We start from the raw sequence: 121,896 nt of genomic DNA, 5'->3' as shown, positions 1-121,896 counted from the left end.
GAGAGGGAGAGAGAGAAGCAGACTTCCCACACAGCAGGACCCTGGGATCATGACCTAAGCTGAAGGCAGGCGCTTAACAATTGAGCCACCCAGGTGTCCCCGTTCAGCTACTTTTTTAAAAGTACCTGAACTTTGAATCCAGTCTTCCCAGGATCTCCAGCCTCTTCTGATATCCTCTTCCAGGGAACTAGGATTCCGCTGTATGAACAAGTCCCCTAAGACTCCTAGGAGACCGGACCATCAGCTCTCTCTCTGAACAGGCCGAATTCCTACCCAAGCCATCACCGCAGCCCACAGAGAGAACACACCCTGAAGACAGAGAGCGGGTCCTAATGGCATCTGCCCAAGCACTACTCAAAAGACTCCGAGTTTTTATCATAGATATAATTTGTATAAATATATTTACATAAAAATACTTTTATATTTGAAATTTGTATATTTTTCATGTTTTTTCCCTTTGCGAAGCACAAGGCAATTACCCCCAGGGACGACAGAAAGCTCATTTATGCCTTCAGCTAAAGTTTCCGAACTTTCTGCCCTGCCTTTAGCCTGGCGAGAAAATCACCTTCTGTTGTCATTTCATGCCAGATGCTGACCTTTGGCCTCCACAAAAGCAGAGCAGCCGCGGAGGTCTTAACTCAGAGCTGGGTTCATGTCTGGTCTTCGGCACCTTGTAGCTGCTTGACCTTCAGTGCCTTAACCACTCTGAGTCTGAAGCCTCCTCACCTGGGAGATGGGGATAACACTCCCTACCTATTAGGGTCACAAGTCAGTTCCCAAACCCAGCTGGATAACAGAATCCTCGCAAACTTTCAAAACATGGAGAATGAGAGCGATGTGAGAAATGTGCACCCTTAAAAAAAAATCCCAAGTGACTTTCTGGGACAGGAAGCCTGGGAAGCATAGATCTGAGGCTGACGTTCCACGATGCAGAAAGTTCCTGGCGCGTTCAGTACCCAGGTGTGCTACTGAAAACAGGATTCTACCTACCAGAGTTGGGAGGGAAAGGCGAGCACACGGAAAACCATTCTGGGCTTTCACTGTATGCATAAGGCCCTACAGATCATGATTCCCTCCCCTAATCCCAGTGACAACTGCCACAGCTACTCTGGAAAGCAAACAAGTCAACTGGCGGGAAGCACATGTCTTCTCCGCCCCACCTTCTGAGCTACTAACAGTGTGAAGTCCAAACAGAGAGGACTGGATTTTTCCCCAGGTGAACTTTTGCTATTAAGTTAATGCTGAGAATTTTAAGGGGGTAAGGGACCTCAGAAACAGAGCTGCCATGAATGGAGCGGCTGGCAACCAACATGGCCTGTTCGGTCAGTGTTACGCAAAGGCAGCTTAGAATACAGAATACTGGCGATCTGCTGTCCCCTGAAATGAACAGGATCATTCCTTCCTTTCTGGAATGTCTCCATTACCAGGAAAGGGGCGCAGCGCCACTCCGTCTCATCACCCCACCTTGTGATGAACAAGAGGGCCCAAGGCCTGGCATGCAAATGTGGATGGTTCATGGTCAAGAAAAAAAGGCTCAACTGAGGTCATGGCATCTGCCTCCCCGGGATTAAACACATTCCATAGAGCTCCAGGAGTCAGACCCATGGGCTACAGAAAGGCCATAAGACACACTAGAACTGGATAGGATTCCTAACTCAATGGTTATTAAAATCAAAACCCAGAGATTCTGCTTCCAGGAATGAATCCTACAGCTGTTCCCCAACATGTGAACAGAAGTAGATACTAAAATACGCTGCGTCACTGGGCAGCGAGAATCCCGGGACGCTCCTAAATGCCCAAGAAGGCGCTGGTTCCAAAAGTTACGTAGTAATCCAAAAGAGGTAGCACAGTAGGTACACGGAAACTGAAGGCAGGCAACCGTCGTGTTGTACATTTTAATTTACAATTTTTACCAAGAAAAAGGCATAGTTACAAAAGGGGAAGTTCTTTATACAAAATAGGGATTTTTATTTCACTCAGTAAGAGAATCCACTGGCATGTCTTGCCTCCCCAAATCAAATCTCCAATAACTCACTTAGCTAAAATTATTTCAAAAAGACAAGTCATCCAGACAAAATTATCAGCTCCCTAAATGTGTTTGAGAAGAAGAATTTAATAAACATTTGGCCTTGAACAGAGGTATTCTACAGAATACTTGCACCTTTACCAAAACTACTGCTGGGAGGCAGGTGAGGCATTAAGGGCATACAAGAGCGACGAGCTCACTTACCACGAGAACATTCTTACACGGTCAGTTTCTGCCCCTGTACAATGAGTGCACATGCGACATCGTAGGAAAAATGGCTTCTAAAAGTTTACAAGTAAATTTTATTGTGGCCACAGGTCAACAACAAAAACATACGACAGTTAACGGTTCAGATTCTCTGTGCCTCCTATTTGATCATATAAATTAAATATGGAGAGGTACACACAAACTTTTATTAAAAACAAGCTGTTTTCAAATCCCCAGTTCCTGGTAGAACACACAACACTACGGCCTGAGGGGTGGGGGGCAAAGTAGGGGCATACTGTTAGAGCACAGAGTTTCCTGAGAAGAAACCAATCAAAATGTTCAAAGCCTTTCTAGCAGACTCCAAGTACAGCGCCCACTCAACACTGCTCCTGGCAGGCTGCTTTCAGTCTGAAAACGTAAAATAAGAAACTGAAACACCAAAGCCTTCAAAAAACTTTATTGGGGGATAAGCCTAGCTCTGATGGAAGCAGCCCACCTATGAAAACCAGCAGCTGGTCTGATGTACATTCCTGACTTATACATTCGTGGCTCAAAATAAAGAACGTCAAACACAAATGATTCGAAAGCCATTACAACCCCAAGTTATGGGATCCACCTAGATGTGCCTGTATTGGCTCTGAGGATAGGATCTCTGCACCTTCTTCACGACTAACCAAAGCATGTGGCCATTAAAAGGGGGGGGGGGGAGAAAATTTAAATAGGGTATAGGGTTCTCCTCTCCACACTATTCCATGAACAAATATCTAGAAGGAAAATGAAAATGAAATGTGATCAATGCCCAGGTGTCTCTCAAAGAGAGCAACTCCCTGTGACAAATGTGATTTGGAACTTTCTAGAAGAACACAACCCAAACTACTGTGGGTCCACACAAAACCAGTATGTCCTACACGAGATGCAAAGGGATTAGGCCCCCCGCAGTTCACACCTGGCCCCCCTGCAACTCCACTGTAGTTTTCATCACTTCACTTAAGGAAAAAACTGCCTAGCAACCACCTCATGTCTCACTGACACCGGTCTGTGGCCCTCACTGACACAGTGGTGCTTTTTTTTAATAAGAAGCATCTGCAGAGGTGGCAAATGGTTGTATTGGACACCAGGTCACAGCAATTCCAAAAGCTGACGAAGCTCTCCATCGGCTGGTGCAGTCTTCTCCCCTATGGTTAGAGTTCTGCCACCAAAGGATGTGGGGGGGTACGTGGTGGACAAGTTCTTTGTGACCAAGCCTTGACAGAAGTCAATAAATAAGAGAGCTTGTCACTGGCAGAACCGTTTTATGGGCAACCTCCTCTAGCTGCAAATGCGGGGGCCGGGAGAGGAAGGAGGGGGCGTGTGTGCGAGAAAGAGGTAAAAGGTCCTTTGTCAAGGGTTTGGTGACCCAACCCCACATGCCCGGCTTGGTGTCAGCAGACCGGGACCTGCCTAAACCCATTATTCAGACGGAAAAGGAAGAGAAGACACCAAAAAAATATAGTCAGTTCTGAAATTTGCACAGTTGATATTTTGTTCTTCGTAGCAGTAAGGACTTGAATGAGAATCACGAAACTTGAGGAACACTTATATTTTTCTTCAGGATTTAAAAAATTGTGTCTTGTACTGAAAGACTACATTCAGTGTGGGTCGGGTCCAACAGCATTTGCTAGAACTCGGTTGTTAAGCACACCCAGCACTGGGAGGAAACTTCATCTGCGTCGAGTGGCTGGTGGGCCGGCCCGAGGCCGCTCCTTCACTGGTCCCCAAGCCGAAAGCCCTGTCCCCAGTTGTGTCTCCCGCCTCCACCGCCGTTCTGGTCCGCAGCTCGCCTCATGCTAGCGGGGGGCACGCCGAATCCCGACACCCCTCCTCTCCTGCTGGGCAGCCAGCGGTACCTGGGGTCGGGGGAGTGGGGGGGGGGGGGAAACAAAAGGAGAAAAAACAACACAATCACTTCTGGACCCTGCGCGCGGCCTCCTTTCTTGCTGTCCCCACGGCATCTCCCTGGAGTGTATCAGCCCGGCCAGGGCAAGGCTGGGGACGAGGTCCGACCTAACTGCCTTCTCAGCATTTCACTCAATGCCCTGACCCCCGGCAGCACTCACTTTTCGGGTTTCTTAAATTTACTCCTTTTCTAGCCTAACTCATGCTCAAAAAAAATTTGTTTTCTGATCACAAAAGTAATTCAGGCGGAACAGTACGGAAACAAAACTATTACTCCCACAAGCCAAACCACCAGAAAGAACCCCCCGTATATAGCATGCTGACGGATCTAAGTGCGGATCCAACGGGATCAAAGCACAACACAACAAATTCACGTGTGAAAGCCAAGTCCGCAGTCTGCATGTTGAGGCCCAAATGGCATCTCCACGCCGCCCCTGGGCCCTGTGGCGTCCGTCAGGGGGGGACTGGAGCCGCCGCTTGGTCTTGGGGTCTGGGCTGTGTTTTCCACGGGAATGCCTGACGTCCTCCGGCAGCTTCTCTCCACTGCCGAGGCGGTGCGAAAGCTGAAGCCCGGGAAGGGCACCCGCTTTCCCCGTGGCCGATTAACAAACTAAGAATCCCAGAACAGCTAAGAAAGCTTCCACCCTCGTCTGTGTTCTTCAGCATCTTGCCCTCCCTTGATCCTTAGTAAGCTGAGAATGTGTTTAAACCTATTCCACTTAGTGACTCAGGTCATGATCCCAGGATCCTGGGATCGAGCCCCACATAGGGCTTTCTGCTCAGCGGGAGACCTGCTTTTCCCTCTCCCACTCCCCTGCTTGTATTCCCTCTTTCTCACGGTCTCTGTCAAATAAAAAAAATCTTTAAGACAAAACAAAACAACAAAAAAACACCATCTTAAAACAAAACAAAACTATTCCACTTAGCTCCTCATGTTTTCAATCGTGCTTGAAGGCAGAGACCATCACCAGATACCTCCGCTCAAAGCCCTGACGGCACCAAGAGCAAGCCCTGAGAGCCACCTTGGCCGTGGCGAAGAGCCTGCCGAGCATGACCGCCTCAGACGGCGTCTCGCTTACGCCAGGTGCTGCCTGAGCCGACACTAACCTCCTCTTCCCCACAACCCTACGGGGCGGGCGCTATTCTTAGCATCCCATTTTAGAAATGAGAAAACCAAGGCCAGAGTAATCGTCAGGATCCCAACCAGGCAGCCTGGCTCCAGAGCTGGTCCCTGCACCGTTTCCTGCACCTCGGGCTGCGAGCCGCGGCAGAGAGGACAAGCGGGGCACCATTCAGGGGACAGCTGCCCGTGACTGGAGTCCTCATTTGTTTACATCATCCCTGATGCCTTCGTGTTCCCGCCAAAACCAGACAATGAAGCCCTTTCAAACAGAAAAACAACTGCCTGCGGAGAGGATCTACTTTTCTAAATGGAAGGCAGAACAGTGATCTTAGGGTTCTAGAACTTCCATCATCCCTTTTAAACAAACGCAGATTTGTCTGTAAATCACAATGCATTTCCAACTCCCGATTTCTCAATATTCCTGATGTTCCAGTACAATAACATTCCTCCAAAGTGTATAATAAAATAAAACAGTTAAAAGGGCTGTCTTGCTTTGCTTCATACTCTAAGACAATATGGAAGCCATCTCCACTGCTTAAATGGATAGTGAAATTAAATGCAAGTAATTACTACAAAAAGACACCCAATTATACATAATCAACAAAAATTTATGGTAATTTCAAAGCAGTTACTGCTTTTGCAAGGAGCTACATTTTGTCATCTGATCTTTATGCAAAATTTAACAGAAGGGCTTTTCCGCCAACAGAGAACGCTCAAATGCAAGGCAGGCTCCAGTGTGCCCTTGATTTTGCCACTAGAATCTCATACACTTTGTTGCCTGCAATCGAGAAATATCTCCAAGCCGGTAAGTCAGAAATATGGCCATTTAAAGTAAAAACTGTTGGCTAGCCACCAAATGACCAAGTTTTGTTTTTTTTTTTTTTTTTAATTGATGCATCTGCCATCTGACTTGATAAACGTAGATCAAAAATCCAAAACCTGCTGCTATCGTGTCCTTTGATAATTAGAAAGCAGATTGGTCATTTGTTTTTTTTGCCTGAAGCCAACTGAAGGCTCAGAAGACAAGTTTCTTCCTATGCACTTAAAAAAATAATAATAATACAACAACAGTGTACTTCTCGGTTTGTGTATTTCACAGACGGCTTTCAAAAACTTCCCGCCCCCCCTCCCCCACTGACAAATGGGATGGGGGGTGGGGCGGACCTCCTCAAGTTTCCCTGCTCTCACTGACCCCTCGGAAGAAAGACGAACTGCAAATACTAAAAGGAGCAAGAGGTGGAGGGGTTGTTTTATAGAAGTTTTTCAGGGGAAGCCAGGACTGCTTGTCCCCAACTGGGGATCAGGAGCAATCGTCAGGCAGGCTGTGACACCCAGATGATGATTTCACTGGTCCCTTCTTCAAATGCCTTCTGTTTCCGTGACAGAAAGGCCAGCAACTTCCATGCTTCAGTGTGTCGGCATCTCTTCTGGCTCATAAAATCCCACCCCAGCCCCAATGCTAGGATTTACTGCCATATTTACTGTATTTATTACCATATTTACCACCACCGCGTGGCCAACAGCAGACCTTACCACCTGCAGTCGTGGGAGACAGGGCGGCCCTTGATTTACAGATTAGCGAGGTGCAGCTTGGAGGTTTTATGAAGTCACTCCCCCTGATAATCCAAACTGGTAGACAAGGGGACGGACTTCAACCCAAGTCTGCCTCAGAACCAAAGCAGTGCCCTCAGCCTCCTCGCCTGAGTGAACCTTAGAAGCAGAGAAAGAACCAGCCCGCACTTCCTGGGTGCTTGGGCTATACGAACCTCGAGTTTCTCCCTTTCACTGTGAAAAGTTCCGGGTATTTTCTGTTCTATAACAGCTCACAGAGAAAGGCTGAAGCTGCTAACCAATGAGCTAACTGAACCCCTTTGCCTCTTCTCTGGCCAATCTCGTGTAAAACCAATGCTGGCACACGGCGGCCCACACTGGAGCTTTGCACAGTGCCCCACCTGCCCAGCTGAGCTACGATGTTCCCAGTGATGCCCAATGTTTGAGTCAGCAGCAGCCCCCAGCTGAAAGGGCTCCACAGAGAAGACCGAGCTGTGACTTTGATCCCTGGCTTCCTGTGACCGTGTGACCGGGGCCAGTCTGTTGGCTCCAGTTTCTCCACCCGCCGAAGAGGTAAATGCCGCCCCTCATGGAGCTCTGAGGACGCCTCCTAAGACAAGGGCAGTAAAATGGCTGTTTGGTGAGGAAGAAAAAAAGCACTTACAAAAACTGAGGTGTGGAGAGAAAATTTCTTCCTCCCAAGTCCATCGGGTATCTGAACATTAGGAAGAAATAAAGATGTCCAACAAGATTTCCAATGAGCTCATTGATTACCCTGCAAACAAAGAGTCCAGTTAGTTTCAAGACATGCAAGTGGTCAAGTGAGACGTAGCCAGTTGTAAGCAGTAGCCCAGGGAAGAGAGCCCTCCTGGCAGCCCGCTTCTGGGCCCTGGAGCCTGTGACAGCTCCACAATGAGTCCTTTTGTAGTCTGCGTGGCAAAGGCATTCTGAGGGGAAGGGAAATCGGTCCTGCGGGGGTCCAGCTGCCGTCCGACAGCTCTTTCAAGCCCCATCTCATCCTCAAAATATTGTTTTTGCTACTTCCTGCCTCCAGAGTTGGAAGCTGCAAAGCAAGCTTCTGACTGGTTTAGTCGTAAATACTGTATTTGTAAACCTCAGGGCAAATCGGAAGGCTGACAAGAGAGAAGCAGGGCAACAGGGGTGAGGGGGAGGCAGGACACGCCTGTTTCCCCCATTCCTGGAGACACAGCACTTCTCCCTTGCCTCCGGCATCCTTGCGTGTAAGACATCATGAAGATCACTGAGCATAGCTGACCTTCACCTTGTACTTCTAAAATAAACATTGACCTTCAGGTTTTTCCAAGGCTTACATACAGGCCACTTCAAGGTTTTATAGATCCACTCCTACTATCACATATCCTTCTGTGTCTTCTCCTGCCACAGGAGTCCTGTCAGGGACAAATCAACATTGGCAACTACTCCCAGACTCTACCCTTCTGGGCGGCAGGGCGGCTGTACCAGGCTCAGAACTTGCTCCGCTCTCAACAGAGTCTGTTTGCTCAAGTCACTCATTTCTATCACTTCGCGGCAGATGTTAGGACCACACAGAGCAGATATGTCAGACATAGTAAGAACTGGTACTATTAAAATCTGTTAAAACATTTAAAGTATTTGGTAGCGTAAGAAGTGGGAGTTCACAGAACAGTTGCATCTTGATCTCTCCCTTTTAAAATTCTGAATGGATGCAATAAAGCTTCTCCTCTCGGCGCCAATTCCGGGCTAGAAATCTGAGGCCTATTTGGCTAAAACTTCTGTACTATCAAACCACTTACAAAACTACTTCCCATCTGAGAATCTTTTGATGACTGGTGAGCAGTCTTCAAGGCATCCTGGAAATGCCTCAGGAATAAAAAAAAACACGGTAATTTTACACATAGTTCTTAGAGGAGTCAAGCGCAGACACAAATTAAATCAGTTCCTTGTCTGCTCAATCCGGACAATGAATCCAGAAATATTTATTCAAAAATACATACCCGGAAGTACACTGTGCGTAACGATGAGCTAACAAAATAACCACCACTCAATGCTAAATGTGCTTAAAGCCCTGCAATTTAATCAATTACGTCAAAATGAAATTACAGTTGACCCTGGAACACAGAGCTGAACTATGTGGGTCCACTTATAGGTGGGGCTTTTTGATAAATATAGTATAGTTATGTAAATGTACTTTCTTTTCTTCAGGTTTTCTTAATAAGACTTTCTTTTCTCTCACCTTATTATAAAAACGCAGTATATGATACACGTAATACAACACAACATTTGTGTGAACTGACTGCTTCTGCTATCAGTAAAGCTCTGGTCAACAGGGGACTGTTAGCAGTTCGGTTTGGGGAGAGTTAAAGAATATACACAAATTTCCAACTACACAAGAGCTTGATACCTCTAGTCCCCATCGTTCAAGGGTCAACTGTATTTCCTAAGTATAAGGTTCCGACGCATCAATGTTGAACTTCATAAAACTTTAAAATTTTATAAAGATCAGCTAAAGAACAATGGAAGTCTTTAAAGGATTCGCTTCCAGTCAAATAAATCTAATATCACTTACGAGCCTCCGATGATATAGTTGAATCCGAGGATAACCCAAGGTAAGTAACAGGCCTAGGAGACAAATACACACAAACATGAACAACCACACTAAAAAGGACCTAGCTGCCAGGCGGCTGGAATGGGTAAAGATACACCGACAAGAGCTTTATATAAATCCTTTGGAAAGTCACTGCAAAAATTTCTCAGACCAATCTAGCATGATTATACTTAAAACTTCCTATCTAATGTTATACTCATTCAGGGGCGCCTGGGTGGCTCAGTCGGTTAAGTGTCCCGATTCTTTGGTTCTGGCTCAGGTCATGATCTCAGGGTCATGAGACTGAGTTGCGCGCGCTCCACGGGGAGCCAGCTTGAACTAATAGCCTCCCCCATGAGAAAGCTCTCCAGTTGAATTCAACATTCGAGCCTCTGATTCAACACATCATACCAAGAGCTAAGGGAGCTGCAAGGAACTTCACAAGCTAATGAAGAAAGGGTTGTAGAGAAAGAACTTGAAGGCAGAATGTGGTTAAGTACTCTAAGAGAAACATAACGGCTCGTAGGGCCTAAAGGCAAGACTAATTCCAGACAGGAGACCAGGAAGTATGTTCAGTCCCAACTCAAATGAAGAACAGGTAGGCTTTACAAAAGGAATAAAATTTAAAAAGATGGTACTGGTGGAAAACTGAGAAGGCACTAAGGGAATTGTCTGGGGACAAAAACAATCTGTTCTAGCTAAAGTGTACAGTACGTTAACAGGGAATGATAAGAACAGATTTTAAGAGGCTGCTCCCAACAAGTATCTTTCCTTCCCCCTCTCTATCACACACACAGACATGAGATCACTCAAGGTCACATGCCTCAGAGGCCTGAAACACAGAGTGAGAAGAGCCAGCAAAGGATTCCAGGTTGGCTAAAGACAGGCAAGTGACTGAGCCGAGAAGAGGGGGCTGCCTACCGTACACTGCTCTGCAGTGACCTCTTCTGGACGAGTCAGAAAGTGCATCTCTGAGCTGAAGAGGGATTTTTTTTGCAAGGACAAATGAAAAGGAAATTTTTCCAACTACGTGAGAGTACCTTAAATCGTGTTCCAAACCAAAATGATACAATCATGTCTCTGTTCAGCTGGGCCCAGACATAAAGGACTGACATGATCAGAGGAATCATCAGCAACTGCAAAAGAAGTCAACATGTAAAGACATGGCTCCAGAAGCACTCCCAACAGGCTCAGAGTGAATCTACTTTTTTTTAACCTCTCCCCTACAAATAAATTCTCCTATGGCTTTATAAAAGCTAAAAAGAAATTCAATCATCAGAATTACAAACTGATCCTTTCAGTTAATCAATTATACAATGCATGCTACAAAATCCTAGAATAAAATATAATTATCTTAGATGTATTCAGAAATATCAGGGTCAAGCTTGGTTATTTGAAGAACAGTAGGCAGTAAAACTTTACTTACTATATATTTGCAATTAAAAAAATACATATCCACATAATGCAAAGAAAATACCAGAGAATCATCACTCTGGATGCCCAAACATAACAAAGAAGCCGGAAATGAGCCAGGAAACTAACAGTTTAGATAATTCATATAAGACTTTCAAAATAAAAGTTGTAATCCTATAATTTCAAAATGCCACGTAATTAACCACAGGGTTAATGCAATTTAAGCTTCTCTCAAAGGCCATTAATTGTAAATCTGAAACATATAAAAGGGCAAACAGTTTCTAGGGACACTTACCTGCATATCCATTGCTAAGCCAGTAATCTTGGTTTATAAGGTTAAAGATCAGAACAAACAAAGCATTGTGCACCTAGCATCAGTTCATTTCATTCCTGTGTTCAGAAAGAAAACCCTTTTCTAGAGTTCGGGTTGTTTAAAACATCCCAGAACACAAAGATATCTAACAATCTCCATCATGAATATTCTGTTGTAGTATCTGACGACAAGGAAATGGGAGATGTGGCGGCTCTGGCGTAGGACTCAGTTGGCCCCTTGTGTCCTCTCTGCCTTGCCCAGTGTCTCAGCATCTTGTCTTCAACCGGAAGACGGAGATACCTGCGGCCTGAAACTAACTAGGGTTCTACTCACATCCAGGGCTCCATAGCATGGTGGATATCCAGAACAATTTTTTTTTTCTTCCCTTAAAGGAGGGGAAAGGGCATCCGAAGTGCCACATGTCCTGGCTTGGGGCCAAGTTTCAATGGCCGCTAAGCCCCAGAGCAATGTTAAGCTCACCAGCTGGGCACAGACTGAGTGATCGTGCCCCCTCTGCGGCCCTCGCCATCTGCACAGGTCCGCAGCTGGAAGGCTGCTGGCAGCGGGGGCTACGACACAGAGAGACAAGCCGGGCCCTTCCAGAAGGACCAAATTACTGTGTAGGCCCCGAGGACAAGGACAGCAGTGAAGTCAGAAAGGGATGCTGGTTGTCAATTAATTTTCTGAGATGGAGCACAGATTCCAAAAGCTGTCTCATGGCACGGGATCTCTTTGTGCTGCAGTCAACAAGCTGTCACACATGAGACACAGAGAACTGGGAACAAGAGAAGGGACAGCAATAAAATTCAACCAAATGTGGAAAACCCGGCAATGGGAAGGGAACGCCGTCACTTGGGGGCTCTGTGATGTACGACAACTTTAAAATCAAACCTTAACTGAGGCGCCTGGGTGGCTCAGTAGGTTCAAGTGGCTGCCTTCGGCTCAGGTCATGATCCCAAGGTCCTGGGATCGAGCCCCGCTTTGGGCTCCCCGCTCAGCGGAGACCCTGCTTCTCCCTCTCCCTCTACCTGCCACTCTGCCTACTTGTTCTCTCTCTCTCTCTGTCAAATAATAAATAAAATCTTAAAAAAAAAAAAAAACTTTAATTATTTGTAATTATTCACTGGTGCAAACAGATGCGAATACTATAATTTGAACTGTTGTACAGAATACTGTCTACTTCCCCAAACCTGAAAATAATGGTTTACTTCTGGCCCCAAATAACAGACTAAAGGATACCACGATGCAAATCCAGTTAAAGAGGAGCATGAATAAATAGTCTGCCGGCCTCCCATCAAAAGCTCCTAGAAACAAAAATGAGCCAAATGTCATGGTTCAGAATTTCAGAACAAAGCAACTCCTCTGTAAAGAAATACTTCAGAAAGTTAGAGAGAAAGCCAACATGAGAATATTTTTAAATTCCTCCTCTCAAGCAGAAGAAAATCTTTTAAAACATCTAAAACCATGCCCTTGGGGCACCTGGCTGTCTCAGTCGGTAGAGCATTCGACTCTTGATCTCGGGGTTGTGGGTTTGAGCCCCGCGTTGGGTGTAGAGATTACTTAAAAATAAAATCTTTAAAAATAAATAAAACCATGTCCTCAATAAAGCCCTAAACTCCAGTCAAGTGAGCAAGGCTAATCTGTGTTCTCCTAACTGAATTCTAATAAGGACCTTCCCCAACCCCCACGGGCTGAAAGACCCACGGCGAGGAGAGTCAGCGCTACGGGCGTCTGAGATCCCACCCCTCGACGACTCGCCACCCGCCAGCCTCTGCTTCCCGGAGACACATCTGGGCTCACCTGGGTAATCCTTACCCTTCCACTGGACCATCAGCTCTGATGCGAAAGGAACCACAGCTGCCTTGCCTACCCCTGTGACTCCTCCAGCAGGACTCGGCTGGGAGCTTCTCACTGTTGTGTTGTTATTAGACACGTGCGCACACACGCGTGCGCACACACGCACTACCACGGAGTCTGACCCTGGGCTTTCTGAGAAGATTCAATCTCCTCCTCCCAGCTTACGAGGCCGGAGAAGAGGAGGAGTCGGGCCACAACCCTTCCCCGAGCCTCTGACTCGGCACCTTCACGCTATGTCTGGGAGGTAGAAAGGCCAGGCCCCGTTTCCACAGATGAGGACAGGAAGTTAAACGACCAGAGTGACATGGCTTGGTAGAAGCGGGGTGAACTCTAATGACTAGTCTAGTGCCCTTGTTATTACACCGTATACCAGACTCTGTCTCAGCCCTGGACAGGATAATCAACACTGGTCTGGCTCTCCCTTCTCAGGGTGATTCCTCGTGCCTTCAGCTGAAAGACTAGAAAAGAGGCAGAGATAAAAAACAAATGACTGTAAGGTCACATGAGCTCAAACAGCTACCTTCCGCCTCTGGACACCCCATTGTAACAGCATGATACATAGTCAATTAAAAAGAAACTCTAACAAGTATTAGAAAGGCAGGGGAAAGTATCTGTCTAAAAGATAACAAGCGGGGCGCCTGGGTGGCTCAGTCGGTTAAGCATCTGCCTTTGGCTCAGGTCATGATCCCAGGGTCCTGGGATCGAGGCGGGCTCCCTGCTCAGTGGGGAGTCTGCTTCTCCCCCTCCCTTTGCCCCTCCCCACACCCTCTCCCTGCTCGTGCTCTTTCTCTCTCAAATAAATTTAGAATTCTTTTTAAAAAAATTAAAAATGGGGTGCCTTGTTGGTTCAGTTGTTGTGTGTCTACCATTGGCTTGGGTCATGATCTCAGGGTCCTGGGATCGAGCCCCACATCGTGCTCCCTGCTCAGCGGGGGGCCTGCTTCTCCCTCTGCCTCTACCTTTCCCCACTTGTGCTCTCTCGTGCTGTCAAATAAATAAATAAAACAAAAAAAAAGGTTTTTTTCAATTAATATAATACAAGTTTCTAGCAGAAGTCTCTCTGTTTGTTTTTTTTTAAGATTTTATTTATTTATTTGACAGACGTAGATCACAAGTAGGCAGAGAGGCAGGCAGAGAGAGGGGTAAGCAGGCTCCCTGCTGAGCAGAGAGCCTGATGCGGGACTCGATCCCAGAACCCTGAGTTCATGACCGGAGCCGAAGGCAGAGGCTTAACCCACTAAGCCACGCAGGCACCCCAGAAGTCTCTCCTACTTTCCCAAATTTCTCCCCTGGTGTCTCAAAGGCACACTGCAGCCCCAGTGTTGAGGAGTGTTACTAGTAGGGGATCCCAATAGATGAATCAGAGCTGAAATTCGAAACAAACTCTGAATTTCAGTAACAGTTGTGCTTCTTCTGATTTGGTTTCAGCTTTGTGATTTGTTTTTTGTTTCATTACGTTTTTTTAAGCAGGCTCCCTGACCAAGGTGGGGTTTAAACTCACAACCTGGAGGTCAAGTGTCACATGCTCTGGCCCTAGGCCAGGTAGGCACCTCCCTGGCTTCATGATTTCTGAGGATTCTCTGGACTGAATACGTGAACTACTGCAATCACACCAACTACAGTACTATATTATCTGACAAGTTTGCAACTGGAAATTGACAAACCTACTGGCCTCCAACTGCAGTCTTGCAGTTCAATTCAGAAACCTTACAAATAAGGCGGCGCTCCTGTGGACAGGACTCCTGTGAGTCAGGCAGGAAAACGTGCAGGCGGCAAGCGTTCTGTCAGGATGTGAACACCAGGCCGTATGGCCCAGAGAAGACTGGGGATCAGCGAACCCGGGCTCCGGTCCTAGCTGTGTTACCTCGAACAGCTTGGTGACTCGCGGGGCATGTCACCACCTCTCCAGATCATTGTTTTCTTGTCTGGGAAATCTTATTTTAAAAGGACAGGTCTCGGGGTGTCTGGGTGGCTCAGTGGGTTAAAGCCTCTGTCTTCGGCTCAGGTCATGATCCCAGGGTCGTGGGATCAAGCCCCACAGAGAGCCCGCTTCCTCCAATCTCTCTCTGTCCACCTCTCTGCCTACTTGCGATCTCTCTCTGTCAAATAAATAAATAAAATCTTAAAAAAAAGACAGGTCTCAAAAGTTCCTCTTGACACAAACGTTCATAGCTGCCTTATTCATAACAGTGAAAAATGAAAACAAGTCAAACATCCATCAGCTGATGGATGGAGAAACAAAATGTGATAATTCCACACAACGGAGTCTTATTTGGCAACAAAAAGTAGAGACGTACTGATACGTGGCACACGGAAAGACCGTGACAACCCCACGCTAAGCAAAAGCAGCTGGTCACATGGTGCACGATTCCATCTGTAAGAAATGTCCAATAGAGGCAAATCCAAAAAGGCAAGAGGAGACTAGTGGCTGCCTAAAAGCTTAAGGGGAAGATGAAGTTGGACAGAAATGGAGAGTGGCTGTTGAGGGGTATAGGGTTTCTTTCTGTGGTGATAAAATATTCTGAAACTAACTGTAGAAATGACTGCACAACTCTGTGAACACTCACCAAATTGTATGCTTTAAACGGGTGGAACTGGACAGCACTTGAATTACAGGTCAATAAAACTTAAAAAAATGCCTCTCTGCTCTGTGACTGGAGAGTAGGGAAGCGGGGTAGACTTGTAAGAATTCAAGCAGACAAAAGGGATCTATGGGCTAATAATCCTGCAGAAGAGTCTTTTTTTTTTTTTTAAGGTTTTATTTATTTACTTGACAGAGATCACAAGCAGGCAGAGAGACGGCAGATAGAGGGGGAAGCAGGCTCCCTGCTGAGCAGAGAGCCTGATGCGGGGCTCAATCCCAGGACCCTGGGATCATGACCTGAGCCAAAGGCAGAGGCTTTAACCCACTGAGCCACCCAGGTGCCCCCTGCAGACAGATCTTAAGTGTTATTTAGGTATTACAAATTCGTTACATGACCTGACTAGATAGAAGGGAAGAGTAACTGGGTTCCAGGACATCAAATAACCAAGAGAAAACAATGTACAAATAAAATGTGGTCACAGAACTGTTGTAATTTATGTCTTATAATAGTGTTATAATTATTTTTTTAAGTCCTTATGTTTCAGAGGTGAATATTAGAATATTTACTGATGAAACGATATCACGTCTGGCATTTGTTTCAAATAATCAGGGGTAGGGGGACAGACATGAACAGAGATCGAATAAGACCAGTGATGAGACCATTGTTAAAAGTCAGCAGGAGTTAGGGGCACCTGGCTGCCTGAGTTCGGGGAGCGCGTGACTCCTGATCTCCAAGTCATGAGTTCGAGCCCCATGTTGGGTGTAGAGATGACTTAAATAAATACTTAAAAAAAAAAAAAAAAAAAAAACGTGAGCAATAGTTAAAAAGGGGCTCACATATACATGCAGACACACACTATGACGTGAATAAACCTTGGAAACATTCTACTAAGTGAGAGAAGTCAGCCACAGAAGAATTCCTAAAATGTCTCAAATTGTCAAATCCATAGGCACAGAAAGTAGCTCAGAGCTTGGCTAGTGCTTGGAGAAAGGGGGATGGGGATGCAGAGTAACTGCTTTGGGTTTTGGGGGGTTGATGAGGACATCTTGAATTAGACAGTAGTGGCGGTTGCATAACACTGCAAACAGACTAAAGACCAAGGGACTGGGACTCCTGGGTGGCTCAGAGGTTAGCCGTCTGCCTGTGACTCAGGTCATGATCTCAGGGTCCTGGGATCAAGCTCCACACCAGCTCCCTGCTCAGCGGGGAACCTGCTTCTCCCTCTTCCTTTGCCTCTCCCCCTGCTCACGCTCACTCTCTCTCTCAAATAAATAAAATCTTTAAAACAAAACAAAACCAGGGATGCCTGGGTGGCTCAGTTGGTTGGACGACTGCCTTCGGCTCAGGTCATGATCCTGGAGTCCCGGGATCGAGTCCCGCATCGGACTCCCAGCTCCATGGGGAGTCTGCTTCTCCCTCTGACCTCCTTGCTCATGCTCTCTCTGTCTCTCTCTCAAGTAAATAAATAAAATCTTTAAAAAAAAAAAAAAACAAAACAAAAAAGACCACAGAACTGTACACTTTAAAATGGTCACAACTGTCATTTTCTTGTTATGTGAATTTTACCTCAATAAAAAGGCAAACAAAGGTTTATCAACCTTTCTCACTACTTTTGTCTATGTTTGAAATTGTTCCATAACCAAATGTTTAAAAACCGGTCATGGGTCATCCACACTTAGAGTTTACTACTGATGTAAAAACAAAATTACTCCAACAGCCCCATCCTCAATGAAATCCTATCAAGGAGTAAAATGCAAAGCAAGTCAGCATCAGTATCAGGCCCGTCTGGGACAGGGGAGAATAAAAATCACAGATCCTGGGGGCTGTAAGGACCAAGCAGGATGTGGTGGTGAGAATCCCAGCTGTCCGTTTTGGCTGCGCCCAGACACTACCTTTCCCTGAATGAGGGGATGGGCGAGGTCCCTCCCTTCCGGCAGTAACGGTCCACGACCAGACACTCTGTACTGACATCATGATTTCCTTTTAAAAACACCTCATACAAATGCCAATTTAAGGAAAAATCATGTTGGACACCGAATGCCCATCCTTCTACTTCCCTGCAGCTATGAGATGAATTCATAACTCTCAAACTGACTTCGATTGAAGGGTGGTTCGGGATTCTCTATCCTGAGCTAACCACAAGCAGGTTTATAAAGCCTCTGGAGTCAGCCAACCTTCTCAAAATCATTTAGGCTTAATGAAATTATGTTCGCGTTTCGACAGAGCAGTATCAATTTATTCCTTCTCAGCATAAGCAACTCAGAACAGCACACAGAGTATTGTACAAAGGAAATAAGGAACGAGTCACAAAGAAACTTTCAGGAAAAGATTTTTGTAAAAAAACTTATCCATAACATCATATGGGTAGTCATATCTGATAAACTACCGGATTATTAAATCCCTGCTATAAATTTTACAGGTGAGTGATTCGATCACAGAGAACAAGGCTTTCATAGCATAAAGGAGTACTTTTCAGCCCCAATCTGGGAGATGTATATACTTCAGCCCAACTGTGCATTGGACCACATGACACATGACAGAAAGGAGATGCCAAATTTCAGTGAGAAGCACACAGCTCAGCCACGAGGGACAAGGCGTGGACAAGATGTGTAAAGGCTCCGGTCTTCTACTTTTTCACGATAAAATGGTGACTGTTACTTATGCCTCATGATGATGTTGTGAGGATTAAAAATCAAGTCCTCAAAGCACCTAGGACAGTCCCAGCACCGGTACAACTTACTGAGCAATTCCCATCTTTATGCCATTTCCTCAGAGGCCAACTGCCCTCAAAATTCTTCCAATACGTAAATACGAACTGGTAAATTAGAAACAAATCTTAAAACGACTATGGATAACATACCTGTTTCAAGTCGTGTGGAATACTGATATAAGAAATATAAATTGACCAAATAAAGAAATCCAGTTCCTGGGCCCACAGGGAAATAGAAGGTGGCAGTGATTGGCCTCCAAACCTGTCCAGATTAAAACAGACACAGCGGTTAGTTTCTGCAAGCCTGGTTAATTTTTTTTTTTCTTTTTTCTTTTTTTTTTTTTTAAAGATTTTATTTATTTGTCAGAGAGAGAGAGGGAGAGAGAGCGAGCACAGGCAGACAGAATGACAGGCAGAGGCAGAGGGAGAAGCAGGCTCCCTGACGAGCAAGGAGCCCGATATGGGACTCGATCCCAGGACGCTGGGATCATGACCTGAGCTGAAGGCAGCTGCTTAACCAACTGAGCCACCCAGGCGTCCCAATTTTTTTTTTTTTTTTTTAACTAAACAAAATGCACCCTTGCAAAACATTCTCCTCTGTGATGGTGGCTACCAAAGGGATACCACCAAAATAATTCAAGAAAACTGAAGAAGGGCTCTCATCAGCTTTAATTGTATCAATTTGGAAAAAATACTTCTAGCCAGGTTGAAAAAAATCAATACTATAGAAGCACATGGTCAGTCTTTACTGGGATAAGGCATTCACTTAAGCCTGTCAAAATTGAACTGTAAAGACAATTTCCAACAGGACAATAATAATCTCTATGCAGGAAAAAGAATATCGTGGGATAACAAACCTTGTCCAAAATTGTCATACTCAAAAGGCAGAAGTAAAATAGAAATGTTTGTATTCAAATCCCTGTGCTATTTAGGAAATATGGATATATGACTTCACACTACTAAGTTTCCCTCCCCCCCCCCCAAAAAAAAATTACAGAAGGGTCTCCAGTAAGAAGTGAGCCTCCCTCCTACCCCGCATCTCCCAATTCCCTTTAGCAACAACAATCGGTTTCTCGGATTTCTTTCAACAAATAATGTGTTACTACAGTTCCTCCCTTTTCTTCCTCTCTTGCATAGCACAGCTCTATACCTTGTTTCATTCCCTTGAGGAAATATTTTTGCTGTCTTTATATAAAGTATTCCTTTTATGTGAATGTTCAAAATTCATTTACACTGTTACAATGCCACAATGCCTATTCTTGATTATCTTTTTTATACACGTCCATGTAGGATAAAACCCTGGAAGTTAATCTGCTAAATTCACAGGCATTTGAGTTCAATTTTGCTAGACACTGCCAAATGCCTACAAAAATATTTAACTGACTTACGCTTTCTCCTACAATGTAGATTAATGCCTGTCTTCCTTCCACACCCTCACCATTAGGGTCTTCTATATTTACCAATTATTTTTTTAAAATCTTCAGCATTTCCTTTCTTCGTTTTTCTGCTAGATTTGCATTTCTTTGTATGTTCTGGAAATTCCCCTTTCTCGCCGCTGTAAATATTTTCTGGTCTGTCATTAAATCTGTGCCTTGATGGTATTCTTGCCGTACTTTGACATGCAGAAGTGTTCGTTTAGGTCGGGCCTGATTAGTACTTGGATGGGAGAAGTGTTTGTTTAATGTCGGCAAATACATCCCTCACAAGCTACATCCTGCTCACCAACTACTTCTCCACTCTAAGAATATGTTAGTGTCACAGTTCCACTGTGACACAGTCCCCATTCCTCTCAGGAGTGAGGCAGTGATCCGACTTCTTTTTCTCGATGGTCACTCAGCTCTCCCAATCCCATTTACAGAGTAACCCGTACTTTCTCCATTGACCTGAAAAGCTACTTTCATCATATATTTATTTCCTTTTGTATTAAAGTCTCTAATTATATTAAAGTGCTGTCCTGTTTGGAATTGAATTCCTATACCAATATCAACTTATTTCAATTTCTAGTCTTACAGTATGTTACAATATCTGGTAAAGTTACATGATTAAATAATCCCTCTCCCATTTTTCTTCCATGTGTGTCTTAATTTTCTTGGCTGGTCTCAAAATTTTATTTTCCTAAAAGAACTAGAACTGGGGCGGGTGCCTGGGTGGCTCAGTGGGTTAAGCCTCTGTCTTCAGCTCAGGTCAGGTCCTGGAATGGAGCCCCACATCTACACTCTCTGCTCAGCGGGGAGCCTGCTTCCCGCCCCCACCCGCCCCGCCTCTCTGCTTACTTGTGATCTCTCTGTCAAATAAATAAATAAAATCTTTAAGAAAAGAAAAGAAAAGAAAAAGAACTAGAACCGGCATCTTTGTGATACCAGTGTGATACAACTCCCCACAAGGAAGAAGTCTTTCACAGCTTTTCTAAGTTTTGATAGACTCAACCACCAAAGCTGAATTACCTATTGCTTGTAATATTAGCCAAGTTACCTTATTGCTTGTAATATTGGGAAACTGAGCCTCTTGGGCTAAATATACAACTCCATCTGTGAATAAAATTTTGCATCTTATTCTATTGTTGTCTAATTCACTGGCTAGAACCCGCAACACAATGTTAAATAACAGGGATTGAAGAAGACGACTTTCCCAGACCATAGAAATACCAGCATCATGCTGGCTCTGGCCTCGCTATACATAAGCATGAAAGACATGACCCTTGCATCAAGGAGTTCTCAAGTAGTGGGTTATCCAAAGAAGCAAAAGACTGATCCCAACGGTGGGAAAAATTGGGTCTCGGAAAAACAAATACAAAGTCCAAAAGAACTGCAAGAGCACAATAAACAAACAGGGACTGCTGACAATTTGGGTGTGGCTGGAACCGAGGACATTAGCTGTGGGGGCTGGCCAGACACCACGCTACCCAGTTCCACTCTCCAAGTGCAAGAATGTAACCCTCACAAGTTCAATTCCACCTGGAAGAAAACACGCTTTCTGGAATACCCGAAAGAGCTACTTTCCAAGAAGCCTGTATTAAACCAGCAAAGCAAAATAGGTCAAAACTCATTTTGATTCATTCACAACTTCATCATAGGTACAGTTTAAGAGAAAGAACATCGGAAGTGATTTGAGAAGGCCTAGCTGCAAAGTTGTAGCTTGCAATGCTAGGACTTGCCTCAGTTGGCATCTGTAAAAGCGGAATGATCTACTAATACTCGCCCTACTTTGATTAGTGGTTAAAAAAATAATAATAATAAAATAAAAGTGTGGTCCTCTTGTCATTTACATACAATGACTCAGGAGATAGATTTTATAGTTGAAGAAACAGAATGAGAAAAGGTTAAATAATAGCTAGTAAGTGGCGGAGCTAGAATTTGATCCCAGACAGCTTGACTCCAAAGTTTATGACACAAAACCCTGATTTTTTTTTTTACAATGTCTCTCACAAGTGATATCATTATTACGAGGTATAATTATAATTAGGAAATGTTTTAAGTACTACTGTGCTTGTATAATAAGCCTGATTCTCCCTGCTTATGAAGAGCACTGGGATTGAAGACCAGAAGCAAGCAAGCCCTGGCCTTGGCCCTTAAATAGCCCTAGGGCCTTGGAAAAGTCTAAACCTTTGTGTTGGTGTCTTCATCTACCCAGTGAAGTCTGCCCTGACTCCACCTTCCTTATTTCCAGATTTTGTAAAAGGCAGGAATTAAGAAAGTGGATTTAAAAGGTCCTTTGTTTAAAAAAAAAAAAAAAAAAGGTATGTGTGGGTGTATGATTATTACAAATCTCTTAGGAGACACACACTGACATGGTTTTTACAAATTCCCATTTTAAGCTACCTCCATATTCCCGTAAGTTACTCAGGGCCTCGTTTTGGAAAAGAAACCCTGGTTTTTTCCGACTACATCTTTCACTAACACTGACGACATGACACTATTTTTAGCCACTGTGTGCACCTGTGCTTTGGAAATCAGTGTCTGTCAAAATATCTCACTCCTTTTCCCCGTTCATTAAGCTTACCCTTGAGTTATACTTGGCTTTCATTGATCTAAGAGACTTAATATTATTTTTGTATTACTTTAAAATTATAATTTAAAAACACCAGGAGAAAGCTTATCTCTTCAGAAAACCACAATATACTTCTGAAATCCCCACTGACGTCCCAGCTAAATCCCCTCCTTTGCTCTGATATGTAAATAGTTCGGATGAGAAAATGGCTTTTGTTTTCAGGGCTGGGCGAGGTTGGCGGCCCATTTCTCAACCCTGGAAAGCCGTCGCGGGATCCCGTAATGGGCAGCAGGTGCAGCACCGAGAGGGCGGGGCCTGCGGGCAGCCAAGGGGAGGGCAGCAGCTCGTTTTCACCACCCCCCCCCCCGCCCTCATCCCAGCCGTTTTAGAATGAAAGCTGGGCCCTCGTGAGAGTTTAGGTGATTTGCCAGAGCTCCTCACTTCAAAGCAAGAAGTCCACATCTTCACTGGCTTATAAGGGCTTAAGAAAGGGAGAAGGCAGTGCTCTTTAGTTACTGGTCCCAAACCTCCTGTTGAGAGAGTGGGTGGCAGCCGTCCTTGAACTAAAAATCTCCCGAACAACCTGCTTCTGAAACCATTACAGATGCTACCCAGAATCTAAAGTGGGGGTTTTTTAAGTACCCCAAACAAAGATTTTTCCCAAAACAGTATGGACCGGTTGACTTGGAGTTAAGAAATTCTACATAGGTCACCAACAAGAAAGAGGGGGAGTACCTCAGTGCCAAATGCTGATGTTAGCTAAGTGTGGGCTTTTTTTTTTTTTTTTTGGACAACCTAGGTAGGCAAGAAAAACAAGTGAAAGGCACTCAGGTTCAATTGTGGACTTTGAAAGAGCTATTAGAAGCCATCCATTCGAGAAACAAGAGTGGGGCGTGAACATGCAGAAGCAAAAAAAAAAAAAGACAAAAGGAAGTATACAGGGGGCACTTGGGTGGCTCAGTGGGTTAAGCCTCTGCCTTTGGCTCAGGTCATGATCTCGAGGTCCTGGGATCGAGCCCCGCATCAGGCTCTCTGCTCAGCAGGGAGCCTGCTTCCCTTCCTCTCTCTCTGCCTGCCTCTTTCTCTGCCTGCCTCTCAGCCTACTTGTGATCTCTCTCTCTCTCTCTCTCTGTCAAATAAATAAATAAATAAATAAAGTATACAACCATGAAGCAAATGCTTAGCCTCTGAGATCAGAAGCTTAAGGAGAAGGATGAACTGAAACCTAAAAAGAAAGATCCCAGTGCACTCAGGAAAGAGAAGTCCCCAATATCCTTCCTGCTTATTCTTCCGATAAAACACACAGCTGGACCCACCTTACCACACGCAGGCTGCGCCCACCTTACCACACCCCAGCTTATCCACTTTTCCATTCAGGCCAAACTTAACTGGGCATAGTCAATGATGAACTGTCTGTGCACCAAGCGTACCCCTTTGTATAACTGAGTGTGTCATGGCTGCAACTGAGAAACTGGGGCAAAAGTACCGAGCAGCTCTAAGGATTGCCTAGGATCCAAGATCTGAACCACTACCATGCGTGCACACAAAGGAACCCACGCAGATGACTGCTTGAGCACAGAGAGTAACTCAGCACAAGTGTTACACGTGGCCACAGTTCACTGGGACCTTAACGAAGGATCGGGAAGATCCCTGGAGTTCCCACCATGTACATTTCAAACCATGGGTGCTTGCCTAGTATATGAAGTAGAGAAAACGAGGCACAGGAAGCATATGAACAAAAGCACGGAGACACAGATGTTATATGGAATGACTGCTTGGCCTGCACAGACATCTACCAGAAGGTTTTTCTAACTAGAACATAGGGGAAAGCGATCTGTACCCACATCTGAGGCTCCAGAGGTAGGAGGTGGCTGGGCAGGGTCCTTATAGGATATGCTAAAGAGTTTGGATTTCCTTGTAAGGTCAACGGGGAGCTTGTGAAAATTTTAATTAAGGAGCATGACAGGATCAGATTAGATATTTTAAAAGATCACAAGGTAGTATAAGAATAGACAAATAGATCACTGAAATAGAATAGAAAGTCCATAAACAGACCGATATATTTATGGCAAGCTGGTGTATTATCAAGGTAGTATTTCAAATCTGTGGGGAAAAGAAATTTTACTGGAAGGCCAAACAGTGTGGAATAATTTTTAGTGGGGTCAGAATCCTGATTCCACCAGTTACCATCTGCATGAGCTGGGCACAGAACATAACCATTTGGTGCCTTCCTTGTTCCCTCTTTAAAAATGTGTTGTCTAATTGTCAAAACAAGCCTGATAAGAGGGGATGAAATCAAATAGTCCATGACACAAGTTAAGTATTGTTCAGTAAATGTCAGTGATTATTGCACTAAAAAAAGAAGAAGAAGCCATTCATTCTACTTGTAGGTATGTACCCAACAGAAACGCATACCTGTGTTCACCAAGAAATGTACTGGAATGCTGACAACACTATTCTTTATGGCCCGAACTGGAAACTATCCAAAATGCCCATTACCAGAAGAATGAGTAAAGAGATGGTCATCTATGGTAATCTATCTACAATCATGTGCAACAAAATGGGTGACTCCTACGCACTGTCAAAAAGAGACCAGACACAGAAGAGTATATACTGTAAGATTTCATTTATATAAGGTAAAAAAAAAAATGGCAAAAATAATCTGTGATAGTAGTTACCGTTGGAGGAGACAGTTATCAGAAGGGAGCTGTAGGATAGTGTGGGGGGTGTTGGAAATGTTCTCTTCATGATCTGGGTACTGGTCATATACAGGCATTCAGTTTTTAAAAATTTGACAAGCTCTAAATATATAATACATATACTTTACTACTGGTATACTAGTAATTCCACAAAAAGTTAAAGCTATAATCTAATGGGCAACCTTATCTACAGACCACAGCACAACTGCCTGAAGTGGACAGGACTGTTAAGGAAAGCTTTTAAAGCTGTACATACCAAGACCCTAGCCACTGAAACTCTAATCCAAACCTTGAGGCTACTTCTATGCTCAGTCTATAGACCAAGTTCACCTCCCTTCTGGTTATGTGCATAATAGGTCTCTCTTCCCTCTCTTTTTTTTTTCTTAACTTTATTATTTAATATATTTTCTTTTTTAAAAAAAATATTTTATTTATTTATTTGACAGACAGAGATCACAAGTAGGCAGAGAGGCAGGCAGAGAGAGAGGGGGGGAAGCAGGCTCCCTGCCGAGCAGAGAGCCCAGTGCAGGGCTCGATCCCAGGACCCTGAGATCATGACTGAGCCAAAGGCAGAGGCTTAACCCACTGAGCCACCCAGGCACCCCAACTTTATTATTTAATTCAATTAATTAACATAGAGTGTATTATCAGTTTCAGAGGTAGAGTTCAGTGATTCATCAGTCTTATATAATACCCAGGGCTCCTTATACCCCATGCCCCCCTTAAGGTATTTATCCCAAAGGCACAAATGTAGTGATCTGAAGGGGTACCTGCACCCCAACATTTATAGCAGCAATGTTCACAATAGCTAAACTGGAAAGAGCCCAGAAGTCCATCAACACATGGATAAAGACGATGTGGTATGTATAGACATAAGAATGAATATATATCATATATCATATATCATATTTATATATATATGAATATTACTAATCTGCTAGGATTGCTGTCATCAGGGTTAAAGGTGATAACATAAGCAAAAGCTTGGAAAATATAAGCACAAGACCCAAATCACGGATCTGGCTAATGCCACCTCTTACGATTCCTGAAAACAAATCATTGCAACTGAGAGTTCATCTCTTCTCATCTAAAGTCAGGATGCTTTTAAGGGGGCAAAATATGGGATAATAATCCAGGAGTTATAGTTCAAGTTTAGTTACAAATTAAAATTAAAATCTTCCTGCCCACAGAGAAAAGGTAGTGATGGCAGGACTTATTATTGGCTAGTAAATAAAAATGGGCACTATTTTTTAATAGATTATTTACCAGACTATTTATGGGGACTTTGCATTTTTCTATATGAATTTTACGTAACAGAGGCATGAAGCAAAGAACATACCTCCTCAATTTGAGGATACTCGTTTTTATGTTTCTAAAACTAGGATGTGGCTATATATATATATGGAATTTCTATTCTCCCATCCCTCCAAAAAGTTGTACTTAGTTGATGAAGCACCTTATAATCAATGGAGTTAGATCAGAGTCCATATGGTATTAAACTATCCCCACTTTCAGGTAACAAAATTGAGCCTCGGAAAGGATAAGTAACCTGCCTAAGGGCAGAGAACCAGTAAGGGTCTGAGCCAGGCCTGGGGAACCATGACTCAACTACTTGAAATCCCATGTTCATTCTATTTTAAGGGAAAGCAGATAACTGACTTGGAAGAAATCACCCTCAAGAATGTTTGCTAAACACTGAACTGTGTATTTTGGTAGATACTATGCGAAGGAGTTAGACGAGACAGCTCAGAACTATCTTTGACTCACTGAAGTGGAAACCATATCCGCAGCTGTCTACCAAGTGCAGTGACACTTGTCTCGGGATGCCTGTGGGAGCTGAATGAGCAAACACGGAAACGCAACACACACGGAAGGGGGCGAGCTGATTCCGTCCAAAGCAACCGGCAGCACCGGGAGACGATCTCAGACACCTCCCGGGCCGCAAGAAATTACCACCTCTCCTAGTTAATCAAGGACCCATACGAAGACATTTCATCATTATGACTTACTTGATGGATGGCTGTGAAACGTGAGGGACTAGGAATTTGGGACAACAGCGTAGTGAGTCTTAACACTCCAACCCAAACTAAGAAAAGAACACTTGAAATTTTGCAGTTCCAAACCAACAGGCTACTCAGACAAGACCTACAGATGAGAAGAAGCGACTTTCATCCCTTCCAACATGAACCCACAATTCTAAATCAGGTTTTTTTTTTTAAAGCTGTTCAAGACTCAGCTTCTAAGGAAAAGATGAGCCTTTAAGAGAAAACACAACACGCGCTGTTTGTCACACATCTGCCTCTGAGGCGCAGTTCTTCCTTCAAAGGCTTCATCTGCAAACGAGTTCCTCCAGGTGGGTCTGAAAGCGACATCTGTCCAGGATGGGTAGGAGCCAGAGGAGCAGAAAGAAGATACAGACATGGGCCTTTTCACAGGTGGACAATCAGCGCGCTGTCCCTGCTCCCAGCAGCTTCTCCCTGGTCTCAGGATGAGCCCAGAGGAGACAACGTGTGGGAGATGGGAAAAGCATGGGAGCTGGGACGAGTGATGATTCTGATAACCAAGTCACCGCTGTCAGCATTTACCTGGTCTCTTAGAAAGGCTTTCCTACTTCACTGGTCTCACTGCACAAGTGAGCGAGACTCTGCAAGGAGGGCCAAAGAGCCCGTTTTGACCAGATCCTTCTCACCAAAGGATTTACAACCACTGCTCCTCCTGCACACACATTACCCAACATGCCACTCACCAGGCACAAAGCATACAACATTCACTAGGTCACAAATAATTACCAAAGCAAATAGAAAACAGCGTGCAATTCTGACTGCGGGCCCAAATCATTTTTTAACATCCAACTGCCTACTTAACTTCTGCATCTGGATGCCTAAGAAGCACCTCTAGACTTAACGTGGCCAACACAGAACTCTTTATCCACCAACACCCCGCACCCAAACCTACGCCTTCCTAAACATTTCCCATCTTGGTAAAGGGCTCCACCATCCCGTGTGGAAACTGACATCTCTGAGTGCTGCTGCCTTCAGCCTCTCCCACTTCACATCCATTCAGCAGCAACCTTGGGCCGCTCAACTCCCAAATCCAACCACTTCTATCTTCGTGGCCACCCTGGCCCAAAGCATCTCTCTCGCCTTCTAACTTGATTCCTGCCTCTCCCCATATCAAGTCCATCCCACAGAGCAGTCAAAGCAATGTTGTCAGTCTTCTGTTCAAAATGCTCCAAAGTGGGGCACCTGGGTGGCTCAGCGGGTTAAGGCCTCTGCCTTCAGCTCAGGGCATGATCCCGTGATCCTCGGATGGAGCCCCACATTGGGCTCTCGGCTCGGCGGGGGGCCTATTCCTCCTCTCTCTCTCTCCCTGTCTCTCTGCCTACTTGCAATCTCTGTCTATCAAATAAATAAATAAAATCTTTAAAAAAATAAAAATAAAAACAAAATGCTCCAAAGCCTTCCTGGTTTATTTATTTATTAGTCCTATTTATTTCAAAATAAAGTCCAAGCCACAAAAGCCTTGAGCAATCCAGGTCCAGGCTACCCTTCCATCTCTGCTTTATCGTACTGATCCCGCATTACTTCTGTCCTCACCTACCAATCCTCATTCCTACAGCTGATTCTAGACTAAGCTAACTACTCTTGCTTCTGTTTCTAGGCCCTGCCTCTCAGCCTTCCACTTACTATTTCTTCTTCTTAGATAGTTGTCCCCAGAGCCAGATCCTCCCAAAGCTGGCTCCTTGACATTCAGATTTCAGTTCAGATATCATCTCTGAAGCCTTTCTGGAACATTCTCCATCAGATGTTAAGTCACTCTCTATCACACGCCTCTCTTTCTTCATGGGAGCTGGGACTTTCTGTCCTATTCACTATTGTGGCTCCAGTGCCCAACACTAGTAAGTTGCCAATTATTTCCACGCATTCAACCAACATGAAAGCACATGCTATGTGCCAGGCACTATTCTGTTTAACAAAGATAGCAGTAAACAAGTCAGGGGTCTGGTTCTCATGGAGCCTGATTTTCTGAAGGGAAGCCGACTAACAGATGCCAACAGGTGATATGTAGCAAGTAAAATTAAGGATAAGGGAGATGGCGTGAAGGACGGGTACTATTTTATGTAGAGCATCCATAACGCCTTGTCAATAAGGCGGCACTGGGGAAGAGACTTGAAGGCAAGGAAGTAATCATGGTTATCTTCCTCAGAGAAACAACATGCGCTAAGGACCTGAGGAGAGTCGGCTGCTGAAGGAACAAGCATTCCACTGTGGAGCCTAATGTGTAAGGAAGGTGGAGAGTGGCAGGACACAAAGTCAGAGCAGAAGTAGAGGGTCTTGTAGGCCACTGAAAAGACTTGGATTTTACACATCTGAGTTGAGAAGACATTGGAAGGTTCAGGGCAGAGGACTGACGGACTTGGTTTATATTTTAAAAGGATCACTCCAGCAGTCTAGAGAAAAGAACTGGGCTGAAATGATAATGGCTTGTAATGGAGAATGAAAAGGGCCTGGATATATATGTAAAATTGAGCAAACAATTAGCTGGCAAATTGTGGGATGTGGAGAGAAAAGCCAAAGATGATTCTATGACTACTAGTTTGAACTCCTGTAATAATGGAATTGCTATATACTTCTAGAGCAAAGGACAAAGGGTATCCAGTTTGGGACATGTTAAATTTGAGATGCCTATTAGTCATCAGAGAGAGAAATTCCAAACTGACAGCTGGAAATCAGGAGGCAGATCTGGACTGAAAATATGTCTATTTGTATTTGAGAGTCTTAAGTGTATGGAATGTATTTAACGCCACGGAGCTAAATGAGATCACCTACAGCTGGGGCGAGTATAGAGAAAAGTTCCTATAACTGATCCCTGGGGCACATCACAACAGTTAAAGGTCAGGAAGATGAGGAACCAGGAAATGAGAGTAAGAAACAGCAGTCAAGAGGGGGAAGACATGACAGTGTTATCCACATGTCAATTAATGTGCTCAAATTAATGTCAGATCTTTGTATCTGACCTGCCACTGATTAACGATCTAAATCACAGACTCCAGTGAATAAGGATCATGTCTGGGAAACTAATACTCTCTTGCCAGAAATACTCTGGACAGTTTCCTTCATACTTAAACAAATAACGAGGCCTTCTATTTCTGGACCAATTTACTCTTTACTTAGTCCTTCATACATTCTATTCCATGCCACATACCAGGTACGGACTGGATGAAATGCAGACAAACAACTCTTGCATCTGACTTCAAACTACTCCCACAAAGGCGGGGGGGGGGGGGGGGAGGTGCTCCATTAATACAAGAAGAACTGGATGTTGAGTAGTTGACAACCACATGGCACCCACGTGGGTGGCAGAGCAAGGTCAGAGGGTACCTGCTCCGGGCGGACTCAAGCTGCTAATCACCGGCGCCCAAAAGATTAACAACTATCAGAGAATTACCTTCCCGCTGCCTCCTTCTCTGAATGCAGAGGGCGGGGAGCATAATCTTAGAGGGGCGAAATCAGTTCCTTTTTACCAGGCCAAACCCACTGCTCCAGCCATCCTGGCTATAGCGCTCCGGACCCCTTCGCCTTCACCCCGCCCCCCAACCACAGGACCCGCCCTAAACCGCTGGAGCGGTCGCACTACAAATCCCACCAGGCACCGCGCGCCCGCAACATGCCGGTGTACGCTCCGCAGCCGACAGGCCTCCTGGGACCTGCAGTCTCCACTCTGCTCGTCGCCGGTCAGTACCTGGAAGCGATAGAGGAAGGCTTCGGGCCAGAGGAAGAAGTAGGCCGGGCTGATGAGACCGAGTTTCCCAACCAAGGGCACCGCGACAGTGGCGGCGAACCAATAGCGCGTGATGGCCGGGATGCTCCTGAACCAGTCCCCGATGTCCGACATCTTCGCCTTTTAAGTGGCCAGAAAAGGCACAACCGTCCCACTTCCCGTCCCTGGCCCCTCAGGACCCGGCCCGCTCCGCGAGTGGAAGGTGTCGAAGCGGAAGCCGCCCAAGCCGCGGATAAGAAGGCGTAGATGGGCGGACGTGGCGCCACCGAATTCGGACGAGCGAGGGAGCGTTCGAAGGCAAACTTCCCCTTCCGGCGGCCACGGAAGACGTTGACCAGAAGTCCCGCCGCTTAAAGGGCAAGCACGGATTTTTGCCGCTGGGTTGAAAAGCTCGGCGGTTCGGGGGCGGGGCCATGGGGGCGGGGCCATAAGAGGCGAAGACACGACTGGTGGGGAACAGTGGTTGCTAGGGGCAACGGCAAATACTCCAACCAATGGCGAAGCTGAACGCCTGCTACTTAGTTCAAGCCGGGTTTGTAATCCAGGTGGGTCTTCTCGGGCGGTGTTTAAAAAGGAAGGAGGACCATCACACTCTTCCTCGTTTGTTCTTGCATTCATTCGACAAATGTCTGTGCGGGGGCCTTAGCAAGTGTGAGGTGAGTCCCAGGCCCCGGGGATCCTGCGACTATCGCAGCTGTCGCGGTACCTTCTCTCCTGGAGCTTACATTCTAATGAGGATAGACAACTGCTAAATAAGTGAATACGGTAATTTCAGCGAGTGAAAAAAAGTAAAGAATATAATAAAATAGGAGTGGCGGGGTGGGAGCAGGGGACTGTGGAAAAGATAGCTACTTTAGATGAGAATGATCAGGGAGAACTTCTTCGGTGAGGTGACCTTTGAGCTGAACCACCCCCGCTACCCCACTACCGCCCCAGGCAAAGAACTGGGGAGTTTTCCACGCCGAGAAAACAGCCGCTCCAACCAGCTTCGAATGTTGGAGGGGCTGAAGGTAGAAATGATCTTAACTATCAAGTAGGATTTTAAATTACAAGTAGAAGAGAATCCGTCCTATTCTTAAAAGAATCTGTAAAAAGATAGGAAGATAGAACTTTTCCTGTTGTTTTCAGATGTAGGTCCTGCAGTTTAAGTTTGATTACACTAAAAAAAAAAAAAAAATTTGATTAAGCCATCCAATAAAAACCACTAGGAACACATCTGTAGTCCAGAATTAGCTTTATTTGCTGCAGAAGGGGGCACAGCACTCTAGAGGAACCTGGACCATCTCATCAATCAAAAGAGTGGGTGAAGTAAAATTTTGGTAAAACTTAAATGAAGCAGTGTTTTGGTGGGTTCAAAGCAAAGCAGTGCTGTGTGTAAAAGTGTTAACATCAAGCCTAGGCCTGAGCTGAGAAGCAGACCAGAGGTCCTCTTTCCTTTGAAATCTCAAATTTAGGATAAATGTGGACTATTGGGTCTGACCTTTCAGATCAGACCTTTCCTTATGGAAGGATTTGCACCTAGATTGAAAATCACGTGTTAGAATGACCCATATAGTTCAGATCTGTCGGGGGAGAATGGAATTTTCCATCTATACCAATAAAATTTCAAACAGCAAAGTGTGTTCAACAATGGATTTTATTTTTTTTATTATGTTATGTTAGACACCATACAGTACATAGTACTGTATGTACTATGTACTATGTACATACAGTACACAGTTTTTGAACAATATATTATTTTAGAATTTCTTAGCACAACATCCCTGATGTCCATTAGCAAAAAACAGTTTGTACACAATAAAAGGGCACTAAGTATTCCACAGTCTGATAAAAACATATAACATTTGGGGAACTAATGGATATCAAGCGTAGTGAATATATGAGAAAACTCATCATTTATACAAAGCTGGTAGGAATATAAATTAGTACAACCTTAGAACATAATTTTGATATACAATAAAAGCCAGAGCATTGTATAAATAACATATTTGAAGATACTGCCTGAGATTCATTCTCTGCACCTCCCAACTACCCATTGTATCCAAGGTACAATAAGAGAAAATGGGTTATCTAGCTTTTGTGGAAAGCCAAGGAAGGTTTCTCTGATGAAATTGTAAAAATTACAATCTTGCTGTGCCTCAGTTTCCTCATCTGTAAAATGGGAGAAGGGAGAACAATAGTACTGCATTCATAGGATTGTTGTTAAGATTCAAATGAGATAAATTCATGTCTAGGCCTTAAAGGAACATCAACATTATTACTATTCTCTTTTCGAAATGTTTTTCAGTGAAAGCGTATCACTTTTAGAAATAGAAATCTGCATTTTCAAAACCCTATCCTTTCCCACCATGTGATTCTGATCCAAGTTATCTGCAGACCATTCTTTGAGAACCGTCAGACTAGATGGACATTCAGGATTTTTCTGTTTCTCTCTGTAAAATCACTATATATTGTGATAAACTATTCTGGGCAAGAAAAAGGTGGCTTATTCTTAGCTATCTTAAATAGAGGACTTCCCCAATGTTCCCAAACAGCTTGCTCTAGACTTTAATTGCTTACCTTGTAAGGAAGTCCCAGTGTTACTGTCATTAACACAAGTTATCATTTTATTTTATTTTTTTTTAAAGATTTTATTTACTTATTTGACAGAGAGAAATCACAAGTAGATGGAGAGGCAGGCAGAGAGAGAGAGAGGGAAGCAGGCTCCCTGCTGAGCAGAGAGCCCGATGCGGGACTCGATCCCAGGACCCTAGATCATGACCTGAGCCGAAGGCAGCGGCTTAACCCACTGAGCCACCCAGGTGCCCCACAAGTTATCATTTTAAAACATGCAGATAATGATTAGGTAAGTTCTAGGAAACATTGTGGAAGCATGGGGGAAATAGGCGTTCTTATGAATTATTGATGAGAATATACATTGGTATAGCCTCTCTAGCAAGCACTTTAGCAATATTGAAACGCATTTCTAGGAATTGAAGCTTTAGATAGACTCCCAACTTTTTGTTTTCTTAAGTGCACAAGAGATTGGAAATATCTGATTATCCATCAATAAGAAACTGATTAAACTATGGTTTGTCCCTATGCTCAAATACTATCAACCTTTACTGGAAAACAATAACTTCCTACACCCCAAAATGGAATGATCTCTAATAATATAGCAATAAGGACACGAGAGTTACAGTACAATGTAGACACTATGCCATGACATGGTTGTATTGTACAGAAAGCACACACACAATATACACATGGTATTTGCTTGGAACAGCAGTTACCTCTGGGAAGGGAAACTCAAAGGCTGGGAGACAAGAGTAGGAAAGAGACATTTTACTGCATATTCTTTTATACCTTTTATTTTTTTTAAAGATTTTATTTACTTATTTGACAGAGATCACAAGTAGGCAGAGAGGCAGGCGGGGTGGGGGGAGCAGGCTCCCTGCTGAGCAGAGAGCCCGAATTCGGGGCTCGATCCCAGGACCCCGGGATCATGACCTGAGCCCAAGGCAGAGGAGAGGCTTTAACCCATTGAACCACCCAGGCGCCCCCTTGATACCTTTTAAATGTCCCAACTATATGTACTATGTATTTTAAAATTAATTTTCGAAATATGTAGAAAGGAGGTTTGTTCAGAAAGGAACAGGTTCAATGTCAAAAACTTAAGATTGAGAGGTAGAAAAGATGACCGTAACTGTCTTTCCTGCTGTGTTAAAGTGTATTTCCAATTGTTTCTCTTTAAAAAGGAGTTTAAAAAGCTGGTGGGGGAGACCAACAATTACGAGCACAATATTGCCTAGCTCCGAAGCTTGGCACTGAGTGATGCTGACAGACAGGGGCGGTCACAACAGTCATACAGGAACACCATCCTAATGGATGCCTGCAACCCACGTGGCATCTTTGAGAAATTCAAAGCATGTTGCAAAGATGTAATTAATCCCTACGTGAACTAGTAGGCAATTTCATTAGCCCCATCTTACAGGTGAAGCTATGGCAAGAATAATCATTTATCTGTCATACCTGGCAGGACCGGTCCTATATTTTTAGTCATAAGTCTGGGAAGCTTTAAAGAGTTTGGCACACCGGGCTGGGGGACAAGGCAGTTACTAAACACCATTAAAGCATTTCACATGTGTTATTTTGATGTGCAGGTGTGCGCATGTATGTATGTGCTTATGTACTAAATAAAGTCAGCTTCTACAACCATAAAAGAATGAATCTGGATTCCAGTCCTGCCTCTGTCCTTTGCTGACTGTATGACCTTCACTGATCCTACGGGACCATGGGCAAGTCCCTAATAATTGTAATAGTATTATCTGCCGCTACATCAAAGTTGTTTGTTGTTTGTCTGTTTGAATTGAGAGGCTGCTGTTTACCAAACTCCAGGCTTGAGGTTCCCAAGTACTGTCTCCCTTCATGGGTACACTAACCCCACAGGCAGGTATAGAATTATTACTGTTACAGAAACTGAGAAACAGACCTCATCTAACTCATCCAAGGTCTCATAACAATGCCTGGTGATTCCAGTGCAAGTCTGAGTCCATCTTTGAACCGCTTTGCTAGACTTCAGTGACAATGTCACTGACAAATGTCAAAGTTCTTTATAAACTCCAAAACATCTCACACATACTAGTTTTACTCTAGTAACTAACACAGTGGGCCAGCAAGTGAGAGGCACTTAATGTTTTTTTGGACGAGTAAACCAGGCTGGCCGGACCAGAGTTTATGCGGAAGTATTTGGGAAAAAATAATCCCTTTCATATTCATAACTATCATTGTAATGACTAAATAATACCCTGCTAGTGGTGTAGCATGATCCTTTGACCGTTGTCAAAGCTGTTAAATACAGCTTGAACATCTTCACATGTATGTTTTGTATACTAATAGCTAGCTTCCTTTTCTTTTTACTAATAATATGTGTTGAGTATTAATAATTTGACACTTTATGGGTATGGGCTTAATAAGTCTTCACAAGAACATCTCAACCTGGGGGGCCCGGGTGGCACAGTCAGTTAATCATCTGACTCTTGGCTTCAGCTCAGTCAGATCAAGATCTCAGGGTCCTAGGACCGAGCCCCATGTCAGGCTCTGGGCTCAGTATGGAGTCAGCTTGAGATACTCTCTCCTTCTGCCTCTCCCGCTCTCACTGGCTCTCTCTCTAAAATAAATAAATAAAATCTTAAAAAAAAAAAAAAAAGAAAGAAAATTTCAACGCTTCTAGGTACTTTTATTCTTATTTGTAATTGAAGAAACAGCCTCAGAAAAGTGAAGTAACTTGCCACTTGCTAGCAAGTGCAAACATAAGACTTAAAACCAGGTCTACGCAGAGCCCAAGGTTGTACTCTTTAATTCAGCCAGCCAACAGAGTACTCTAGTCTGGGTGGTTACAAACAATGGAAATTTTTACCTCACAATTCTGAAGGCTAGAAGTTCAAGATCAGGGTACCAGCAAGGGCAGGTTCTGAATTTAGGGTCTGTTTTGAAAAGTCAGTCCAGCCCTACTGGCCCTCCCTCCCACTCCAGCCAAAACCCTCCTCCTCTTCCCTTTTCTTTCCATCGGAAAACATTTCAGATGCCTCAAGGGAATGGCCTTCCAGAATCTTATGACTATATATAGTTTTACAACATCAATAAATTGTGTTCCATACGCACTAACAAGTATTGATTGCTTCCACCAAAAAAGATCTCAGTTTGTGACTTCTAGCTGTGAGTTCCACAGGGATAAGATGCTTCTTTTGTTCGCTTCTGTATCTCCAGTGCCTACAACTGTGCCTAGTACCTAGTAGGTGCTCAAGAAATACTCACTGAAGGGATCAATTATTCATTTTAGAAATTGTCCCTAGCCCCCTCCCCCACTTCTCGTCACCATCCCCCTGCCTATGTTAGCGCTTCCCCACTTCCTCCACATCCGAGAACACCACACAAATCACCATCATTGCCCTCAGCATATTGTTTTATAATTGTTTCTGTGTCTGTAGGGTAAGGGTCTCATCCTCTAGAGTATACGCTCCTTGAAGTGGAAAAACTGGCTTGTATAACTCTTCATGCAAAACTGAATAAATCTGGGGCACCTGAGTGGCTTAAGTGGGTGGGTTAAGCCTCTGCCTTAAGCTCAGGTCATGATCTCAGGGTCCTGGGATCGAGCCCCGCATTGGGCTTTCTGCTCAGAGGGGAGCCTGCTTCCTCCTTTCTCTCTGCCTGCCTCTCTGCCTACTTGAGATCTCTGTCAAATAAATAAATAAAAATCTTTTTAAAATAATAAATAAATGAAATCTTAAAAAAAAAAAAAAAGAAGAAGACTGAATAAATTTCACGAGTGAATCCAGGTTTCTCCAGCTTCAAAATATATCCCCAAACCAACTGCTTTGCAACACCTCCCCTGGACTACCCTCCATCCTGACCTCCTATCCCTTAGCACCTGGGCTTCCTCCGTGGACTCCTGATGGATGCCCCGGCCCTCCAGGGTGTCCTCTGCGTTCTCACACAGGAGCCTAAATCAGCTCCTGCCACTCCCTTGCTCAAAGCTCTGCTGAATTTTATTCTAAGTGTGATGAAAAGCTCTTCCCATGACCTTCAAGGTGCTCGATGATCTGAACCCTGGTTACTTCTGTGACTCATTCCTCCCACGTCTTCCCTTGTCACATCGTTCCAGCCTCATTTGAGTTCCCTGCCCTGGAAAAGCCAAGACAGCACACATGTTTGCTGGACCCATAGCTGGAAACATGCTTCCCCTAGAGGAGGAGTGCTGAACCCTATCAGACCAAATACCCTCTTCTAAAACAAATATTAGCTCCCCAAATGAAACCATCAGTCACGAATTATAGTTCCAATAGAATAACTCTAATGCTTACTTGTCATAAATGATAAAAAGGAAAATAATTTATACTATAATATGCATTCTAATATATTAATTCCCAGGCACAACTACATTAGCAGATGTAATGCAATAGTCTGGTCTAGACTGAGTAATGTGACCAAAAAGCTACAAACGCAGACAGATACCCACGTGTCGTGTTTGTAACTCAAACATCACCACAGCCCGGCACTGGTTACACGATTATGCGTAATAGATGACAACTGTTGGGAAAGTTCTGAATAAAGAAAAGACATCAAAATTCATATGTAATAAAATAGCAGTCTGACCAGATTGAGCTATGTAAAAATAAAATTTATTTGCATGACAAGAAAGTCACCAAGTCAAAAGGTAAATGACAAAGTGGGAGAAAATAGTTTCAAGATTTATTACAGGTAAAAGACTACTACCTCCAAATATATGAAGAACTAGTTTAAAAAAAAATTGAGGGAGGAGTACCTCACTGGCTCAGTCTGTAAGGTGTGAGACACTTGATCTCACGGTTGTGAGGTCCAGCCCTATGCTGGGTGTAGAGATTACGTTTAAAAAAACTTATTTAAAAATGAGAGGAAAAAAGACCAAAACCCAATAGAGAAATGGGCAAAATGCACAGATAATTAACCAGAAAATAGATTATCCTGAAGCATTTTAAAAGATATTCAACTTTTCTCATAATAAGAGAAATGCAACTTTAAACCATACTGAGATAACTATTTTTCACCTAGCAGGTTGGAAAAAAAAAAATAGTATAATCCCTCAAGAATAGAAACACATATACATTTACCCTTTAACATAACAATGGCAATTTTAGTAACTTACCCTGAAAATAAAGCTGGAAGAGTACCAAAAAACAAACAAATAAACAAACTGTACAAAAGTCAGATACCAGGTTATTTATTGTGTTTTTATAATTGCAACATATTGGAAAGGACCCAAGTGCCCATACAAAGGAGATAGGTTGCAGACTTTTGTACATTCAAACATCAGATTGATTTGAAAGAATAAGGAAGATCTCTATGAATACATACAGAGTGATTTTCAGGATACCTTAGTAAGTGAAAAAAAATAAACTGCAAATAGTTTATATATAATATGCCATTTTTTATGTAAGACAGAGGAAATTGTACACACATACACATTGGAAACAGTAAGTATATGCACCATAAATTTAAACAATGGTACATGTCAAATACATTAAAATTTAAAAAATGAAACCAAACAAAAAAGAACAAATACAATCATCTCAGTGAGTCCAGTAGCTGCATTCTGGGAGAATTTGGAGCATACTAAGTCCCTGTAAATATTCTTTATGTTTCCATTTAAAACAGAATCAGGTTCTGGTTCATATATTACTAACAGGATTTTCACTTAACAGGAATACGTTGGAAACGTTCAGAAGGATGCAGGACCATTTTGTACACTGTAGGATGTCTGCCTAGCCTCCCTGACCCCTTTCCTAAACTCCTGTTGCGCCCTTAGTCATTGTGATAACCCCAAACAATCATGTTAGAAGCTGAAATACGTTCCCCAAATAGATGTATTAAAATCCTAAACCCCGGTACCTGTGAATGTGATGTTATCTGAAAATAGTATTTGCAGGTGTAACCACATTTAAATGAGATCATACTAGATGAGGGTGAGTCTGTCCACTGGATTAGCAATGACTTGCTATACTTACAGAAAGAGGAAATGTAGGGGGAGAGGGCTATGGGAAGACAAGGGCAGAGACTGGAGTGGCACGTGTGTAAGCCCAGGATTGCCCACCCGGACCAGGACCTAGGAGAGAAGCATGGACCGGACTGTCCCTCAGAGCCTCCAGAAGGAACCAACCCTGCCAATGCTTTGCTTCTGGACTTCTAGCCCCTGGAGCTGTCTGAGAATAAATTTCACAGTTTTAAGCCAGCCCGTTTGCAATACTTTGTTACAGCAGCCCTGGGAAGCCAATATATATGTCTTCCACAGAGCAGAGAGTACGCTGCCAAAAACCTGTCTTTGTGTCTCCTTCCTGCACGGCGCTCAGCTATCTGCTCAGACAATACCGGCCAGCAGTGACTTCCTTGCACACCTCAACCCAGGTGTCGTCGTGCCCTTCCTGCTCAGCCCTTTACCCTGCTTAAATGTGTCTTCACTTCGGGGTGCATGGGGGGCTCTGTCGGCTGAGAGTCCTGGGATTGAGCCTGGGATCAAGTCCCAACACCCTGCTCAGCAGGGAGTCTGTTTCTCCCTCTGTCCCTCCCCCCTCACGTTGTCTCTGTCTCTCTCTCTCTCTAACAAATAAAATCTTCAAAAAATTATTCACTTTTCATTGCCTGACGTGATATAAATTATTTTCTCAATCTTTCTCTGTCTTCTCAACCAGAATGCAAGTCCCGGCTAAGGGCCATTTTTGTCTCATTCACAGCCATTCCCCAGCGCCCAGAACAGCCTTTGCCCACACAGGAGCACCACGGATATTTATCGAACTAGTGAATGAGGACCTCCTTTGCAGGGAGAGGGCAAGTGTCGTCTTAATACCATGAGGAGTGGAACAAAATAGCTTACCTGGCGAAAGCAAAGAGCACCTGTAAGCCAGAAGACTTGGAGGAAAAGTAATTCAAGGTGTTTCGTGGAAGCTGGCTATGCAAACTCCTTTAGTCATGGGACGTTGTTGCTGATGCCACAGATGTAATGTGCAAACATGGATATGCTTGACTGGCAAGGCACTGGAACCGAAAAAGCTACATCTGTCACGTTTGTCTGAAGCCAGTCCAAGTAGACTGGACATGCGTTTAGAGAGCTCTGAAAGCGTTTTCTATCTTGTACATGCTGTCAAAGGCAATAGGAAAAAAATGTGTTGGCAAGAAAGAGTGCACGCTAAGCAGCCAGATTTGTGTGTGTGTTGAGATCCACGCGGGGTCTCACAGCCCCAGCACTGTTGACACCTCGGGTCAAACAGTTCTTTGTTAGTGAGGGGCTTCCCTGTGAATGGTAGGATGATCAGCAGCATCTTTGGCACCATGAGACAGTAGCACCCGTCTTCTCGGTTATGACAATCAAAAATGTCTGCAGACATGGCCCAATATCCTCTGGGGTCTGAGGGCTTAACTCTTGGTTAAGAATCACTGAGTTGCTTACAATGCTTGTCCACTATTCCTCCTACATTTGCAACATCCCTTACCTCCCCAAGATGCGCTCGCGTGTGTGCATGCACCCACGCGCGCGCACACACACACACACACACACACACACACAGTAGGACAACCCTCTCATACCCCTTCAAAGGAGGATGTATTCCCATATGTACTCCCACTGAAGGTGCCTCTGGGATTTCCTGATGTCATCTGTGGTCAACCATCACATTAGGCATCTCCAACAAAACACATCTCTTGGGATCATGCAGGTGTGTAGTTCCCTTCTCCACTGAGTCTAGACCGACCCATGTGACTTGTTTTAGCCAATGGGACATTAGCAGGCCTGAGGAAGCAAGCAGAGGCTTGGTAAACACTTCTTCATGCAGGCCTATCCTACTAGAGCATTCCTGTGCCATGTAAAGAAACTCCAGCTAGGCTGCCAAATGAGGAGAGGCCCTGTGGGCAGAGACATTGGTAGATGAGAAGCCATCTTGGATATTTAAGCCCCAGATGAGCTCCATTCGTGACCAAGGCTGTAATCCTTGGAGCAGCAGGACTGTTGAGCTGAGCAGGGTCAACTCACAGAACTGTGGAATTTAGGGAATCATTTTTGTTTTAAGCCAATAAATTCTGAGGCAATTTGTTACACAGCCGCAGACCACTGAAACGTTAGATGACTTGAAAAAATACCACGTTTTACAATTATCAGTGGTCTTGAGGTTATTTGTGTCCATTGTATCTGTAGAGGGATAGAGGGAACATACTACGTAACAGTGTATTATTGCTGACCTCTTTCCGATGACATCCCGTTGCTAGCTTGAAATTGGTCTTGAATTGTAGGAATATTTGCATGCTACAAACCAGGGCTTTTCTTTTTTTGTCCAGAGGGTCAGTTGTTCCATTTATCAGCACATCACTGGTACTTTCCTTAGAAAGGCTTAAATAGCAATAATGCGATATTTAGGAGTCTGTGGTGTGTTGAGAGGGAACAAATGAAATCATCACGCAGAGGATGGATTCCCGTCATAGCTTAGCAGAGTATGCTTTGAGAATACAGATGAAGGTAGCACCAGAGACGTTGGAGCCAATGGACTTAGGCAACATACTTCCGTGGAGAACAGGTCGGACTATGCAAAATTAAGACTCTGTGTTCATGGTACGCATGAGTTAGAGATTTTAATTTTATGCAAACCCAGATTACTCAGTCCCATGGGACATAGCCCCATCATTCTCTGACTCCAGATAGGTTAGGCCACTACAGGCAGAGCAACACCCTTTTAGTTCTCGGGGTGAAAGAGGCAATCCCATAGTGCATACCCTATCTTACCTTTCCTTTTCCTCATGCAGGAAGTTGCTTGCAGTATTTTTCAAAGCCATTATTTAACGACAACAGAAGTACTTGGGTAAAAGGGAGACGGGAGGGACGAGTAAGTGCAGAACAGAGGATTTTTAGGGCAATGAAAATACTCTGTATGAGATTACAATGTCCACATCCATAGAATGTACAACACCAGGAGAAAAACATATACCCCAGGGGCTCTGGGAAATAATGATGTGTCCATGTAGGTTCATCAGCTAGAACAGAAGTATCCCTCTCTGGGGTGCCTGGGTGGCTCAGTGGGTTAAGCCTCTGCCTTCAGCTCAGGTGATGATCTCAGGGTCCTGAGATCGAGCCCCACATCGGGCTCTCTGCTCAGCGGGGAGCCTGCTTCCTCCTCTCTCTCTGCCTGCCTCTCTGCCTACTTGTGATCTCTGTCTCTCTGTCAAATAAAATAAATTAAAAAAAAAAAAAAAGTATCCCTCCCTGGTAGGGGCAGGAGATATACGGGAAAATCTGTTTACCTTTCTCTTAATGTCTCTGTGAACTTAAAACTGCTCTAAAAAAATTATTTTAGAAAAATTACTTGGGGAGGCACATGGGTGGCTCAGTTGGTTAAGCATCTGCCTTTGGTTCTGGTCGTGATCCCAGGGTCCTGGGATCGAGCCCTGAGTGGGGCTCCCTGCCCAGCGGGGAGTCTGCTTCTCCCCCTCCCTCTGCTCTTCTCCCCACCCCCAGCCCCGCACAAGCACGCTCTCTCGCTCTCTCTCTCTCTCTCTCAAATACATAAATAAAATCTTTAAATAATTACTTGGGAAAGATGGTTTTTACTGTTGAGTAAGGCCACATAAAAATCAGAAGAGACTGGAGAGCCTAGTCTGTTAGGGGCAGATTTCTTGCGGGTCCCCCTCACTGGGCTGTCACACACGGCCCAGAGTGTGCACTGGAGGAAGAAGGCCACAGGGTCCTCGAATCCTTTAATGCACAATAAACACTTTGTCCAGTTCGCCTACCCTCCCTTACACAATTCGAGGTATTTTACTCACAGTTTACTGGCATCCTGTCACATGTGATTGATAGCCTGTCCTCTGAGCCCGCAAATGTCATTAGGAATTTGTGAATCAAGATTAGTTATTCAGCTCTGTGGGACGTACTCCCCACACTCTGACCCTGAGATCCTCTGCTCAGGGAGACCTTGGGGATAGACTACCACCGGCAGAGCACAATGTCAAGGTTTAAGCTTCCAACAGAACCTTCCCATGCTGCCTTTGACTAGTGCCTACCCTACCGCACTTAGACATTAATGTCTCTGGCATAAAGTCTGCATATAATTTTTTAAAACCCAACGGCCAACAATAGAGGGATGATAAAATTACACCCCATCCGTCAGAGGGGATAGGATGCGGTTGGGACTAAGAGGGTGGCTACCGGCTGTCTTTCTTAGTACAGTTGTGGACATGATCCGGGTCAAGAATTCCACAGCCGCCTCCTCTCCCGCCCACGTGAAATGGCTGTAAAGACTGGAAAGTTGCAGCCACGGCCCATTCTGCCATGGAATAGGGAGCTTAGCTCTCTGATCTCCTCCTTCCTTCAAGCCTGCCCGAGGCCTTTTAGAAACCGCAATCTATGTCAGCAGTGGGAATGATCATTGCATATGGGGAGGGTCTGGTCGCCTGTCAAAATCAACATCACGTTTCCCCCGCCACTTTGATACTGGGCCATTCCAGCTGTGGTCGCCACATCCTTTTGATGACACAGGAAACACTGCCCTCGGTTGCTTTCATGTCTGTTTTATATGAGAACACCTAGACATGAATATTTATTTAAGTAACTTGGAGCATGTCTCTTTGATTTTCTTTTTCTCTTCTGAGTCGTGTTGAACGGGTGGGGGAGGGGCGCTGTGTCACAGTTCACCTGTAGTGGCCCTTGCCTCATGCGCCCCCTTCCCCACCACGCTGAACAGCTGAGTCATCTAGGAAATGGAAAACATGGCCTGGGTTTGCATCAGTTAGCAGCGTAACACCCATTTCTGTTTCACTGATGAAACACAACTCTTTCCTTTGCGATGTCAGCTTTCCTACAGGATACATCAGGGCACCCTTGTCATCGTAGCTCTTGCCTGTTTGGATTCCTTTTATGGTGACTGTCTCAAGTGAAACAACAGCTCCCACCCTCCTCCTGCCTCAAGCCTCAAACTCTTTTAAGTAATCTTTCTCCTGCAGTCAGAGGGATGTGTCCAGAAACCACAAGTTTCCCTAGAACCTTTTTTAGAATAAGATCCAAAGTCCTTAGAATGGCAGTCTGGGTCTCTTCTATTCTGACTTTGACATGTGTCTCACTCTTCACTATTCATCCACATAACAATAGTACTTGCTGTTGTTATTATTATGGAGGGTTTTTTGGTGCTGAACACTTTACCTGCATAATATCTCCTTGTGCGTCCTGTGCTTTAATTACGCTAAGCATTTTTAGTTTCTAGAAGTGCCCCTGTCTTTCTGCAGATGCTCTTTCCCTCCCTAACGTCTCTGCCTCTAAACCCCTATTCATCTTTCCAAACCCAGCTCATGTATCACCCTCTTGAAGCCTTCTCTGACTTTTTTCCCTTCCAATTACATCTATTTTAGAAATAGAAAGCAATGTTTTAGCTCAAATAACCAGAGTATAGGAAGGACAGGAGTCCAGGAAAGCTTCTGGGACATTTAGAGCAAGAGACATAAATGCTGCAGGAATAAAATGTTCTTTCACTATCTCTCCTTTTTTTTTTTTTTTTTCTTTCTCCTCCCCAAGCTCCCAGCCTTTGCTACCAGAGACTTGGGAGCACTCAGTCTCAACTTCAAAAATCCCAAAAGAGGGGCACCTGGGGGGCTCAGTGGGTAAAGCCTCTGCTTTTGGCTCAGGTCATGATCTCAGGGTCCTGGGATGGAGTCCCACATCAGACTCTCTGCTCTGTGCAGAGCCTTCCCCCCCGCCTGCCCCCCGCCTGCCTCTCTGCCTACTTGTGATCTCTGTGTGTGTGTCAAATAAATAAATAAAATCTTTTTTTTTAAATCCCCCAAAATCTCTGATTGGCTCAGCCGAGTCAGACCCCACCCCTGAACCAATCATTTGACCAGTGAGATGTGGGCTAGAAGCATTTCCCAGAAGTGTGTGTAACAGTGCAGGGGCAGAGGAGTGTTGAGGAGATAGGGGGCCAGGGTAGGGACAGTGCTAGACAGGCAAAATTATCCCTGTCTACTGTCTAACCATACCCTCCCCCAGCCCCACTTGACTCAGTGCTTTATTTTTTTTTTTAGTGCTCTCAACATCTTTGTTTACCAACACTCCTTTTAATGTGCAAATAAACCCTTTTTCCAAGGAGATAAAACAGAATCTTGTTACAAAAGTTCCCAGAGATTTTTAACCCACGTTCACAATAAATTATTTTCTGGTCCAGGAAATAGGTCTTCTGGAAGAATTCAGAACCACACCAATCCGGTGCAGGAACATCAAAGTGAGATAATGGAGCCAGAGAGGTCTACATTTGTTTTATTTTGTTTTGTAGTGTTATTTATTTATTTAATTTTTAGTAATCTCTACACCCGGTCTGAGGCTAGAACTCACAACCCTGAGATCAAGAATGACATTCAGTTCCGACTGAGCCAGCCAGGCGCCCCAACATTTGACTCTGGCCTCAATAGTTTCATGACCTTAGACAAGTAAACAGGGATGCCAATACTTGTTTCCTCATTTGCAAAATGGGAACAAAATTACTCTATGAGACAGGATGGTTTCCCTTACGCTGCAGTAACAGCAGGGGGATCCCGAATGCGTGAGCAATCAATGTTCATGGTTGAATGGCACAGAGTTTTGGTGGCTGCATTTTCAGAACAATACTGCAGCTCCTGGTAACTGACTCAGGAGGACTGCACTTCCTGGCCCCTTCTGTTTGGATGGAGCCATGGTTCTGGTGGTGAATTGGAAATAAAAGTTATAGTGACATTTCTGGGCTCTGGAGTGTTTAATTGCTGGTATGAGACCCTTTAGAACTCTCTTCCCCCTGGACAGCAACCCAAAACTTTTGAAATGTTGGCTACTCTGTCAACCCCATTTCCCTAGAGACTAATAGGAGTGACACATGCTGTTGAGTTGTTTTAAGCCACCGAGTTTTGGAGTCGTTAGTGATTATGGCATAACTTCGTCTAACTGAACTGAATGAGGGGAGAAAGGGTATTTGAAGAAATTTGCTAAAGGCTATTAATTGCTTTTTACTTGGTGCTCTTTGAGAGATTGCAGGAAATACTTGAATTGTATTTTCAGTTGTCTTTGGTTACCATACCGGTCTGATTGACTTGCTCTCTCCTTGACTGGCATAGGTGTGGGGGTGTTGGAGAACTGGGTGCCAGGGGATAGCTGTCCTTTACCTTTTAAATATGTTGGGATTTTTTTTTCCCAAACAGAAAGGGTTTTCAGATGTTAAGCAATCCAAATGTCCACTAAATGCCCTCTAGCAAAGTTGGCAAAGTGGAAGTGCTTCTCTCTCCGGATGATAGATTATCATTGCAAAAAAGAAGTCATTCGGCCTTGGTAAAAGTGGGATAAGCAAGAGGGCAAGGAGAAAGGACTTTGCAAATCAACTCCCTAAAATCCCTTGGACACTCATAACATTCCGTCCATTCTGAGGATGTATTTGAAATATATATAAAGAAGAAACCAGGAGGAAATCTTTGTGACCTTGGATTAGGTAAAGATTTCTTAGATATGACACCAAATACACAATTCACAAAAGAAAACACTGTTGGGTTGATCATCAACACTAATAGATCTACTCATTAAAAGACATTGTTAAAGGAATGAAAAAACAAGACACAAAAGGGAAGAAAATATATGCAAAGTGCATATGTGATTAAGGGCTTAGATCCAGAATATGTAAAGAACTCTCAAAACTCAAAGAAAAAAACAGCCCAATTAAACATAGGATAAAATATTTGAACAGATACTTCACCCAAGATACACGCAGAAAACAAACGATCACATGAAAAGATGCTGAATGTATCATTTGTCATTCAGGAAAGGGCGGTTAAAATCACTGTGGAGTACCACAACACTCCTAGTATGGCTGCAATCACACAGACTCATCATAGATAGGGAGCATCTGGAACTATTCTACACAGTTGGTGGGTTGCAAAATGACACAACTACTCTGAAAACATCTGACACTTTCTTAAAAAGTTGAGTCTCTGCCTACCTTATACGGCCCGGCTATTCCACTTCTAAGAATTTACCCAACAGAACTGAAAACATATGTTTACGCAAAGACTTGTACTGGAATGGTCATAACATCTGTCTTTGCAATAGCCCCAAATTGGAAACAATCCAAATGTTCCTCAAAGGTGAATGGATACATTAATTGTTGTGTATCAATACCATGGAATGCCACTCAACAATAAGAACAGGTAAACTGCTGGGGCACCTGCCTGGCTCAGTGGGTTAAGCCTCTGCTTTCGACTCAGGTCATGATCCCAGTGTCCTGGGATCAAGCCCCGCATCAGGCTCTCTGCTTAGCAGGGAGCCTGCTTCCCCCTCTCTCTCTCTGCCTACTTGTGATCTCTGTCAAATAAATAAAGTATTTTTTTAAAAGAACATGTGAACTGTTGATATACCCAACAACATAGTTATTCTCAAAATAATTATGCTGAATGAAAGTACCAGGCCAAAAAAAAAAAAGAGTACATAGTTTAGGACCTATTTATATAAATCTCTAGAAAATATTCACTATGAGACAGAAAGCTGATTAACGGTTGCCTGCAGGCAAGATGTGGTGGGGATAGAAAGAGATTGAATTGCAAACAGGCAGGAGGAAACTTTTAGGGGTGATGGATATGTTCATTATCTTGATTATGATGATAGCTTCGCAAGAGCATATTTATGTCAAGTCATTAAATTATACAATTTAAATACATGCCGCTTATTGAATATCAATTACACCTCAGTTAGGCTGAAAAAATATATTTATAGGATTCATCAGTTATTGACTGAGTAATGATTCAGGAAAGAACTAGCAAATGGTCTACCAACTTGGATTATAAACATTGGGAAATTATAATAAATAGAAGGCTGACAGCCTTTGGGGGCATGTCTCGTTATTCGCCAGCCTGACCTTCAGATATGGCCCAGATTCAATCCAAAGATAAGTGCAAAGTGGGTGTCCAGAAGATCTGTAATATGGAAACCTCTTTAGCACATACCTGAAGTTGGACAGGATGGTCACATGGGCTGTGACAGCCCATTCAAGCTGAACTTCAGTCTGGTTAAACCAAAGTAGTTAAGGAAATCATTCAGCACGTTTGTCTCTGCTACTGATAAAAATGTTGCTTGGTTACCTGCATGGGATAGAAATATGAGAAATAACCTGTGTTTCAAGTTAAGTGCCCATAAGCTTAATATCCTAAGTTTCCTGACGAAAAACGCAAACATTCACACGCACAGTTTATTATCATCTCAAATCATATAAATAAAAATGAGGAATGTGATTGTCTCTCCTGCAATAGGTTATTAAAAGTTGTGTGGTCTCTTAGAGCCACCCCTTAGTAACAATACTAAATATAAAATCTGCATTGGTCAATTTTTGTGATAGTTTTACTTTTCGGCAGAGTTTGAGATTTTCAAGTATCATGGCCTTATAATTTTGTAAAAACTCATTTTTCTGTTGTAGAAAACACGGAGACCAAGAATGAAAAGACTAAAAATCTAATCACGGCTCTCTTACTAACTCAATTCCTTGTCTGCAAAATGGGGGTAGAAGAAGTACCTACCTGTAGTAGGTTGAACACTGCCTCCCCGAAATATATATCCACAACCTAATCCCCACCCAGAACATGTGAATGTTGCCTTATTTAGAAACCAGTCTTGGGGTGCCTGGATGGCTCAGTGGTTTAAAGCCTCTGCCTTCCACTCAGGTCGTGATCCCAGGGTTCTGGGATCAAGCCCCACATCAGGCTCTCTGTTCAGCAGGGAGCCTGCTTCCCCCTCTCTCTCTGCCTGCCTCTCTGCCTACTTGTAATCTCTGTCTGTCAAATAAATAAATAAAATCTTTTTTTAAAAAAAGAAAGAAAACAGTCTTTGCAGGTGTACTTAAGAACCTTGGGATGAAGAGATCATCTTGGATTACCCAGGTGGACCTTAAGTCCAACGACACGTGTTCTCATAAAAGAAAAGCAAGAGAGATTGGAAACAATGCAGAGAGTGGAAGGCTGGAAGGGAATGATGTGGTCCCAAGTCAAGGAAGTCACCAGCTGGAAGATGCAAGGAATGGAATCTTCCCTAGAGCCTCTGGAGGGAGCCGCTGGGCCAACACCTTGATTTCTGATTCTGGCCTCTAGAATATGAGAATAACTTTTTTTTTTTTTTTAAACCAAGTTTGTGGTCATTCATTTCTGCAACCGCAAGAAACCAATGTACTGCCTCACAGAGCACAAAAAATGAGAATAATAGTACTACCAACATTGTAGGTTTGCTATAGGGATTAAATGGATTAATATTCGTAAAGCACTTAGAAGAACGCTTGATACCTGGCAGGCACGAGAGAAGGGCTAAGTGAATATTTACAAAAAGGAACTCTGATGTCAGCGCCACTGGTTGTTGATGACATTGCTTTTCTGGTCCATGACCGGTGAACTAGACACCATGATACCGGCGCCTCTTGTTACATTACAACTGAAAAAGGAATTGCGACGGTGAAAAGGACAAGAATAGACTCTGTTGAGGTTCTTTTAAGCCCGAACGCTCCATAAAAAGGAACACCGCTATCCTCAACGCATTTGCATGCTTCTCTATTAGTGGTCTCTACGACCCCTTAATCCCTAAACGCAACGTAGAACGCAGCGATCACAGGAGAAAACCACTTTTATTGGCCTGGGTGGGGAACCTAAAACCCCGCGAGGCCCCAAGAGTGCAGAATTCTCAAGCGGATTGCCCACGACCCGTGCCACCTGCAGAGAACTACCAGTCCCAGAAGGCTTTGGGCCCCGGGCTTGGGGGCGGACCCCTAAAAGGGGCGGAGTCTAAGAGGGTCGTTGGCCGGTTCCATTGTCCAGGGTTGCAGGGGTTGCCTGGGCGGAGTTGGGAGGAAAACCGCCTCCCTATTGGCTGTGAATAGAAAGGTCGGCGTCGCGGGGATTCCCGGACGCCGGGGCGGGAGCTCCAATCTCCCGGGTCGGGAGCTTAAATTTCCCGGGCGGGGAGCGCGGGGCCTGCCGGGAAGGCGCCCGGTCGGTTGCGCACCCGGCAGCGGTGGCGGCGGCGGCGGCGGCGGCGGCGGCCGCGGGTGGGCTTCGCCATGCAGAGCACAGACCTGGGCAACAAGGAGAGCGGCAAGCTATGGCACCGCAAGCCCTCCCCGGCCGCTCGCGACGGGTAAAGGCGGCGGGCTGCGGAGGGGCCTGGAGGCCGGCGAGGGGCGGCTCTGCGCGCTTGCAGAGGCGTTGGAGACGCTGTTGGGGAGGATCTCGGGGAGGAGTGCAAGGGGCCGGGGGTGGGGGGAGATTCGAGCTCTGCCTCGGATCCCTGGGCGGGATCCCTGGCCCGGATGACCTCTTGAAAGGCAGGTAGCCTTAGTCCTGCCGTGCTCCGGGCGCCGAGGTCGTCGGGGAACCCTTCCTGGTCATGGGGCGGGGGTCGGCGAGGTGCACGAGAGGATGGGTACCGGTGTTCTGCCTGCCTGAATGATCGGAGCAGTCCCGTAGCATTCCCGGCGCTCAGTAGATGCTCAGTAACTCTTTTTTACGATTGCACCTGGAAAAGAACTCAGGAAGAACGATGCAGGGAAAGGGAAAAGGTGCACGTCGACCCCTTCCAAATGCGGCAACTTACCCATCTTAAGTCATCGTTTATATTCAGACAAGCATACATCCATCAGCTGTTTGTTGAGCATCTACTCTGTGCCAAGCTTCTAAGGTCTGGGGGACAGCAGTGGAACAAATCAAACTTCTGGCTTTGTCGAGTTGACGCGTTAGCGTGTATGGCACGTGACCATGGGACTACATTGTACAGTGCAAGGTGGTTAGCGCTGCTGCTGCTGCTGCTGATGGTGGTTTTTTTTTTTTAAGTAGACTTCTTCTTTTTTTTTAAGAACAGTTTTAGGTTCACAGCCAAATTGATAGGGACAGATTTCCTATATACCCCTGCCCTCACATATGCTTAGCCTCCCCATTATCAGTATTACCCATCACAGAGGTGTTTTAATTGCAGCTGATGAGTCTGCATTGGGACAGCATTATCACCCAAAGTCTACAGTCATGCTAGGGTCCACTTTGGGGTTGTATGTTCTATGGATTTGGGCAAATAAACAGTGACATGTATACATCACTTTACTATCATACAAAGTATTTTCACTGCCCTAGAAGTTCTCTGTGGTCTGCCTGTTTTCCCCTCCCTCCCCAGCCTCTCCTTTTCATTCTGGTCCCGGATAGCTGATCTGTTTGAGTCTTAGCCACTCAAGACTTTAACGGAAACCTTTGCCCCAAGTGGTGCCATCTTGGTTCCAATTGCTGCACACAGATTGGTGCCATTGCTTTTAATTTCCAAAGATTTCGTGGCCTTTGGAGCATCACTTGAATTCATGTTTTTATTCCTGGTAATTTTTCTGTTGATCCTTTGATAGCTTCTCAACAAATCAGCAGACTTCACGTGCCAACTTTCCTCGCTCGAACCACCGTGCGGGACGTTGTACTAAGAGCTCCTTTGATTTCTGGTTGCTCTCAGCCCCCTAGCCATGCTGCTGTCCCATCAATTGTATCGAATAAAAATTTTTGGTTAGGGATTCTTCAGTAGGGATTTTCATTTCCAAACTTGAAGTTTATGTAAATACTACCCTAACTTCTGATGCTCTAAATGTTTTAAACGTTATTGCCAACCCACAGTAATTCTGTTTTTTGCTGTTATAAAATATCCAGATATACATGCAAGATCGAAGGAAGGAAAGAAACAATTTTATGGAAATGTTATTCGCTTCCACTAAACCACAGCTTTCTTTTTGTTCATCAAAACCCATTGCTATGGTCTCAAGAGAGACAAGGGGCAGAGATTGAGTTGAAGTAAATGTCCAGTTACTAGTTCTGTGACCTTGGGCAAGTTAATCACCAAGACTGCAGGTGAAGATAATCGTTCCTACCAGACAGGGTCATCTTAGGGCATTAAACAGTGTCTCACGCATCTTGGTGTTCGGTAAATATTTGATCTTTTAATTATGTTGAAGGCCTGAGAAACTGTCAGGCAACCTGTGAGCAATTGAAAGGCAGTTCTGAAATAAATGCTGGTAAAGACAGTTCTAAAATAAATGTTGGTATGTGTGCGTTATGTGAAATCAGAGGGGTGGGATGTTGCTATTAATTGTGATTATTATCTAGATGGTAGAGTTATAATCAATTTCATTTATTAGTGTTTTTCTGTTCTTTTCTTATTTTGAACAATGATCAGATAATTTTGTAACTCACACACATAGTAAATGTTATAGAAATAAAACCCGAGGGAAGAGTGGTTCACTCTGTCTGGTTTTAATTGCCTGGGAACATTGATATTATTACTCATTTCACTATATTTATTCTCACCCTCTCCCCTTTGGGGATGTCAGAGGAAAACCAGAGCTTGGCAGTAGTTGAAGTAAAAACAGATTTTATTCCTCTGTTGCAATAGAGGAAAGGAGACTTCAGTATAGAACTGGGCTCAGCTCCGGCTACAGGCTAGGTGAGTGAGGATGTACTGCCAAGGAGCATGGGGAGAGGCAGGAGATGGAAAATCACTAAGAGGAAATATCTAGGTTAAGGGAGTTCTGGGTAAACCAGCCTAAAAGAGATTCTTGAAGAAAAATGACTGGATGTCAGCTGGGAGCTGGTGGAGAATGAGAAACTGATCAGTTACCAGGGATGATCAGGGGTTCTAATTAAACAGACTGAACAGGATGTTAAAATTAGATTTTACAAGGGAAGCCCACGGATGGAGAAGTGCCCCCTGAGAAGGTTCAGGAGCCAAACTAAAGCTTTGGTCAAGCAAAGAATCTTTGTCCAGATCTTGATAAACATGAAGTATCATAAGAATTTTGCTGTTTCACCCAGTGAAAAGCCTTATGTTTAAACTGAAGAAAATGTTTAATACATTTAATTCAATTTAGTATTTTTTTAAAGAATTTATTTATTTATTTATTTATTTGACAGATCACAAGTAGGTGGAGAGGCAGGCAGAGAGAGAGGAGGAAGCAGGCTCCCTGCTGAGCAGAGAGCCTGATGTGGGGCTCCATCCCAGGACCCTGGGATCATGACCTGAGCCAAAGGCAGAGGTTTAACCCATCGAGCCACCCAGGTGCCCCCAATTTAGTATTTTTTAATGAAAAATAATGAAGAGGATAGACATTTCTAAGATTTGAGTTCAGAAACTCACAAAAGGTCAATTAACATAAAAATGTTCATGATTAGAAAACTATTGTAACAAAGAAGGGGATTATTCTGGTCTTTGTGACCTGAATAGGCACACATAAACTATTTTAAGAAGTTATTCATTCTGTGCTCCAAGTTTTGTAACAGGTTTCTTTTCAACAGATACATGGTACGTGATCTTAAAAAAAAAAAAAACAAAACAGTACCTTTAGACCAATATAGCCAAAAATAAAACTCATGTACACTTAGTTCACTTTGGAACACTTTATATTACAAAATTTCATTAAGGTGTTTTAAAATGAAGATATTGAATTGGAATTTTTCTTACATGCCGTGGCCTGTGGTTTATATAAAACTACTTTTCACTTATTACATCATTGTTTTTAGCATGTGTTTGTTGCTTCATGTAGCGATTTGACTCAATCAAAAATACATTCTCTTATATCTTGTTATTGTCTATCACTTAATCACAGTTTACGAAGCTTTTCATATGTGTGCTTGTGTTTTTCAATATCTGTCTTCACCACGAAACTGAAAGCTCCCTGAGAAGAGGGCCTGTGTCCATCTGTTACTTTCAGGTCGCAGCTTCTGCAGCATCTGACACATAGTGGGTTTTCAAGTATTTGATGAATCTGTATGCACAGTAGCCACGTGGATAATAACTTTCTCCATGGCTTCCAGAAATCACTAGGATGGCTTCTAGGAGAGTAGCAGGAGAGGGAAGAATGGGTAGGCAGGAAACTTCAAAATTAGTGAAATTACCATAAAAATTACCGTGTTTTTCATGAATAATGCTTGACATAGAATTAAGTATGTTGTTTGTTTGCTTCTGACAGGATTATCGTGAACATCATTCACAGCTCTTCTGACTACCTTCCCAAAGTCTTGCGATTTTTGAATGTGGCTTTTGACAGCTCAGGTGATTGCTTAATTGCTGGGGACCATCAAGGAAATATCTATGTTTTTGACTTGTATGGAAACAGGTGAGCAGACACCTTTGATCCAGATCATATTTAACAAGTCATTTACTGCCAATTTTAGTACCTCCTATTAATTATTCATTCAGCAAGATTCATCAAGTTCTTACTATATTTCAGGTACCTTGTAAAACCCTGTCATAAATGCTGACAGAAGAAAGTGGGAAAGCATAGAATATATGGTTAGATTTTTTTTTTTTTTTTTTTTTTTTTTTAGAGAATTCAAGTTTCCAGTTTGCACAATATCTCTAGTAGCTTGTTATTTAAATTTAAAATTTTACTATTGCTCACATAGCAACATCTGGTACTTTGTCGGGCCATTTAGAAAGAGCACAATTTCCTTTGGACGTTATTGTCACAGTTTATGCATCTGGCAGCTTTAAAGAATTGATCCGCACTCGTCTGCCGCCTCTCCCTTTGCTCAGCAGTTTGGTACAGAAGCAGTGAGATGGGATTGATGGAGGGAGTCATGCCTGCGGTGGGGGGTGGGGGGTGCGTGGGAGAACCAGGTCCGCCTGCCAGAGTCAGAAGGCGTCTGTGTGGGGGATGGGGCAATCATGGGAAAGACCGGAGGCTCCGATCAAGTGAGTAAATATGTTGAGGATAATGGAGGCCAGGTATCTAACAACGGAAAAGGGGATTTGCTGATACAGAAAGGCAGAGAACAAGAACAAACCCTGGGGTACTGGATTGGAATGGGATATATCTGTGCGCACAGCTTGTTTTGAATATATTGACATAGAGGTAAATAGAAGCGTGTGAGTGAGTGAATGCATTATAGGTACATGTGTTTCTTAGCTTTGTCCGTTTACAGGACCTGGGAACAACAACCCCCCAGTAGCAATGAATACATTCATTGCCTGGTTCTGTTCTAAATACCACGCTCTGCTAAAAGCAATCAGGGATCCTTGCAGAAACGGCCAGTTTCAGGATGGAGGCAGGTGAGCCTGGAACATTTTGTAGCCAGAAAGGAGGAATTCTTTTAAAAAAGAGTGTCCAAAGGACATTAAGGTCAGCTTTAAAGCTCTCCTTGCCATATTGGAGATGATTTGAGTATCAAAATAAATGATAGTAAGGGGTCATAACCCATTGAGTAAAATAGAAATCTAGAACTTCATTCGGTCATCGAACAATGGTTCAATGAGAAGGGATACTCGCACAGTCACAAAGCAGCTCCCCCCAAAATACTGATTAATTATAGAGGGGAAAAGATGAATTTTGCAGTGAAGAAGTCGAGCAAACACTACCTTATCAAATGATGACACGAGTAGTGGGACAGATCAAAATTCATGTGCCCCCTGACAGCAGCGGAAAGAGCAGACTGTCCCTTCTGTGGTATTCCAGCCAGGGACAGGGCACCTGGAATCATCAGACGGACAGAGCTAAATTAAGGGATTGTGTAACAAGATGGCTCGTCATCTTCCCAAGGGTCAAGGTCATGAACATTGTAGAAAAACCAGAACTATTCCAATCTGAGGAAGACCAGAGCCATGACAAGTAAAGGCATGCATCTGGGCTGATCCCTGAAGGACATTCTTGGGGACCAGTGGCACAACTGAATGGGGTCTGAGGATTAGGTGGTGGTAACAGATCAGTGGGATTTCCTGATTTGGATAGTTGTATTGTAATTATATGGGAGAATTTTCTTGTTTATGGGAATCCTGATCTCACTAACTTATCCTCAAATAGTTCAGGGAAAGAAGGGGTAGTATGTAATTAATTTCTCTGTGATTTATTAGGTATGTTAATCATTGTTTCCACTCCTTACCAAAAAAATAACCATCACAATTCTCCCACTTTTTATTCTTGCCTAACACACCCTGCCCGTTCTCAATCTTAAATTCATAGAACTGTCGCTTCTCTGTTCCCACTGCTAAAGAGAACAAAAATTGGTGTTGAGGGACTCCATTACTGAAAAGGGACGTCTGCATCAATGATGCTTCCTCTTCATTTGCTCATCAGCACTTACTACTTCTCCCACTGTCCTCCAGCTTCCTTGTCTTTGCCTGCTTCCTTGTCTCCTTGGGTACGAGCCCACTCTTGCTCGCTCCCTGGCCTCCCAACCCATGAGGAAACAGACACTTTCCAGCTTCCCTTCCCCTTCCCAAGCGCAGCCTCAGATATTTGGCCGTCCGTCCCAGTGGTCGGTTTATTCATAAAATAAGGGACCCTAATTTCTTCCCATGCTAATCTCGATCGGTAGCTACCCCTGGGACGTGGCTCCACGAGTGTTCCTCCCTTATTTTGTCCACTGTCCCTTTTCTCTCTGTCTATGCATAATCACAGCTGAGCGGAGGAGTAAGTGTCAGAGCTGAGACTTGAAATCAAGCCCGTCTGATTCTAACGCCCACCATGCTGGGGTCCCTCGGAAATCTTACTTGCCTGATTCACTCGTCTCTCTTCAATTCTCATCTTACTAATACTCATCTCTACTTCCTCCCCGGAATGTTTTTCTTTTGCTTCAAGGGTCAGCTCTTTCCTGAATTTTCTACTTCTCCGATCATTTCCCGCCCCCCCTCGTTTTGCTGACTCTTCTGCCAGTGCCTACCCCTTTCTGTGCTGCTCAGGCATCTGTCCTTGGCCTGCTCCCTTCCATGTCCTCATTCATAATCTCAGCAGCGCCAAGCCCAAGGCTTCAGCTGCAGTGCAAAGACTGTTAACCCAAATCTACCTCTACTACATACGGGATATCTTCTATGTTAAGCTGTCTGGTGCGGTAGCCACTAGCTGTGTCAAGCTCCGGAGCCCGTGAAAGCTGGCCAGTCCAAATTGAGATGTGCTATTAGTGTAAAATACACACTGGGTTGGGAAGACTTAATATGAAAAAAAGAATGTAAAATATCTCATTTGTAATTTTTTATTGATTCAATGTGGAAATGATAATAAGTACATATTAAGTAAAATGTGCTATTAAGATTAATTTTACCTTTTTTCTTTTTACTTTTTCAAGATGGCTCCTAGGAGGTTTTAAATCACACCTCTGGCCCGCACTCTGTTTCTAGGATAGCACAATTTTTAAAGGCCTTGAACTCATGTATTTAAAACCAGACTTATTTCCTACCTCCCAGACTTGTCCCTCTTTTGCCCAATCTTGAAAACTTGATTTTTTTTAGTAAATTAAACTCTAGCTGTGTGCCAAGTACTCTGCTAAGCACTTAGCATATGCTATTTCATTCAATCAGCATGTTAGTTCACTTGATCTCTTAATCATGACTCTTTTCTTACCTTCCTTTTGCACGTGAGCAAATTCCAGATTCCTCCCTTTCTACCTCATTTCAGTGTGTCACCAGCCCTTCTCCCCCTTGACTCCTTGTCCTGTTTGTCCTTTCCGTGTCAGCCCCGGAGCACTGGTTGACCTGCTCCGTAGTGGCTTGCTTCATGATCTTTCCATCCATTTGCCATTGCCAACAGAATCCCCTTCCTGGAAGCCCTGGCTGGTCGTAATTCTGCTAAGCTTAAAACCTGTTAAGTAAATTCCAGATTCCTGTACATGCTGGACAGCACTCTTGGTAATCCATTCTTGGCCTCCCAACATGAGGGTTCATTTTTCTGGGTTTCATTTTCTTCCTCTCTAAGGACTCCTCCAATGTAAAATTGATGACTGCTGGAAGACTTTCTGATACTAATGCGGTAATCTCTTAATAGGTTTAATCTTGTTCAGCGAACAGCACAAGCTTGCACGGCTCTGGCCTTTAATCTCCGTAGGAAGTCTGAATTCCTTGTGGCATTAGCTGATTATTCTATTAAATGTTTCGACACAGGTAAGAAGTCCTCCTCTTTATCTTTTGAATAAGAGTCAAATTTAGGCGGAAGTACCGCGAGGAGTTTGCCAGTCTGTACAGTCTGCACTCGCTGCCGACATCAGCTGCAAGTTTGGGGGTCCCGGGACTATCCTCACATCACATGAGCTGTTTACAAACCCAGGGTTTCCCACAACTATCCTCAGGTTTGATAATTCACTGGAATGACTCCCAGAACTCAGGAAAGCACTTTGCTCGCGATAATAGTTTGAATGTGGCGGCTGGCTACAAATTAGAAGCAGCCAGAGGAAGGGTGCGTGGGGCACAACGTGGGTGGCTCCCAGAAGACAAGCTGCCCTTATCCTCAGGGACATGTTCCCTTCCTAGCGTCCGTGAGTGGCTGTCCATGCAGAGTATTACCAAACCGAAAATTCACCCAAAGCTCTGAGCTCTGCGGCTTTTTATGGAGGCTCCATGACATGAGTACGGCTGATTGGATTACTGCCCGCTGGTCTGAACTCAAATTTCCAGCCCTCCTCTGGAGGGTGGCAGATATCACGTGACCCCAAAGCCCAGCCTACCAGTCACTCCCATGGCTGGCCTTTCCCATGTGGCAGCCCCCACTTTGAGGTTCTCTCCATAGATAAGCCAGCTGCTGTTGCCTGAGGGACCTGCCATGAGTAACAGAGACACCCCATCACTGGGGGAATTTTGGGGGTTTAGAGATTGCCTCCCAGGAGCCTGGACAAAAGCCCTACCTTTCTTTGAAGCCCTAGCTCCTTAGTCCTTCGGTACAAGAATAATAACCTTCTTAATATAGCCTATGTATGATACATCACTTCATCTAGTTCTAGAGAACTTAGAGTTCTGTAAACTGAACCTCTTAAGAAAATAGATATCTCAAGTGTATTGTTTTTTCATGTGATTAAAGTGATTGATAGAATATGTAGAGATAATAATAACCAGGGTGCCTGGTGGCACAGTTGGTTAAGCGTTCGACTCTTGGTGTCAGCTCAGGTCATGATCTCATGATCTGAGAGATCTCATGATCTCTCTCTAACAAATAATTTATTTTTTAAGATTTTTAAATTTATTTGATAGAGACAGAGCAAGAGAGGGAACACAAGCAGAGGGAGTAGGAGAGGGAGAAGCAGGCTTCCCATCAAGCAGGGAACCTGGTGCGGGGCTCAATCCCAGGACCCTGGGATCACGACCTGAGCCAAAGGCAGACGCCTAATGACTGAGCCACCCGGGCGCTTAAAGTTTTAAAAGTTTTAAAAAAAAGTTTTAAAAGTTTTAAAAAAAAACTTTAAGATAATAACCATAGTAATGTGTTCTAACACTTAGTGTTTACTCTCTGCCAGGTATACTGTTGTGTGACTTTATACATATTAATTTTAATTGTCATAAGACCCATGGCCGGGGATAGTGTTATGTCCATTTTGCAGATGAGGACACTGAGGCACAGAACTAACTTGACCAAGGTCCTGCGGCATGTAAGCAGGGGAGCAGGATTTCTAAGCTGGAAGCCTAGCTCCGGGGGCTCTTCTCTTCATCGCTGTTCTGCTCTTACCGTGCGTTAAAGACCCATGCGTGGACCCATGCACTGGTCCATGTTTTTATGGTCAGGACCTATCTTTCCAGTCTGGTTTTTCTGCATATACCTTTTTTACATTCTTTTTTTTTTTTTTTTTAAGATTTTATTTATTTATTTACTTATTTATTTGAAAGAGAAAGTGCACGGGCACAGACGGGGAGGGGGTGGGACAGAAGGGGAGAGAGGGGATCCTAAGCAGACTCCCTGCTGAGTGGAGAGCCCCGGATGGGGGGCTCCATCTCACAACCCTGAGGTTATGCCCTGACCCCAAACCAAGAGTTGGCGGCTTAACCAACTGAGCCACCCAGGCGCCCACCTCTTTCACATTCCTTTTTTTTTCCCTTTTAAATATTTTATTTATTTATTTGAGAGAGAGAGAGAGAGCATGAGAAGGGGGAGGGTCAGAGGAAGAAGCAGACGCCCTGCCGAGCAAGTAGCCTGATGCGGGGATCGATCCTAGGACTCCAAGATCATGACCTGAGCCGAAGGCAGTCGCTTAACCAACTGAGCACCTGAGGCGCCCCCTCTTTTACATTCTAACAAACACGTGACCATCCTTTCTAGATTCTTTGGTGGAATCATCTTCTTAACCTCGTTAAAAATCTGTGCAGCATTTTAAAATGAGCATGTAATATTCCGCTGTGTAGTTGTCGGCAGAACGGTAACCATTAAACCTGTTCTCTCTCAATGGACTTGAAACCGCCGCCTCCAGGTTTCGGTTACAGAAGCTGCTGCCGCAGAAAGTCTAAAACACTGAATGTTGATACTCATCTGTGATTTTCCCTCGGATTCTCTCTTCTCAGGTCCCTCTTCTTGCAGTCTCTTCTGGGTGTTGAGCCCCTTCCCCCACCAGTGATGTTGTCTCCAACTCCATGAGTACCTTCCTCTTCACTGCTAAAGCCCCGGCTTCGTAGCCTGCAGCGGCCGATTCCGAGTTAGAATTCTTCCTCCCGCACTCCCTGCTCCTCTAAGGTCCTTAGTGACCTCTGATTGTTGAAACCCTCTTTGCACTTGCCCTTCTGCCTCTCGGTAGCGCTGAGCACTCTGCTTCAGGGCAGGGCCTCCGCGTCCTGCTCTTCTCTCCACGTTCTCTTCTACTCTCCCGACGGCTTCTTACGAGGCTCCCTCCTGGGTTATTGGAGTGGTCCCTGGACTTTGGGATTTTTCACCCAATTAAAAGGAAAAAGTAGAGGAACAGCTCAGACGGGTTGTCAACTTTTAATTTTGCTAAATGACATTGGAAAAAACAATAGAACTGCATTTCCTGAAATGAGATTTTTTTAAACATAAAAGAAGTTAGAAAGATATAATCCTCGATTAAAAGGTAGTACTTTAAATTTAAGCTTCATTTCATTATCCTTATTTTTCTCATTTCACTGAAAACCAGTGAAAAATTGATCATTAACTAATGCCAGACTTTAGACTGGTGTTGGGAAACTACTGCTCGCTCCCCAGCGGCTTCTCTCTGTTCCCTCTGTTTTCATTTTTGACCTACTTTGTATCTTAATGTTTCCCAGATTTACATCTTGCTTTCGGACTATTCTCCCCAGTTTCTTCTTTCTGGAGGAAAAACTTCCGATCGTGAAAGTAAAACTTGCCTACCACAGCAAATCTGGAAACACAGGAAAATGAAAAGAGAACTTAAAAATCACTTAACATCACTTAAAATTCTATAACCTGAGCGGAAGGCAGAGGCTTAACCCACTGAGCCACCCAGGCGCCCCTCTCGTCTTTTATTTCAACACCTATATTTGATCACAAAGTCCTTTGCATTTCTCCTTCATAGTTCTCAAATTTGTTCCTTTCTCCATTGTCACGTTTCTAGTTCTAGACCTTCCTTGTCTCCTTCCTGGATTATCACAGCAACAAAGAAATCAGTTGTCTCATCTCTGCCTTCTTTCCAGTATATCCACCACCTGTCTTTGAAGTGCTCGGTCTAAAATACACACCAGATATGCTGCTCTTCTACACCAAACTACGCCTCCCAAGGGAAAGTCCAGACTCCGTACTGTCCCACTGAAAGCTGTTCTTTTTTTTTTTTTTAAAATAAAGATTTTATTTATTTATTTGACAGAGAGATCACAAGTAGGCAGATAGGTGGAAAGAGGGGAAAGCAGGCTCCCCGCTGAGCAGAGAGCCTGATGCAGGGTTTGATCCCAGGACCCTGAGACCATGACCTGAGCGGAAGGCAGAGGCTTAACCCACTAAGCCACCCAGGCGTCCCTGAAAGCTGTTCTTAAGCCCTTCCTCATTTGGCCTTGTCACCTTGCGTGTTGGTGACGGGCATGTTATGTGCTCCGTGGTGCGTTTATTCTACTGGCTTTTTCTTTTGTAGATGTTGAGCGCAGGTGTCTCGTAAATACCAGCCATCAGTGAATCCGGGCTGGGATGAGCTACAGTATTCTACCTGTGTAACTTCTACTTTCTGCCACAGTTAGCAAGGAGCTGGTTAGCTGGATGAGGGGACATGAGTCATCCGTGTTCTCGATCTCCGTGCATGCCTCCGGGAGATACGCCATCACCACTTCTTCTGACACGGCCCAGCTGTGGGACTTGGATACCTTTCAGAGGAAAAGAAAGCTGAATATTCGACAGTCTGTGGGTATCCAAAAGGTCAGTGGAGGTGGGGTGCATCTTGGCCTTTTGTGCTTCTCGGACTAGTTTCTTGGTCAGTAGGATTTATAGGTGACATAAGAGTAATGAATGATTCACTTTGTCCCACATAGCTGTGTTCTCGTAACACAGTAACACGCAAAGCAGAGTGGCCCATCGGAATGAAGATGTTGCCTGTGGCTAAAGTTTATAACCTACTGAGCTTTTTGTCTTAAAAAAATTTCAAACATAGGGGCACCTGGGTTGCTCAGTAGGTTAAGCTTCTGCCTTTGGCTCAGGTCATGATCTCAGGGTCCTGGGATCGAGCCCCGCATCAGGCTCTCTGCTCAGCAGGGAGCCTGCTTCCCTCTGTCTCTCTGCCTGCTGCTCTGCCTACTTGTGATCCTCTCTGTCAAAAAAAAAAACTCAAACAGAGTAGATTTGTAAGAATTTCACAGTGAACCCATATATTCTGTTAGATTCTGCCCTTAACATGTTCCTTTATTATCTTTTACTGTACTTATGTCCCTAGACTGTATTCTGGGTCTATCCATCTTTCTGTCCCTCCATTTATTCTTTTTTTTATTTTTAAGATTTTATTTATTTATATATATGTCAGAGAGAGAGAGCACAAGCAGGCAGAGTGGCAGGCAGAGGCAGAGAGAGAAGCAGGCTCCCTGCCGAGCAAGGAGCTGGATGTGGAACTTGAACCTAGGACCCCGGGATCACAACCTGAGCCGAAGGCAGCAGCCCAACCGACTGAGCCACCCAGGCATCCCTTTTTTTTTTTCATTTTAAAGTGAATTGCAGACGTCAGTATACTTGCCCAAAAATATTTCAGCCTGAATTTAATTGACTAGGTTTCAGTATTTGTTGATGTGGAATTTATATATGATGAAATGCACAAATCTTGAGTATTCATTTGTTAAGTTTTGTCAATTACATACACTTTTGTAACCTGTGCAGACATATTACTTTCATCATTCGAGAAAGTTCTCTCTTTTCCCTATCCAGGGAAGCACTATCCTGATGTCTTTCCACCGTAGATAAGTTTTGTCCTAAAATTTCAAACAGAGAACTAGTCAGAAATGGTAATTGTAAAGCTTTTCTCCTTCTGCATGAGGGTTTTGAGATTCATGCATGGTGTTGGACTTACCCGTAGTTCATTCCTTTTTATTGTTGATCTCTATTCCTTTGTATGCATATATCAGTTTTAAAAAAAATAACGACTTCTTTTGCCTTTAAGGCTTAATTTTGCTTTCTCCATTTGATTAGCCTAATATTGTTTTCAGGATCGTCTGAGTCTCCCGTGTGATTCATTCTGTTGCTTCTGGTTATATTGTCCATGCGGTATTGCTTTTAATTTCTTGGTCGTTAATGTGAACAGCTAACAGTGCATGTCAACCAGAAATGTATTTTGTAGTCTCCATGGAAATCTCAGAGTTCTTTAGATTGTCTTTAATAATTAAAAAGAGATAAAAGTTGTAGCCACCTTATTCTTTAGGGGTTTAGGCCAAATATCTTAGTAGGTCTTTTCTTCTTTAATTGCTTCAGCATTAAATTGAATTCTAAATTCAAAAGAAGAACACATTGGGAATTGAACCCACAATGGAAACAGAGTTATGAAACAGTGACACAAAAACCATCTGTTCTTTTTACCATGAAGTTAAAATTACTAGATGCTGGATCGTTGCCAATTCTAACCTTGCTTGGTCATTTAGACATCTTAGTTTAAAAGATGGGACTCCAAATGTTAGCAATATGAGAATAAAATAAAGAAAACATATGTAGAATATGCAGTATGCATATAGGTATATTGTTCTAGAATAATAGGCTATCTTAGTCTGTACATTACCTGCAAACTTTTTCTCGAAGGACCCACTAATAAATATTCTTGGTTTTACAGACCAAGAGCAAAGTTGAGGATATTATGTATGTACTTATATAACCATCTACAATGAAATAATTTTAAAATGTAAAAACCGTTCTTAGCTTCTGGGCTATACAAGAGCTGAAGGGGCCAGACTGTTGCCACTCCTGGCTTATTCTGTTGAAAATAGAAAGTAATTTTAAACTAATCTTAAAGTAAAACTTTATTCTTACCAAGTTTTTACTAAATCTTTGTTTTTTTTCCAGTTTCTGATTCTTTATTTTAAACAGAACTTTTGTGACTTTGTATGTGTGTGTGTGTGAGAGAGAGAGAGAGAGATACAAGGTGACAAATGATGCTGTGCACAGTCTCCTTTTATCATGGCTCCTTTTAATCTAAAATAGTAGTCTTCTACTGGGGCACCTGGGTGGCTCAGTTGGTTAAGCATCCGACTCCTGATTTTGGCTCAGGTCATGATCTCCAGGTGATGAGATCGAGCCCCGCGTTGGGCTCTACCCTCAGTGGGGAGTCTGCCTAAGATTCTCTTGTCTCCCTGTTCCTCTGCCTTCCCCACACATGCCCCCCACTCAAATAAATCTTTAAAAATAAAATAAAATAGCCTTTTACCATTTATCCCATGACATTTATTCATTTATTTATTTTGAGAGCAACCAGGCTAGTTGTCCTAGAAAATGCCCCAAATTCTGAATAAGTATAACTATTCATTCATCATTATGTCATTTAACTTATTCTTTCATTTGCATTTCTTGTCAGACAGAAGTTGCGTCTAAAGTCTTGAGTAGATTCCTGTTCAGCATTTTCGACAAGCTATTTACCTTGTGTGTAGGATGCAGATGGGAGCAGCAGGTACTGTAGGATTGACTCCAGGATGGGATGTGATCGCTTATACAGAGCACTGAGCACCTAGCACCTAGCACCTGCTCTGGTATAACAAATGCTTACAACCAAGTCAGCTACAGCTGCTGCGGCTTTTACTGTTGTCTGTTGTTCTCATCTGTTATCTGGTTCTGCTGCGGGATTATCTCAGTGCAGTTAGTTATCTTCAAAAAGCTGTAAGGGAACTGTTCTGTCTCTTGTGAACTACATGAAATAGATAAATAGTGTCTCATTAGCCATACAGAAACCCGGAAGTTTTCAAGTAACTCACTTCATGGCAAAACCCAATCTTGTCTGAACTCATCTGGCAGCAAAACCTGAACTGAACCGCCAGGAGGCTGAAATGTTCATATATTTGAGTAACGGAGAGTTGCTCTGGGTTCCCCAGGGGTTCTACATACTGTTCCAGAACATACCTCATATTACCTTTCTCAGATTGGGAATAATTCTGAATTCAGGCATACACATCTAACACCAAGGGTTTCAGAAAAATAACTTTGGACCTTTGATTTCAAAATGTTTTTCTTTTCTTTTTTTCTTTTTTAAAGATTTTTAAAATTTAATTTAAAAAGGGGGAGCGTGCATGCATGCGCCAGCAGGGGGAGGGGCAGAAGCAGAGGGAGAGAGAGATTTTCAGGAAGACTCTCCACTGAGCACAGAGCCCAGCACGTGGCTCCCTCTACCATCTTGAGATCATGACCTGAGCCAAAATCAAGCCTTGGACACTTCCCCGACGGAGCCACCCACGCGCCCCTGATTTCAAAATGTTTTTAAAGAACCTGTCACTCCAACATCATTCCACTGGTTTTTGTCCCCTGTTATGGGAATAATCAATACCAGTTGTTGAGTTTTACTATATAACTAACAGTGTTTGTTATTTTTAAACTTAAATAATCCTAAAAGTAGATGCTATTCTCATTTTACAAATGGGGAATCTGCAGTTCAGAAGCATTAAGTAATGTGCCCAGTGTCACAGAGCTCACCAAAGACGTGTGGTTTGAATCTAAGCCTGTCTTATTCCAGAGTCACTCTATTGTACCGTATTGCCTCTCGGGTAAGCCAATTACACCTCTTCCTATGAGTAAATTTTGATTATTTTGTTGATGTTGGAGGTAGAATATTTAAATTAAATATTTACTTTGGGGGGCACCTGGGTGGCTCAGTGGGTTAAGCCGCTGCCTTCGGCTCAGGTCATGATCTCAGGGTCCTGGGGTCGAGTCCCGCATCGGGCTCTCTGCTCAGCAGGGAGCCTGCTTCCCCTCTCTCTCTCTGTCTGCCTCTCCGTCTACTTGTGATTTCTCTCTATCAAATAAATAAAATCTTTAAAAAAAAAAATATTTACTTTGGGATTTTTAAAAATAAATCTTAGGGTTTCTGATTACTGTGGTTCAGTATGTATCGGAAAAGGTTGTGATGGATATGAGGAAATGTTTAAGAAAAAACATGTTACTGAATTTAGTCTCTGTATACAGTGGGCGCTCACTAAATTTCCGCTGAATTGTGTATTTGGTTTAGCTTGCTCTTTATTATTGTACTGAACTCTCAACTTTGGAAAGAGTTCACCTAATTCTCACAAGTGAGTTGGAAAGGCTAGGATTTTCATATTTTATGAGGAAAACCTTTTACCCAACCCTCCAAAAAGTGTATTTTGTTAGTGCTTTTCAAGCTTTTTCTAAGCTTTTTATGATTATCAAGAGATAACACTATCTGAATAATGACACGATTCATTAGGAACAATTTTATAATCATTAAAATCTGGCAATTAAAATCACAAATCTAGTAATGAATAATCATGTAGGCAATAATCTATCACAGCTCTTCCCCTAAAATAGCAGTTGGTGTTCATTAATTTTTAAGCTTTGGCTTCTCCCAGTAGGAATAAACTTTATTACTTTTTTAGAAAAATATTGCTAATTGTAATAAAAATCTTAAGTCACTTTTTTTGACATCGGCTTTCAAACAGCATTTCCGTGCAATAATTATAGATCACAATGTGTTTATTTCATATTCTTTCAATAAAGGCTGTCATAAATCTTCCTGAACCAGTTGGCAAACCATCTACCAGAGATAGTCTTTGACAAAGTGAGCCAAGGACAAAAGTGGGGGTTGATTCAGGCAAGGACAGCAGTCGAATTAGCATTTTTTATTTTGTCTTATTAGCATTAACACTGAGTAGATTGTTTTAATTAACCGGTAAGTCCCGTAGTGCATTATGTGTGTGTGTACGTATGGGTTGTGGTTTTTTTTTTTTTTAGCACTATTATTTTAAGAGATACTGTTACATGCATATGAGAAAAATAGTTCATGATAAAACCTTCAACTGTCATTATAAAATTTGTAGGTTTCTTGGGGCACTTGATATATATAATATCAGTCAGTTGAGCGTCTTACTCTCTATTTCCGCTCAGGGTCCTGAGATGGAGTGCTGTGTCAGGCCCATGCGGGACGTGGAGCCTGCTGAAGATTTTCTGTCTCCCAGCCTCTGCCCCACACTCCACCTCTAAGGGGGAAAAAAAACTATTAAAAAAATTACGGGTTTCAATCCTCTGAAATTTTGATAGTAATATAGTAATAACATTAATTATTAGAATCATTTCTTAACTGCATATATATAATAGACTGGGTGATGACACAAATTAGATGCAAGGTTGCAGAAGTATTGCATTTAGGTGCCTTACGGATTCATTATGTTTGCGACGCTGGCGGAAGCCACGGGCGATTTGGTTTTGAGCCTGCTTTCCCCCAGACAGTCGTTTTGGGTCTGCTCCCTGTCATCACTATGATGACGGCCTCCAGACTAAATACTCAGGAGAAATTCCAGTGTTCGAAACGTTGCGCACCTCATTCCCAAAGAATGTAGCATTTCAGAGAAGATGGGCCTCCTTCGGACACTAGAAAATGGTGAAGGTGGCCTACCAATCAGGAGTCAGAATGCGAGGCTACAGATTGTTCAAGGTGTTCTGCCTCCGGGGTGAGTCCCTGTTCCGCTGTAATACGAATCCAAATCATATATTCTTTTTTTTTTTTTTTAAGATTTTATTTATTTATTTGACAGACAGAGATCACAAGTAGGCAGAGAGAGGGGAGAAAGCAGGCTCCCTGCTGAGCAGAGAGCCCAATGTGGGGCTCGATCCCAGGACCCTGAGATCATGACCTGAGCCGAAGGCAGAGGCTTTAACCCACTGAGCCACCCAGGCACCCCCAAATCATATATTCTTAAAAGAATAATAAAGCTTATAAAGACAGACCAGCAGAAACAAGGACAAAATAAATTCCAATATAAAATATTATAATAAGCTGTAATGCCAGTAAGAAGGCTATTCCAGCTGGGAGTCAAAAAATAAAGAGCTAGAGATGTAACTAAGGATCCACCACGCGAGATGTCCCAGGCTATGCGAGAAGACTATTTTGAGATGATGGGCAGGAGTATGTTCTTCGGGCACAGGTTTCTTCCATTTTCTTTCCTTCTTTTCTTTTCCCTCCCTCCCTTTGTATGCTTTACACAAATGACACACAAAATCATACTAGAGGCCATCAACATTCTCATGAGAAAATGATGAATTTTAACTAAAATTTTGTATGATCAAAAGCAGCATTATTCAGAGCGTATGTATTAGAAACACAGAAATTAGAGTAAAATAAGTATTTCCAACTTTGCTACAAGCTTAGTTGCAATTGTCCATGAAATAAGTTGAGTCCCTTAACAAAACATCATGGTTTTGTTTTCAACTTTTTACTTTAAAAAAAAAATTTTTTTTTTAAAGATTTTATTTATTTATTTGACAGAGATCACAAGCAGGCAGAGAAGCAGGCAGAGAGAGTGGGGGAGGGAGGCTCCCCGTTGAGCAGAGAGCCCGATGCAATTTGGGGCTTGATCCCAGGACCCTGGGATCATGATCTGAGCCCAAGGCAGAGGCTTTAACCCACTGAGCCACCCAGGCGCCCCTCAACTTTTTACTTTTATAAATAACGCTCAACAAACATTTGTATACATTTATCTCAAAGCACCTTGTTGATTTTTTTCTTCCAAAGGATTAGCTCTTAGAAACACACTGATTGGTTCAGAAGAGAGATGTATTTTCAAGGCTGTTGAGATAGGTCATGTGGTGTCTGTAATCAGTTTTTATTACCAGCATCCTGGTCGGACATTGCCCGTTTCCTCTACTCTCAGCAGCATTTAATATGTAATCTTTATGAGTAGTTCCTGTTTCATGTCATGTTGATAGTAGTCGTAGTTCATGAACAGAGTTCACATGTTAGTGTATGTCTAGCTTATATATGTGTTTATGTTATTTTTAAAGTCAGTTTGATACACATAGTGTTATTTTCACTTGAAACTTTTATAAGGGTAAATATTTTTAAATTGTTACTTTGTATTTTATGAACTGCCTAGTCAATTTAGTCCCCAATTTTTTTATTTAAATAGTTTTACCTTTTCTTTTCAGTTTTATAATAGTATACGAGATTTCAGTGTTATCCTGTCCTGTCATAAATGTATATTTTTTTGAGTTTAAGAAAAAGTAATTTTTCAAACTAAAGATCGACAACTTGTATAATTTTAAATGTAAAGAGAGCTGTGGGCTACACGAACAAGAACTGTTTTTCTCCCTCTCTAGGTATTCTTTTTGCCATTAAGTAATACGATCCTCAGCTGTTTCAAGGATAACTCCATCTTCGCCTGGGAATGTGATACTCTTTCTTGCAGATACCAGCTGCCAGCTCCACCTGAAAGCTCTAGTATATTATACAAAGTATTTGCCGTGACCAGGTAAGGTGCATTTCACTTTTTGGTTTGACTTTATTTTTTTTTTTTTTTACGTAATCCCTCTACCCATCCTGGGGTTCAAACTCATGACCCTGAGATCAAGAGTCGTACATCTCTCTGGACTGAGCCAGCCAGGCACCCTAGATGTAAATTTTTTTAAAAATGTTATTTTATTTAAATTCGGTTGATTAACGTGTAGTGCATCCCTAGTTTCAGAGAGAGCTCAGTGATGCATCAGTTGTGTGTGACACCCTGTGCTCATTCTGTCCTGTGAACTTGAGGCCTGTCACCCAGTTACCCCCTCCCTCCCCACCTCCCCTCCAGTAACCCTTACTTTGTTTCCTAGAGTTAAGAGTGTCTTATGGTTTGTATCCCTCTCCGATCCAAATGTACATTTTTAAAACACAGAATTTTTAAGAATTCTAGCTTCCAGGAAAATTTAACGAATTTTCATTCTGTTTTCATTATCTTATCGTCATGTGAGAAAATATTCCTTCGAACTTATATACGTTCTGTAGAACTTTTTCTTTTTAACTTACTGTGGCAAATTTCAAATGTACATAAAAATAGAAGAATACAGGAAACCCTAATTGTAGCATTCTCATTAGCTGTAATAACTTATAGCCATTTTTATTTTATCTATAACTCAACCTGTTACTACCTTCTACTGCCTACTGCATTAATTTAAAGCAAAACCCAAGCAATATCATTTCATCCATAAATATTTCAGTGTGTATCTCTAAAGAAAGGGTCCTTTTTGGAACATAACCAGTTCAAGGATAACTCCATCCTTGTGGATGAGTGTGACTATTGTCACTTTTTTTCCCCCAAGTTTTTATTTAAACTCCAGTTAGTTAACCCATTTATCACACTTTTAAAAAATGATTAATTTCTTAATATTGTCATATAACAGTCTTTGTTCAAATCAGGAACCAAACAAGTTTCACATAGTGTCTTGGATGATATATCCCTTTTCTAAGGTTTTCCTTGCTATTTGCTTGTTAAGGAACTGGTCTTTTGTGCTATAGCACTCTCTATATTTAAGGTTTTGCTTTTTATATCCCTGTGTTAGTGTTTAATATGATCCTGTCTTGTCTGTATTTCCTGTATACTGGTCACACCTAGATTTCCTATAAATTGGAGGCTTGGTCTGATTCAGGCTTGATTTGGGGTCAGGAAGACATGATAATGATAATGGTTTGCATACTTTCATCAGAAGAACACTTCTTTCGTGATTTAGTGGCTAGTGGCCATCGATGATCATGACCTAGAACCAGTATTGCCTTAAAGGTTAGCAAAATGGTGCCAGGCTAATTCTGTCATTCCTTCTTCCCTTATTTACCAGAAACCTTCTGTAGAGAGGAACTTCCTCTCGTCCACTCTTTGGTTATTTTATAGCTGCAAAGGAAAGTCAGGATAAATGCTTGCTTTCCCCGTCTTTAAAAAAAAAAAAAAACAATTTTTTTTTTAGTGGAGCCCAGTATGGGGCTCAATCTCATGACTCTGAGATCAAGAGTCAGACTGACTTTGACTGTCTGATTTTTTTTATGAAAAATAATAAATTGGTTTATTGGCATCTTTCAGAGGTCGCCAGTGAGGGCTTTGTCTTTAATCTTTGTGAATGAATGGATTTAATCATAGTCGAAGTGATTCAGTCTGTTAACATTATCCGTAGTAATGCTCCCGTTCTCTTCCTTGTGACCACTGGAATTCTTTCAAGTTGGCTCTGAAAACCCTTTGATACAACCTGAGTTGTCTGTTTTGAAAGCTCTCATTCTTGCTCATCTGACGAGATGTGTTCCAGGCTTATCTTACGCATTTTCTATCTCAAACCTGGAATCGGCCATTTTTCTAAAGCGCCTGGATTTGTTTTAGGGGGTGATGATATTTCAAAACCCAGTCTGGATGCTAGGGGTACTCCTCGTGTGACTGATCTGGTCACTCTCCTTGGCCTTTCCAGTGGAAAGAGCTAGAAAATACATGTTATTTCCTTATTTTCCTCTCACCATCTTCGAAGTCATGAATAAATTCCATGAGTTCCACCGAGTGATACCGTGACTTGGTCTGACCTGTGCCTTGTCACAGCTATTACCCTCCTCCCACTACCCTGGCCTCTCCGGACTCCTGTAATAGTCGCCTAATTTGGTCTCCTTGTTTTAAATTTCTTTTCCCTTCCTTTTCTTTTCTTTTTCTTTTTTTTTTTTTTTTGAGTTTATTTATTTATTTTGAGAGAGAGAGAGAGAGCACAAATGGGGAGGAAAGGGGGAACCAGGCTTTCTGCTGAGCCCGGAGCCCAATGCAGGGCTCTGTCCCAGGACCCTGGGATCATGACCTCAGCCAAAGGCAGACGCTTAACTGACTGAGCCACCCAGATGCCCTGATAGAGTGGTCTTTTCTTTCTTTTTTTTTTTTTTTAAAGATTTTATTTATTTATTTGAGAGAGAGACAGTGAGAGAGAACATGAGAGGCGAGACGGTCAGAGGGAGAAGCAGACTCCCCATGGAGCTGGGAGCCCGATGCGCAACTCGATCCTGGGACTCCAGGACCGTGACCTGAGCCGAAGGCAGTTGCTCAACCAACTGAGCCACGCAGGTGCCCTAGAGTGGTCTTTTTTTAAGTCATAAGTCGAATCATGTCACTTCCCTATTGAACTCCCTGAAAAGGCTTTACCTTACAATCAGAATAAAATCCAAACTCCCCATAATATCCCTGAGGCCTCTGCCATCTGGCCTCGGTTTTCCTCGATTTCCTCCTATTTACTTTCCCTTTAACACGATTCTGGCCACGATGGAACGTGCCTTCTCTGTCTTCCTGAGGGGGCTAACCTTATTCCTTTCTCAACAGCCACACATCGACCAGTCTGGAATACCGACCAGCATGGGATTCTTCCTCCCGATCATCCCGTAACTGGCTCACTCACATTTTTTAGGGAGTAGACCGTAGACCTTCCTCCTTTCCCAACCCTGTAACTCCCATCTCCTGTTACAGCTCTTTATAAAACTTACCGGCAGCTGAGATCCCGTGCGTCTGTTTGCTGCCTTCCCTTCCTCTCGACTGAAAAATCCCACAAGAGCCGGGATCCCGCCTGCCTGGTTCCCATTGTGTCCCTGGTGCCTGACAACACCTGGCTTGCAGTAGAGGCCTTGCAAGTCCTTGATGAATAAATGAGCAGCAGTGTCGCGAGCTAGTGCAGCGTATTATTTTTGTGCCTTGAAGAAGCAGCTTGGTTTGCGCAGGAAGAGAAAAAGTCGGGGCTTTTTGGGTTTTCATGTAGCAGTGCGGTACCAACTCAGTTTAGTCCTGTGTGAAGTAGAGGAAGTTGGGGAATGGTAATGACTTCGAGATTTTGGTGTAAAAGATAAATGTTACTCAGAAATCCTCAGTGAAGTCATCAAACAAGCATTTGTTAAGCTGGTATCTTGGTACAATACGTAAAAAATACACAGGCCGTAAACCTGAGCTTTCCCATATGGTAGCCACTGTTTGCATGGGACTGTTTAGTAAAAAATGAAGTTAATTTATTTCCTCAGAAGCATTAGGCACATTTCAAGTTCTCAGTCACATGTGGCCATAGTGAGCACGTTGGGCAGCGCGGGGAGAGAACATTTCGATCCCGCTGGGTCATGTTGGACCTCGCTGCTGGCAACAGTCCACCTGGTCATACTCCCTCACCTTTTGTTCCACAGAGATGGTCGCATCCTGGCTGCCGGAGGGAAGTCAAATCACCTTCACCTGTGGTGCTTGGACGCTAAACAGCTGTTCAGAATTATTCAGATGCCTACTAAAGTCCGAGCCATCCGCCACCTCGAATTTCTCCCCGATAGTTTTGATGCTGGTTCTAATCAGGTTAGTAAAATAAAGGTAGGACACTACACAATTTCTGAACTGTCTTTGCTTTTGTCCCGTGGTTGTTATAAGGACTTGAAATTGCTAAGATTACATGGAGTCTAAAATTGAAAAAAATTTACAATATTAGCTTCTGTGTATTATTGACAATTTATCCTTTTTCTAAAATCAGTGTGCTCTAACTATGTGTCAGGCTTTATGGTTTACAGGGTGCTTTAGCATGTTGTTTTTTATTTGCACCATTACGTGGACTGACATTAAAACTTAGAAACATGAAGTGATTTGTCAACATTCCTATTAATTGTAAGGATTAAAGGGGGAAGTAGAATTTAAATTTTTCTTTTTGTTGTACTGTTTGATCTACCATAACTGTACCTCAGTTTTGTGAAACATGTTTTCTTTGTAACTTGCCTTAGTTTATAGAGTACCCCCACCACACATAACATTTTGTAAAAATTTTCTTTGCTTATGTATTTTATTTCATTTTATTCCTTTTTAAAAGTAGACTCCGCACCCAACATGGGGCTTAAACTCACGACCCTGAGATCAGAGTCACATTCTCTACAGACTGAATCAACCAGGCACCCTCACACCATTTTTCTTTTTAATAGTTGAGTAGTCAGACTTTAGCTTCCTTATCATAATTTGACTGTTTTGAGTCTTGTACTTTAACAAGTTATATATAACTCATGACCCTGACATCAAGAGTCACGTGGTCTGCCAACTAAGCTGGCCAAGTACTCCTAACATAAGGTTTTTGAATAGACAAGCATTCACAACATAAAAACATTTAAAAAAATAAATAAAATAAAAGGAAAGTAAAAACATAAAAGATAAAAAAAAATAAAATATAAAAAACATTTAAAAATAAGACAATGATGTGAAATCTCTTATTCTTCTCTCCCTTTTGCCCAGTTACTCACTCTCCATAACCTCTGTTGTTCTAAGTCCAGTCTTTCTCCCACTTTTTTAATGCAGCTTTGTGCCTTGCATTTCTTTACTTTTTTTTTTTTTGCTTTTCTTCACTTAATTGACCTTAAAGATTGTTCTGTATCAGTACAGAATTTCTTTTTTTTTTTTTAACATCTCTATAGTATTTCATAATTTTTTAACCAGTGTTTAGTTATTGGGCACCTAGCCTATTTTTAGTTCTTCTTTACTACAAATAATGGTGCACTGAGGGGTGTCCTGATGGCTCAGTCAGTGAAGTGTCTGCCTTGGGCTCAGATCATGATCTCAGGGTCCTGGGATCGAGCCCCAAATTGAGCCCTGCATTGAGCTCCATACTCACCAGGAAGTCTGCCTCTGCCCCTCCCCGTGCTGTCTTATTCTCTTTCTCTCAAATAAATAAAATCTTAAAAAGCAAACAAACAAATAACGGTGCGCTGGATAAATTTTTGCATGTACCATTTCACACACCCCATTTCACCCAGAGCTGAAACAGTAGGGTCAAGGTGATGTGCGTCTGTCATTTTGAGGATCTTGCCAAATTGCCCTCTAGAAAGGTTGCATCAACTATGAATGGGGGGGGTTCCGCCAGCCTGACCCGACAGAAGAGATTGCCACCTCCAGACTGCTTCCAGCCACTTCCAGACTGTCACCTCTCGTGTAGCAGGTGACGTCAGCATCTCGGTGCAGCCCGTGGTGGGCGGAGAAGCCGGGTGTGGACAAGCCAGTAGAGGGCTCTACTGTGTATTGACTTACACTTTTTTAGTACTTATTTTTAATTTTTCAAATTACGTGAGTTAAAACTAAGTTTTCCCCCCTTTAAAAACCAGTTTCCCGTTCCCCTTCCTTGCAGCCCACAGGCTTGCTTTCTCTATTCCCTCTTACACCTGCCAGAGTCAGGTTTCTGGCGACGCAGCAGGACCCGTGCTCGTTCTGATCAAGCTGTGGGGCTGGTGAACGAAAACAAAGCCTCCTCTCTCCTTGCCTCTGACAGCCAGAGCGGAGGCCAAAGTGAAGGACTGTCTAATCAGCCGTATTCCTCTGAAGGGTCTGGTACGGATGCTTCCTGCCACAGTCCCCTGGGATGGGCACCTTGCTGCTTCTGGTCAGAGCCAGGCTTATCTAGACCTAAAAGGGGCAAATGTACATGAGCCTTAATTAGGAATTTTGAATGTAACAGCTCTTTACCAGTAGAATCTCTGACTCTCCTCCCCTCAAAAAAAGAAAAAAACAAGCCCATATATAACTATATACACATATGTACATGTAAGTATGTGTAGTTTCATGTTAAGGAGTTGACTGTTTTTAATTGTATAATTGACATAAAACATTAGGTTCATAATGATTTGATATTTGTACACATTGTATAATGATCATGTAGTAACTCTAGTTAACTTCTGAGACCTTTGACTTTCTAAATGTGTTTTTGGAACTCATATTGTTTCTCTTTACCCTTAGGTTCTTGGAGTGCTAAGTCAAGATGGTATAATGAGATTCATCAATACACAGACTTGTAAACTTCTCTTTGAAATTGGGAGTCTTGATGAAGGAATTAGCTCATCAGTAATTAGCCCACATGGGCGGTACATTGCATCCATTATGGAAAACGGAAGTCTGAACATATACTCAGTTCAAGCTCTAACCCAGGAAATAAATAAGGTATGTGATCAAGTAAAGAACATCACAATTTTTTTTTTAAGATTTAAATGCTGTATCATCAAAAATAAAATCTTGGCGCGCCTGGGTGGTTCAGTCGGTTAAGCGTCAGTCTTCGGCTCAGGTCATGATCCCAGGGTCCTGGGATAGAGCCCTGCATCGGGCTCTCTGCTCAGTGGGGAGCCTGCTTCTCCCTCGGTGCTTTCCCTTCCTTTCTTTCTCTCAAATAAATAAAATCTTAAAAACAGACAAAATTTTTATGCCATGATTTTCTAAATTCCTTGGACCTTATCCATACATCTGGTGTTGGGTTTTTTTCCCCTCTTCCTCCCAAAGCCGCATGTTCCTTACAACCCCAAGATTTAAGATTCACAGGCTCTACCCACTGAGCCAGCCAGGCCCCTCCACCCTGCGCTCAGCGCTGTGCTCCTTAACTTGCTGCCGTCCGCACAGGCATCTGTGTGGGTCCCTGTCCCATTCAGCGTGCCTCGTGATCTCCTTCCCAGAAGACATCTTCAATCCCGGCCTCTCCATTTCTGTCCCGGTCTCTCTCCCCATCTTACAGGCTAGAAATCTTGGCGCACGAGGACTGTTTCCATATATCTTTAGATCTAGCCAATATTAAGTCGTAATTCTTAAATTTGAAATAATACCTATATAAATGCAGCCTGTTGTCCCTCTCCACGTTAACCATCCCTGTATTTATACTGACTAACAACTCTTGCGTTCACAGTAATTTAATCCAAAATACCAAAACTCAAAGCCCTTGGGGCCTGCCTCTGCCCATCAGTCCACATTTTATATAGCATGGCTCCAGAAGAATACTGTCCTCATCGTTTCTAAGCAGCTTCCTTCCTTTCGCCTGATACTTGAAATCCACACTCGAAGGCCTGTCAGAGTCTTCTCTAATCTTGCCTACTCTGCTGTCTCACTTCCCCAGACTTGTAGCTTCCCTCACGTCCCCTCATAGAGTCCATTCTCATTTCTGCATCTGCAGCAGTGTTCATTTCACCTCAAGTCTACTTCCCACTTCTCCTTTATGGTTATCTAGAATTTCCCCAGCTTGTTGCCTAGTCTCATTGTCTGTGTGCAGCCTTGCGAGGACCGGAGTCAGGCTGCTGGCCCTGAGAAGAACTTTGCTGAGCACCTGGTCTGACCCATTTCCTTTTTTTTTTTAAGATTTTATTTATTTATTTGACAGAGAAGTAGGCAGGCGGCAGAAAGAGAGGAGGAAGCAGCCTGATGTGGGGCTCAATCCCAGGACCCTGAAATCATAACCTGAGCCGAAGGCAGAGGCTTTAACCTACTGAGCCACCCAGGCGCCCCGTGACCATTTCCTTTTATGGACGAAGAAGCTCGAGCCTCAGCCTCATCACACAGCTAGTCATCAGCTGGGCCCCGTGTTCGGTTCTTCAAATGACATAGTCTTTGTGCTATGTGTGTGCTCCTTCTCGTGCTCTTTATCTTCTTTTTTTTTTTTTAATTAGACAAGTAATAATGTCGAGGCAGAAAAAAAATCAAAAGATAACAGATAAGTGAAGAGATGAGACTCACTCAGTCCCTCCTTTCTCAGATGATGTTGGGGGGATATTTTCCCAGGCTTTTTTTCCCTCTGTTTGTAAACGTGGAGAGTCCATGCTCAATATTTGTGGATTCTGTAACAGTGAATTCGCCTCCTGGTAAAAACACACTTGTGACCCGGGGCAGGACTCAGCACACACTGACAGGCGTTCACACCAGCCGAGCCCCGGAGCCCCGAGGGGCTGAGCTCCTCTGCACCGGTTGCGCCTGGCTGCGCTCGGCCTTCTTATTTCCACTCTCATTCTGCAAATGAGTGTCCTTTCTCCGGTCTGCTTACTGTCACATTTTTCCCATGTCTGTGCTTTTTGTTGTTGGTTTTGCAATTTAAATGCCCCCCCACCCCCCCACCCCCCCACATCACTGACATGCTAAGCGCAGGAAGGTTGCGGTGCGGAAGCTCAGTCTGCGCACACTAATAGTGCTGTGGGCCTGAGTTCGGCGCTCACGAGTCAACCATGTGTGTGCAGCAACGGTCTTTGAACACAGACAGATGCTGGACAAAGTTCTATGTTGATCGGTTGACAGAAAAGCTGTGATCACTGGCTCCCAGGGCCGAGCGGTATTTCCCCCAGGAGCGGTGATTCAGTATCACGAACTCGGTACTTGCAGCTTCTTTACAGGACAGGACTGCGGCGAATGCGGAGCATCTGCAATGTGTGTGTGCGTGCGCATTGCTACGTTTTCTTTAACCGTATGGAATCAGCCTCTACTGTTCGCGTAAACATTGGCAATTGTAATGACATTGTTTGCTCTTAAGGAGGGTTTTCAGCTTAGCTGAATTTTGCAGGAGCTAGGTACAGGGTATTAATAGATGTGGGCAGAGAGACCTGGGAAAAACCGGAGAGTAGGTCAGTGACTTCCTCTCTGCCGTTTGTTAAGCAAATTAACATCATACTGACTAGAAAAGCTAGCATATAACGGAAGTAGGATAATCCTTTTTTCTTTTGCTTTTGTACACATTCCCAGCACTATCTGTTTTCCTGACTTTTGCAGGCTTACAAGGAGGCTTAGGTCTGTAGTTTCTACAAAACTGACCCATGTCCCATTCCTTCAAGGTCTGTTTTTTGGCCATTGGAGAATTACTGGTATTGTGCTAATAAGGAAGCTAATTCCTACTTATGTATTGAAGCTTTAACACTACTAAGGTATGGCTATGCAGGCCATATCTTAGGCCCTGACTTTTTGGGAGATTGTATTTCATGGAAGCACGTGGAAGTCAAGAAGAAAAGATGTGGCACTAGAATAGAAAAGAAATTTTCTTTTTATTTACTTGACAGAGAGAGCACAAATAGGCAGAGGGAGAGGGAGAAGCAGGCTCTCCGCCAAGCAGGGCTCGATCCCAGGACTCCGGGATCATGACCTGAGCTGAAGGCAGATGCTCAACCAAGGGAGTCACGCAGACCCCCCTAGAATAAAAATTTTAGTAAAGATTTGGAAGAATGGGTTGAGTTTAGAAGATAATTCAAGGATATTAAAAGTGGGCAATATTCAGAAGTCAGACCAGTTTTAATTGCATTTCATAGATGAAATTAAAGAATTGAAAAATTAATCATAGACTAGATGGCAATCATACTTTTTTTGGGGGGGGACCAGAGCTATTGTTTTATTGTCCATTATCCTTGAGTTCTTTCTTGATGTGAATAAAGGACAATGTCTCTGAGAAAAACACTATTTAAAAAACCTTATTGAGGGGCATCTGAGTGGCTCAGTGGGTTAAGCCTCTAAGGTTAAGCCTCTGCCTTCTGTTCAGGTCATTATCTCAGGGTCCTGGGATTGAGCCCTGCATCAGGCTCCCTGTTCGATGGGGAACCTGCTTCCTCCTCTCTCTCTGCCTGCCTCTCTGCCTACTTGTGATTCCTCTCTCTGTCAAATAAATAAATAAAACCTTAAAAAAAAATCCTTATAGAAACAGTTACAACTGTGGGCACTTGGGTGGCTCAGTTGGTTAAGCGTCTGTCTTCACCTCAGGTATGGTGATCCCGGGGTCCTGAGATTGAATCCCACATTGGGCTCTCTGCTCAGCAGGGAGTCTGCTTCTCCCTCTCTGCCTTCTGCTCTGCCTACCTGTTCTTGTTCACATTGTCTCTCTCTGTCAAATAAACTTTAAAAAGAATAAAAAACAGTTGCAACTTTAAATGCTTTTTATAGTAATTTCAAAGCAAAAATTTAGTATCTATGCCATGTATATTATCACATTACCTACTGTTTACATTTTACAGTGTTATGTATTCATCATGGCAATAAGGGAAGACTTTTTTTTTTAATTTTATTTATCTGAGGGGCACCTGGGTGGCTCAGTGGGTTGAGCCTCTGCCTTCAGCTCAGGTTATGATCTCAGGGTCCTGGGATCGAGCCCCGCATTGGGCTGTCTGCTCAGCAAGGAGCCAGCTTCCCCCCCCCCTCTCTCTCTGCCTGCCTCTCTGCCTACTTGTGATCTCTGTCAAATAAATAAATAAAATCTTTTAAAATAGGATTTTATTTATTTGAGAGAAAGCACGAGAGAGCTAGTGAGCATGAGCGACGGAGGGCAGGCATTGCGGGGGGCAGAGGGAGAGGGAGACTCCCCACCAAGCATGGAACCTGACACAGAGCTCGATCCCAGGACCCTGAGATCATGACCTGAGCTGAAGTCAGCTGCGTAACCCGACTGAGCCACCCAGGCGCCCCAGGGAAGACTTTTTTGGACTCAGACAGTAGGCTGCACGTTTCAAAAGCAGAAGTCCTAAACCCCTGAAGATAACATGAGAAAAGTCTTTGAAACCTCAAAGTAGTCTTTTAGTCATCTATGTTATAAAAAAGGGTCAAGATGTTTGCTTTGTTCTACTTTTTTCTTCTGGGAGTATGAGGGGAGGAGGTCAGAAAGTTTGGTGTCTTTTCAAAGAGCTTTCCCGAGGAATGGTTATTCATTTTCATTAGACATTATCTTGGAAGATCACTGTCTGGCTTTCATGACAATGTGAATGCAAGGTACTGTGTCTAACGTGTGTTTTTTTGAAATCTAATGTGTCCACTTGGACATACGGTGTCTTCCCTGGGTTGTTCTTCTCTGTTTTCATATGAAAGGAATAGGCACTTTGGCTTCCAGAAAAATCTTTTAAAAATCACACATCCACCTTGTCTTTGATTTGGGTCTGGGCTAATTACTAAGAAAACTTTTAGAATAATGGCCTCAAACATTTAAATGGTCTGTGAAAGTCATTGTACTTTCATAATATTTAGAACTCAGGAAGCCTGGGTTGCCTTATCTGCTCATTTCCTTTGAACACAGATCTTTTGGTTTCAAAGTGGTATTATTCATAGAGAAAATGTGCTAGTGAATCATTTTCCCTTAAGTAAATTGTTGGGGTTAATTTTCTTGTTATTTTCCCATAAAAATGAGAAGTGCTGTCCAAATTTCTCGTTAAGCTGTTGATGCCGTAGGGGACTAACAGCCTTCTCCGTGGAGTCAGGGACAGAGAGGCAGGCGTCCCACGCCTCTAGAGGAATGTCGTCTGACTACTCCCTCAAAGAAGTTTACTTGAGCCCGAAGAATACTAGGGCGCTTCTCTCCCTGTTCTAGGAGGGCCTTATGTCCAACTGTGCCTTCTCTGCCGATTACCACAACTAACTTTATCACGCAAATGTAAAAAAAAAAATGGATTAGGGGTGCTTGGGTGGCATCTGCCTTTGGCTCAGGTCGTGAAGGTCGTGAAGCCCTGGGGTCCTGGGATCGAGTCCCACATCGGGCTCTCCGCTCACTGGGGAGTCTGCTTCTTCCTCTGCCTCTGCCTCCTGCCCGCCCCGCACACGCTCACTTGCTCTTTCTCATGCTTGCTCTCTCAAATAAAACATCTTTTAAAAAAAAAAATAGATTGATATACTATGATTTAAGGCCAGCTTTCAAGGGATAAATTTTGTGTTGTTGTTAATCATGTATCTTAATTGTGTTCTTCAAAGGAATTTGGCAGAAATTTGTTTTGATTTAACGACAAGGGAACATTCTTGGATATTTTATGGACACTTTTTGTTTGAAGAATAATGATGCATGTTAAGGCACATGATGAAACTGGTCACAACAACTTTTGCAAATCCTGCGTGGACAGGTCTGTTTTCCAAGGATAACCACTAGATTTTATTTTTTCCCCCTTTTTAGCCACCTCCTCCCTTAGTGAAAGTGATTGAAGATGTGCCCAAGCGGAAACTGAATTCCGGGGACCTTAAGATGAAAGTAACAACAGGAAGGGTCCAGCGGCCGGCAAAATCAAGGGAAAACAGAATGCAAACCAGAATCCTGAAGCAAGACCTGGCTGGTAGTTTTGAAAATAAAGAGGTAAGAATATAGTATAATTACACTTCTGTTTGTCATAGACTCTGCTGTGGACAAGATACCTTAGGCCATCATCACTTGTCCCTCTCTTAGAAGTTAAAGGAAAGATACGAAGAGAAGAAAGTTGTAACTGAAATGACAACTTCTAAATTTCTAAGTTTTAAATGTATAATTAGTACATGTTTATGGTTTTTAAAGAAGTCAGACAGTATAGAAGTACACTGGCCAGTACGCTAGCCGCTAGCCTTGTGTGGCTAATGAGAACCTGAGATGTGCTTAGTCTGAGCTGAGATGTGCTATGCAGGGGAAATGCTCATCTGATATTGAAAACTTCGTAGAAGCAGAGGAATATAAAATATCTTGGGGCGCCTGGCTAGTTCAGTCAGAAAAGCATGCAACGCTTGACCGTGGGGCCATGATTTCACGCTCCACCTTGGCTATAGAGATGACTCAAATAAGTAAATACATTTTTAAAAAAAGGAATATGAAATATATCTTATTAGTAATTTTATGTTGATTATAGGTTGAAATGATAATATTTTGGTTACCTTGGGTTCAGTGAAACATTATGAAACTTAATTTTACTTTCTTAATGTAGTTCTAGAAAACTTAAAATTACATTCATGGCTGGCATTATCTGTTAGTGCTAGTATAGAAGGTTATGAAGGGAAAAATAAAAATACGCCTTTCTCCCTCCTGTCCTGCCCGCTCTTCTCCACACGTCCCTGAGGTAACCACCACTGGTCGTTGTTGCTTCCTTCAGAAGTCTTCCCTGCGTGTGTAGACATACACTCGTCTGCGTGTCTTAACCTTCCTATTTCTTTTTTACATGAATGGAATCATACTATAGCACTGTTCTGTGACTTTGATCCCTTAAGGTGTTAACTGTCTGTTCGCATTTATGCCTGAGGTCCTACAACATTTAAAAAATACTTGCATTGTATTGCCCTTGTGGCTCTACCTTGGCCTTAATTTACTCTGCTTAGCTGGCATTTGGATGGTGTCGTGAGTCTCCTGTTAATACAGTCTGCGTTGCGGTGCGTTGTCTTACACAGTGATCTTCAAACATTTGGACAAGTGTATCTGGAGAAGGAGAATTTTTAAGTCACAGTATGGACAAAATTTTTTTTAAAAAATATTTTATTTATTTATTTGACAGAGAGAGATCACAAGTAGGCAGAGAGGTAGTCAGAGAGAGAGAGAGGAGGAAGCAGGCTCCCTGCTGAGCAGAGAGCCCGATACGGGGACTCGATCCCAGGACCCTGAGATCATGACCTGAGCTGAAGGCAGCGGCTTAACCCATTGAGCCACCCAGGCGCCCCTGGACAAAAATTTTGATGGTAGAAGCCAAATGGTTCTAAGAAAGAATGTACCACTTTGCCTTTTTGCCTTAGGATGATCTGGTACTCTGTGTGTGTGTGTGAGATTTATTCAAGACAAACTTAGAAACAACCAAAATGTCCAATGGCATGTAAATTATGATAGAGCTAGACACTAGAAGTCTAAGAATATGTAAGAGGAAAGGGAAATAATTACAGTATGTTAAATATAAAAAGCAAGTTACAAGAACTGTGTGCTTGGATATCAGTTTGATTTAAAAAGAACAGGAGTACCTGTGTATTATTTTCAAAAAAAACCCAAGATGCTAATAGAATTACCTTTAAGGGAAGGGCTTTCAGTCAGTTTTATTTTCTTCTTTCATATATATATTTTTTATTTTCCTAATTTTCTGCAAAAAGCATATTTTACTTTGGAATTGAAAGTAAATATAAGTATCAGTAAAGAAGTTGCTAACATTTTCAAGGACTTTTAAAACTTTTTATTGACATTAAATCAGTCACACAGAAAAGTACACTTAAACATACAGCTCAGTGAATTTTTACAGACTGGACACACCTGTATGATTGGCACCAGACCAAAAATTGGTCATTACCAGCACCCCAGAAGGGCCTCTCCTGGTCCCTTCCAGACACTTTCCCCCTCTCCCCCAAGGATGACTACTCTCCTGACTTGCAATATATACCTTAGGTTCTGCCTTTTTTTGTCCTTATATAATATAATTGGATCCTTCAGTTTGTACTCCTTTGCATGTGGCTTCTTTCTTGCAACATTATGTTTGATTTATGTTTGAGAAATCCATGTAGTTGTAAATCATTCACTCGTAGCTGTGTAAAATTCCATCGTGTGAATAAACCAGATGTTATCCATTTTGCAGTCAGTAGGCATCTGGGTTGTTTCCTTTTTTATTTTCTGCTGTTAGAAGTAGAGCTGCTATGCACATTGTGGCTTCTCTGTTGGTGAACATAGGACACGTTTATGCTGAATATAAACCTAGGAACGGAATTACCGGCTTGCTGGCAATGCTTCTCTTCTGCTGTAATAAGCTGTCAGTTTCCCCAAGAAGGTGATTGAAACAATTTATATTCCCACCAAGAGGTATTAGAGAGCTCTAGTTGCTCCAAATTCTCACCAACACTTAACGTTTGCCACATTAATTTTAATGACCTCTTTTTCCCTCGGAGCATTTTAAAACTGTGAAACCCACATAAAAAGAAAGAGAAAAAAGTGTTATCTACAGGGAAATTGATTAGAAACCCAGGGGCCAGAGTTTTCAGTGGAGGCTGGTTATGTAGGCATCCTCCGTTCAGTCCTCTGTTCAGTACATCGCAAAATCCCAGACTCTGCAAGGAAAACAGGTGTTCAGCCTAAATCACAGTATACGAACAATTTACACACAGTGAGCCACTCTTAGAGGTTCTGCGGATAGTGGGAACTTTCCCAAAACCCAGGTTTCTAGACCCCGGACAACCTTGCAAGTATGCCTTTCTAAGGCATAGCATTCTCAGACTTGCCATGTTAACACTTTTCTGGACATACCTGTATCCACATTAAGAAACAGAGTATTACCAATAGCCTTGTAGCTCCTGTGCTTATCCCTAGCCACATTTCTTTCCCTATCCCATAGATGTAACTATCGTCCTCATTTTTGTGTAAATTATGTCCTCGATTTTCTTTATAGTTTTATTCCCTCTATAATCCTTAGCTTAATATTGGTTAGCTTTTTTAAAAATTCAATTTAATATATAGTGTATTATTAGGGATAGAATTTAGTGTTTCATCGGTTGCATATAACATCCAGTGCTCATTATAACAGGTGCCCTCCTTAGTGTCCATCACCCAGTTAGCCCATCCCCCCACCAAGCTCCCCTCCAAAAATATTGGTTACTTTTAGAAAGCTAAGTAGCAGGCACAAATCTTGCTGTGTAAAGATGGGACAATATTGTTCCTGTTCATTGAATGTTCTAATGAGAAAGTAAGCTGAATGATAGCTCTGGGACATGGTCTGACCTCAACTTTGCTGAGAATTTACAGGAGCCTTTTCTGGGAAAACTGGGGGATGATCACAGTTGACTTCTGGGAAATAAAAGAGGCACCACCGTGGAGGTAGCCGGCCATGCTCTGGAATGAGTCAAATTTGGAGATTCTGCAGAAATGGGTCAGGGAGCGGGCTGTTCCTACGCGGTCCACGGCCAGCTGTGAGGAGGAGGTCTAAGTAGAATCCTTGTACAGGCTGATCTGCATCTCTTCCCCTAATCTTGGCATCAGGACGTGGAAGGGGAAGTAGAACTCTATCCTTACCTGGTCAAGATAAGAACAGATAAAACTCAAGCCAGACTCACCTGGGTGTTTTCTCTCCATTTACAAAGCGGTCGGGTGGCAGTAGGTGTCTTGCGGATGACAAGAGTGAATGTGGCTCCTTCCTTGATTCTGTTGCTCCAGCCCGGTCCTCCAGCTCTGGCGCAAGGCTCTCAAGGGGAATCTTCCTTCACCATCATTTGACTGTCCCTTCGCTCCCTCTTACATTGGATTGCCTTTTTTTTTTTTTTTTTTAATGGTTAAAAGGGCATTGTGTGAAGTCAGAAAAATCTGGCTTTGAGTCCTAGCCAAGACATACTGAGTAGGTTGGTGTCACTGAGCTCTGACCCACCCATTTTCCCGAAATAAAAACAACATCCCTTCTGTTTCATTGAGTTGTTAGCATCAGATGAGGTCATCTCCAAGATCGGCTTTATCGTCCCCAAATCTTTAAAGTGATTTTTCCATTAAAATTGGAATTGACTTGAGGCACCTGGGTGGGTCACTTGGTTCAGCAACTGCCTTCCACACCGGTCATGATCCCAGGGTCCCGGGATCGAGCCCCACATCGGGCTCCTTGCTCAGTGGGGAGCGTGCTCTCCCCTCTCTGCCTGCGGCTCTGCCTACTTGTGATCTATCTCTGTCAAATAAATAAAATTTTAAAAATAAATAAATGAAACTTAAAAAAAGATTGGAATTGACTTAGAAGTAAGAAGTGGGGAAAAAGAGAAAGGGCGGGGAGAGAGAGAAGGAATAAAGTACTGGGATGCATTGCCCTTGCTGCAGAGGTTAGCAGCTGACAGCCCGGGGGCCACATCTGGCTTCTCGGCAAATGTTTACATTTTAAACATCTATGTAATATCCCTGATTTTGCCTCTTGGCCCACAAAGCCTAAAACATTCACTCTCTGATGCTTTACAGGAAAAGTCAGATGCAGATCTACAGTAATGTGTCATGAACTTTATCTGCTATGTATATGCTCACTGGAGAGAGAGAGAGAGAGAATAGAGAGTCCTATAATGTAAAAATATTTTTTAAAGATTTTATTTATTTTATTTGACAGAGATCACAAGCAGGCAGAGAGAAAGGAAGGGAAGCAGGCTCCCTGCTAAGCAGAGAGCCCGATGCGGGGCTCGATCCCCAGATGCTGGGATCATGACCTGAGCTGAAGGCAGAGGCTTTAATCCACTGAGCCACCCAGGCGTCCCTAAAAATATTTTTTTAACTGTGTGTTGTGTTATAGTTGGAAAGCCAACGAGGTGCCTGGGTGGCTCAGTTAGTTGAGTGTCTAACTCTTTGTTTCAGCTCAGTTCATGATGTCAGGGTCGTGAGATCGAGCCCAGGGTCAGGCTCCTTGCTTGGCATGGCGTCTCCTTGAGATTGTTTTCCCCTCTGTCTCTGCTCTTCTCCCTGCTTGCTCTCTCTCTCTCTCTCAAATAAATAAATAATGAATAAAATCTTTAAATAAATAAATAAATAAGGAAGCCTAGAAAGCCACTGTGGGCTAGATTTCACCTTTTCAGGTTTGCAATTATATCACTTACTGACTTTTTTTTTTTTTTTTTTTTTTAAAGAATGAGTTGTCAGATGGATTAAACAAAAAGCGTTTACAGATCTTATTAAAAGGCTATGGTGAATATCCCACGAAATACAGGTACCATTTACTTTCTTTTATGTTAAATCAGTGTTACCCCCAGATTGTTCTTGGTTAAAATGATGTTTTTATTTCAGAATGTTCATTTGGCGTTCTCTGCTCCAGCTGCCTGAAAACCACACTGCGTTCAGCAGCCTGGAAGACAAGGGCGTGCACATGGCGTTTCTCAACCTTCACAAGAAGTACCCCATCAGAAGCAGGAAACTGCTCAGAGTGTTACAGAGGTGTGTTTGGTATAGTGCAGCAACGTGTGTACCTTCCTCTAGATGTTTATTAGTTATAAATGGGCAGAGAGTCATTTTATAGCAGAGAAACTTGGCCAGTGCCACCATAACCAAGTCAAATTTGAAATCCCCAGTAATGATGTACATCAGTATGTTGCGCAGCACTTCCCTGGTGTTCTTGCCAGAAATTTAGAACCTCCCTCTAAATCGTGAGAAAACATTGAGGGACAGTCTATAAAATAACTGTGTAGCATTCCTCAAAAATGTCAGTGTCAGAAAGACTGGGAGCTTCCACACGGGAAGAACCAAGAGGAAGGTACACACCTATGCAGTGTAGCACCCTAGGTTGGCAGAACGAAAAAATAACACCTAACAAAATGGGGAAAATGATAAAATCTGAATAAAGTCTGATACAGTTAATAGCACAGAACCAGTTAATTTCTTAGTGTTGATAACTGTACTGTATTTATTATGCAAGATGTTAACATTAGAGTAATTTGACTGATGGGTATACAGGAACTCTACTGCTTTTGCAACTTCTTGTATACCTAAAACTCTCTCAAAACAAAAGGTTTAAAAAAAGCAAACCTTGAAAGTATCAGAAGTAAATATGGAATTATAGCCCTAGAGTAAGGCAGGTCTTTTTAAGCTTGACATATCTAGAAGAGATTGATAGGAAAACAAATCTCTACATGTAAGAACATTCCCCAAAGATATATGTAAAACCGAGAAAGTATATACAAAAAGTAGGACAAATAAAAGACTGGTTTCTATATGAACTATTCATGTAAATGAGTGTGGAATGGGCCAACCAATAAAAAATGGAAAAGGATTGAATGTGTAGTTCATAGCTGGGGATCTGGTTCTTAAGCATGAAAAGATGCTGTACCTCCCTTATAATAAATGCCAATTAAAATTACAGTGAAAAAATATGAATATAGATATATACATATACATATAAAACCACATTGAAATGCCATTTCTCACGTAGACCAAAGATTTAAAAAGAAGGGTAATAAAGCACATTGGCCAGAGTGAGAGAATGGGCATCCCGTTACTCTGCTACTGAGAATGTGAATAGACACTTTTTTTGCAGAGAATAATTTGGCACTGACTATTGAAATTAATGCATATGTTTTTTGACTTAGCAATTTCACGTCTAGGAATTTATCCAAATCTATATTCCTGCATGAAGAATGATGTAAATAAAACATTAAGCGTGGCATTGTTTATAAAGGGTTAGATACTACTTAAATGCCCGTTAAGGCCAAGTTAAAGAAATTAAGGTGTCTCTGTACAAAACTGTCTTGTGTATCAGAGCTCTGCGTCTACTGATAATGAACTTTTTCCAAGATGCTATTAAGTGAAGAACACAAGGTGCAACACAATGTTTATACCCACCTTTGTCATTTTTTTAAAAAGGATCTATACTTTTAACAGTGGTTCTGGAGAAAAGTAAGCTAGATAATAAAGGTAGGAGGAAGAATTTTCATCAAATATACCTTCTGTAGCAAGTTTCTTATCAGTTGAATGTATTATTTAGTCAAATTTTCATAATAAACTATTCTCTGGTCTTTATTTCCTTACCTGATTCACAGAACCCTATCTGCATTAGCTCACTGGTCTGCCATCTTCAGCGACACGCCGTATCTTCCACTCTTGGCATTTCCGTTTGTAAAATTATTCCAGAACAACCAGCTCATTTGTTTTGAAGTTGTTGCTACTCTCATAAGTAAGTAAATAAGTATTAATAATGAAACCGAGAGTGGATTTCCTGTATCATTTTCTGATGTCTTTGCAGCTTTGCAACATTTAACAATTCTGGTGTTAAATAATTTTTCAGCAGGAAATGGACAGTTCAGACATTTATACATAAACCTTTTCATTTACAAGAAAATTTGGATAGTTGCATTTTAGAAGATACTGTTACAGCTTAGATTTTGTTAGCAGAAAGGAAGCAGGGGCACCTGAGTGGCTCAGTCGGTTTAGAGTCTTGCTCAGATCATGATCTCAAGGTCCTGGGATCCTGCCTTGGTCCGGCTCCCATCTCCATGTGTGCGTGCACATATGCTCTTTCTCACAAATAAATAAAATCTTTAGGGGAAAAAAAAGGAAGGAAGCAGATGCTTTTTTACTTACTGAAAATCAGTTTATTATTAATAGGAAATCAATTTATTATTAATAGGATTGTAGTAATAAGTACGGCAGGATTTAGCACACGGGGCCTGTTGTAGCGGATGCTAACTGCCGTCCTCATTCTCAGCAACCAGAGCGAACATTGCTTGAGAACTTCCTGTGTACCAGTACCATTCTCCATGTTTGCCTTTATTAATTTATCTAATTATCTTAACAGTCCTATGAGGTAGGCATTGTTATTTCGTTTTTTATAACTGAGGAAACTGAGGCACACAGAGCTTAAGTTCCCAAGGGTAGGTTGGTGGCAGAACAAGTTGCTGAAGCCAGACAGACTCTAGCCTGTGCTCCAAACCATTGTGTTCACTGCTTGCCATCTACCCTGAAAAGTGGGTCCTTTTTTCATATTGGTGTCATCGGGCCAGTTAAACAGTCAATAAACTGAATCCAGTTACAGATTTATTTAACAAAAATAACCAATTTTATATGTCTTTTAAATTGCTTTAAAAGGTTTTCTTGTACAAAGGAGATAAGCACTTAACTGTAATTACAGTAAAATTTTGAGTAGAAATAAAAAGATTCAAGCGTACATACTGTGAATACTATATTTCTCCCTTTTTTTGGTTTATTTAATTGCATTGCATTTGCTTTGATAAATTTTTACTGATTGGAGAAAATATAGGAGAACATACAAAAGAAAAGAAAATTCACCCATGTTCTTCCTCCTCCTTGATAATCTTTGAGGATGTATTGATGAATTTCTTATAAAAGCATTTCCCCAGGGGCGCCTGGGTGGCTCAGTGGGTTAAGGCCTCTGCTTTCGGCTCAGGTCATGATCTCAGGGTCCTGGGATCGAGTCCCGCATCGGGTTCTCTGCTCAGCAGGGAGTCTGCTTCCTCCTCTCTGTCTATCTCTCTGCCTACTTGTGATCTCTGTCTGTCAAATAAATAAATAAATCTTAAAAAAAAAAAAAAAAAGGCATTTCCCCAAATCATTAAGTATTCTTGAAAAACACAATTTATTCCCCACATAATATAATATTTCATCATTTAGGTGTATCATCATTTAGTCCCCTAACTGCTAGACCATTAGTTTTTTAAATAATTTTTCTGTCCTTTTTAAGCAGTTTTTAAATTTTTGTGATTATACTACTTTTACTTAATATGTTAGATACATTTCTCTTTTTATAAACTTTATAAATATCTTATTGACTGTAATCTTTTCCCCCCTCATGACACTAACATTCTATAATGTAGAGTCCTAGTTTAATTGGTTGTTGGACATTTAGGTTATTTCTAACTTTTACCTAAAGAAACAGTGTTATGACTGTCTTCACATACAAATATGTATAATATTGTCTCTTGGTCAGTTCTTAGAATTGGTATTATTAGGTCATAAAATATAAATATTCTCATTGATTCCTCAAAAAGGTTTTCCGAGTTTACTCTGGCAACAATACTTGGAGTTTTAAAAGGAAAAGAAGCAACTCAACAACAAAAGGACAAATAATCTCATTTTTATATGGGCAAAGTCTTTGATTAAACTTTTCTCCGTAGACAATACACAAATGGCTAATGGTACATGAAAAGATGCTCCGGATCATTAGTCATTAGGTAAACGCAAATCAAAACCACACTGAGGTACCACTTTATACCTTCTAGGATGGCTGTAATTTAAAAAACAGGGAAAAAAACAAGTGTTGATAAGAATGTGGAAAAATTCTAACCTTCATGTATTGCTGGAAACATAAAATGGTGGTCACTGTGGAAAATTGGCAATTTCTCAAAAAGTTAAACATAAAATTACCATATAATCCAGCAGTTGCATTCTTAGGGATACACCGGAAAGAACTGAAAACAGAGACTCAAACAGATACTTGTATGTGAATGTCGGTGGCGGCGTGATCCCCAACAGCCAGAAGGGGGAAACAGCCCAAGTATCATTGCTGTTAACAGATGGATGGATAAACTGTGTATATGGTGTGTATAGTATACAATGGAACATTCAAATGTATAAGGGAACGGACCCTGAAATCTAGGCGCAAAAGAACAAATTTATGTGAAATATCTCAAATAGGCAAATTTACGGACACAGAAAATAGAGTAGAGGTCACCAGGGCTTAGAGGAGGTAGGAATGGGATGTTAGTACTAAATGGGTACACTTTTCGCACTATGTGCGAAAAGATTTTGCACATAGTGATGGTTGCACAACGTTGTGCATTCAGTTACGGCACTGATTTGCAGCTCAAAAATGGTTAAAATGGCAAATGATGTCTTATCATAAGAAAAGCTGTTCATAAGTAGGTAAGTGTGCAAAACTATACTTTATTTCCAGTAAAATCTTGTTATATCGCTGGCATATGGTTCTGTGCCAAGGAATTGATTTTCTCTTCTAGGCCCGATTTAAATCTAGGAGATCCGTCAGGGCCAGCATAAGTAGCTGGGAATTTTCATCGAGGGTCTTAAACCAGTTTTATTCAAGGAGCACTTACTGGGCTCCGACTGAATGTTAGCACTGCTCGCAATAAACCACTGTTCAGCTTTTTGGGTTCACGGTCTAGTTGGGACCTGGGAGAAAGTCTGAAGGAATATAGTCCGTTTGATGTATAATTTGGAATATGTTTATAAAAGTCATCTTGAAGCACTCTTTACAGTCTCTTGTATGACCAAGAGGGGGTTCTTCCGGTTAAATCAAGGAACCGCCCCTCCCCCCGCCCCGGTTACTTGTCTTTATCCTGTTCTCCTTCAGTCCTGTGTCTGGGTCTTCTACACACACTCCTGCGGTGACACCACGCAGAATAGAAGAGAAGGCAAATGCTTACGTATAAAGTGGGGTTTCCCTCATGCCTAATTGAGAACAGTGTTCTCTTAATGAAGATTAGTTGTAAAAATCTGGGCTTCCTGTGTGTGTGTGTGTGTGTGTGTGTGTGTGTGTGTGTGTGTGTGTGTGTGTGTGGTGTTTTAAAATTCCTAGGGCTAGCAGTATCTGAGACACAGTAGACCCATAGCACATGTTGCTGAACTGGATTTTTCTTTTAAAGTTAAGAGCAGCAGTTAAAGAAGCTGAAATAATTTCTTTTAAAGCTTAGTTTTTGTAAGAGTTTACTTATGCCTTAATTATTAACTCACATTTACTTACTAATAAAGAATTGACTTCTAGAACTTGTAGGCCCTTTAATAACCAGATGTAATCCAAAATTCTGCCGATCTAAGTCTTCTTTTGCTAATATGAGAAAGGAGATCGTATTGTCAAAGGACAGAACCATAATTCAGTGTTTAGAATAAAAATCCGGGGGTGCCTGGGTGGCTCAGTGGGTTAAGCCTCTGCCTTCAGCTCAGGTCGTGATCTCAGGGTCCTGGGATGGAGTCCCGCATCGGACTCTCTGCTCAGCAGGGAGCCTGCTTCCTCCTCTCTCTCTGCCTGCCTCTCTGCCTACTTGTGATCTCTGTCTGTCAAATAAAATCTTTTAAAGAAACAAAATAAAAATCCGAATTGAATTATTACGGATGGCTATGGTGATTAGGCATAGTTCATTGAATGAAACTAACTGATCTCACCAGGGTTTTTGAGGAATGTTTTGGGGGTGGTAGTGGTTGCTCAGTGAGTTAATGCGAGCTTTAGAAACATCATGAGCAGAAAGGATTCCGCTTTCCACTGGCTGACTTGCAGAGAATCCCTCAGTCACTGGTTGGGTTTTCAAAGTTAGGTTTACTGAATAAGTTGTTCATCGATGGCTTAGATTTAAAACCAATTCTGGTGGTTACTTGTTATGGCCGTAGAGCAGTCACTCTTGTCCTAGTAATAGGAACGTGTTTATTTTAACATTTAATGGATGGGGAATATAATACATGCCTGTTTGTTTTTATGTGTTTGTGTTGATGTGTAAGATATAATTTTGGGGGTGTCTGGGTAGCTCAGTTGGTTAAGCATCCCACTCTTGGTTTCAGCCCAGGTCATGATCTCAGGGTCATAATATAGAGCCCTACATCAGGCTCCACATTGGGCATGGAGTCTGCTTAAGATTCTCTCTCTCCCTCTCCCAACCCCCACACCCCTTTCTGTCTCAAAAAAAAAGTAATTTTGAACATTTCTTGTAAACTTTTCTAGTTTTGATTAAGTATGAATTTGAGTAGATTTCAGGAGGTTGTCACTTAACATTCATCACAGTTAATGAAGACTTAAGAAGGAAATTTTTGTAGGAGGGTCATTTTGTTAACCAGGAGAAGACAGAAGCAGAGTGCCCTGTGGGGAAGATCAGGAAAACTGGAAAGTTCTGTTTGTTTTAATGGACACTCTCATTGATTGCGCTCAGTTGAAGAAATTGGCCAATTTTATGAGCCTGAAATATGACGTTAACAGGATGGAAGTGTAAAATCAAAAGTTCTAGAACTTAAAGAGTTGTTATGTTTTCTTTATTAATGGACATATTGAGGACCTAGAGTGCATATATGTAAGAACTGCTGAGTCCTTTGATAATAGACATGGTAAAGATAAATTTCCATTTTTTTCTTCATAGTCAATTGGTGCCAACACTGGTTTGAATATTTCCCGAATCCTCCCATCAACATTCTCAGTATGATAGAGAATGTTCTGGCATTCCACGACAGAGAACTGCTTCAGCACTACATAGCTCATGACATAACTTCCCAGGTAAGAAGTATGTGGTTTTAGGATAACATGACTTATTTTGGAAACTAACATTTGCTCAGGTATAAAAAATACAAATTTCTTGAAAGAGTATAATAAAAGAACATACTACCTGCTGTATTTTTAATAGCATTCCATTTTCTTCTTCATTAAACTGCTTTCCCAAAACTGACCTTCTATAAAGAAGCATCCATATTAAGGTAGTTCTTTTCATAATCGTTTTGAATATAATGATTTTAACAGCTACATCAAATGTAAGAGAGTATTAGCAAGGACTCATGACTTTTCCATAGAAAACTAATAAGTTTTTCCTTATTTATTTTAGCTATATGCATGGCCTCTTCTTGAAACCATCTTTTCGGAAGTACTAACCAGAGAAGAGTGGCTAAAATTGTTTGATAATGTCTTTTCCAACCATCCTTCGTTCCTCCTGATGACTGTCGTGGCCTACAACATATGTTCTAGAGCGCCTTTGCTCAACTGCAGTCTTAAAGATGATTTTGAGGTAAATATCCTTGTTCTTAAGTAGCAGGTCTCGAGTTTTCATTTATTTCCACTGAAGAATCAGTGCATTAATTGAGTACCTGTTGCATGCCCGGTACTGGTGCCAAGTGGGAGAAATGCCGTGGAGAGCAAGGTGTACCCCTCTGACCTCATCAGTCAGTAACCCAGCGGGCCATCCCGCACACCATTTGTCTTAAAAGTTGTAGCTTCAGGAGAGAAACACGGTAATACTGGAGTTCAGTGCTTGTTGCCTGTTTTAAGCTGTTTACCTGCTGAGTCATCGTTAATTCTGCGCGTGGTTTTATCAGTGACCCATCCAGTCTGTGACAGTCTGGCTGCCTGTTACCCACAAGAAATGGTTACTCTGAGAATTCTGAGATGTGGCAGGAAGGTTACTTGAAAGAAAGTGCTAAAGGAGGTTTTTGAAAGGACAGGGTCAGTTGGTTAAGTGTCTGACTCAGTTGGTTTAGGTTATGATCTCAGGGTCCTGGGATGGAGCCCCACTCAAGTCGGGCTCTGCACTCAGTTGTGGGGGGGGTCTTGCTTGTCACTCGCCACTCACCCCACTCGCGCATGTTCCATCTCTGTCTCTCAAATAAATAAATACAGTCTTCAAAAAAAAAAAAAAAGAAGAGATGTTCTTTTCGTGGATAGGATGAATTGGGTTTGTTACTTCTTCTGTGGTTCCTGTCAAACTTTGTGTTTTTTTTCAAGGTTTTTAGTTTTTCTTTTTTTGCAAACTTTTTTTTAAAGGTTTTTAGTTTTAGTTTTCTTTTTTTAAGATTTTATTTTTTTGAGAGAGATTGAGAGATCACAAGTAGGCAGAGAGGCCGGCAGACAGAGAGAGAGGAGGAAGCAGGCTCCCTGCTGAGCAGAGAGCCCGATGCGGGACTCGATCCCAGGACCCTGAGATCATGACCTGAGCTAAAGGCTTAACCTACTGAGCCACCCAGGTGCTTCTAGTTTTTTTTTTTTTTTAAAGATTTATTTGTTTGAGAGAGTGGGTGGGGAGGGGCAGAGAGAGAGGGACAGAAGGAATCTCAAGCAGACTCCCCACTGAGCATGGAGCACATCGAGGGGCTCAGTCTCACCACCCCGAGATCATGACCTGAGCCAAAATCAAGAGTCGGAGACTTAGACTGAGCCACCCAGGCGCCCCTTTCAAACTTCATTTATCCTTAATATTCTCAAGATGCTCACCCATATATATTTTAGAATTTGGACCTTCCAGCAGAACAAGGTAATGTGGAAACATTTCAGATATTTTTAACGAATCAAGCTAATTTATTTTCAAATTTATTTATTTGGGATTTTGCAAGGAAAAAATCTGAGCAGAAGAGTGTGCTCCGGGGTGCCTGTGTGGCTCAGTGGGTTAAAGCCCCTGCTTTCAGCTCGGTTCATGATCCCAGGGTCCTGGGATCATAGCCCCACATCAGGCTCTCTGCTCGGCGGGGAGCCTGCTTCCCCCTTCTGTCCCTGGCTGCCTCTCTGCCTACTTGTGATCTCTGTCTGTCAAATAAATGGATAAAATCCTAAAAAAAAAAAAAAAAAAAAAAGGAGAGAGAGTGCACCATTGTTGGTTGCAGTGTTCTTCTGATACAAAGGAGGCCTTTGGTTTGAGTTAAAGTTTAAAAAGTATTATTTCAGAAGTTTGGTTTTGAAATTCTTTAGACTTTGAAAACATGAAATTGTCTCTTCATCTTAAAACTTGGCTTAAGAAAAACTCCAGTGCGTTTGCCAAGAAACAAGAGAGAGAAAGACAAGATTAATTCACACTTTTTAAGCTACCTTGTTTTAATTCTACCTTGTAATTGCTTTGTTAGCTAACTCACAATTTGAACACAGCGTTTTCTTACAGTATTTTTTTCATCATCGGAATAACCTGGATATAAGTGTTGTCATTAGAGAAGTCTACCGTCTCATGGATACCACTCCTACCGAGGTTCATCCCAACAGCATGCTTCACGTCTTTGCGGCATTGACGAAAGGGCAGTATCCGGTTTTTAACCAATATCCCAAGTTTATCGTGGACTATCAGACACAGGAGCGAGAAAGAATACGGAATGATGAGTTGGACTACCTGAGGGAGAGGTAATCATGGATAGTTGCTCTGTGTGTGCTAGGAGCAAAATCTGCTAGAAACATAGACAGGGGGCACCTGGGTGGCTCAGTGGGTTAAAGCCTCTGCCTTCGGCTCAGGTCATGATCTCAGGGTCCTGGGATCGAGGCCCACATCTGGCTCTCTGCTCCACGGGGAGCCTGCTTCCTCCTCTCTCTCTCTCTCTCTCTCTCTCTCTGCCCACCTCTCTGCCTACTTATGCTCTTTGTCTGTCACATAAATAAATAAAATCTTAAAAAAAGAAAAAGAAATACAGAATTTTTTTTATGAAAAGCACACGTAAATCACTAAGTATTTGTGTAAAATCAGAGTTTGAAGGCTGGGAATATCTTTAAGGATGTATAATTCCTGCTTGTAGAAGTAAAACAATGACATTAATCAGGTGTACATTTTGTGTTTTGGTTGTTCTTGGACTTAAATTACTCACTTTGCTTGAATTTCTTTGCTTTGCACTTTTGGGGACTTATATAGGACATCCTTTTCAGTGCTTTCTACAACTTTTATGAGATGAATATGAAAGCGAAAGGCAAATAGCAACTTACCTGTTGACAATCACGTACGCATACTGGGGCCCTGTCTGTGTCCGGATAGAATAGTAAGTTTTCCGTGCTACAGGCAGATGGTTGAAGATATGCAAGCTGAGGTAGACCAGCAGAGAGCTGAAGACGAAGCTTGGTACCAAAAACAAGAACTGCTTCGTAAAGCCGAAGAAACGAGGAGAGAACTGCTCTTACAGGAGGAGGAGAAGATGATACAGCAAAGACAGAGGTGTGTGTGATCACTTTGAGAAAATCTGGACATGTGCGTTAGTTGAATAATTTTTACCTTCTTTCTTTTCTATATACATAGCATCACCCAGCTGTGGCATTTCCATTAAACAAAAATTTAAGCTAGTAAAAAATCTGCATCTACCACACTTCAAAGAATTGGCTTATGGTGCAAGGTAATTCTGAAACTATGCTGAATATACCTTTGCACTGATTATTTGGAAGTGAGACAAGTCTCATGTACCTTGGAGGACGTTATTGGAAACATTATTGTACAGTAGGCAGAAATGCTTTGTAATACAGTGCTGGATAAATCCCCTTTGGGGGAGCAGAATTTTTAGAATTGTGTTGTAAACTTACCTGTATGACTTGAAAATTGAAGCATAAAATGATTATCTCGTTTTGGATTTCATAATTTGGAGGACAGTATTTGGTGCTTATGTTAATAAGCAATTATTATTGCAATTAAAGCAATAAAATATGTTAATATAGCAAAATATAGCAAAAATATAGCAAAATATTTAATTAAGATTATGGGATGAGCATGGAGACGAAGCCTAATTGTCAGGAAGCTCACTTCTGTGAGTGTTTACTGAGTTTTACTCTTGGTTGGGATTTTATGAAACTGATTTCTGTTGCGGGTAAAACACAAGTACTGAACGGAGCATTAATTAGCCTTGTACTAAATAAAGATTCAGGGTATTGATTGTACTGAGATGATCTGAGTAGACCTGTTAGAACTTTTAAATACGAAAAGAAGAGCCAGTTGGTGTGGACCCTTGTCCTTTCCACAAGGGCAGCTACAGGTACCTTCGCCCCGCGTGTGTGATGCCATAGTCTCACCGGGGGGGCGGGGTTCGGGGAGGTGTGCCCTCGTCAGTGGTAGGTCCTTCACTGTTATGAAACGTGGGACTTTTCCACTTACCCTCTCTATGGGGCAATGGGTCTATGTGTTCCTCTTGATGTATTTTGTATTTTAGACTTGCTTCTGTGAAAAGAGAGCTGAAAGTCAAGGAAATGCACCTACAAGATGCTACAAGAAGGCGCTTTCTCAAGATGCAGCAAGATCAGCGTGAAATGGAACTAAGACGACTGGACGACGAAATCGAGAGAAAGGTTTACAGTCCATGTCTTACCGCTCACACATTCGCTCCATTTACTCTCCTACCTGCAACTTCAGTGTCCTCGCTGGAATTCGCAGGCAACACCGGCTAGCCTCAGCCTTTCCTCTTCCCTTTCGAATTTCATTGATAGCTGACCATTTTAGAAATGCCAAGAAAATGAGTCAGTTTTGTTTTTGTTTTTTAAAGATTTTATTTATTTATTTGACAGACAGAGATCACAAGTAGGCAGAGAGGCAGGCAGAGAGAGAGAGAGAGAGGGAAGCAGGCTTCCCGCGGAGCAGGGAGCCTGATGCGGGGCTCGATCCCAGGACCCTGAGATCATGACCCGAGCCGAAGGCAGCAGCCCAAACCACTGAGCCACCCAGGCGCCCCGAAAATGAGTCAGTTTGACCGGTGTCCTTGGTGACTGTTTCTCTAAAAATAGAAGTATGAGTGAACCATTAACTGTGAAGTAGGGGAAATGCTCTTTTCCTATAAAAATTTGCACCTGGCCAGGATCAGAAAATTTCCATTATAAAACGCGTGGAGTCAAAAATGGACCTTCCTTACTCTTCTCTCATTTCATCCCCCAAATAAACTGAAAAAAATGATGATAACTTTTTTTTTCTTTTTACGGCTGCATAGTATTCCATCGTGTAACTGTGTTATGGTTTATTTAGTGACTCTTTGCTGTGGGACATCAAGGTTGTCAGCAGTACTTTGCTATGTGAGACGGTGCCAGGTTATACAGTCTGAGCGCAGATCTTTGAGGACCTGCACATGTCATTTTGTTGAGTACACTCCAAGATCTGCCACATTGTTCTCCAAAAAGTGAACCCACCAAAGTCATTATTTTAAGTGTATGTAGAAGGTTGCTTATACCCTAGTCAGTTCGGGAGTACATCGGTCTTAATATTTGCCAGTCTCATAGGTGGAAGTTGTATATTTTAATTTGTCTTTTTTTTTCTTGCTGGTGAGGTTAAGTATCTCTCCGGTTACTTACCATCCATTTGTACAAGAACTGTAAATTGTATATCTATATCCATATCATTCGTCAGTTTTCTGTCACGTTTTTTCTTACCAACTTATGCCATTTGGGGCAGCAATATCCAGTGGAAATATGATGTGAGCCACGTAGGCAATTTTGTTTTCTCACAGCCATGTGTTAAAAATAAGGATACTAATTTTAATAGCATTTTGTTTAACTCAATGTATTTCCCAATTTTTTAAATACGTAATTAGTATAAAGACATCATGAGTGAGATGTTTTACGCTTTGCTTAGACTAAATCTTGGAAATCTAGAGGTCAGTTTATACTTACAGTACACCTCAACTTTTACTCATCACTTTTTTTTACGGTTTATTTATTTTATAGAGGGAGTGTCAGTGGAGGTAGGGGCAGAGGGAGAGAATCACAAACGGAACTCCTGCTGAGCTCAGAGTCCCACACGGGGCTTAATCCCATGACCCTTGAGATCATGACCTGAGCCAAAAATCACAAGTCAGCCACCTAACCAACTGAGCCACCCAGGGTCCCCTGGTTTTGACTCTTTAAATGGTTGAAAGAACTCCAACAATAATAACTTCATGACATGAATATTACGTGACATTTTTAAAAACATGAAATTCATATTTCAGTATCCATAAATACAGCTTTATTGGAACGGTCACACCCATTTGTTGATTAACAGAGTCATTTGCCAACTGATTTTTTATTCAGTGTTAAATTCCCGTGTATGTCTTATCTCCCCCTTAGCGCTGTCTGCTCCTAAGCCGGCAGCCCCCTGAGCGACAGCTTCGTCATCTCACTGCTGGGCCTCATCCCCACTGTTAATCTGCCTCTTCTGCATTCTTTGCTGTGTTCTCAGATGTGTCTCATCTCAAATAGACTTGGAGAATCGTATCTTTCTTTCTGAACCCCTGGCTCACCCCATCTTAACAGCGTATTTATTAGAATTGCATGGAATTTATGGACTAATTTAGGGAGTTTTAAACCTAGTTTTGGTAAAACACTTGAGTATTTTTTCAGTCTTTGAAAGTATTTTGAATTCATTTGTATTAGAAATCTGTCATCTCTGCTACAGCACGAGATAATACTTTTTGTCTTGTTGAAAGCCGGTCAATTTTAAATCAGCTTTTGAAAGCTGTGATTCCTTTTCACAATCTCACTGAGTAAATGAGGCTGATAATTCATTATTCTAGAAAAGCATATGTTCTTCTCCCAGAGTAATACAGGCTTAGAACTCTGACCTCTTGATTCCGAACTCTTTGAGATAAAAGCATTTTTTTTTTTTTTTGTTCAAAGAATCCTGTAAAGTCCTTTCAGTTCGCGTGACCTGGCCTCTGCTTACCCTTCCAGCCTCCTGTCCTTCATCTCCCTATTCTGATAGTCAGCTCGGACCTGCTCCACTGCCAGAGCTTTTCTCCTCGCAGCGCAGGCACCAGCAGGAAGGCTGACTCGCACGAGTCAGCGCACGTCCATTAGCGGTCAGCGGAGCTGAGCTGGGTTTGCCCTGGCGCTAAGCTGTGTGCGTGTCTAAAAATCCATAAGCAGAAGAGCTTCTCTCATTGAAAGTCCCGAACAGCATGATGAACGGTGCCAAACCTCTCCTCTGCCCACTGGCATTTTTACTACCCTCGTTTGGTGGACTCGAGCATCCTCACTTGGAGCTAGCCCGCTCTCCCAGTAACCTCCTTAAGTTGTACTGGTTGCCAGTCAGTGGTTTCTTTACTTCTCAGGTGTTTGTCCTTCTTGTGCATCCACTGTCTTTTCATCTTTACTCGTTGTTTCTCCAGAGATAGGTATTCAATCCTGTGATCTTTGATCTTTACAATGTCTGATACGTAACGGATGAAATAGTGTGCAGTCGTTATACGTGTGCTGAATAAATGAATGGCGTAAGATGGGGTTATAGTTTGTTTTGTTCTGTTCCTGAAACACGTGTCACTCCTACAAAATGGGGACTCTAGGCAGCCAAGTATTTAAGACCACTCCTAGGATTCTGTCTACTTAAAGAGGGCCTTAGTTGAACCCTCTAGTGGAGAAGAGTGAGAAGCTTCCAAGTAATCAAAATTTGGAGAGTGGTGAACTTTAAATTAGCTGAGTCCAAGCAGAGCACCTTGAACTTGGAGTTACTAGTTGCCAAACTGAAATTATTGAAGTATAGTCATTTAGGGGTGTCTGGGTGACTCGATTAACTGGGCGACATATTCTTGATTTCGGCTGGGTCATGATCTCGGGATCCTGAGATCGAGCCCCATGTCAGGCTCTGTGCTCAGTGGGGAGTCTGCTTGAGATTCTCTCTCTCCCTCTGCCCTTCCCCCTCACTCGCTCGCTTGCTCTCCAAGAAAATAAATAAATCTTTAAAAAGAATTTTCTTTAAGTAGAGTCATTTAATCAAAAGAACATTAAATAATATCATATTTAATAAGAAACATTCTATATTTTTAACCACCACAAATTTAAATTGCTCAAGTTTTTCTAACTCATAATATTGGCTGATACAGTGTGGTGAGAACTGCCATCTGTTCTCGCAGCCTGGGTAGATGAGCGTATGGTAATTGTACTTTCCTTTTTAGAAAATTAAGCTTTAACTTTAACTCAGTCTTTATTCCCAGATTCTACAGTGAATGTTAATAAGCCATCAATTACTCTGGTATCAAAAACCCAATACTTTTTATTTTAAATACTCCGAGTGGGTTGTTTAGATTACAAGATTACTAAATCTGTTGAAGAGATATTATCTTGTATATTGTTTCTGGTGTTCACACTTTGTTGTTTGGCCGTAGGTACACATGAGAGATCAAGAAATTGCTACTACAGCGAAAGACCTGGAAATGAGACATCTGGAACTCGAATCACAAAAAAGACTTTATGAAAAGGTATAAATCACCTGTTTGCAGCATGAGATAAGCAGGGCTTATACAAACTCTTTTTAGATTGTATTTATTCGTGACTTAATGTTCATCTCTTTTGGTTTTTGTGGGGTTTTTTTAAAGATTTTATTTATTTGACAGAGAGATCGTGAGTAGGCAGAGAAGCAGGCAGAGAAAGAGGGGAAGCAGATTCCCTGCTGAGCAGAAAGCCTGATGCAGGGCTCGATCCCAGGACCAAAGCTTAACCCGCTGAGCCACCCCGGCTCCCCTGGGTTTTTTTTTGTTTTTGTTTTTGTTTTTTAAGCAGAATATAGTGTCATCCAGGATTGTAAGGTAGCCAAAATGTCTGAACGTACAGTTTGTTGTAATTCTTTAATTCATGCTTCTGTTAGCGACTTAGTCTAGTGTCTGAGGTACCAGATGTAAGCCCCAGATTTTGCTTCATGATTTTCTACCAAGTTACTAAGTTTTCCTGTATCCGTGTGATAGTGAGTACAAAATTAGCCCAGTACTTGATAAGGATCTTCGTAAGTAAGGTAAATCAGATAAGAGCTGTAAAGGACTTTAAATTTGAATCTGCTGGAAATAGATTATCAAGGACCTACTTAGAATATATAATTTAGCTTCCACGATGCTGGAAAAAGGAATTTTGTTAATATAAATATTTATTATTTGGAAAAAGCATTTTGTTCTTCATTCATTTAACATGGAAACCATAAGTTTTCACTTCCTTCAGCCCTCTTTTAAAGTGAGACTTCGAAGTTGGTGAGAACTGCAAATATGTAACAGGTAACAGATGATTGTTACTTACATTCAAAAAGATTTAAAACCTATGGCATCCTTTCATATCTGTAACACTTTTTAAGTTCCATACTGAACGACTTCTAGAACTGAGCCAGCAATTTACACCGCAGCTCAGTCTCCGGCCAGGTATTTTGTAGTGTTACTCAGCATTTGTCTGTTGTTTCCTCACGGTAAGGTTCAGCTTATGTGCTTTGGGCAGGAATGCCCCAGAAGCAATGCCGAGTTTCTTCCTGTGGATCATTATCATTTTTGCCCTCTTCTGAGGAAAGTATTCATTAAGCAAACAGGTTAGAGAAGACCAAGCCTGCTTAACAAAACTAACTTATAAATTCCTGAACATTATCAGGTCCGTTAGATTCAGATGTGCAACTCCTGGCTTTTTCATCAGTTTTAGTAATTAATACTTTATCTGCCAAACTTAGCTCTCAACATCAGTTTGGTTAACTGCATCTATTTGTAAACAAATTATATCCCAGTAAACAGACAATATTGTGGTGACCTCTATCGAAAATATATGCCCAATATTCCATATATATCTAATTTGAATAAAAATTTTTTTAACAAAAGAAAAAAATGAAGCACAAACAAATAAGCACATACTGACCTCTGATCCAGATTCCATCCCCTTCCTCTCCTAGAACCCTGGTTCCTCAAGTCCAGTTTCAGCCTCTGTCTCCATCTCTCTTTCAGGCACATGTACCTTCTCCTTGGCCTAGGACCATCCTTGCCAAGACTGTGATGATTAAATGAGTTAATGTCTATATGTCAGTGACAGGAGACCCCAAGACTACCCTCTGGTTCAGTGATTTGCTAGAAGGACTCACAGATCTCAGGAAAAGCTGTTACACTCATGGTTATGGTTTATTACATCAAAGGGATACAGTGTAAACTCAGGGAAGGTAGGGGGCGCCCGGCTGGCTCAGTCAGTGGAGCCCGTAACTCTTGATCTCGGGGTCATGAGTTTGAGCCCCGTGAGGGGTGTAGAGATTACTTAAACAGCAACAACGGAACGCCTTGGCAAAGGTAAAAGGCACATAGGGCAGAACCCAGGAGAGACCAGCACAAGCTTCCCCTTGTCCTCTCCCAGTGGAGTCAAACGGTGCCTGATTTTGCCAGGAGAGATGCACGACAGCGCATGGCGAGTTTTGCCAACAGGCAGGCTCACTCGAGTCTCAGCATCCAGGGTTTTATCAGGCATCAGTCCCGCAGGCATGCAGGATGCACAGTACTTACTTGCTCTGAGAGGTCAGGCTGATACGGTGCGTCCTGTGGCTCCTACCAGAAGTCACGTGATTAGCACGAACTACCTGGCAGAGCCCAAGGGCCCGGGCCTACAAAGACACTCTTATCAGGCAGGGGAGTCAAGGGCTAATCTTTTCATTGGAATGTGCACCTCTTTATGGAGTAGCTAAAATTCTATATTCTGCGTTTCTTTTTTACTTAAATCCTTTTTGCAAATGACTACATATCTTGGTAGTTGTCATTCGTAATAGATATTGACGAACCGTAACTTACTTAAATGTTTTTTTCTATTGTTGGATGTTTAAGTGCTTTACAGTTTGTGGCTATAAGCTTCTTCATACATATATCTTCTCTGCATATAATTGGAAAACATTTTTATTTTCCATTATGAAGGTAATTATGTTACCAGTAGATAATGAGAAAAGTGGAAATAAATCCCTAAATTGAGAAGTAACTACTGATATCATTAATAAGGATAAGTGAGATTATTTAGTACACACAATTGATATTTTGCTTTTTTAACTTAAATTTTCATGAATACTGTTTGCTCTCCTTCTCTTCAACCACGGTACTCATTAGCACTTCCATCCCCAGTCCCCTGACCCTGGCAACCACTTATATACTGTCTTGATGGATTTGCCTATTCTGACATTTTGTTTAAATGAAATCATACAATGTATAGTCTTTTGTGCCTGGCGTCTTTCACATAGCATTTTGTGTTCAAGTTTTGTCCCTGTAGCGGTATGAGCGAGTACTTCCTTCCTTTTTGTGGCTGAATAATGTTCCATTGTAAGGATAAGACCACATTTTGTTTATCCAAATATCAATTGGTAGATATTTGGGGTGTTTCCACCTTTCAGCTCTGATGAGTTGTCCTGCTGGGAACATTCATGTACAACTTTTTGTTTGAACATGTATTTTCAGTTTTCTTATATTTGTACCTAGGAGCGTAGAGTTCTAATTTCTCCACATCCTTGTGAACAATTGTTATAATCTGTCCTTTTGATTATCGCCGTTATGACTGAGCGTGAAGTGGTATCCTGTGGTTTTGATTTGCTTTTTTTCTAATGGTTAATGGTGCTAGTCCACGTGGTGATGCTTTCCTATGTTTATCGGCCATTCTTGTATCTTCTTTGGAGAACATGTGGTTAATGTCTACTCAGAGTACGTAGAGCCATACTTTGGGTTCTTAATATCTTGTGTAATTTTTTGTTGAAAACAGGATATTTAAATAGTGAAGTGTGGCAGTTCTGAAAATCAGATTCTCCCCCTTCCTCAGGGTTTTCTTGTCTCTTTACTTAGTGGCTTGTCTGAATTAATTCTGTAAAGATTAATTTATGGAATGAAATTAAAGTCGTAACCAGACAGAGACTTCCATACTTGCCTTGAACCAGTAAGCTTCTAGTCTTGGCCAGTGGGCTCTGTGTGCATTACGTTGGGGCATGCCTTCAGTACTTAGCTCCGTAGTTTACAGCTCTGTCTTACACTTTGCCTCCTGACCGTGCAGTACCTCAGTACACCAGACTGGACAGCTCAGGACCTTCTCGGATCTGAGCCTTCACATAACCCTTGCTAAGTGCACAGCCTTACACATGCATATAGACTTTTAGGGTTCCAGGAATCTATCCGAGCTTTTCAAAGTCCCCTGCAGACATCTAATTCTCCAATTTTTCCTGTAAAGCCTTTTGATTAACTTGTGGTTTGCACTGTGGTCCCCTACCTCAGGCAGCCAAGATACTCAGCAGTTTGCTCTGATGTTTTTCAGCAAATGCCCCCAGGGAAAAGGCTGTTCAAAGGAGTGAGTTCTGAGGATACATAAGGACCGCCGTGGGAATGGGTCCTTCCAGAGCCACCGCATAGGTCAAATGGTGACAGTCATCTGGGAACGGGAGTTTTCTACTTTTCCAACTCCATTTTTCCCCCCTCCCATTGGCTGTCAGGCTACTGGTTTTCAAGCCTAAGGAAGAGTTTAGGGGTGGGGTGAAACTTGGGATAGTGCTAGTTAAAAATGCCCTAAGGGTTACTCTTCTTACCAAGATTCAGCCATTTTCATGAGTAAATGCTCCCCAAATTGCTACAAGCCTTTAGTGAATTTCCGGAGTTCTGAAAAAGTTGGTCATTCCATGTTCTCAATACTTTTTAGGATGAGAGAATTTTCAGGGGTCCTTTCTTGTGTTTTCAGGGACGTCACTGCTGTTTACTTTTTATTTTGAAAATCAGATAACAGTTTTTTATTTGTGTGTTAGTATTCTAGGGGGGAAAAGTGCCATTTTGTGTTCTAGCATTATTATATAGATTTGTGATTTTTTTTTTTTACAATTGATTTTTTTTTTAACAGAATCTTACTAGAAATCAGGAAGCTGTTGCAAAAGAAATGAGAGAAGATGCAGATGCCTTTAGACGAAAAGTGGATCTTGAAGAACACATGTTTCATAAATTGATAGAAACAGATCAGACTCAAAACCAAAAAACTCAGAAGGTAAAAATATGGGAAATTTAGTATATATAGAGAGGGGGACATTTCCATCTGTCATCCTGTTATGAAGCATTTCTTTTCCCCTGCCCTGCCCCTCTGCTTCTGTCATCCTTTTAAAAGAAGAAATTCAAGATTAAACTTAAAACCTGCATTAATTGATTTCTTTGCTTCAGTGATCACAGTTCCTAGAATCTCACATTAGTTTTAGAGGTTACTCACACCACATGTGTCTTTTATACTCTCTGAGAATTTATTTTTATTATTTTTTTAAAAGCCTTTTTTTTTTTTTTTAAGATTTTATTTATTTATGAGAGAGAGGGGGGGGGAGAGAGAGCGGCAGACAGAATGGCAGGCAGAGGCAGAGGGAGAAGAAGGCTCCCTGCTGAGCAAGGAGCCCGATGTGGGACTCGATCCCAGGACGCTGGGATCATGACCTGAGCCAAAGGCAGCCGCTTAACCAACTGAGCCACCCCGGCGTCCCACTCTCTGAGAATTTAAAGACTTAGGAGAAAGTACAAGGGAAATGGTAACTTTAGAGGTACTGACCTACTATGTTATGTCTCAGAAATTGTCCCTGAGCAGATTAGTTGCAAAACATCAGGTCTTTGCTGTGTATATAAGCCAGCATTTCCAAAGTGTATTCTGTAGAATATTAATAACTATTACTCAGTAAAATGGGGAGTGGCAAGTAAGTGTTGGAAGTGCTATTTAAAGTTGGGTTTTTTCCCTGCCACATTTGAGGATATGGTACATTGTGACTCTTTAAGAAAATTTCCCAAACTTCCTTTCTAGAGTATCTGCGGAGCTCCCTTTCAGAAACGCTGGCTTAAGTGAATTGAAACAGAATGTGGGAACTTCAGGAAAGAACTTGCTCTGTTACCCAGTTAGCAAAATGCTAAATGGGTCTGCGGCCAGGCCTGGCCCTGGTCCAAAAGCCAGGAATAGTGTAAGATCTCCCTCCCTTCTGTTCAACCACAGTCCCTTAGGGGTTCCCCCCAGAATAGCCCACCATTTATTTTTCCTTGAAGGCTTTTGTCCAGTCTGTAAGAATGAGCTCTTCTGACTCCTTTTCAAAAGGTTGAAAGAGGGAGATTGTTCAATCTCACTCATTGCTTAGCCTCGAAATTCTCAACCTTGACTATGTATGCCTTAGAACCACCTTTGTGAAAGTTCCAATATCCTTGGGGCGCCTGGGTGGTTCAGTGGGTTAAGCGTCCGCCTTGCACATAGACTTTTAGGGTTCCAGGAATCTATCAGAGTTTTTCAAAGTCCCCTGCAGACATCCAATTCTCCAACTTTTTCTATAAAGCCTTTTGATTAACTTGTGGTTTGCACTGTGGTTACGAGGTTATGATTCCAGGGTTCTGGGATCGAGCCCCGCATCGGGCTCCCTGCTCAGTGGGGAGCCTGCTTCTCCCTCTCCCTCTGCCTACTTCTCCCTCTGCTTGTTCTCCCTCTCTCTGTGTCAAATAAATAAATCTTCAAAAAAAAAAAAGTTCCAATATCCTGCCACCCCAGGGATTGATATATTCGTTTGTGTTGGGTCCTGGACACCACAGTTTGCTTTAAACACTGTGAGGTGATTCTAATGTGCAACCAAGGTTACAAACCTTGGGGTGCTTGGGTGGCTCAGTCAGTTAAAGGTTGACTCTTGGTTTCAGCTCAGGTCCTGATCTCTTGGTCATGAGATCAAGCCCTGGCCCAGGCTCCGTACCGAGTCTGCTTAAGATTCTCCCCCTCTGCCCCTCCTGCTGCGACCTCTTTCTTTCTCTCTCTCTCCAATAAATAAATAAATCTTAAAGAAAAACAAAAAACAAAAAACCACCCTAGACACGTGGATGCATTGAACAGATATATTGTATTTTCTATATAGTCTGACCTTGTTTCTGAAATTTGCAAATATTTCTTAGTTAATTGAAGAAAATTTGGCAGAAGCTGAACAAGCGTGTCTGAATGCCGACTGGCGAATTGAGGCTCTACGTAAACAAAGATGTGATGATCTGCAGCGCCACGAGTGTTACCGGGAAGTGGCCAGACTCCTTCGGGAAAACAGAAGGACCGAAACAGAAGTAGTAGACGCGATGATGGGGGAGGAAGCTAGAAAGGTCAGAATCGTGTCACACATTTTTTTGTTACTCCTCATTTAAATTTTGAAAGTTTAGGGGCCCCTGGGTACTGGTTAAGCCTCTGCCTTCGGCTCAGGTCATGATCTCAGGGTCCTGGGATCAAGTCCCGCGTCTGGCTCTCTGCTCAGCAGGGAGCCTGCTTCCTCCTCTCTCTCTGCCTGCCTCTCTGCCTACTTGTGATCTCTCTCCGTCAAATAAATAAATAAAATCTTAAAAAAAAAATTTTTTTTGAAAGTTTACATAATCAAATGACAAAAATTAGAATTCTTTCCCTAAAGAAGAATGAAAGGATTTGAGGAGCCAACTAGGAGTTTATGTCCCATCACACAGATGTCCCCTCCGGTTGATCCCATGAGCGTCTCTGGTGCCCACACGCTGCAGATCTTATCACGGACACGCAGACTTCCCTGAGGACACGGAAGAACTAGGGAGAGATCAGGAACCAGAGAACTGGGCCTAGTTCCTTCCTCTTCACGCTGCTCTGTCGTGCTGTCTCTCCCAAAAGCTTTTTATAATGTATTTCCTTCAGGTCACTCTTCTTTTCATTTCCATGCTACCCCAGCTGAAGGACACGTGGCCCTGTCTGATCACACTTTGAGTCAAGGACAGGGAGCAGTGGGGGCGATGCCCGCTGAGGCTCCCCAGGAAAGTCATGGTGGAGGCCCACGTCTTCGAGAATTCCAGACATTGGCCCCCGACTGTGCCATGTCAGGTGTTGCTGGACGAGGGGGGAAATGGTGTATTTGCGAGAGGGCTCAGAATCACTGTGAGGGCTTTTCCTGGTACACAGAGGTGCATCTTTGTATCTGCTGTCCCGGGTTCTAAAGCTTGACTACTGTGTGGCGTTGAAATCACTCAGACTCTCTCTCCTCCTCAGTAACAGGAAAGGACTGGATTTCTGTGGTCCTTCCTGGCCCTAACGATTCTTTAAGTTTTGTTATTTCATGCATTAGCATTTTTATAACATAAAAATTACATGTGTGTTTGGATGCGAGAGTTGTAGCATAGAACACTGACGAACTTAAGGAGTTGTAGGATATCTTAACTGCATTATTTTTGTTACCCTTGGGCTAATTTCAAGATAATCACTTTCTCACTTTAGGAAAAAGAAAGTCAGGGTTCATAGAAATTCCTTGATGTCCCTGTAGTCAGCATGTGTACTGGAGCTGGGCAGATTTTATTAAGGGATAGGTTCAAATTAAATAAGACAGTTGTCATGTATTTTAAAAACGAGCTTAATCCCACAAGATCTGACATGTATTCAAAGGACTTGTTATTTCAAAGACAGTGGGCTCCTGTCTGTGTGCCGTGTGGTCCGCTGACGTCCTCATGGGTGGCACGTGAGAAGTGCCTCTACCCTCGAGGTCCAAGGCAGGCACTCAGTTTACCCTAAAACCAAACAGATCCTGCGTGCCATGGGAATCCCAAAGGAAGTGGGGTAGAAAAGACAGATGGGGCTTATTCCACTGTCGGAACCACCATGACCCCAACTTTTAGGTGATTTTTCTTTTCTTTCGTTTATTGTATTTAGTGGGAGGAAGCTAAAGAAAAAGACTTTCATTTGAAATCAGAAAAGAAAGCTTCGGCTCTCGCAGATGCATCCAGAAAGTGCTTTCTACAGAAAGAGACAAATGATGCTTTAGAACATGCCGGACATGCGTACAGGAAAGGTGAGTGTCCGTGAGTGCCTTTCTCTCCGTGCTGTCACAGACCCGTCACTGAGTGTGCTCTGCTGTTACAAGTCCCCAAGGTGTACGTCATTCACGTCAATGCTCAGCTAAAAGGTGACCACTAGTCGCCTTTTCATTGGTTGCTAGGACTTGTTTTTTGTTTGTTTGTATGTTTGTTTTTAAAAACTCCGATCAAGAAAACTCTCACCCACGCTGTGTAGTTCTGTTTTATTCCCTGGTTCCATGGTCCTGGTTAACCTCCTTAATCTATGAGAATATGATTTGCTCCCAAAGCGCTTCTAGTTTCTTTTGGTAAAAATGTGTGCTTTGCTAACAGCTGGTCCTCAAAACAACAGCATAGCAAAGTAGCGCAAGCAGAGTCACTATAACTGTCAGGTTTTGGTGCCGGACTTGCAGTGGCATCAATTGTGAAAACCTAAATTACTTAGAATTCTTTAATCAAATGCAGTTACAATGAATTTTTATTTTACTACATTTTGCATCATTCCAGTCTTTTTTTTTTTTTTTTTACTGTATATGGATTAACCTTTTTTTAGTAACAGTCTTACTGATAAATAATTCACATGCCATACGATTTTATGGTATTAAGTTGCCATATGTAAAAATACATATATATTCACGGAGTTGTGCAACCGTCACTGTAATCAATTCTAGAACAGTTTTAGTGCCCAGAAGGAACCCTCTATGCATTTGCGGTCACTCCCCATTTCCCCTCCCCCTTCTCCCAGCCCCTGGCCACCTCGGATCAACGTCCTGTCACTATAGATTTGAATGTTCAGGAAACGTCGTATAAATGGAATCACATCCTCTGGTCTTTTGTGTCTGACTTCTTTCACGTGGCGCGACGTTCTGAGGCTCGTCCGCGCATCAGCGTGTCACCCACCTGATGGCCAGTGGTCCACTGCAGACACCTTCCACTCTGAAATTTATCCATTTGTTGTCAGCTGATGAGCCCTGAGGCTGTGTCCACTTCTGGGCGTCTGTGAATAATGTCGTTGTGTGCCTGGCTTCTGTAATTCACACATTCGAAAAGTAGAAATGTAGGTTAGACGCCTTGGCGTTGAATTATGCGTACTTCTGAAACTCGTCATTAGCTCTCAGGCTCTAGATTCGGGTCCCGCCGACCACCCCCGGGGAGGGAGGGAGGCGAAGTCACTCTGCACAAAGCAGGTATTTCCCAGTGGCTCACAAGAGGTAGTAAGCAGGGGAGCTGCTGCCTGCCGGGGACCCTCTCACACTGCCCCCCTCCTCTAGACAGAAACGATGCTTGAGGCTATTAGAGAAGCTGTGGCTTTAGAAACAGGAAAAAGGAGGAAACTGCAGCAGAAGTTTCCCCTTCTGTCTTCAGTCACCTTCCCACTGGTTCTTCCCACCTTGCTGCCGGTTTTTATAACTTTACTAAATTTCACCAATGAGAGATAATTTGGCTAATAATCATCCATTTTTCAAAAGGCAAAGGGCTACGGATTTGTCACTTTCTTAATCAGGGTGTATAAGTGAAATCAGTCATTTGCTCTTAACACTGGGAGATAATCAGCTGTAATTAGGAAAACGGCATTTTGATTTTTGATTGGCGGCGAGCGCCATTTGTTTGGGCCTCAGGGCCTAGAATGGAGGCACCAGGAAGTAGGAAACTGGTAAGAATCTGCCAGGGGCAGGTCATTTATTTAAAATTTTTAAAATGTCAGGGGGGCACCTGGGTGGCTCAGTCGGTTAAGTGTCTGACTGTTGATTTTGGCCCAGGTCATGATCTTGGGGTGCTGGGATCCAGCCCTGCAGTGGGCTCTGTGCTCAGTGGGGAGTCTGCCTGAGATTCTCCATCTCCCTCTGCCCTCCCCACACTCATCATGCTCTCCCCCAAATAAATCTTTTTAAAAAATAAATAAAAATTTTGCTTAGTGTCAAATTTTTTTTACCAGTGAGGAAGAAATTCTTACTATTTTCTAGAAAACAGGATCTTCTGGACAATGTGAATGGCCCTTGCTACCCCTAAAATCCATGGTCCCTAAACTTAAATTGTAACTGAAAAGTCATGTCCTATAAAATGATATTAGCGCAGTTTTAAATGGGTGAAGGATTTTGAATATACCATTCTCCAGCGAAGGTACAAATGGCCACAGTACACATACAAAAAGACGCTTAACCTCATCAGTCACTAGAGCCATACAAACCAAAAACCACATGAGGGGAAAAAATGTAAAAATACAAAAACAGAATGAGATACTAGCGTGACTGTAATCCAACACAGCGAGTGTTGACAAGGGTCCTAGAGAAAAGGGGATGGTGCTGCAGGTTGTGTGAAGTGGCAGCCACTTTGGGAAATAGTCCGGCAGGTTCTCAGAAGGTCAAACACGAAGTGGTCATGTGACCCGGCAGTTGTGTACCTGGGAGATGGGAAACACGTCCATACAAAAACCCATTCAGGAAAGTCTCAGCGTTGCTACCATAATAGCCGGGAAGTGTAAACAGCCTGGAGAGCCATCAGGCAAGGAATGGATCAACACGGAGCCACATGGTGAAAACTTAGTTGGTAATAAGAAGGAACTAAGTACTTATTTATGCTGGAAATTGGAGGAACTTTGAAATCTCTGTACTAAGTCAAAGGAACTAGACATCAAAGGACACATATCCTGTGATTTTATTCGTATGGAATGTGTAGAACAGGCAAATCCATAGACACAAAAAGTAGGTTAGCAGTCTCACAGGGTTGGGAGGGTGACTACTGATGGGGAGCTTGGGGTGACGGAAATGTTCTAGATTTAGTGGTGATGGTCGTGCAACTCTGATCACACTAAGAACACTGAACTGTACACTTTCAAGAGTGAATTTTATGGCATATGGGTTCTATCTCAATGAAACTGTTACTTTAAAAGAAGACATGAGTACATGGCTGTTACCAGGTGGGGACCAGGTTTCTAATTACTGGGTCTTTAAAAAAAAAAAAAAAAAAAGGACAGGCCTGGAGCATCGGGGAGCACACTTCAGAGGGAGGATTTCACGGTGTGGTGTGGGATCCCAGACTAGGTGGCAGGAACTCTGAGTCCTAGTCCCAGCCTATGGTAAATGAACACAGGCGTTTAAGTAAAGTTGGCCAGAGTCACGGATTTATTCAGAATTGGTAACTGGTCTTCAGTTTCCTCATTTGTGAAATGACAACATTATAGACCAGGTAGTCTTTAATTTTGTTCCAGTGCACCATTTTCTAGCCATTGATGGTTTGTGGGCCTCTCTGAGACTCTTCCCAGAAATATGCACATGCACATGCACATAGACACACAGAATTTTCCTTTATGATTCTTGTGGGTTCTTCAACCACAGCCTCCATGAACCCTGCTCATATAGGACAGAACTTGCTAGATGTAATTAATCAATGGAAGAAAGTTGCCTGCCGTGGGGATTGTTAGACCAGCTGGAGAGAGCTCATGTACAGGATACTTAGAGATGTCACTGGAGAAGACAGAGGATAGGGACCTTCAGTGCCAGACTCAGGAAGTGGGCCACGTCCTGTCTGCCACGCTGGCTACCCAGCAGAATGACCTGGAAACTCTACTGTTGGGCTCACCTCCTGGGTAAAGAACTTGGTGCCTGGGGTTAGAACGGAAGAATTTTAGTTTGTACCTTTTTAAAATTGTACTCTTAATACAAATTTGGCAAATAAATACTGATTTAAACTAATAAGAATCACCTTTGGGGCTTTAAAATACATTACATTAATAAGAATAAGTTGCAGTACAATAAGTACAGGAAAGAAACTTCAAATTTTTGCTTTATTCTTAATGTGTTCAAATGTGTTACTATTAGCATTTATTATTTTTTTGTAAATTGCAGATTTTTTTTAAAAAACCCTTTTAAGGACCTCACCAACAGTGGATTACTTTGGCAGATCTAGGATAGGAACTAGGAAGCTGGATTTTTGTTTTAAAATTTTTCTGCTCAGCCAGTATTTGAAACACAGCTGTTGGCAGAGGGAACCATTCCGTGCTAGAAGAGAAGTGGTGTTCACACCATGGCCCTTCCGGAAGAGGAAGTAAACAGCCAGGGGCAGGACGGCTTTTGGGGGACAGATGATAGACAAGGGACAGTGAGATCTCAAATGTGGAAAGATCTGGAGAACCAGTATCAGATCAGCTGTGTTTGTAGTGAATGCCGGTTATCCTGCTTCTGCCGGAATGTTCGGGGCTGGCGAGCTCCCTACCTGATTCCACTTCTGCCAGTATTTTATTTACAAGCTCTGCCTCGTAACGTAAAATTGAATATGCCTTTTTTTTTTTTTTTTTTTAATTCCCTCATTAGAAACAGTTCTTTGGAGCAAACGCAGATTACATGTACTACCTCTGCCACAGGACAGCCCTTCAGATGTTTGACGATGACTCTCACATCCCATGTCCTCACACCCGTTCAAATTAGTCATTTGGTAATCAGCCCCAAACAGTCTTAATGACTCATTGAGCTAAAACTGTGAGTTAAAACCATTAGCTGCAGCCCTTAAGACCAGGGAAAAGGCATCTTAATAAGTCAATGTAACTCAGTTTGGGCCTGACTCCTGGAAGCTTGGACCCTGTGATGGGAGTAGAAAGGAACAGTCAGGACTCTAGCTGGGCTGAAAAATAGAAAAAAGGACCTGGGTGTCTTCACTGAAAAGCCATAGGAGTTGGGGGAACGGTGAAAACATAGCCGAGGGACCAGTAAAACTTCTGAGATGAGAGTGATCAAGGAACAGGGGGAGGCACCCTGCTCCGCTCGCTGTTCTGGAAGTTTGCAGGGGCAGCCTGCCTCTCGCTGGTTCTCCCGTGCTCTCTGTTGGCGCCATGAGGCCCTGCCCGCTGGTAGCTGCCAGGGGTGGGCCCTGGGGAGTTCTCATAATCTTGTCCAAGAAACATTTGGGATCTCTATCCTAACATCTCTGTTTTTGAGTGGTTTGTTTGTTTGTTGGCTCTTTGTTTTAGCTAAAGGTGTTTTTAAAATATGTCACCGAAACTTCAGCTCATAACTGCCCTTGCCCTGCCCTTAGAATGGGGACAATGCTCTTCCCAGAATAGAAATTGGGGACTTTTCATCCTTGGCAGATGTCATTTCCTGGGGACCATTTAGAATTCAAAAAGGCTCTCCACTCACTCCCAAACCTCTTCTGCATCTCCTCCCTGTTACAACAGCAGCGTCCAGGGACCAAAACGGACAGGTCGCCTCCAGCTGTCTGCCTCGAACCTCACAGCTAAATGACATTTTGGAAATGGATTCTTCAACATGCAGTGAGTTGATAAGCAAGCACTGTTTCTTCTCTCATTTACAATTTCACCTTCATCTAAGCAAGACTGTGGCTTGAATCGTATTTGCGCCATTCTGATGCCGTTTCTGCAGGGCGTGGGGATAATGGAAATCCTGAAATGGAGACAGCAGGGTTCTCCGCTCTTCCAGCTGGGGGAAAAAAACTGGATCAGACCGAAACCAAGTAGAGAAAATTTGCCAGATGGATGGCACTGATGCGATTTCCTTTCTCTAATACTAGTTGTAGGTGCCTACACAAGTCTGTCACTAGCTAAAGTAATGATATTCACAACTAGGTTTTACACCCTCGTGGAAAGAAAATCTGAGCATTAGTTTTCAAAGCTATTGTGTATTTGAATTTTCTGAATGTTCTTCTGGACTGGGCTCTTTCCAGGAGCCACTGAAGACAGGGGTTTGCTGGGGGTGGGGGCGCTGTGATCCACAGCTGGGGCCACTCCCCGGGGACCCGCCCAAGACAAACAGCTTCATGCTGATTGGCCAACATTTGCTTCCCTGCAAGTTTTTATGTTTGCATAAAAGTTTGCATAAAAAATTTTATGTTTGGAAACCTGATACAGAAATACAGTCACAGCTTTAGCCCATAAAGGAGCTGAAGGTTTTCCCAATAAACTATTTGATTTCTTTTTAAAATGGGGGAGGGAACAAGGAACATTTTCAACAAAACTATCATATAGAAGAAACAGAATTTAACGAGATCTTTTGAGTTCCTTTAGAAGAACAGAGTCTTACACAGTGTCCTCTGAAGACAGGCTTTATAAGAAATATATCTAGTAATGAGTCGTGAGATTGCAGTGTTATAAATTTTTGCTGACTCATGCTCTATATGCATCTATAGATTCTGTGTCAGAATAGGAATTAAACCAAAAGTCATGCATAAGTTGAATGAAAGTACACGGAACTTTCAGCTGTTCTTTATTCTGACATGTCAGAACTTAAATTTTTAGTTAGATAATTCTAAATTAGAAAATCAAGTCAAGACATTTGGTAAGCTTAGGTATTTAGCAGCAAAACAAAACACAAAAGTGGGATTCCTGTGGAGGAAAATACAGTTTTCAGAAATTGGAGCTGTTTGAATATGTAACTAAGTTTGAAAGAATTATATTTTTAAGGTCCTTTTTTTTTTTTTTTTCCAGATTCCAGTGTTTACTAGCCCCTCAAACTCAGTATGAAATGTCTGTTGCACTTGGACACATTGTAATATTTTAATTGGACTCTCCCTCTGTTGGCCACTATGAAACCATTTGATTTATTTATTTTTATTTAGTCATTGGGAAAATAGTCTTGGTGTACTTTTCTAAATATTAATTTTGGCAACTTGGAGTGCTTTTTCTCACGATCTTTATTCTAGTGAGGGAACTGAGTGTTGCAAAGAACTCTCTCAGCCTCTCTTGGACATGATTTGTTCCTGATTCAAACAATTATTTATATCCCCCAAAATTAAAAACAAGTGCTACATAACCAAAAGCAAGTAAGTTCTCTGATAGCCTTCATTCAATTTTACCAGTAAGTATTTGGCTTTGTAACTGGAACAATGTAGGAAGCAAGATGTTAGGCTTTTTCGTTCAAGATGTTTGACTTTTCAAATATTCATTTCATTATTGGGTTTTGGCAATGTATTTACCTTCAAAATAAATGCTGTATCTAACATCGGAAAATTAAACTATTAATTTTACTCTTTTTTTGAAGTTTCTTTAAATCAAAGAAGAATGCAGTGGGACACCACGGAGCGGGATCTTATGGACAGAGTAAGAACTCTTCGCCAGAGACTCACCGCCCAGGCCCGCAACAGATGTCAGACACCTCATGTTTTGGCCACGTAGAGGGCTTGAGAGAGTCGGAGAGATACCTATTTTGCAATCAGTGACACTGATTTTTAGATTATTTATTTTATATCCCTACAGAGGGCAACTTTTTGTATAGGAAAAAATGTGTGTATAAAAATTATGTGTACTATTTCATTCTGATGCTTTTGGCTTGTAAATGGCTTCTTGCACTTTTCATAATAAAAGGTTTTAAGCTCTTAGGGGCGCCTGGGTGGCTCAGTTGGTTAAGCGTCTGCCTTCGGCTCAGGTTGTGATCCTGGAGTCCCGAGATCGAGTCCCTTATATGGGCTCCCTGCTAAGTGGGGACTCTGCTTCTCCCTCTGACTGTCCCCCTTCTCATACTCTCTCTCTCTCTCTCTCTCAAATAAATAAATAAAATCTTTAAGAAAATTTTGTTTGAAGCTATTAAAGCTTGTTAGAGTCTTTCAGTTTGCAAGGACCCGCATAAACTTCTGACTTGAGTTGACGAGGGTTTATTTTAAAAGTAAATGGAGGGGCACCTGGGTGGCTCAGTGGGTTAAGCCTCTGCCTTCGGCTCGGGTAATGATCCCAGGGTCCTGGGATCGAGCCCCGCATCGGGCTCTCTGCTCAGCAGGGAGCCTGCTTCCTCCTCTCTCTGCCTGTCTCTCTGCCTACTTGCGATCTCTGTCTGTCAAATAAATAAAAATCTTAAAAAAAGAAAAAAGGTAAATGGAGAAACAAAGACAGGAAATCATCTCAACAACTGTGCAGCCAAAAGTGAGAGAAGTCAGCAGGACATCTAGAGCCCCACTGTGTGTCCACAGCCCCTTGTCACTCAGCAGCTGGGTCTCCTCTTCCCCAGTGAGCCCACCCTGCTCAGAACATTGCCGTCTCTGTCTCTGCTCCCCCACACAGCCCCGGCTCCACAGCAGGGCTACTCACAACTTCATCATCTTGGATAATTATTTCCAGAACCTTCCTTGATCCCATTTCTAAAAGGAGAGTAGAAATAGCTCAGGGACCTGATGTGGGGATTAAAATGTAAAATTCTACTACTGTACTTGACGTAGAGCATGCAATAATATATAGAAGTAATTCTTGTGTCTGTGGTTATAAAGCATAAACTCTTTTTTAAAAGCATAATCCTAGAATAAACCAAATATTCGCAATAAGCAAAATGCTCTCTTGGCCAGCAGGCAAAGTGCTAATGCAAGGCACTGGTTTCCCAAGAGCACTTTCCTCAGCCTACTTTCCTGTCCATTTTCAGGCAGCTGCAAACAGGCCTTCATGGGCCACGCTGGTGCGTGTTTGGCAATAGCAAGTCACAGGATATAAAATGTACAGGGTAGAATGGAAAGCGGGGTGAACTCGAAATTGGTGAACTCAAAATTGCTTGCTCACCTGAAAGGATTGGAATTCTAAAATATCCTGATCCTGCCAGCCAGAATCAGCTACATAAAGTCAGATTTTCACCTCTACCTCAGGTCCCCTTTTTACCAGGATGCATACCTACTCAGCCTGGTTTTGCAAATACACACACCTCTTTCATTGTGTTGCAGTATTTTTTTTAAAGATTTTTTTATTTATTTGACAGAGAGAGATCACAAGTAAGCAGACAGGCAGGCAGAGAGAGAGGAGGAAGCAGACTCTCCCTGCTGATCTGAGAGCCCGATGCAGGGCTCAATTCCAGGACCCTGAGATGGTGACCTGAGCCAAAGGCAGAGGCTTTAACCTACTGACCCACCCAGGTGCCCCGCAGTATTTCATTTTTTAAGCGCCTGGGTGGCTCAGTGGGTTAAAGCCTCTGCCTTTGGCTCAGGTCACGATCTTGGGGTCATGGGTTCGAGCCCTGCATGGGGCTCTCAGCTCATCAGGGAGCCTGCTTCCCAGCCTCCACCCCACCCCACCCCCACCCCCCTGCCTGCCTCTCTGCCTACTTGTGATCTCTGTCAAATAAATAAATAAAGTCTTTTAAAAAAATAAATAAGTTTCCATTTACCCAGTGACAGTTACACATACTCTCAACCAGATGAAGCTCTTCCTGTGAATCCCTCAGTCTTCTCTGACTAGTTCTCCCAGGAACAATGTTGATCATGTCACTGCCGTCACGGATTTCAGACATTGGGCATTTTCAGATGCTGTCACACGTAATACCTGAACTACATTTCTGATGCTCTCTGTCTGCTTCTCGACTATCTTCAACTTAACCCCAATGTCTTTATAATCTAAATTCTCTGGGACTTGAAGAAAGCTTGAGCTTAGCTAAAATTTCTTCCTGCTCCAGATATCTTCTTGAAGTTTCTCTCAAGAACTTCCTTGAGCTTGTTAAAGCAGAGAGGTTCCTAAAGGCCTTTTCATATTTATTACATCCATAAGGTTTCTCTCTGGTATGAAGTGATCCATGTTGGATAAATTTGGGGCTTCAGCTGGATTCTCCACATTGGCTACACTTCAGAGTTTCTGTCCAGTATGAATTCAGTGGTGTTGAATAAGTTATTAACTTGGTTTAAGGCCTTTTCAGATTTATTACATTCATATGGTTTTTCTCCAGTATGAATTCTCTGATTTTGAGGAATAGTGAAGCATTTGCTAAAGGCCTTTCCACAGTGATTCCGTATTGACCAGTACGGCAGCAGTGGTGACAACAAGCGCCACCAATGGCTTCATATGCCAGCAGGGGTGCACTCGGCACAGCTGCTGGAGTTCAGGTCTAGACCCAGCCAGGAGACAAACCACTGGGCAGTTTGAACAGGAAAAGCTTCAGGTCCTAGGTGAGTTACTCAACAGTGATAGGAAAGGAAGTTAAAGATGTCCAGAGTGTTCTACAGGGTCCCTGGGACGGAAGGAGAGGCAAGGGCCGACTGGGAAAGGAGGCCCCTCCCTCCGCAAGGCTCTGGGTTAGCCCTGGTGGGAGAAGTTCTATGGATTGCCAAGACCAGAGTTAGTCAGTCCGAGTCAGGGGCACAGACAATCCAAGGCTGCGGGGTGGGAGGGCATGGGGAGGCAGTGCAGCCGCCCCTGAGTGTGGTCAGGGTGGCTCTGCACTGTCCCGGTGAAAGGGCCATGGGAAACCGCCCTGCGGGCCCCATGGGGGCAAAACAAGGCTGGAAGGCAGATGCCCAGAGTGGGTGTGGTGTTGCCGCTGGCATCTGACCTGGAACGTTCCCTGTGATGGGAGGATTGTGACAACGCGGCCATCGGCAGAGGCCGTGAAGTCACCACGAGACTGTGCACTCTGGGCACACAGCCGGGGCAGTAGCACTGGCTGTCCCCACACACTCCCGCTGACCACAGGGAAGCAGGAGCCAGGGGAGCAAAACAGCACCTTGGGAAGGAGAGGAGAAGGCCCATTCCTCCTTTGGCCGTCCTCCGGCGCCCCCTACTGCCACTTTGGCATCCTGCGCCCTGGGGAAGGGCTCCAGGAGCCCGGTGGGTCGCCGCTGCTCTCAGTTTACGCTGCTGACACAGAAATGTGGACGCAGTGTGGGTGCCTTTATAATCGCGTTCAGACGCCAAAGGTTGCCTGGCATGATGTAGATGAAGGTATCCAGACGCCTAGGAGGGTAGGAACGCAGGCGTGGGTGGATCACGTAGGAACTT

General features: G+C 42.8%; 2 protein-coding genes and 1 pseudogene across 6 annotated transcripts; 2 read left to right on the top strand and 1 right to left on the bottom strand.

The window, feature by feature from the left end:
- Positions 1 to 1,881: 1,881 nt before the first annotated feature.
- Positions 1,882 to 31,124, bottom strand: DERL1 (derlin 1). The gene is made up of 8 exons (XM_059165704.1): positions 30,733 to 31,124; positions 18,455 to 18,566; positions 12,392 to 12,456; positions 11,135 to 11,161; positions 10,467 to 10,562; positions 9,409 to 9,461; positions 7,507 to 7,617; positions 1,882 to 4,119 (listed from the first exon to the last, which is right to left on the bottom strand). The coding sequence occupies exons 1-8, from the start codon at positions 30,883 to 30,885 to the stop codon at positions 3,978 to 3,980; spliced, it is 759 nt and encodes a 252-aa protein (XP_059021687.1). The 5' UTR covers positions 30,886 to 31,124; the 3' UTR covers positions 1,882 to 3,977.
- LOC131828221 (rRNA-processing protein FCF1 homolog) lies at positions 23,459 to 23,994 on the top strand (annotated as a pseudogene).
- Positions 31,125 to 50,214: 19,090 nt separating the features above from the next.
- TBC1D31 (TBC1 domain family member 31) lies at positions 50,215 to 118,535 on the top strand. 5 transcript variants are annotated; one of them, XM_059165698.1, is made up of 22 exons: positions 50,215 to 50,434; positions 54,285 to 54,431; positions 58,071 to 58,186; positions 62,197 to 62,375; positions 69,738 to 69,889; positions 73,573 to 73,732; positions 76,139 to 76,339; positions 82,050 to 82,226; positions 87,434 to 87,513; positions 87,591 to 87,737; positions 89,336 to 89,469; positions 94,388 to 94,521; positions 94,844 to 95,023; positions 96,881 to 97,113; positions 97,757 to 97,909; positions 98,889 to 99,024; positions 102,801 to 102,893; positions 107,272 to 107,412; positions 109,320 to 109,514; positions 111,067 to 111,205; positions 116,380 to 116,475; positions 118,199 to 118,535. In XM_059165698.1, exons 1-22 carry the CDS (start codon positions 50,358 to 50,360, stop codon positions 118,330 to 118,332), a joined length of 3,204 nt encoding a protein of 1,067 aa, XP_059021681.1. In that variant the 5' UTR covers positions 50,215 to 50,357; the 3' UTR covers positions 118,333 to 118,535. The 5 variants fall into 5 exon arrangements, with proteins under 5 accessions (XP_059021681.1, XP_059021682.1, XP_059021683.1 ...); XM_059165701.1 differs by lacking the exon at positions 58,071 to 58,186 and adding an exon at positions 54,027 to 54,177 and having other exon boundaries at positions 50,316 to 50,434; XM_059165699.1 differs by lacking the exon at positions 58,071 to 58,186 and having other exon boundaries at positions 62,201 to 62,375.
- The last annotated feature ends 3,361 nt before the right edge of the window (positions 118,536 to 121,896 follow it).

This window comes from Mustela lutreola, chromosome 3 (genome assembly GCF_030435805.1).
Source record: "Mustela lutreola isolate mMusLut2 chromosome 3, mMusLut2.pri, whole genome shotgun sequence".
NCBI classification, from domain to species: Eukaryota; Metazoa; Chordata; class Mammalia; order Carnivora; family Mustelidae; genus Mustela; species Mustela lutreola.
Note: the sequence above shows the minus strand (reverse complement) of the source record. Positions and strands in the feature narration are given on the sequence as shown.

What these genes read in the sequence shown, in the direction of transcription:
- DERL1 (XM_059165704.1), bottom strand. Translation starts at nt 30,885, where the DNA reads ATGTCGGACATCGGGGACTGGTTCAGGAGCATCCCGGCCATCACGCGC. An exon ending in TTCCACACGACTTGAAACAG is followed by an intron (nt 12,457 to 18,454) that starts GTATGTTATCCA and finishes TTTTGTTTCTAG; the next exon opens with GAGCTTTTGATGGGAGGCCG. An exon ending in GGTTTGGAACACGATTTAAG is followed by an intron (nt 9,462 to 10,466) that starts GTACTCTCACGT and finishes TTTGTCTCCTAG; the next exon opens with GCCTGTTACTTACCTTGGGT.
- TBC1D31 (XM_059165698.1), top strand. Translation starts at nt 50,358, where the DNA reads ATGCAGAGCACAGACCTGGGCAACAAGGAGAGCGGCAAGCTATGGCAC. An exon ending in CTCATGACATAACTTCCCAG is followed by an intron (nt 94,522 to 94,843) that starts GTAAGAAGTATG and finishes TATTTATTTTAG; the next exon opens with CTATATGCATGGCCTCTTCT. An exon ending in ACGACGAAATCGAGAGAAAG is followed by an intron (nt 99,025 to 102,800) that starts GTTTACAGTCCA and finishes GTTTGGCCGTAG; the next exon opens with GTACACATGAGAGATCAAGA.